Genomic DNA, 114202 nt, shown 5'->3' on the forward strand with positions numbered 1-114202 from the left:
ATTAAAAATTTTTAAAAAGAGCATTCATTTGTGTGTATGTGTGGGTGTGCATTAAAAAAAAAAAGATACAGACTACCCTATAACTCAGCAATTCCATCTCTTGGTATATATATCCAAGAGAAATGTGTTCATATGTCTACAAAAAGACACATGTTCAAGAATGTTCATAGTAATTTTATTCATTATAGACAAAATTGGAAACATCCTGTGTTCATCAACAGGAGAATGGATAAATAAATTATGGTGTATTCTAACAATGGAATACCACACAGCAATTTTTTTAAAAGAGCAAAATGCTGATAAATGCCACAAAGATGAATCTTAAAAATATAATATTGTGGGAAAGCTGCCAGATACAAGAGAGTACACACTGTACGATCCTTTTTATATGAGTTTCAAGAACAGGCAAATGTAATCTATGGTGATAAGAGCCTAAACAGCCATCACCACAAGAGGCTGGATAGTGACCATGAAGGGACATAAGGAAAACTTCTGAGTGAGGGTGTCATAGACCTTGATTTGGATGTGATTACACAGATATCGATATATAGATATATGTGCCCCCAAATTACGGAATTGTACATTTAACATCTGTGCACTTTATACAACTTTATACACTTTATACAATTTAAAAAGATTTTTTTTAAGAAAACAGATATCCAGAAGGATTACACCAAACGCATTAACGGTGGTAATGTCTGGGTGGTGAGAAGACTAATATGTTTTGATTTGCTTTGTCTTGTTGTTTGTCTGTATTTTCTAATTTTCTCCAATACATAACCACTGCTTCTGCAATAATAAAAAGCTATTTTTAAACTACACTCCAAATACTCAATAATATCATTTATGCTGCCTCAGGGGAAAGTCAACAAATGTACTTGCTGTGTTATTCCTGAAGGAGACAGGGGTGTGGCCAAGCATAGGACAGAGGAATGAAGTACTAATCGCTGTGGCATCCGGGTGTGGAGGACTTTTCAGCGGAAGTCCCCTGTGCTGAGCGCGGGGTGAAAGGTCAGGGTGGACCAGAGTATCCGGCCCACATGGTAGAATGGAAAGAACCCAGGAGGGAGAATCTGAAGATCTGGGTCTGAATCCAGATCCAACCATTGACTGTGGTCTTTGAAAAGTCATTTAACTGCAGAAGCGGAAGGACTATGGGTTAGCCACAGGGCATGGACTCCGGATATGTGGACAGTGGACAGTTCTCTCCACTGTGTGCTGCTTCCCTGTTTATAATAACAACTAACTTTTACATAGGAATTTACATTTTATGAAACACAAATATTCCTGTTGAATTCTCACAGAACCTCTTGAGCAAGCACTGTTCTTCCCCTCCCCCCCCCCCTCTTTTTTTTTTGCGGTATGCAGGCCTCTCACTGCTGTGGCCTCTCCCGTTGCGGAGCACAGGCTCCAGACGCGCAGGCTCAGCGGCCATGGCTCACGGGCCCAGCCGCTCCGCAGCATGTGGGATCTTCCCGGACCGGGGCACGAACCCGTGTCCCCTGCATCGGCAGGCAGACTCTCAACCACTGCGCCACCAGGGAAGCCCCTTTCCCCTTTTTAAAGGTAAGAAAACTGTTTCTAAGTGACTTGCCTGAACTAGTGAGTGATAGAATTAGGACTTGCCTGACCGTTTTTGGACTCCGAATCCTGCATTCTTTCCACCAGTGGCTTACCTAGGACCCTGACACTTAACTACACCCACCTCTCACCCTTCCCATCTGCCAACACCAGCTCCCAACAGCTCTGTGGTTCTCCTGCATCCTTGGCAGGGCCTTATTTCCCAGGGAGGGACAGAGGGCTCTGCACAGAGCTCCCCTGAATGACCTAGTGTTGACTCAGAGAAGGACCCAGACTCCTTTTGGCTCTGTGTTACTCCAGAGGCATGTAGGAGTTCACACCTCCAACGCTGGGCAGCTCCTCCAGTCAAGGGTCTTCCAGGCTCATTTCCCAACCTGGCTCCAGGGTGGCCGCCAGCCCCCTCTGCCCTCCTGACCCATGACGAGGGGCCACAACTCTTCACTTTTCAGTGAAGTCCTCTTCCCTCTTCCCTAAGAGGCTTGTCTGCAGGACCTGAGTCAGCGCTTCCCCATCCCTATCCAGTTCCAGCCTCTGCTTAATACCTCCAGTTCCTAAGGCCTCTCCCTTCCCAGGTACCCAGACCTCATCCCCCTCGCAGCTGGTGAAGGAGCAGTGAGAAGCAGAATAAGATGCAATGGTGAGCCCAAGGGGCAGCCGCCCCAAGCAGCTAGCACAACGTTCCCTTCAATAATTCATTCCCGGGGAGGCTACGGGCACCATGCCCTCATTCTGAGCTGGAGATGGCTACCACAGCTCAATCCTTAAAATGAGAGTGGTGGGAATCAGGAGGGCTGGAAGGCTAGGGCAAGCAAGTAGAAGGGCACCCAGTCTCCAGCCCCACCACAGGCACCTCTCCCCCTACTTCTTGTTAGAGAGGGGCCTGATCCAAACAGAGGTCAGTGGTCCCGTGATAGATAAAGGAGCTTAGAAACTGCAGCGAGCCAGAGGGGCAGAGAGGAAGGATCCAAACTCAGGGCCTCACCCCACTCACTCCAGCTATACATCAGGGTCAGCCTTATCCCCATTGCTCTGAGCCTTCTTGAAGCCACACTCAGCCTCTTATCAGCAGCGCCACCTTCCTAAAGGATGCCCAAGTCCCCTCTGTCCCAGCTTTTGGAAGCCCTGGGATGCTTCCACTGCCCCCACTTGGGGAACTCTGCCCCCACTTAGGCCTCAGTAATCCGACTCTCAGCACCCCTCCCAGGGATTCCCCACCCCCATCCCATCTCTTTTCAACCCCAACTTCCCTGCCTAACCTCTGATGTTTATAAAGCCTGTAAATACGTGGGAGTGGAAGAAGGACTTGAACTGGCCCCTTGGGCCGTGCTGTGATTCAGGGTCCTAAAGTGTTAAGAGTTTGGCAAGAGCAAAAGAGAGAAGGAGGTAAAGTCTAGGCCAGCCCCCCTTCCCAAGGCCACCCTGGGGATCCTGCCTCTCATACCCCTTCCTCCACCTGGGGCAGCCCTAGAGTACTGCTCCTGTCCCAGCCTTGTTCCTCTCTCCAGTGCATTTTGTGGAATTGGAATCACCAATCACATGCAATGGAAACTGAGATCTAAGACTAAAATAAACATATGTCAAGCACCTACTATGTGCCAGGCTGAACCAGACTCTGGGCAGAAAGAGAATGAGGACTAAGCATCTCAGCCCTCTCGCCTTCCCTCCTTCCCAGGTATGAAAAGGAACCCCCAAATCCACAGAGCAGTCACACCGCTTGCCCCAGAGCAGGCAAGAGGTGGGCCTTGGAGCCATAGCTGAGAGCCCAGTCCCTCTAGAGAGGCCTGGTGTGGGAAGGAAGCTGCAGTCTTGCTGGGCACTGTCAGCAATAAACTCTTCAGACTTATTTATAGCAAATGCTGCATCAGGGGATGGAGCCTGAAAGTGCCTAGAAGCATCAAATATCACCATGGGCCCAGAGGCAGAGCCCAGAAAAAGAAGACAGAGATTGCAGCAGGAGGGATTGAGGTTTGATGTTAGAGGAACTTCCCCAGAGTAATATCTGGAGTTGGCAATGGGGATTCCATGTGGAAACTACTTCCACAGAGCTTCCTCAGAAGCTCACGGTAGAGTAGATACAAAGGGATGGACATGGTGATCTTTTTTTTTTTTTTTTTGGACACGGTGATCTTTGTTCTCTGTCCTTTGTGGTACACAGGTTTTCAAATGCTGGGGCCACTAAGTACAGCTGTGCGAGTTCTGCCTTGCTGACGAGGCAAGTGGAGATTGAAATCCAACTCCAGATCAGTAGGGCAACCACCTATGCAGAGTTGCGTCTGCACAAAGCCTAGTCAAAAGGGCTAGCAGAGGCCCTGTCAAATATCCTAAGGTCCTGACAACTTCGGAGGTTAGAGAAGAGGGGGAGCTGACCCTAGGGAGAAGAGATGAAGGCTGCCTGGGAAGCCCTGGGGGCCTGCAGCTGAGGACCCGAAGGGGCCAAGCTAAGGTATGGCTCACAGGAGTGCCTCCAGGCTAGAGGCCCCTCTGAACAGAGTGCCAGATACTGTGAGGTCAGGGCCAGAAATGGGGGTACTGAGGGAGGTAAAGTGGGGAGGAAGACTGTGTGGGTCCTGGACAGGGCCCAAAGAGGGATACTCCTGCCAGTCATCTCACATGGAAGGGGCTGGGAGAGGACTGTTCTGGGGACATGGGGGCTGGGCTCCCGGCTCTAGCTCTGAGGTTCCTACCTTCTCTCAGTGGCAGAAGAGAGAGGGGTGTGTGCTCCAGCAGCTGGAATGGAAATGAGAAAAAGTGAAGGGTGCAGAGCTGCCCCTATGCACTTAGGTTCCCTCTGATAGGCTCAGGGAGAAGTCACTGATATTTCTATTTTAAAGTAAGGGGTGGAGGGCGATGGTGTTCTAGGCTGTAAGTTCTTGCAGAGGAGGGAGGGAGGGGGAAGCCAGGGACAATTGCTTGCCTTGGCCAGCACCTCCCTCCCCCACTTCTCCTATGGAAACTTAAGCTGCCCCAAGGCCCAGAGGAGCTAGTCCATTAGCTCTGGTCAGCGGGGGTGTAGGGAGGGGCCTCTCTCCCTCCGGGTCTTACTGCCAAATGACAGGCAAAGCTTCTGCTCCCTCTATTAGAGCCAAAACAAAACAAAACAAAAACCCTCCATGCACATTTTAAAAACACACACACAACCTCTTTATCTCCTCTGAATAGTTGAAGCTGAGTAACTTGGGGGTAGGTGGGCGGTAGGGGATCCATGGACTAGACCAGAGAGGGAGAGGAGGAGATGCCCTCCCAAAGAACTTTTCAGGTTAACCCTGAGGAGGAGCTGGGGGTGGAAAGAGGAGAATTGATTCTCCCCCAATGTACCTCCCTCTGGAATGGGGGCAAGGGCAGGGTCAGCTGAACAGAGAGGGAGGAAAGTCTTCCAAGATCCCCAGAGGGTGGAAGGATGGGGGGGGGTCGGAAACCCCCAGGGGAAAGGACTTAAAAGAAGAGCCAAGGAGGAGAGTGGAACGCCCTCGATCTGAAAGGGAAGAGTTCTAATTGATGCCGAGAGAGATGTTGAGGACCCCGGGTCACTCCGCTTCAGGATGAATCTGTCTCGGCAACGGAGTCGGCCGCCGCCTCCCTCCAGCCGCCGTTTTTGGTATGGAGGAGTGTCCAGCCTGGGGGTATTGGGGGTTTGGAGGGACCAATGAGAAGCTGATCCGCTCCCCCCTTCCCCCGCCAGAACTTGGGCTTGTCCTATTTGACGTGCCCGCCGAACAGGGCGGGAGGGGGGGTAACGGTCCCGCGACTCCGTACTCCCTGCTACCCAGACCCAGCCCGGACGCTGCCGGGCTCAGAGGGGGCGCCCCTGGAGACCAGGATGGAGGTAGGAGCGGCCAGGGCCCCAGAAGAGCCAAAGATCTCAAAGGAGCCCCACGGGGGTGGGGATAGGGTGCAGCCTGGAGTCCCATACTAGGGGTCTGGAGGTGGGACTGCAGTTCCTGGAAAGAAGAACGGCTGAGGGGATCGTCCTAGGCTTCGGAGGGGGTCTGGCTCCGAGTTGCGCCGCCTCTGCTCTGGCCAGGGCAGCGCCCCCTGCTGGCAGGGCCGGACCCTGCCGGCCGACAGACGGGACCCCGGACGGGTGCCACCACCTGGAGGGCGTGTGCGTCCTCCGGGCGAATGAGCCCAGGGGGCGCTGCAGCCGGTCGGAGAGGAGCCGCTTCGCCTCGCTCTTCGCCTTTGCGGGCTGAGTCCCGCGGCCCCGGAACCCAGGAGAGAGCAGTGACGGGACAGCTTCCCCGGAACCCAGAGGGGGCGCTTGACGCTGGAGCTAGCGAGCCGTACACAAGCATTCTTCCTTTTCGATCCTTTCCTCTGCTGAGGACAGGTCGAAGCCGTCGCTGGGAACGCGGCGCCTTTCTTCCTCGGGCGCTGGAGGATGGGCGCCGGGCGCACAGAGCAGGGGCCTAAAGCTCCGGAGTCCAGGCAGCCCTCCAGCTACTGCCGCCCTTCTGCCTGTGGCGGTGGGAGCTCCGGAGTCCCTATCTTTTCTGGGGAGGCGTTTGAGGAAGAAGATGGGGGAGGGGGGGTCGGAGAAGGGAGGCGAGATATAGGGATGGAAGGACAGTGGCAGGCGCCCAGACGAAGAGAACATGGACCGTAGAGAGGAGGAAGAGACGGAAATGGAGAGAGCAGGACTGAAAGGCGACAGGGGAGGGAGAGAGTGACAGAGGCGGAGAGAAAGGAAGAGAGAAGGGAGGGAGGGAAGGAGGGAGGAGGAAAGGGGGAGGGAACCCGGAGAGAGGGAAGGGAGCAGCCGTCGGAGCCTGGCGGTCGTGGGGCGAGGCCAGGCGTGCAGGCGGGAGCCTGTGTGCAGAGCAGCGGCCCGGTCCTGCTCCTGCCTCGGAGCCCCTGGCCCGGGGGAGGGGGAGAGGCCGCCAGCCCGGTCTATGTCTTTTTCTGACTCCAGTGCAACCTTCCTGCTGAATGAGGTAAACGCGAGGGTCCCCTCCCCAGTGGGTGGGAGGAGAGCCCCACTCCGAGCTAGGAAGAGGGCCCGCATTTGGGGGGACACTGCAGCGATGGGGAGGGAGGGAGGCCGAGTAGGTGAGGCTAAGGGTAGAGGTGGCAGGTAGAAAAGGAGGGAGCGGCCAGTGCTGGCAGCTTCTAAGCACTGGGACTGGGATGGGGTGGGGGCAGGGGGAGGGAGGACTGTCTGGGGAGCCAGGAAAGGGGCTAGATGTGAGGACTGAGAGAGGAGGACTCTGCCAAGCGCCCCCACCCCCACCCCGGCGCCCTCCCTGGGTTCCCTGGGGGCAGCCCAGCAGCTAAACGCTAGGGGCTTTGGCTTTGTCCAGATCTTAAATACTGCTGGGGAGAAGGACTTCCTAGAGGTCCTAGCTCCTGCCTCAGCTTCCCCACTCAACACTCAGGGATTGGGATCTGTCCCGCTTCCTGGTGCACTTATAGGAGAAGCCAGAATGCATTCTGGAGGCACCCAAGAATTCCAACTCCCAAACATGGTTATTCAGGCTCCCCACCACCACCAAGACCCCCATGTCCTGCTTCCATGCCTTGAGTACCTGCCAGCTACCACTCTAATGACTCTCTCCTAGAAAGAGGAAGGTAGGAGGAATCCTCTCCTTGAATCCTTTCTCCCCTCCCCCCCCCCCGCCAGCTTTCTCTTCTTATGCTCAGCCAGGGAAAAGAAAGGGGGTTACGGACCACATGGATACTGACAGGCACATGTCTTGTTACAGGACAGGCATGAGAACTAGAGCAGGCAGGTGTGGGTAAGGTGAGAAATGGAAGGCGGCAGTGAGTAGCAACTCAGAGAGAAGGGAACCAGGAAGAGGCTCCGAAGCTCCTGCAGGACCCAGGGGATGGGCCAGGTATGAGGAACCTGAACACATCTCCCGGGGGGGGGGGCAGTTAGCATGGCAATTCTTGCTTTGTGAGCAGACTTAGACACCACTGTCCCAGATGGGGATGAAGACAACAAGGTGTGTAAGGAAGGCGTGAGGTTGATGGCAGATCCACTGTTACCTACAATCCCATGGACACCCTGGTGGTGGGGAGAGTCCCTAAAGGAGAGGCCAGGAGAGTAAATTCAGGGATGGGGAGAGAATCAGAAGCCCCAGTAGCTGTCTTCTTCATTAGAATCATCTCCCAGGAGAGAGCACCTTGAGGGTCTTATTGTTTCACATTTCATGCCTCCTTTCTGCCCCTCTGGAAGGACAGAAGGAATTGAAGAGACAGAGAATAAAAGAGGATATAATGAATACTGAGGAACTGGGAGAGGGCACAAAGTGAGAAGACAGTGTCTGGGAACTTCCAATACAGAAGAATCCAACATATAACCAAACCCCAAATGGTGCTGGCCTCAGGAGAGGGAACCGTGAAAGCAGACTGCTTCCCCCAATAGTGAGCCATAGGGGCTCCAACAAAGTTGTTCACCAAATCCAGCAGGAGGGAGATGCTGGGCAGGGCTGGAATGCACCACTCAAAGGATGGTGACAGACTAAAGGCAGACTAAAGATAGTCTTAAGATGAGGCCCCTTCTCTTTTTCTTGCTAAGGGAACATGAACCAGTGACATAAGTGGGAACCCAGTTGGTTTGGGTGGTCTTCCTCTCTCTCGCACGTACAGTGCTTCCTATCGTAGATCTCACCCAGCACTGTCAGAGTTTTGGTTTACTAATTCCCCTGTAGCCAGGAAGAAAAGGGATGAGCAAATTGCGGATTCACCCTCGTGGGTGTGAGACACTGGGAGTGGAGAAGGACTGAGCTCTGAAGCTCTCCAAGTGTAACCCTCTGTCTACCTCACATCCACCCCCACCCCCAGGGGACGGGGAGGGAGGGGATGAAGGGGTAGGTAGGCCATCAAAATTCAAAGCAATAATTTTGCTCTAGAGCTCAAATGGGTGGATCTTCGAGGAAGTTTCCTCAAGATAAGGGCTGCTGTTCAGTCTCCAACGTCAAATCTGGGTGCCCCTTTTGAAGGAGACTGACTGGTAGAGCGGTACATATGGCTCCAACCCAGATACTGGCCACCCCAGCCCAGCCCCATCCTTTTGCTAAGGAGGGGATCTGGCCTTACACTAGTGACTCTGGGGACACTTGCCCTTCCCCTTCCCAACCCCCGCGTGGCCAGGCTCTCTCACCTTCTGTCCCAGCCACGACCATCCCCCGACCTCGGCTCTCTGGTTTCTTTCCTCTCCCCTTTAGGCTCGCCTAAAACAGCCCCTCCCTACGGCAGTTCCCACGATGCCTTGGCAATGCCTGGCACAGTCCTTGGCAAGGAAGTGAGGAAGGGAACCCCCATCCTGGCCAGACTAGGATGAAATCTGCCCGCGCAACAGGTGTAGGGTGGCCGGGCCCCAATCCTCCCCCTTCGCACGGGTTGCGCAACAAGGTCCTTTGCTGCAAGAGTCCCAGCACTGAGGGGACCAAGCGCCTGGGGGCGGGGGACGGAAGGAGGGCAGGGGCTACTTTCTCGGCATTGGCCTGGGGTCGCTAAATCCATTCCTCCCCAGTACCATTGCGGGGTTTGCGTTTGGAGTCTCGCGTGCCGCCAGGGCCCAGACACACCGCCCTCTCACCTGCCGCCCCTCCCCCGCCTGCCGCCCGCCCCCGCCCCGCCTCTTCTGTCTCCCCCAGTCTCCCACTTTCCTGCCTCCCCTCTTCCTCCCTCTGCCTCTGTACCTCCTTTCTTTCTCTCTCTCTCCTGTCTCTCCTTAACCTGCGCCCTCTTCTTTCTCGGTGGGGTCTCGTCTCCCAAGCAGTCTCCGCGTCCCCTCCCCCGCTCCAGCCCTTTGTTTCCCGGCGGAGTATTTCCTGGGTTGCCGTATGTCTCTGTCTCCGCATCTCTCCTCGCCCCGCCTCCTCCAAGCCAGGATCCGCCCCGCCCGCAGTCTCTCCTCCCCTTCCTCCCCGCCGCCCCTCTGCCCCATAGGTGCTTGGGGACCCACCTTCAACCCGGCTCCCGTCGGCCACCTCTCCCGGCTGGGTCTCGGGCTCCGCGGGTGGCCGGCGCCCCCAGCCGCCCCCCGCGCCCGCTCCCGGGGAGGGGGGGCAGGTGGGCGGGCACTATTGTTGTCGGAGCCGGCGCCAGATTCCTCAGCCGCGCTCGGGGTGGGACCGGCAGGGTTTGGGGGGGGTAAGGTGGGGGGAGCGGTGATTTGAGCTCGGAGCAGCTGGTCTTCGCGGCTCGCTCCCTCCTTCGCGCTCTCGCTCTCCGCCGCCGCCCGCAGGGCTGCGGGGCTCGGTGGCATCTCCCGGGCGCGGCCCGCTGTCCTCGCCCCTGCCTCCGGGCCGCCCCCGCCCCTGGCGCCGCTCGCTTCCCCCCACCCGGACTCCCCCATGTATGACGACTCCTACGTGCCCGGGTTTGAGGACTCGGAGGCGGTGAGTGCCCACGGGGAGGGTTGGGGGTGGGGAAGTTGGGGGGACACCTCATCTCCCTTGGACCCTTACCCCAGTTCAGGACTTTGAAAGACGCCTCTGCGGCGGGGCAGGGCGTGTAGGAGGGCGCTCCAAGAAAGTGGGGAGATGGGTTTTCATGCCAGAGACTCCCCAGTGCCCCCGTCCTAGAGCAAGGGGCATCGGGTGTGTGCCAAGAGGGGCCCGCGTGGGGGAAAGGCTCAGAGCAGGTGGCTCCACAGCCCAGGACAGAAGGGTGGAGGGAGGAGGGGCTGGAGGCTGAGGGCACAGAGGCTTTAGAGAGGCCTCACGCAACGTCTGGAGTTCCCAAGGGAGGATTTATGGGGTCTGAACACAACAGCTACAGGAGAAGCCGGGGCCCTTGCAGAGGGGGACAATCCAGGCCTCCTGTGCCTCAAGTAAAGGACGAATTAGGGAGCCTGGAGAACAGCAGAGAATCCGATACCAGCCTCTTCAGACAGAGGGATCATAAAACTTGAGGACCTCCATTATCCCCTTCTGCTGTCCATCCCTGAGCATTGCCTTATCTCCTCACCCTGCTTCCAGCCCAGCTTCTCTCCCAGGCTGAAAACTGGGCACCCAGCACATGGATGAGCCAGCTGACTGAGCCCCATCCATTCCACTCCTCCTGCTGAGGCATCCTCAGAGCAGCGGGCATCCTGAGCTCCTGCTCAGCATGGAGGGCCTGGGGATGGAGAGGAAGCTCTTCGCTCAGAGAACCAGGCAGCTGATAAATATTTAATTCTCCTCTTTGCTTTTATCTCCTGACCCACTGAGACAAATCAGCTCATTAGGCAGTGATTCCCGGAGCTCAGAGTGCAGGGAGAGTGCCTGGAAAGATGGGGCAAGGATGGGCAGCAGCAGCTCAGTCCCTTCTCTCAAATATCCTACAAGAAGACCTCCTTAGGAGAGCAACTAGATGGCTTAGGAGGAGTCCCTGACAGGTATGGAGGGTAGAGTACTCCGGAGTCGGAAGGGGAGTGTTGGAGGCTTCTCCCATCTCTTGCTGCCAAGTCCAGGGTAGATGAGTCCTAGGGCTCAGAATAGGCAGCTGTCAGTCCTTTCCTGGGACTGGGCTCCTGCTGGGGCCCAATTCCCCATTGATTGGGCCTCTGGGGCTAATTACATTGCGGCTAGAGCAGATGATTTTCAAGGCTGTGGTGAACACCTCTCTGACAGTTGAAGGGACAGCTGGCACGGCCCAGGGTGCCAAGGTGAGCTTGAGAATGAACCTCTCTGTGGGGCTGGAGGGCCGTAGAAGGTTCTTCCTGTCCCTGGTTGAGAAGGCTAGGACTGTTGCAAGGTGAAGCCTGACGTGTGGATGGTGTTGGGGGCAGCCTGCTAACCCATTGCTCGCTCCCCACCCTTCTCTGGTTCCTGGATTACCCTCCCCCACTTCCCTTTCTCTTGCCTGGCTCCTTGCTCTCCCCAGGGCCCCCTCTGAAGCAGTAGGAGGGAAATCAGGCTCTAAATAAATCCAACGGCTCATCTCCCTCCTCTCCTTCCCCCGTGCCAGGCAAGAGTGGAGCTGCAGCCTGCCCACACACTCACCAGGCAAGGGGGGCACCACCAGGGCACTGTGCCAACTCCTGGCAGTTCCCAAGTATTGAGGCTCTGGCTGTTTGGGCATAACAGGGCTGGAGGAGGCAAGACCCCAGAGTATGCTTGGCAGGGCAGCCCTGTTCCCCAAGTGATGGGTGAGCTCTGAGGACTTGGGAATAATGGAGAGGGGATTTCAGTCTGAGCATGACTCTAAACATTTAGGGAGAGATCCTGTCATTCCCGTCTTAGGGTCAGAGGCCAGGTAACCCAGGTGCCCCAGGCAGGGAAACAAAGATGACTAAATTAGGCTGAGATCCTGGAGTACAGAGGGTAAAATTCAGACTCCTCTCCCAGCACAGGTCTGGGCAACTAGGAAGCATCTGATGTATACTTATCAAAGTGAGTGGTCATCCTGCCTTGCCTCCTGCCTCCTAGCCTGTTGGCCCCTATTTACTTCAGACAGCCATTTCCCACAGAGGTGTCTCCTGTGCCCCAGGCCCCTGGAAGGAGGTCCCCCACTCGACTGACAGTGCAGAGGTTCTTCCTGGGGCTCAGCTGCTCTTTATCCTGCTGCCAAGCCAGCCTTATTTGGTTCTCAAGAGAGATGGGGAACATTCTCTGTAATATGCAGGACTTTCCCTCCTTGTGCTATCTTCATGCCTTGGGTCTACCACAGACATTGTCTTTAGCTTACGCTCTAGGACCTGGGCTGACATCAGTCTGACCAGTCCTCTTGCCCATGGTGGGGCTGGGGCAGGTGTGTGAGTTTGTCTTCCACACCAAGAATCTGGCCTATGCTGCCTTCATGCACAGTAGGCTGGAAGGAATGTTCCTCAGCCTGAGAACATTCTACTAAACACACACACACATACACATTCCCACACGGACCCTTTAGGCTTCTGCCTTATCTCTGCCACCTGCCCCTCAGAATTGATGGAAGTATCACTTTCAGACTTCTGCCCATAAAGAGGGGAAACTGAAGCAGGAAACAAAAGACTCCCTTTTCCCTAGACTGAGGGGGAAACCCAGCCATCCTGACTTCTGTCCTCCTGCCCTAAGGTCCAGCTTCCCTTGTTCAGTTGTGCATCTCCCTCAGGGCCTTGAAGGTGAGCTTGGCAACCCTCCAAATGCACCTTCATTGCCCAAAGGCCCTTCCAATGGGCAGGACTCTGACACTCTCCTGGCTCGGGTTACCAAAGACCCTCTCCCTGCATCCCCAGGGTTGCTCCTGGCTGGGTTGCCTGGCACCAACTCAGCCTTCCTCCAGGGCTGATACCCCTTGGGCAAGGGGTGGGGAGATGGAGGCCAGGTGGTAGGTGTGGCCCCGCCTCACCTGGGCTTAGGGAGATAGCTTTGTGTCGCTTGCTCAGTCTGTCTTGTTTGCTGCCCACACCTGGCCAGTTGTCCCAGCAGGTGTGAGAGGAAAGAAAGTGGGGGTGGGGAGAGTAGAGAGGGAGTAACTTTCTGGAGTTGGGAGCCCTGTGGTCTCCTCTTCACCCTGGAAGAGTAGGGACTGGAGGAGATGGGATCTAAGGGGGTGGGCGGCTATATCCTGACACTCAGGACCAGTGCCTTGCCAACCAGTGTCTCCTGACTGTTCCTGGCTGGCTGTACTCCTCCCAGGCATTTTAAGGAAATAATTTCCAAGCTGCTTTGCAGGCTGATGTGAACAAGAGGGCTGGGTCTTTGGATTCCGAAGATTCCAAATCATCTCCAATATATCATCTTCAGTACATCTCACTTCCCTCTGCCTCACAGGACAGGGTCAAGGGGAGAAAAGGGAGGAAGGAGGGAAGGGAAAGCTCTCTTCGAGGCTGCAGTATTAATAGGCTTGGGGGGAGGGGCCCCGATCATAGCACATATGGGTTGGCCCGGCTTTTCTGCAGCCCCAGAGGCACTGGGGCCCTTCTTGGGGAGACAGGAGGGACTGGCGGGCCCAGCCACCCCCGTGGAGCTGGAGAGGCTGAGGTTAGCGGAGGCACCACTGTAGGGTTCGGAGGTGCCTCTCTAGTGCCCTTCACACCTGAGCCCACGGGTCACAGCCTCTCCCCCATGCCAGGGTTCAGCTGGCTCCTATACCAGCCGCCCATCTCTGGACTCAGACGTATCCCTGGAGGAGGACCGGGAGAGTGCCCGGCGTGAAGTGGAGAGCCAGGCTCAGCAGCAGCTTGAAAGGGCCAAGGTATCATCTTGCTGGCTGAGGGCAGGACAGGCCAGACTGGGTGGAAACTTGTGCTAGGTCCTAAGTCTTGAGGGGTCAATGGGCAGGATGTGTGTGAGTGTGAAAGAGTGTGTGTGTGGATGGGTGGATTGATGGGGCCTCCGCCCTCTGCTGATGGGGCACTGAAACTGGAGGGGGTGCTCTGAGGCTCCCCTCATTTGCACCAATGGTCAAATTCTCCAGCACAAACCTGTGGCGTTTGCTGTGAGGACCAATGTCAGCTACTGTGGTGTGCTGGATGAGGAATGCCCAGTCCAGGGCTCTGGAGTCAACTTTGAGGCCAAAGATTTCCTGCATATTAAAGAGGTGACCACCCCCCTCCAAATAGAAGCCACTTAATCTCTCTGCTTTTGCCCCAGTTCCCATTCCTCTTGCTTTGGTCCTCATTTATAAACAAGTTCCCCAACTCCTCAACTCTTATGCTCAACACACCCCCGTAAAACCCTCATATCCAAGACCTGATCTTCAGGGTCTCCATCCTCCTAAGGCCTGGCTTGGGCCTCAGTCTCCATATCTGTAAAAGTAAGCCATTAGATTAGTTGCATCTTAGGTTCCCTGTGACAGCTGTGATGCCTCACGCTGAAGTCTTGGGGGTCTCAAGCCTGGCTGCCCTTCCCTCTGGCACCTTCTCCTGCCCCCCTCCCCTTACACTGCCTTCCTCAGACCCGCTCTCCCAATGCCTCCCTGGCTCCTTCACGTTGAAGAGCCAGGACTGAGGCCTGGGTCACCTCCTCTCACCGCCCCTTCCGCTCCACCCCACCCCCAGAAGTACAGCAATGACTGGTGGATCGGGCGGCTAGTGAAAGAGGGTGGGGACATCGCCTTCATCCCCAGCCCCCAGCGCCTCGAGAGCATCCGGCTCAAGCAGGAGCAGAAGGCCAGGTGAGAGCAGGGCTGTGACTCAATAAACATACACCCCAGACGTGTGCACTTTACCCACAGTCCACATCACCACACATGCACACATATCCCCCCCCACAAATATGCACATTCACACCTAGCATATGCATTCACAAATGCACACACATCAAAGCTCACACACACAAATGCTCCCGTCACATGCACTTCCCTCACTAGCTAAAATGTAAGATGTATACAACGACTAAATACTGTCTAGAACAGACAAAGACGCTTATTGACCTCCCTTTCTGCTCTTAGGAGATCTGGGAACCCATCCAGCCTGAGTGACATTGGCAACCGACGCTCCCCTCCTCCATCTCTAGGTAGCCTCCCCTCAACCCACCTGTCTTGGGTAGGTGGGTAACTCAGACACAGGGGGAAGGGAGAGTCTCCCAGGTGAACAGTGTGGGAAGGGGTTGGAGCTGGGAGAAGCCCAGGGTCTCCCCTGGGGACGGGAATACCGTGCCCCCAGGGCCTTTCCCCGCTTCACCAAATTTAATCTTTTATTTCCTTTTCCAAAAAGCCAAGCAGAAGCAAAAGCAGGTGAGTCAAGGAAGGGACGGGGGCTTGGGGGGCTCATGGCTTCTGGCTGTGGGGACAGGTTTCTGGGCAGACATTGTTGGAGGGGCAAGAAAACACAGAGGGGAGGGGGCCCAGAACTTCTGAATCTGCCCCACCCCAGTCAGGTGAAGGGCAGGCCACACAGCCATGACTTTGCCTGAACTCAGGTCAATTCTGCAGGCGGAACATATTCCCCCCTATGATGTGGTGCCCTCCATGCGGCCTGTGGTGCTGGTGGGACCCTCTCTGAAAGGTTATGAGGTGAGAAGAGGTCCCTGACCCCAGAGTTGCCTCTACCAAACCTACCATAGGAAGGGCCCAGGGACAGTGGGAGGGGGATGCTTCCCCCCTCCCCATCCCCCAAGGTCTGGGTGTGGAGGGGCTGGGCTCAATGGCCGCACCTGGGGATGCTGTCCCCTTCCAAGACGGCCCCCAGTGAGTTCCATGCCTTTCCCCTCACCCCTCGCACCCAGGTCACAGACATGATGCAGAAGGCTCTCTTCGACTTCCTCAAACATAGGTTTGATGGCAGGTAAGCTGCCCTGGCCTGCGGAGGCATGAGAACCAGGGAGAAATCACTGTCTCCTTCCAGATGCCTGTCGCAAGGGCTTCTCTAAAGTGAAAATTGGTAGGACCTGGGTAGGGAGGGGCCTAGGCTTGAAAGTTAAAGGTGGGCTGTGCTTCTCCATGCCCACCCCAGGATCTCCATCACCCGAGTCACAGCGGACCTCTCACTGGCAAAGCGATCTGTGCTCAACAATCCCGGCAAAAGGACCATCATTGAGCGTTCCTCTGCCCGCTCCAGCATTGGTGAGAAGTCCCCATTCCTGCTTCTCTGCCCACTCAAGCGTTAGTGAGAACCTTCCTCCTACGCTTCTCCTCCCCGACAACTTGCATTCCTGCCCAACCTCTTCTCCACCTGCCCCCAGGATTGGCAAGAACTGAGCCCAGTCTCAGTTCTCTGTTCCTCTGCCTGCCCAGGCTCTGATGAACATGCTCTCCCTCCAGTTCCTTCCCATCCACCATTTGGGAGCCCCCAAAGCCCTGTCGGAGTCGGATGGGGTGGAGCCACTGGTGAGCATTGCGGCTCCCTCCCTCCCCCCCTCCATAGCTGAAGTGCAGAGTGAGATCGAGCGCATATTCGAGCTGGCCAAGTCCCTGCAGCTAGTAGTGTTGGATGCTGACACCGTCAACCACCCTGCACAGCTGGCCAAGACCTCACTGGCCCCCATCATCGTCTTTGTCAAAGTATCCTCACCGAAGGTAAGTCAGCAGTGGTGATGGAGAAGGCCCACAGGGCTGCCCTGCTAGAATGTGGTACAACTCTGCTTGGTCCCTGCCCAAGGGCTCCCGAATCCCCTTTTCCTGCTGCCCCTTAACACAATTCTAAGTCATCCTCGCCTGCTCCTCATGCAGTGTCACAGGTCGGGGACATGCCCGGTTCTTTCTAGGCCCAGCTCTGCCCTTTTCCCTCAGGTACTCCAGCGTCTCATCCGCTCCCGGGGGAAGTCACAGATGAAGCACCTGACTGTACAGATGATGGCGTATGATAAGCTGGTTCAGTGCCCACCAGTGAGTGCTACTCCTGTGCCCGCTCTTGCTTTTCCAGGGCTGGGGGAGTGATGGAGATGGGTGGAGGGCTCCTGCTGAGAAGAAACCAATATTCCCCCTTTTCCTTCCCTCTAGGAGTCATTTGATGTGATTCTGGATGAGAACCAGCTGGAGGATGCCTGTGAGCACCTGGCTGAGTACCTGGAGGTTTACTGGAGGGCCACCCACCACCCAGCCCCCGGCCCTGGACTTCTGGGCCCTCCCAGTACCATACCTGGACTTCAGGTAACCATTTCCAAGGGCACAGATGCTCAGGCTAAGCCAGCCAAAACAATGCCCCCTCCCTGCCCAGAGGATCACCCTTGGCCTCCAGTTTGAAGGCCAAAGGATCAGAGAGCAGAGCTAGGGCATATGGGCAAAGGCACTTCCTGATGAGAGGGAATAAAGCAATGAGATGCGGGATCAAAGGCTACTTTTTTAGGACTCCAAAGAAACACACCTTCCAAACCCTTCTCCTTAGTCTGTCTTGAAAGCAGAGCCTGAATTTTGTGGGAGTCACAAGCTCGAGTTTTCCGTCTGAAGTGGAAGGACGCTCTACTTCAGGCACGGAAGGAGTATGCTTCTCCTTCCTTGCACTATTTCGTGTACCCAGGGACTGAGAGTTGAGGGGGAAGAAATCCCCACCCTGCTAGAGGTGGGAGGGAGGCCAAGGCGAGGTCCGCATGGCCTCACTTAGAGCTTCTGTCTTGCCCCCAGAACCAGCAGCTGCTAGGGGAGCGTGGCGAGGAGCACTCACCCCTCGAGCGGGACAGCTTGATGCCCTCAGATGAGGCCAGCGAGAGCTCCCGCCAAGCCTGGACAGGATCTTCGCAGCGCAGCTCCCGCCACCTGGAGGAGGACTATGCAGATGCCTATCAGGACCTGTACCAGCCTCACCGCCAACACACCTCGGGGCTGCCTAGTGCTAACGGGCACGACCCCCAAGACCGGCTCCTGGCGCAGGACTCGGAGCACAACCACAATGACCGGAACTGGCAGCGCAACCGGCCCTGGCCCAAGGATAGCTACTGACAGCCTCCTGCTGCCCGACCCTGGCAGGCACAGGCACAGCTAGCTGGGGCATCCGCTCCAGGCAGGTTGGAGTTAGACTGGCATTAGGCTGGCACTAGGCTCAGCCCCAAAACCCCCTGCCCAGCCCCAGCTCCAGGGCTGCCTGCAGTCCCGAGGTTCTGGGAGAAGCACGGGGCCCCCTCACCTCCTGGGCACAGTGACCCCCCTAGGCTCCCATTCCAGGTACTAGCTGTGTGTGCTGCACCCCTGGCACCTTCCTCTCCTCCTGCACAAGAAGCTGCCCCACTAGGCAGTGCCCTCAGGCCAGGATCCCCTTAGCAGGGGCCTTCCCACCAGACTCAGGGAAGGGATGCCCCCTCAAAGTGACAAGAAGGTGGGGTGTGGGCAGCATGACATGAGGAAGGAACAAGGTCCCTGAGCAGCTACTATCCTAATCCAAGGGACTCAGGGGTTGTGCTTTGGGATCCGAGAGCCTCCACTCGCCTCACTGCCACACATTAGAAATGAGACAATCAAAGCCCAGCAGGGTGGCACTCCCATCCATCAGCTGGGGTGGGGCATCCACACACGAGGCTGGAGCCCAGGCAGGCTGGGCTAAGGCCAAAGGCCTCACAGCTGAAGCCCTTGAAGGGAAGGGCTCTCCTCACCTGCCAGGAAGCTTCCTAACATCTGAAGGACCAGGGACCAGGGACCAGGAACATGGTCAGGCCCAATGGCAGACGGGAGCCAACCTGGACTGGGGCTTTGGGAAGGGAGGTCGTGTGTAGCGGAGAACGTATGGACAGCTTCAGGGGCCTCCTTGCCCCACTCATTCTTTTGCTCTTGCATCCTGTCATCTCTGTTCTTGGCCTCCATGCCTCCTGGGGGACATGGGCCTCAGACTTTATTCCCTGATTCATAGCAGCTGCTTGTTAAGTTAGGGTTAGAGGGGGAGAGATAGGACCCAGTGGACAGCCCCCAGAGGCCCTATGTACCCACCTTACGGCTCTAGTGTGTGACCTACAGAGCATGCTCCACAGGACCCTGCCCCACCTCACCGTCATCACTAATAAACACCATGCACCGTCCCTCGGGCTCCTGGTGTATGTCTGCTGGCTCAAGTAGCCAAGTTCCTCACTGCATGGCCCAAGTCTGGAGGAGGTAAAGAAGTATCCTGGCCGCCTCTCTCTCACAAAGAACCCATTAAGTGGGAAGGGAAAAGGACAGAGCTGGGGGAGGCACTATACTCCCAGGCACCCCTTCATGCCCAGGGCCAGGACGGAAACTTTCAGCAGCACAGAAGGGACTTGTTTGGGGAGGTGGAGAAGAGGCTTAGTCACCTTACACGGTCCCTACCTCAGGCCAAAAAGGTCCTGAAGTAGTTGCAACTTGAACTCCAGGTACTTGCCCAGCTCTTTGATGGGTACGGAAGAGCATGTGATATGAGTACTGGGGGAGGACCCAGGCCGTGCAGCCCTCTCCCCACAGCCTAAACTCAGCCGGGCCCAGCTCACCTCTCCGTGGTGCCTCTGGGGCCTGTCTCCACAACCTCCCATGAGCAGTAGGCTCGGCAGTCAGGGAGCCACAAGCCGAGGTCCTGAAGACTTGGTGTCGAGCCCACTGCAACGGGGAGAGTGGTCCTGACTGTGCTTCACCTGCCGAAGTGTCACAACTGCTTTCCTTTCTCACCCTTGTGCAAAGCTCCCTGGAGGGTGTCCAGGCCAGAGCGGGGGAGGGAAGATGCATCACAGTCCTGCTGTCACTGCCTTTTCCATCTCCCCTCAGGCACCCCCTACAGACTTAAACCATCAGCTCAGACCCTAGGCTCTTCTTTGGATGTTGATTTTCTTTCATCTCCCAAGTGAATCCACTGTGCCCAATGCTGTCCTCCTGGTTTTCTGTGGTACCAGGGAGGACCTGGGAGATGAGTTTAGCTAGAACTAAGACACAGCCTTAATATTCGTGTATTTATTCTCAGAACATACAAACTCTTCTCAGAGAATAGAAAACAGGAAGTTCACTCTGACTTCAAGAAGGACTCAGCCAGCTCCCTCCCCATCCCCACACCTGCTAAAAAATTCCCTGGGTGAGGGATGCCTAGAGTGCACAGTAGCCCTTGGCACAGGGGCCGTGCACAACTCTAAACAAGGCTCTCCACTTGTTTTATAATCCGAAAGGGCAAACAGCTGTCAAAATGACAATAAGAGTCCAAGATCCATACTCCTCAGTGCCAGATCCCCTGGGTCATCTAGGGCAATGATGGTGCTGCAGCTTACGCAGTCACGTCTGTGCCGACGAAGTCCCAGCCCGGCAGCCAGGTTTTGTTCAGTCTAGGAGGGCAGTGCCAATTGGCTGCCCCCATACCTGGCAAGAGCTGATGGCCCAATGCAATCCCAAAGCCCGCCGGAGGGGCAGGGCTGGGCCAAAACCTAGGGTAATTTGTTCTCCTTGCCTCCTAGCTTCCTCTCCTCTTACAGCCCCACACTCAGGCCTTCAGACCTGAGGGTCTGGGCCAGGGAGTCTGATTGTTTCCTAAGCCCCCATAAGAGTGCAGACCTGGGAAGAGATGTGAGGGTCCTGAAGAACAGGCTCCAGGGCACAGCCTTGAACCGCAGGGAGAGCGCTGTGTCAGGCAAAGATGGTCTCTTCCCGGCGCTTCTTGGTGAGGATGGTGCCTGGCTTGTGCTGGGCATCGGGGTGGTTGGCTAGCTCTGGGGGGCAGGAGGACACCGGGCTCTCCAGGATGGCTTGCTTCAGCTCATAGAACACAGCAGAGTCCTCTTTGGTGAGGAAGGTGATGGCCACACCACTCTTGCCTGCTCGTCCCGTGCGGCCAATGCGGTGGATATAATCTGGGGAGAGGGAGGAATGTCACTCAGGGCACCAGGCCAGATGCCCTGGTGAGCAGTGTCTGAAGCCTCCACTTCTAAAGGTTTCATCCTCCCCACCACGCTTCTGAGGGCAGTAAACACAGCTCGTGCTGCCTGATCTGCAGCGCCCACGGTGCTCTCCCCACCAGCACTGCTGATGGTGGTCATCCTACCGCGTTAAGACGGAGTGGCCCAGCTCCATCCTTCTCCAGACCCAGAAGACGAGAGTGCAATCCCAGGAGCTGGGACAGCACACCCAAGAGAGATACAGGGCAGGAGCTCTTCTCACTGGGACGAGCAACCCTAGGCTCAGAGCTGTGAGAGTTGGCAGCAACAGCCTCCTCGGTGGAGCTATTCGAGGAGAAATGGGCAAGGAATCTCCCTTTACCTGGATTGAAGCTGCTTTCCCCTGCACTTACCTTCAATGTTTTTGGCCATATCATAGTTGACAACCATAGACACATCTTGGATGTCGATACCACGACCCGCCACATCTGTAGCCACCAAAATATCCTTGGCCCCAGCCTTGAGGTTGGATAGTGCAAACTCTCGCTGCTCCTGGCCTTTTCCACCATGCAGCGTACAAGCATTGTACTGTTGGAAGAATGGTGAGGTGAAGAAAGAGCAATGGGATCGTGGAAAGACAGAAGTAAGGAGTGGGTGGACCGGGAGGAGGGAGGGTTGCAGAGAGCAGCAGGGGAGATGGAAAGGGGAAGGAGGCAGAAGAGAACAAGGGCAACTGAAGTAAGGAGAGAACAGATGAGCTGAAGAAAGGGATAGGAGAGATGGGGCGGGGGGGGAGACACACAGGGCAAGGTCAAAGGTAAAGCAATCAGGGGTGAGATGTGGAGCCAGACAGATGAGAAGTAGTGAAAGAGAGAATGAGGGTAAGAGATGAGGGTGGAAAGCAGGGACCAAGAAATTTAAGGAAGTTTAAGCCTGAGTGGAGAGGACACACCCTTCCCCTCCAACACCGGTATCAGGAGTAAAGGACACTGATCACTAACATCTCCCTCCTGACTACAGCATCCTCCCTCCCAAACATAAACAAACACGGAACACTTCGACCCACTCTACTCCATATCCTCAGATCCTGCCAGGATGTGTCTCATAACCTCTCCCTGGCCCCAGCACACTTGGAGGAAGACACAAGGCAGCTGTGGCTGGCACTGCTGGAATGGACAGGGAGTCATAGCGATTGACCAAGTCCTCTTTATCCCCATCAACCACCGTTTTCCCTCTGACCCTGGCTTGTTAAATACTGGAGAGGTTCAAGAATAGGTAAGCACTGAAAGCAGAAGCCTAGGGGGCCCGTCTAGTTTCAGAAAGCAGCACCAAAGAGACCAGGCATTGCTCTCCCCTCCCAGACACACCCCCATCTTCTCCAGGGATTTGGCCAAAACATCACAGCCCTTCTTCTGGTTGACAAAAATGATGATGGGGGGATCAAAGCCTTGCTCCAAGATTGCCAGCAGCTTTTTCCTGGAGAGAAGAGGAAGAGAAAAATGAGCTGCATACTACCCTCCACTCCAAGTGAAATGCCCAACGCTGATCTACAAACACCAATTCCAGGATCTCCAATGCCCAGCTCTTCAACATGGCAGAACAGTCGCCCTCCAGCCACCACTCGCACTAAAAAAAGCCTCTTCTCCATTCTGCTTCCCCTGGCTCAGCTGCCCCCATACCTCTTTTCAGACTCTGACATGAGGAAGACCTTCTGTTCCACACGTTCGTGGGGCTTGCCGGCAGAGCCAATGTACACCACAGCAGGTCGCCGAAGATAGCTCCGGGCCAGACGCTCCACCGCTGGGGGCATGGTGGCCGTGAACATGACTGTCTATGAAAACAAGAGGTTCAGCCCTGGGCCCAGGCAGACACATCACACATCCCACCATCAGCACAGGCAGCCCAGCCCAAGCTGCGGAAGAGAACATGAGCCATGGTGTGAGTTTTGACAGAAGTAGTGCCGGACAGAGAGAGAGCTGTCCTTTGCCTTCCCACTTCTCTCCTCAGTGCCTGTTCAGCAGAGTACTTTACATCTTATGATAACAGGAAGGGCTGATAGCATTTGCCAGCACCTGTGGCGGGCAGTAGCATGACTCTTTGGAATCATTTTTCCAGGGCTAAGAGGCTACACTGCTAGGACTGTGAGAGGACTGTACATGGTGAGCCATGCCTCACCATTCTGGAAACATGCACTTGCCTAGGGCAAGAAGGGCCCTGGAGCAGGTTTGGCAACTTGCCCAACTTTTCCCAGCCTAGGGAAGCAGCCTTACTTGGCGGTACTTATGTTTTCCTGACTCGAAGTTGGCCAACATCTTCTCAGGGTCCTCGGCCTCATCCGTGTCCGGCTTCTGGTTGGTGACAGGCATGTGCTCCAGGATCTTCTGGACGTCTGGCTCAAAGCCCATATCAATCATCCTGTCTGCCTCATCCAGAACCACATAGGTACAGCGGCTCAGCACCAGGTAGCGGTTCTCCAGCACATCAATCAGACGTCCTGGAGTAGCAATCACTATCTGGGGGGTACAGTGGAATCATGTGTGGCCCCAGCAGCTACCCCTTTCTTCTCTCTTCTGTGAACTATCCACCCACTTGGGCAACAGATCCCCAATGCTAAGGAACTTTGACCCCAACCTCCAGTTATGTTTGGTAGTGAAAGTTCCTGAGAAGTGGCATGAAATCACTTGTTGCTACCTTGGATTTTCTTCAGGAATGAATGGGGTCTCTGAGTAAGGTCCAGGGTTTAGACAAAAGAAGCAACATCAACAGAACTTTCTTAGACGGAAGAGAGACTAAGCGATACTATGGAGGGGGTTGGATAAAGGGATTACACTAAGAAGCCTGAAGAAGACTTGATTCCTACAGCAGACTTCTTGTAAAAAGGTCTCCTCCCCTACCCTACTAAGAAGGCGGCAACACAAAATCAATGACATGGTCTTTCAGAGCGATTAAGAGCACAGCCTTCACATATGAATCTCAGCTCTGCCCATCACCAGCTGTGACTCTGGGCAAGTTATTAACCTGATTCTCAGCTTCACCTGTAAAATGGAAATACCGTTATCTATTCTCTTTAAGGTGGCTGTGAGAATTAATGATTGTATATACAGAGTACAATCCCTGGTGCATAAGTCCTCCATAAATAACAGCACATATATACAAACCAGCCCCTTTCTTCATTTACTGTACATCTATGGCAGAAACTAGAAACAGAGTCCCCAGAGAGCCCTCCCAAATGGCGGGCTGGCTGCTGGCTAGGTGAACAAACCTCACAACCCATGCGCAGCCTGAAGCCCTGGTCTTCTCTGGAGATGCCGCCAATGACAGCCACAGTGCGGATGCCTAGCGGCTTCCCAAACTTGATGGTCTCTTCCTCAATCTGCTGAGCCAGCTCACGAGTGGGGGCCAGGATGATGGCGTAAGGGCCCTGGTCTGACTCTTCGATCCTGTAGTAAATGGGGCATTCCACAGTTTCATGAGCTTTGGTTCTCATCCAACCACAAACAGGAGCAAGACAAAGTCACTCTTAAGGGCAACTAAAGGGAATGAGGAGGGTGGTGGGAAAAGAATGTAACAATCGCTCTTAAAAATCAGACTCCGGGGGCTTCCCTGGTGGCGCAGTGGTTGAGAGTCCGCCCGCCGATGCAGGGGACACGGGTTCGTGCCCCGGTCCGGGAAGATCCCACATGCCGCGGAGCGGCTGGGCCCGTGAGCCACGGCCGCTGAGCCTGCGTGTCCGGAGCCTGTGCTCCGCAACGGGAGAGGCCACAACAGTGAGAGGCCCGCGTACCACAAAAAAAAAAAAAAAAAAAAAATCAGACTCTGGGATAGCCAAGCTCTCCAGGGAGTGGTCCTTGCCAGCAATAAAATCATATACTTCTTTGATATCATGATCCAATTATTCCCTAATATCTGACCCAGACTAAAGGCTTCTGATTATAGACTTAAAAAGAAAACCAAATGCTCATTTGCCATTTTCACCTCTCCTGCTCAGTCAAACCCATTCCACCTGGTGTCAGCTGATGTCACCTGTCAATTTTGGGGAGAGTGGTAATCCAGACCAGCAACGGGATGAGGAAGGCTGCTGTCTTGCCGCTGCCAGTCTCAGCCACTCCAATGATGTCACGATTCTGTAGCCCAATGGGAATTGCCTGACGCTGGATAGGTGTCGGCTCCTGTAGTGACCCAGAGACAGTAATGTGTACAGGCAAAATTATACTACCTGGGCTGCTGCTGACAGTGGGCACATATGCTAGCACAATGGAAGGACACCAAGCACAGGGAACAGGAATTGGACCCGAGAAGAAACACAATCAACAAACAATACTTCCAGCAGAAACTGAGAGACGTCACCTTGGTGCCCACTGGCAGAGAAGGCACCGAACAGTCTAGGAACAAAGTTCTCTGTTCTCAGATTAAATCCGTACCCCCTAGAATCTGGGAACACGTAAGGCCTTCTGGGCCAATCTGCTCCTTCATACCTTGTAGCCACACTTATCGATGACCTCCAAGATGTGTGGAGGCAGAGAAGAGTCCTTCCAGGATCGGATGGGATTGGGGATCTTGCCACCTTTGGTGGTGATGCTGTAGTCCTCACGGAAGATCCGCCAGTCCCTGTCTGTCATCTCATCCAACTTCTTCTGGGACCAATGCCGATCATCCCAGCGTTGCTTGGCTTCCTTCTTACGAAGTTTGCGGAGTCTTGCCCTGGAGCAGGACATGGGGAACGAAGGGGCTCGTATCCTCCATCTCCTTCCTGTAGACTCGGCTCTGCCCAACCACCCGCAGCCCTGCCCACTCACTCCTCCTGCTCCTTTTCTTCCAGCGTCCGCCTCTTCTCCATTAGATCTCCATAGAAACGTGACTGCTCTCGTTTCTGCTGCTTTAGGTCAATGCCCGCAATGAAGCCTCGCCCCAGCAACTGCACCTGGTGCCGTTCTTTGTACCTGGGATTGAGACAGAGGAAGAGGAAAAGAGAAGGAGCTGCTAAGCACAAGGATGGAGGTGCAGACTACCAACATGTACCAGGTCCCCTTCCAGCCAGGGTCCTTCATCGCCCAGAGGGCTGGCTAACTACTATTTTACCCATCTCCTCATCCCAGCCTATCTTACTTCTATCTCTGTAGTCACTGGTTCTCTCTAGCAACTGCCTAGTTTATAAGACCTAGCACTGAGGCCTGAAGACACTCACAGGGGGTTGTAGTCAATGGAAGTGTCCTCAGATGCATCCCACTCAAAGACAAACTTGCGGTCATTGAGATGCCTCGTCCGGCGCCGCTTCTTGATGCCACCCAGGTAACGCTCCTGCCCGGGCACAGAACACAAAGCCCATCAAACAGGAGGCCCAAATCTCATATACAGAGATCAGAATGGCCAAACAACCAAACCTCCTTAGTGTGTGAGGAGCATGGGGCCACCAAGACAGAGCTGAGGCCTGCACCTTAATGGCATGCAGTTCCTTGCTCTTATCCTTCTCCTCCCGGATCTTCTGCCGCCCTTCCTCATCCTCATTTCCGTTGGTCTCCCGCTCCATCCTCTCCCTGCGTTCCCGACGTTCCCGTTCCTGAGGGTCTTCTGTAGACCAAAGAAAGCAAAGGTGCAGAAGAACTCAGTGGAAGAAAAAAGAGGGCATGGAGGAGATCCAGACAACAGACACCAAAAGAGTAAAAAAAGGGGGGAAGATTTATGATACGAGGGAAATGGAGACCTAACAGAAAGATATTTTTCTCAGAAACTTGCCCCATCCTTCCTTCTTCCAAACTCAGAGCAAACAGGTTTCTAGCTCTCCTGAGTTACACCACAATCCCATCCCACCCTTCCCTACCCTGTCTAGGGGCTACAGGGTAAGAAAACGAACCCAACATTTTCCTGCCCAAGTCTTGGAACTGTTTCCTTTTCTTCCTCTCTTCCTCAAGCATCCTCTGCCGCTCCTCCACCTCCTGCTGCCGTCGCTTTAGGGCTTCAGCCTCTCGTTCTGCTTTGGAGAGGAACTTGGGCTACAGAACAGATTACAACTGTAAACAAAGGATCTGGGAACAGGGTATAATCACATCACTGATGACAAGATGGCAGGGGCCCAAAAATATTTGCTCAGGCATTAAACATGTTAAGGAAAACATAAATAGGCCCAGGACCCTGTTACGGGCTAAACTGTGTCTCCCTCAAAATTCACATGTTGAAGCCCTACTCTCCAGTACCTCCGAATGTGACTGTATTTGGAGACAGAGCCTTTAAAGCGGGGATTAAGGTAACCTGAGGCTCCAAGGCTGGGCCCTAAACCAATCTGACTGTGTCCTTATAAAAAGAGAAAATTTGGACACACAGAGATACCAGGAGCATACAGACACAGAGGGAAGAGCATGTGAATATGGAAAAGACATCCATCTACAAGCCAAGGAGAGAAGCCTCAGAAGAAACAACCCCATCTGATCTCAGACTTCTAGCCTCCAGAACTGTGAGAAAATAAATTTCTGTTGTTTAAGTCACTCAGTCCTTGTGTTCTGTCATGGCAGCCCTAGCCAACTAATACAGACCTTCAAGCTCTTACCTTAGCCTCAGCTTCTTCCTCAGCCTTTTTCTTGGCCAGAAGTTCCTCCAGGGATAATGGCTGGGCCTGAAGATAAAACACAGGACTTCAGTCCATAGAGGCTCTCTCCCTGTGAAGAACAAAGTTGGGCTTGAACTGAAGAGGAAGATGAGGAAAAAAATCCTTCCTCTTTTTACCTTAGGCTTCTTATCACCATGTTCATCCTCTTCATCCTTCCTAGAGTCTCTGTCTTTCCGAGATTTAAAATCTTTTCCTCGGCCAGGAGATAAACTTAAAGGCAAAGGAACAGGAAAAGTCCATATCACTCTTAGCCTAGCCCCTGGATGAGGCTCAGACTGAGCTCGCCAAAAGAGGATGGAAGTTTTCCCACGACTTAGCAAGACTGGCCCATGGTCATCCAACATGTCCTGAAGCTCCTTTTGCAGGCCTGGTCACTCTGCCTGCTCTGAAACCTAACGATGGCCCTGTCTTGGCCCCATTCTACCTGAATCTCCTTTTCTGAGACTATTCTCTTCTGGGAAGTGGATCTTCACTACTGATATCAAAAATATTTCCTCCAAATATTACTCAGCCATAAAAAAGAAGGAAATATTACCATTTGCAGCAACATGGATGGACCTAGAGATTATCACACTGAGTGAAGCCAGACAGAGAAAGACAAATATATGGTATCACTTATACGTGGAATCTAAAAAATAATGCAAATGAATTATTTACAAAACAGAAACAAACTCACAGACACAGAAAACAAACTTATGGTTACCAAAGGGGAAGGGGGACGGGGAAGGTTAAATTAGGAGTATGGGATTAACAAATACACATGACTATATATAAAATAAACAACAAGAATTTACTGGTGGCACAGTGGTTAAGAATCTGCCTGCCAATGCAGGGGACATGGGTTCGAGCTCTGATCCGGGAGGATGTCACATGCCGTGGAGCAACTAAGCCCATGCACTACAACTACTGAGCCTGTGCTCTAGAGCCCACGAGCCACAACTATTGAGCCTGTGCTCTAGAACCTGCGAGCCACAACTACTGAGCCTGCATGCCACAATTACTGAAGCCCGTCTGCCTAGCGCCCGTGCTCCGCAACAAGAGAAGCCACGGCAATGAGAAGCCTGCGTACCACAACAAAGAGTAGACCCCGCTCGCCGCAATTAGAGAAAGCCCACGCACAGCAACGAAGACCCAACGCAGCCAAAAATAAATAAATAAAACTTTAAAAAAAATAAAAAACGTACAATTAAAAAATTTCTTAAAAAAAAGAATTTACTGTATAGCACAGGGAACTACATTCAATATCTTGTAATAACCTATAATGGAAAAGAAGCAGAATATACACACACACACGTGTGTGTCTGTGTGCATATATATATATATATATGTACACACACATATATATACACGAAACTGGATCACTTTACTATACACCTGAAACTAACACAATATTGTAAATCAACTATATTTTGATTAAAAAAATATTTCCTCCAAACAGCATATGCATGTCAGTAGAAAAAAAAAAATCCTGCATTACTTTAGAATACACAATAAATTTAGCCGACATGGCCACCCACATACACCCTTCCCAGATACTGCTATATATGTCCTTTCCTCATCTCTGCTTCCTACAAGCCCCAGCAATCTTTTCCCCACACCTGCTATAAGCTTAATATGCAAGAGATCTCAACCTCACTGCGTTTGTTGCAAGAATTCTCTTCTTTGCCCTGAATTCTAATCTACAGATTCAGGGCCTAATAAAAACTTTGTACAGAAAGTTTCCAGGGCTTCCCTGGTGGTGCAGTGGTTAAAAATCCGCCTGCCAATGCAGGGGACACGGGTTCGAGCCCTGGTCCGGGAAGATCTCACATGCCGCGGAACAACTAAGCTCATGTGCCACAACTACTGAGCCTGCGCTCTAGAGCCCGCGAGCCACAGCTACTGAGCCCACGTGCCACAACTACTGAAGCCCACACACCTAGAGCCCGTGCTCTGCAACAAGAGACGCCACCACAATGAGAAGCCGGCGCACCATAACAAAGAGTAGCCCCTGCTCGCCGCAACTAGAGAAAGCCTGCGCACAGCAACGAAGACCCAACGCACCAAAATATGAATAAGAAAAAAATAAAATAAATTTTAAAAAGTAAGTTTCCAGAACAAAGAGATCAAGATACTGGTGTATTAAGCTATCCCAACAAATATATGTTGTACATTCTGGTTAGAAAACTGAATGGTCCAATGGAGCTGTTTTGTTGGCTGGTAACCTTTTCAAACTAATTTCTAAATTCTAAGAACAAGCTGACCCTCAAGAAGTGGTGACTTCACTAACTGGTTATACTTTCTAAAGAAGGTGTGTGCCTTCTAAAAAAGACAGTTCTACAATAACTGCCAATAGGATTCACTATGGAAAATTTACTTTCCCCCGAAGCTGAGCCAGCTGAGGTGCAGAGAGGAAGCAACCAGAGCGTTGCCCTAAAGCCCACTACTCCCACCCCATCAGGTACCTGGATCGCTTGCGGTCCCGTCTGTGCCCATCCTTATCCCGGTCTCGGTCCTTCTTATTCCGATCACGCTCCTTATCTCGCTCCCGTTCTTTGTGCCGGCGTTCTCTGAAGACAGCACATTTAAGAAAGTACATGACACTTCCTGAGTATCCTGCTTCACTGCAGCCCTAAGAAGGTTCCCATGCTCTTTTCTCCCCGAAGTAATATTTTACAAATTGGAAAATGTGTTTCCCAAGAAGTTATGAAGGAATTCTAAGAAGGTCTTAGAGCTCAGAGCTGTACTGCTAAGTATCAGTGACAATGATAGGCCATGGATTATGTGAACAGATGGACTATCTTCCTCAATCATCCGGACCTTCATCTTACAAGTTCCCTCTTAACCTTTAAGAACTAAGAGAAATGTATGAAAGACTAATGCCCTAATATGGAGGCATCAGAGGAACCAAGAATAAAGGAGTTTGAAATGTACACTCCCTTTCCATGTAACAAACAGAAAATTACTTTACCTTTCTGCAGACTTCGAACGGGAACGGGAACGAGAACGGCTGCCTCCTCGACGCCTTTCCCTTGAACGATGCCGTTTCCTGTCTTTAGATGGGGAAGACTTCCGGTCTCGGTCTCTATCCCGTTCTCTGTCAGGAGTCCGAGATCGTTTCCTTTCCTCCTTGGAAGGTGATGCCTCACGGTCCTTCTTATCAGCCAGCTCTCCTGCCATCTGTCATGGGTAAGAGAAGTATTTATTATGTACTAGGTACTGCTCTAAACTTTTTACAAATAATTTACTTAATCTCAAAACAACCCTCTGAGGTAGATATATTGGTATGCATGCTTTATGGATGAAGAAGCTGAAGCTCAGATATATAAAGTAACTTGCCTAAGGACACATGGGTGTTAAGTGTCAGAGTTTTAGGCAGCCTGGCTCCAGAGGCCCATTCTTATTCATTAATGCTATGTTATTTCTCTGGGATTCCTTTTTGTATATATTCATTTCCAAAAGTATACAATGAATATACCTTATTTTTATAATTAGACTGCAAGAGTATTAAAAGAAATGTTAGTTAATGAATAGTATACTAGCTATCTCTAGAAACATCTTGTTTTGCTTATCTTAGGAGTCTACTGTGTCTGCCAGCCCACCAGGATCAGTCAACATATATACATCTAAGGGAGATAAGTTCTCTTGAGCTCATAAAGAAAGCTCAAAAGAGAAAAAAGGAGTTTAACTTAGAGATTTGGGATTATGATCAGCACCTCGAGGAAATCTAAATTCAAATAGAGAAACTCACTCTTACTCAGATTAAAAGAAATGTATTTCTAGTTATGCAATGGCAAAAACTTTGTGAAGGGTACATAGGACTCCATACACTTTGGTTTTACAACTTCCTGTGAATCTACAATTATTTTAGAATTTAAAATAAGGGAGGGAGGAATGGAGAGAGGGAAGGAGGGAAAGAGGGAGGAAGAAGTGTACCAGAAACTAGAGATCACAGACCTTCTGACTCATGTTCCCTACTCAGATTTTCACAACCTTGATTGTGATCCAGTCCCATGAAAAGTTTGAGCAGCAATTTGTTCTGTCCCCATACTGCCGAGGGGACATTGAACACCATGCCACACTGTCAACTGTCCTTCAGACTACAAAATCTACTTCAGCCAGGTGCTAAATTCAGACAGCAAGTCTGAATCTGCCTCTATTCCACCATCACCACCACCATCCCTAAGCCTCAGGATATACTTTTCAGAACTTACTTTAACCCCAAATGGTTCCAACGAAATAACAGTTCCCTAAGCTTTAGCTTACGATCCCCCTTTCCCATGTAATTCCTGCCATATATTTTTAAGAAGGGAGAGTATGTAAAGAAGAGGAAAAACTGAACAAGTAGCACTTTCAAAAGGCGGAGACAACCCATTTTACCTCAAAATTGCCAGTACATCATGCATATCACATGGAAATTATACTTATGTCTCGTCCACTTATAGCCCTAAGAAAACAATCCAGGGACTTCCCTGGTGGCACAGCGGTTAAGAATCCACCTGCCAATGCGGGGGATACTGGTTCAATCCCTGGTCTGGGAAGATCCCACATGCCGCAGAGCAACTAAGCCCGTGCGCCACAACTACTGAGCCTGCGCTCTAGAGACCACAAGCCACAGCTACTGAAGCCCATAAGCCTAGAGCCCGTGCTCTAGCCCATGCTTCACCGCAACGAGAAGCCCGCGCACCACAACGAAGACCCAACGCAGCCAAAAATAAAAATAAATAAATAAAATAAAATAGCCCTCTTCTATTAAATAAAAAAAGAAAACAATCCAGAGGAAAGGCCATCTTCTCTATAAATCATCCTGGACATCAGCATTCTTTCGACAAATATTCACTGAGTACCTGGGAGGTGCCAGAAACTATTCTAAGTACTAGAGATACAGCAGTAAACAAAACAAAGTCTCTGATCTCATAATGCTTAAACTCCAGTGAAGCAGACAACAGTTAGGCAGAAAGATAAGAGAATTTCAAACAGTAATGAGTGCTAATGAAGAGAGTAAAACAGGGTGACGTGATGGGGAGCATTATGAACAAGAGATAGAAGGCTCTGGAAAGAATTTTTTAGATGACATGTAAGCTGAGACTTGAATGATGGGAAATAGAGTCTGCAAAAATCAGGGAAAAGAATTTATTGGGCAGAAGGGACAGTAAGGCACTGGGGCAAGAACTAGCTTAGCATGTTTGCCAATTAAAAATAGACTCATGGGCTTCCCTGGTGACTCAGTGGTTGAGAGTCCGCCTACCAATGCAGTGGACACGGGTTCGTGTCCCGGTCCGGGAAGATCCCACATGCCGTGGACCGGCTGGGCCCGTGAGCCATGGCCGCTGAGCCTGCGCGTCCGGAGCCTGTTCTCCGCAACGGGAGAGGCCACAGCAGTGAGAGGCCCACGTACCGAAAAAAAAAAAAAAAGAAAGAAAAGACTCGTGTGGGACTTCCCTGGTGGTCCAGTGGTAAAGAATCCACCCTGCAATGCAGGGGACGAGGGTTCGATCCCTGATCGGGGAACTAAGATCCCACATGCTGCGGGGCAACTAAGCCCGTGTGCCACAACTAGAGAGAAGCCCACGCGCCGCAACGAAGATCCTGCATGCCACAACAAAGACCCACCGCAGCCAAAAATAAAAATAAGTAAAAAAAAAAAAAAAATAGACTCGTGTGAGGAATTCCTTGGCGGTCCAGTGGTTAGGATTCAACGCTTTCACTGCTAGGGCGGGGTTTGATCCCTGGTCAGGGAACTAAGATCCCGCAGGCTACACGGCACGGCCAAAACAAATAGACTCATGTGGCTCAGTGGCAGTGACCAAGGCGGAAGACTGATTTGAGATGAGTTCAGGGAGGTAGGCAGGGGTTAGATCATGGAAATGTGTTTCAGGCCAGGGTAAAGGAACTTGGGTTTTAATCTAACTGCAGTGGGAACCTTAGAAAGGTGTTAAACAGGAAGTGATGTGGTCTTATTATACATTTTCAAAGAACTACTTTGGTGACTTGCAAGAAAATATATGGTAGGGAGGCAACAGTGGACACAGAACCACTGAGAATGCTATCATAGTAGTCTACACAAGAGATGACAGTGGCTTGTTCTAGGAAAGTGGCAATGGAGGTGAAAAGAAGTAGAGGGCTTCAGGGTACATTCTGAAGGCAGAGCTGATAGGACTTACTGACGAAGGGAGGAAACAAAGAGGAGAGACAAACATAACTCCTAAATTTATGGTCTGACCAACTGGTTAAATGGTTCACGGTGCCATTAGCGACCAGAGGAGACTGGGGAAGGAAAAGACTTAGAAGAAATCAAAAGTTTCATTTTGACCATATTGAGTGTAAGATGTCATAAGAAAACCAAGTGGAGATTCCAGAAAGGCAGTTGAAAATGTAATTCTGCAACTCAAGAGAGAGTCTGGAGACAGCAACTTGAGTTATCAGTATATAGATTGCTTTTAAAGCCATGGGATGCTAAATGATATTACCTAAGTAGGCATTCTAGTTAAAGAAGAAATTAGAAGAGGACCCAGGATTGACCTCTGGAACACTGTAACATTTAGAAGTCAGGCACAGGAGGAGCCAGAGGAAAAAACTGGAAAGAAACAACAGACAGTGAGAAAGAAGAAAAAATAGTAAAGTACGGCATCACAGAAGTCAAAAATGTGTTTCAAGGAGGGAGGGGTTACCTGTGTCAAGTGGTGAAAGACTAGAAGATGAAGGAGTGACCCTTGCATTTGTAAAAGCAGAGATGGCTTGGTAACCTTTGACACGAACTGTTTCAGTGGCATGGAGGGGGTAGAAGGCTGAGTGGAGTGAGCTTAGAAGAGAATGAGAAGTGCAAATAAGAAGAAAGTAAACGTAGGAAACTTTTATTATAGGTTCCGCTTATCACAAACCTCCGCATCTTTGAGTTCCTCAGTTCTTGTAGGGCAGGGGCAGAGTCTTTTTTTCATTCAATGAACTATGTACTTATCAAGCATCCATTATATGCAAGGCACCATGCTAGGCGCTGTGTGAGTTACAAAAGGAAATCAGGAAGATCCTGTCCACAGGAAGCTTACAAAACAACAGAGGGTTATGAGACACATAGCAAGATGCAGGCTCAGATGAATTATTGCAGGAGTTCAAAGAAGTTTACTTTCACTTGTAAAAGGGAATTTGGAAAGACTGTAGAGGAGGTAGCTCTTGAGCACTGAAATATAGGTAGAATTTGAAGATGAATAACTGAAGGTGCCAGGAAGAAGTCATTCCCGGAAAAAGAAATAATACAGGAGGAGCAGAGGCGGGAAAGCATGACTGGTTCTGGGAGAAAAGCCAGAGTTTCAGTTTGGCTGGAGCAAGGGCTACTCGAAACATGAAGGAATAAAGTCGAACTGAGGGTATCACAGGTGCTGTGCGCGTGGGAAAAGGTCTGACCTGGAACATCGTCCAGGGACCTGCTCTATGCCCCCAGGAGCCAACACTCCCGCTGGGGCCCGCGCCCTTTCGCTCCTGCCCGCCAGAGCTTTCCAAGCTCGTGCCCCTTCCCTGAGGCGTTCTTCCCGTCTTATCCCAGAGACAGGAGCCACCGCTGTGCCCTCACTCTCGCTTTCTCTGCAAGCTCCTGGAAAACGCTTCCATCGCCCGAGACTCACCACTCTTGAGTCCGAACCGCCCAACGCGGCCTCAACGTCGCCGAGCAGTCGCCATCTTTCCCGTTTCCTGGTCGCCGGGCTGCTCCCCCGGCCGCGCGGCAAGCTGGGAAGGCGAGTTCCTGGTACCGGGCAGCGCAGGCCGACAGCGAGGGCCTGAAAACTACCAATCCCAGAATGCACGGTGAGAGCGTCGGCCCCTCGCCGCGAGGGCCGCTGGGCAATGTGGTTCGCCAAACATTTGAGTCTGCGAGAGGAAGAGTTTTTCGTGGGCCGGCCTTTCTCAAAAGGTTTTTCTCTCTGCGGACGCAGTCCTCCTGGAATATGCTGGTTTTCCTAGAAACTGTAGTTAATGACATCATGGCCTGTGGCTTACAACGGAGAAATTTAAGGCCTTCCTTAGATAGCAATAGCACGTAATTATAACTAGCAACTACAGTAACAACTATAAATACCGTTTATGGAAAAGCGTTTTTACAAAAAATCTATGAGATAGATTATTAGCCCCATTTTACGGGTGGACAAACTAAAAGTTAAGTTACAGGAGCAGCCTAGTATTTCCCAATGAGGGTGGGACAATTCACGGTGTGAGACTATCCCACGTTTAGGAGGACATTTTAGCAACCCTGGCCCAGCGGTAACACCCTGGTTACTGTGACAACTCAAAATGAGCCCACACAATGGATTCCAAAGGCCTCCTGGAAGGATGGTATCTCCTGGGCTGTGGCACCTGGTTTTCTCAACATTCCAGATAGGACTTGCGTTCTTCACTCTCTTGCTCTTTGGAATCTGGCCAGTTGTTTGGGTTATCTTAATACTTTTTTGTTCTTTCTTTCTCCTAGTTCCCTCTTTTCAGTCCTCCAATGAGAATTTTTCCCCAAAAATTGTACTTTCACTTTGTTTCTCTTTGGTCATATGGTTCATAATTCTACCCCCCTTCCTCCCAAACAAAAACAAAAACTCTGGCAACTTCTAGGACGGTTTAGATAGATACCAGGAAGTAACTAATGCCTCTTTCCTTCCCTTTTTCCCATCACCAGCTTTTTGGTTTCAATCTCACATAGCTTTAGTTCTGGTTTTTCTCTCTGAATGTGTTCAGTTCTACTGAAGCAGAGCCTGCGATAGGCCCAAATAATCCTAAAGCTCTGAGCCTCAGGCATAAAGGCCCAAAGGAACCCTGGGATAGGCACATTTCTGCTCTTAGAACTCTGCAGCCTTTGAGCTGCCCGCTTGGATCACACAGAGAGAATGGAAAAGTTGTCTGAGGTCTGTTGGGTGTAATTCACCCAGTGAACACCGGAGGGCTATCCACTCACAGAATGGAGCTAACAATCAGACCAAAGGTGTAGAGCTGCAGTTGCTATTTACTAAGTATTGATACCTCCTAGTACCCAACTCTGTGCTGGACACTTAACTTACATTACTTTTTTAAAAAATAATTTATTTATTTATTTATTTCTATTTTTGGCTGCGTTGGGTCTTCGTTGCTGCACGCGGGCTTCTCTCTAGTTGTGGTAAGTGGGGGCTACTCTTCGTTGCAGTGCGCGGGCTTCTTACTGCGGTGGCTTCTCTTGTTGTGGAGCCCAGGCTCTAGGCACACGGGCTTCAGTAGTTGTGGCACGCGGGCTCAGTAGTTGTGGCTCACGGGCTCTAGGCTCATGGGCTTCAGTAGTTGTGGCGCATGGGCTTAGCTGCTCCACGGCATGTGGGATCTTCCTGGACCAGGGCTCGAACCCATGTCCCCTGCATTGGCAGGCGGATTCTTAACCACTGCCTCACCTGGGAAGCCCTAACTTAACTTGTTCTTCTAATAGTATAAGATGGGCATTATCTCCATTTTACTGATAAGGAGATTGTGGCCCAGAAAGATTCTAAGTCCACATAGTTAAAAGAATGGAGCCAGTATTCAACTCCAAGTTCATTTAATTTCAGAGTAGATACTCTTTCCCCATTTCCAGGCTACCATTCTCAATCATCTTTAAAGATCAGTAAATTGAGACCCAGAAAGTTGATGAAGCTTGTCCAAGTTCAGAGTGGCAGAGTTCCCCTAGTACTGGTGCACACCTCTCTCACGGCACATGTAAGACATTGAGCTTAAAGGATACTTGCATGGTTTGTCCTACCCTGCTAGTTCTTTCACAAATATGCATCTTTGGAGATGGAGACAGAGGGACTACATTCTAGTAAGGACCATAGGGAGAGAGTCTCCTATTTAGGTACCACATGGCTAGCAGTAAGGGGCCCATGGAATTACAGTTAACATTGAGACTGGGTTTGAATCCTGACTCTACTACTTAACCAGAGTATGATCTTGTGCAAGTTATGTGGAATCTCTGGCTTTTCTATTTCTTCTTTTATAAAAGAGGGATAATAATACCATTTGCCACACAGGATAGGATAGCAGAGCAGTAAAAAGTGCATGTTCTGTAGAGAACAAACTAGTGGTTACCAGTGGGGAGAGGGAAGGGGCAATATAGGGGTAGGGGGCAAAAAGAGTTATTATGGGATTATATGAAATCATGTGTGTGAAACTTTTGAAAATTGTAAAGCACTATAGAATTTGAAGACTCATTCAATTTTTAAAAAGTGAAAAAAAAATTAAATGGTTAAACTTAAAAAAAAAAGTGCATGTTCTGGAGCCAGGTTGCCTGGATTTGTATCCAGGTTCTATCACTTTCTAGCTGTGTGACCTGAGGCACATTAATCTCTCTGAACCTCAGTTTCCCTGTCTGTAGAATGACGTCAGTAGTACCCCATAGCGTTATCACAGGAATAAGTAACATATAAAGAACTTATAAGCAGCCCTGACCCATAGTAAACATTTAACAAATGTTAACTATTTTCATTTATGTGGTTAAATGTGATAATGTAGAGGGGATCGGGAGTTTGGGATGGGAGTTTAGGACGAGAATATGAAAAAGAATATATATATATATATGTATAGGTATAACTAAATTACTTTGCTCTACAGTAGAAATTAACACAACATTGTAAATCAACTATACTTCAATAAAAATTTTTTAAAATGTGATAATGTAGGTAAAGCACTCAGCACAATGCTGAGCACATAGTAAGTACTCAATACACAGTAACTATTTCCAGTACAGTATGAAGGTTGGAAAAAAGAGCTATAAGCAGCTGAAGAGAAGGGATGTTAAGGCCCCTGCGCTGCCATCAACAGGCCATGGACTTGGAAGTTCTAGAAAGCAGAAGGCATCACCTCGCCTTGAACTCAGAGGAGACCAGAACCCTTGGAACCTTCCAGCCTTGGCTTCAGTCTGTCTACCTTCTTCAGGGGTTGGGATCTCAGCAGCTTGGATCTCCTTCTGATGATTCCACTGGACCTTGTCTCTCTCCTCTAGACTCTCCGGGGCAAAGGTTCTCAAGCATGAGTGATTTTGCACTGAGGGACATTTAGCAACATCTGGAGACATTTTTGGTTGTGACAACTTAGGGGTGTTACTGACACCTAGCAGGTAGAGGCCAGGGATGCTGTCAAACATCCTCCAGTGCACAAGACAGCCTCCACAACAAAGCATTATCTAGTCCAAAACGTCATTTGTTCTGAGGTTGAGAAACCCTGCTCTAGGGCTAAGGAGATCTTCATTGGCTTAGCAGGACTTGGGTGGGGAAGGGCATGAGGCAGGGGGTGGGTCAGAGGGAGGCGATCCTTGTTGGAAGTGCCAGGGAACAGTGGAGGCAGCCACTCTGCAACCCACAGAAAGGACCTCAAGACAGCTTTTCCTCATTATCGAAGACCAAAGGAAACAGAGACAGGAACTAAGGATACGGAGCCAACTTCTTTATATGTGCTATATTGTTCAGTAATAAATAGGTTTTCTTCTTTAAACACAGAACATATAACAGACTGAAACACTCCCCCCCCCCCGGTTCCAAAGACAAGAGTCTATAAAACAAATGCCAGCTATACTGCCCTAAGGGCAGAAAAAGTCTTGTGACCCCCACCCAGCCCTGCATCCTGCAGCACCACCACCCCCATGCTGCAAGAGAAGGGGGTCTGGGGCTTCTCCCTTGGACCCTGGGGACTTAGGTGAGAAGCATGTGAATGTACGATGTCACCTCTCCATGAGGCATGGGCTATGCAAAGATGAGGTTTCCTTCTCATTGGCTCTGACCAGCTCCTGCTCTTCTGATTTCAGTTACCAGTTACGAAGCACCTGGGCTCAGCTCCCAGAGGAGTTGCCTCTTGGCTTCCCCACTCTCCATTCCTCTGTGGCCTCCTCGGAGGGGAAGGGAAGGGCTCAGGGACCCCTCCCTTCCCATGGCCCGCATGGAAACGCTGTGTGGAAGAGGCATGATGCTGAAGGTGAGGCTCCTGTAGGCCCCCAACCAAAGCCATGAGGCCAGCATGCCCCCCCAAAGCCCCACACCTTTCCTGCCTCTGGAGCGGAGGGCACTGGGGCAGCCGGCCCCTCCACCACCTAGTGCCTGGCTTGGGGTGTGATGGTTGTTTCGCAGTGTCAGGTCCTCAAGCCGGGCCTGGCTCTTTCCTTGTCCCATTCCTGTCTCCTTCCAAGCCCTCACCGTGGCTGTCTGAAAACCTCGCGTCCAGTGTCCTAAATTGTCTCCTCCTCCCTCTCCCCATGCCTCTGCAACCCAAGGGAGGAAGTGGGAGGTTGTCTCCCTTCTCCAACCCCAACTTCACATAATGGAACAGCTTTTGGCCTTTTCCTTCTTGAAGGTGGAAGAGATGAGTTCGGAACGACTGGGGAGGTGGAGCAGTCGCTTGGAGAGGCTTCGGACAGGGCTCTTCGGGGGCACTGGGCTGGACTTGTTCAGACACACCGTGGACGCGGTCCGGAAGATGCTGTGGATACTCTTTTCTGAGGTGAAAGCCGAGCCTTCCAGGTAGATTTCTGCACCCAGCTGCTTGGCTATTGCACAGCCCTGCGGGAGGAGTGAGGTCATCAATGCAGTGATCCAAAATGGCTCTGAAACACTGCCTTCTAAGGTTAGTGGTCCTCCCCAGGGCTGCTCTGATGGACCCAACTGCCAGTCTCCCACCACCACCCTCTGCTGATTATCTTCTGAAGGTGAAGCCTGACTGCACCTTAAGTCACTTGGCACACTTTGTAAACCATACTGATGCCAGAACAAGTAAATCGGAATTTCTGGGGGTACGCCGAGGCATTAGGATTTTTAAGAGCTCCCCAGATGATTGCAATGTGAAACACTGGTTTAAAAGAAATGATCCTTACAGTCCCATGTGCATAAGAAGTTATCCAGGGATTTACTTAAAAATGCAATTCCCGTACTTTTCTCCCAGAGTGACTCTATAGATAAGGAGTCAGGAATTCTAACAAGCACCTCTCGTGATTCTAATGCAGGTGGTCCTCAAAAAAAAAAAAAAAACAGCTGAGAAACACTGGCACACACAGGAATGGCTCACCTGCCAAACTATAGCATGAATCTGGGTAAACTGGTACCCAGCACCTCTATCCAGGTAACTAGTTTCCTGATTATAGATGGCCCCACAGAATACCAATTCTCTCTTGCTGTAGTGAGTGAGTGTGAGCAGGGGCCATATTTCAAGCCCTCTCCTGTAGCCTTCCCCATCTCAGCCCCCAGCACATACGAGGGCCCACACACACACCACACACACACACCTGCTCGTAAGAGATGGGTGCCTGCTTCTGGTGGGACAGCTCCATCAGAGTGCTCAGGTCTGTTCGCAGGTCTGTCTTACAGCCAATAAGCAAGACACGGGTGCTGGGACAATAATCGAGGATTTCCGTCCTCCACTGAAGAGCCGTGCAAGGAGATGGGAAGGAGGAAGGAAGGAGAGTCAGTGGCTGACGGACACCCGGAGAAACCCAGTTGGCAACATCACACACACCATCCAGTATATCACCAGCTCAGCCCTCCTTCTGAGTCACAGCACCACCACCGCACTAATTACATCATCTTCCTGCCCATGAGGGCTTTGGGGCCACAGGAATGTTGATCCAAGAGTCTGTCCCCAAATTCAACAGCCCAGTCACCAGAGAGAGCACAGAGGCAAATCTCCCACTCTTTGCCAAGCATATGGGGCATGGGTCTGCCCCTCAACCCAAAGGGCTTCACAAGTCCAGAAATCCAGGAAGAAGCCAACCAGTCTCTTTCCAAGGGAAGGAGATAATCCCAGAGTCTTCTGGGAAACTAGCCTAGTTCCACAAGCTTTCCTGGGACTCCTCAGTATGGGCAGACCTTGCTACTCGGACCAAGGCATTTCCTACCAGCAGTTCAGCTCAGGCCTGCCTGGCTTGCCCAGTCCAGGAGGCCTGGGATCAAGGTCTATAAAAGCTGCCACCAAAAGGCCCCTTCCCCGACCCTCAAACCATATCACCAGATGGTTCTCTACTCTCAATCCCTCACTTCCTGAGTCTCAACACTTCCCTCCCTTGCTGGGCCTCTGACAGAGCAGTGCAGGATAGAGGCAAAGGCAGGATGCAGAGGGGACTGGAGATCTGGGTTCTAGTCCCGGAGCTGTAGCTAATGTGGCCTCAGGCAAATCTCTTCCTTCCCTGGCCTCAGTTTCTTCCTGTTACACAAGAGGGGATTAGATGACAAGGTCCCCAAGATTCCTTTTTGTTCTCAGGCTGAGCTAGAGATAGCAGAGTTTATCCAGCCTTACCTTCTTGAGTGCACTGTCCACTGTCTCTGGACGGCTGATATCAAAGCATAGTAATACTGCATCTGAGTCGCTATAGCAGAGTGGACGGACATTGTCATAGTAGGGAGATCCTGGTAGAGAGGAGAGAGAGCTGATGGTGAGCCATGGCATTCTCCCTCCCTACAGGCCTAAACCAAAAGAGCCCTGGGAATACCATGCTTGGTCCCTTAGGTGAGATGGCCCCACCCATCTCCCAGGGGAATGTGCTCCAGTGCTGAAGCTTGGGACCTGACTGCCTGCCAGAAGGCGGTACAAGAATATCATCTTCCTTAGTCCTAAAAAAGGGAAAGGGGGCAAAATAAAAGGGAGGTGGAGTATAATTTGGCCCTGTCTGGATCTCCTACAGTGGGCTTAGTTGAAGGTCCACCCGTTTTCTGAGTCCCAGGGAAAGCTGCTCCTACCCCTACAGAGAGACAAGGCCTTGTTTAAGGTCTCTTTTCTAGAGTCTGCCTGCTGCCCAACCTCTGCTCTAGGGTCTCCCCAGTGAAGGAACAAATCTGCATGTTACATAACTGGCTGCCCTGCTTCTTTGCCGTGGGGTCAGAACTCTAGGAGGCTGGCAGGGGAGGGAGAGCATCAAGAATTCAGTGTCCCCCTCCTCCTCCCACCCAAATCAGCTTACGCTGTAAAGGGCAAAAGGAAAGCTGTAGCCCCTATATCCCAAGATCTCAGGGAGGCGTTCTCAGAGACAGCAGCGCCAATAGCTGGGAATTAGAGGCTCGAATAAGGGTCCTTCACTGGGAGGGGAGTAGGCAATGCAGACTCAGGTGGTCCAATATGGGAGAATGCTAGGGGTTGAGCCTTCCTCCCTCCACCCTGGGGAAGGAAGAGTAGCAGATTTGGAACCCAGACAATCCGTGCTCAGAATAGTAAGCAGCCCCTCTCCCTGAACCGCAATCGCCATGGAAACTGGGGGGAATCCAAGCTGAGGCGGGGGGCGGGGGTTAGTTGTTGAAATTTTTTTTAAAAAAGGAGTAAAGGGGAGTTGGGATAGATGCTTGCTCCTTCAGCAATTGGTCCCCATCCCTCTCTGAGGTGGGGTCTTAACACAGCATCACTGAGCAAAGGGAGCACTGCAGCACTGGGGAAGGGGGAGGGGAGGAGGCCTCCATTCTGGCTCCAAGCGATCCCCCTCCCCTAAGACCAGCAAGTGAATAATGGGAACAGGTTCAACCCTGGCCCCAGTGCTGGGAAGCCCCATCCCACACACCCCTGCCTCTCCTTCTTCCTTGTGGGCACCTCATTTGAAAGAGGGAGTTTGAGGATGCCTGCATCCTTTCAGAACTCGGGGGGAAGGGTGGGGGGGATGCGACACAGGGAATAGAGACCACCTTGCTGACTTTCCATTATCTGGACTGGGATTCAAGGGCTGCATTCGGACTGTGGGAGGAGGAGGAGGGGCTCTTTGGGGTGGTGGTAGTGAAAAGAGATGAGCTGCAGTAAGATTCTGGGAAGACTGAGAGGTGGGCAGAGTACAGCAGACGAAAAACCATACATCATGCAGCCAAGCTGCATTCCAGTCCAATCCAGCCAGCACAGCACAGTCCAGGATAACCAGAATCCTGCCTCCCAGCCCCTGGAACTGCAACGGAGGAAAGCATACCTCCGTTGAGGTTGAGGAATTTCTGTTTTGTTTTGGGGAGTGGGGAGCAAAAGGAAGTCTCATTTTCTGTTTACCCATCCCCTACCTCCAATCTTTCGAGACCTCAAAATTGGATGATGGGAATAACAGCTCTTTGGAGGAGTAGGATGGCATATTTATATGTAACAGGAAACCCCTAGTGATTTATAGTTCCTCTTTAAACTCAGCCTGAATATGCATTTTTTGGAGAGAAGTGGATTTTATTTTCTTTCTCCTATTCCTGGCTTTTAGTCCTTAATTGTGAATCTGAGCTCAGTCTATTGAAAAAGGGCTGGGCTAAAGAGATAATGAAGGGGTCAGAATCAAAGCAAAGGATAGACTAGCACTGCAGGTTTCGGGATGAGAGGCTTGAAACATATCGCTTTCCACGATCCAGAAACACAGAGCATCTTCTACCTCAGCCCAGTCAGAGCCAACACCCCCCCAACTATGTACAACGTGACCATGCCCCATATGAAGCCCCCACCCTCCAAAACACTGACGATGCATCGCTTCATCCTTAGCCGCAGAGGTATGACAGTGGGGCTGAGCTGCGGCAGGCAGGGAGGCAGCAGTGGCCCGAGATGGAACGCAGGAGAGAAAACTGAGTCAGGAGCAATATTTCCCCCAAAGCAGGCTTGTCTCCTTGCCTCACGCACAACGGCCTCCAGCAGCACTGCCTCCTGCCTCTTCTTTGGCTTTGCTCTGGGGCAGTAAAGGCTGTGTGTGCGTGTGCCGGGCGGCAGGGAGTGGAAATGGAGAAGCCCTAACTGTCTCCTCCAGTAGTCTTCCGGGGTCCATCCACCTCACCATCTCAGCCCTCTGAAGGATGGAGCCAGACCCAGAGAAGTGAGTAGCTTCTGGAGCTTATCCACTCTGCACCCCTGGACCAGCCAACTGAGTTGGTCAAACCCTCCCCGCAATCCCAACCAAAGAATCTTCAGGTCCCCTTCTTTCTGTTTCCTGGCAAGCACCAAACTCCTTCTCCCCATCAAAGAGGGAAACAATTTCTAAAAGACAGCAGCTGCAGCAGACCAGTGGAGGGGGGGAAGGGGGGGACTTGGGGCCAGCAGTCTTACCTGAGGTGTCCCAGAGACTGAGCTCCACTCTCTGTTCCTCTGTCTCCAGGCAGGCTGTGTAATTCTCAAACACAGTGGGCACATACGTCTGTGAAAAGAGAGGAACTATTCACACCCTGGGTGTCCCTACCCTTGTAACCCTCCAGTTAGTGCTGGCTACACAAGAAGCCGCTCATCCTAGTGAGACACTAAAGTGTCAGGAGATAAGGAGAGGAGGGGATACCTGGGGCAGGAGGGACCACATGGGACGGGGGGGGGGAGTGTAGAGGCACAGACACTTTGCTCCATCTCAGAGTAAGAAATGTGAATGGCTGCCTGCCAGGGACAAGCCCCCCATATCCTAGATGGTCAGGGAGACACACACACACAAGGAATCCTCTTGTCCCCAGATTTGTCTATCTTCCAACTTCACAGCCACAAGCCAATTCTAGCGCTTTATCTTTTCCCCACAAGCCCCTTGGACCAGCAGGGTAGCAGAAGCCTGCCTGGGGACAAGCGCATAGAACCTTTGAGGATGGGTGAAGGGACGGACAGGTATTACGTCAAGAAAAAACCCCAGACTCTCAAATGCCTTCAGTTCCCTCTCCTAAGAGCAGACTCCAGGATGAAGGGAGGTAGGAGGGGATTTGATGGGGGGGACCTATGGGTGAAGAGGTGAGGAGGAGCCTGCGGGGCGGCAGAAGTGGAACAGGTCCCAGGGGAAGCTAAGGCAGGGCGGTCCTCCAGCCAGAAAGCGGCTGAGGATGGGGAGGGGTGGGGCGGGGTGAGACAGCTCCCCTGGGTGGGTGGGAATCTACCCCCAGAAGGCATGCGGGCAAGGAGGAAAGCTGGCCAGCGGTCGGGCAAGCAACTCACCTCGGGATAGCAGTCTTTCGCCAACACCTGTAACATAGCTGTCTTCCCACACTGCACATCCCCCACCAGAACGAGCTTACATCTGGCCACGATTGGCTGGGGGGCCCGTCTCTCCTTCATGGCTGCAGCCTCCGCGGGACCTGGACTCGGATTCAGAGAGGAGAACGTTGCGCCAGGTGCGTCTCAGCACAGGCACCAGCCGGATTCCCTGTCTCTCTCCAACTGAAAAAGAGGCCGGTACAGCCTCCTTATATCACCCTGGCTGAGCCAATCACAAGAGGGGGCGGACTCTGCCACAGCCAATCCCTGAGGTGGGATCCCCTCCAGCAGCCAGTGGCAGGAGGTTCTGAGTCAGAGCCCTCTTTTTCCCTTCCCTTTCTCTTAAAGCTGCACCTTTGCTTCCTCTGAAAGGGGATTCCCACGTTGTTTTGCATTTGTATTGGGGTTGAGGGTAGGAGGGGGGATGAAACAAAATTTAATGGTCTTGTGTGGCCACCAATTAGTGTCAAAAACAAACTAGCTAAGAATGTGGATAGTGAGGTCAAACTGGAGTGGTCCCTGGAGAAGAACAGGACTTGCCTAAATTGTAGACAGGTGACACCCCTTGGGGAAGGCGTGGTCCCAGAAATTTCTGACCCCTTTGTTCTATCTAATCCCCACCCAAACCAGTTCCCAGAGAAGCTCCTGCTGGACCCCTTTATCAGCTCCTGCTGGAACCCCTTCAACTCCTGTCTCTTTCTCAGAAATCACCTTCATCCAAAAATAAATAAGTTTTAAAACTTTCTTGCATCATCTGGAAAAAACCCACAGAGCTCCTGACCCACAGATGGGCAGAGAGAAAGGAATGAGGGAGTCTGGCAAGTGGGGATGGGAGCAAGGAGTACAAAACAAACAAAGTCGCTGTCTGTTCAGCCAGACAACCTCTCACTCCAGGCCTGGCAGGAGCTGCTTTAGGAGTGTTTGTTCTGCTGCTTGGGTTCAGCTTCCTGGATGAATCAGGCACAGGTCCAGTTTCAGGTTGACACCTACTGACGCTGATGTACTGCGTGTGTCACCTGGTTAAAGTCCAGAATGGAAGACTGGGACTGGGACTTTGGGGTTAGGAAGCTGGAGGGCAAGATGAGGTTGAGATGAGCTACGTAACTGCCTGCCAGCCCTCAGCCCTCAGGGCCCTTCATCTTACTGCCTCTCTGCTAGACAGACCCATGGGATGTACGTCCGCAGCCTGAATAACCCACTGATTAGTCAGGAACGAAGACAGCCCAGATGAGGCCTCCTGGGGATAAGGGATTGAAGTAAGACTGACCTTGGACAAAAGTGAGAGCACTCCAGACTTCTTCTCTAGGTCCCTTCACCTCGTCAAGCCCAGTGCCTCTGGAGCACGGCCGGGGTCCTGTTCCACCTGAGCTTTACTCTAATTCACCATCATTGCTGCCCCACCCAGGGGTATTTTCCCTGTTACGAAGGATGTTTAAAAGTCTTCCCTGGGGACTTCCCTGGTGGCACAGTAGTTAAGAATCTGCCTGCCAATGCAGGGGACATGGGTTCAAGCTCTGATCCGGGAAGATCCCACATGCCATGGAGCAACTAAGCCTTGTGCCACAACTTCTGAGCCTGCGCTCTAGGGCTCACATGCTGCAACTACTGAGCCTGCGTGCTGCAACTACTGAAGCCCACGTGCCTAGAGCCCATGCTCCGCAACAAGAGAAGCCAACGCAATGAGAAACCCACACACCTTGGAAGAGTAGCTCCCGCTAGCTGCAACTAGAGAAAACCCACATGCAGCAAGCAAGACCCAACGTGGCCATAAATTAATTAATTATTTTAAAAATCTTCCCTGGACCCAAAGGGACAGATCTTTAAGGGTAAGATTGCAATGCCCTCGATAGACAGGAGAATGGAGAGTATTTTGAGAATGTAACCTAGCCAGTGTGCCTCCCATCAAAGCCTATGGCATCCAAGTCCAAGTTGCTTGGCTAAGGGCTCTGAGGCTAAGTCCTGCACTGTCCTCTGCCCATCTCCTAAGGCTCCCCTTCCAGGGATCAGGAATCACCTCAGGGAACCTCCAGGGTAGAAGGACAGTTATCCAGGTGCTACCACTGGCTGGTTACCCTCCTTTCCCAGGCAGGCTCTCTGGAAGTTTCTTCCCCCTACCATTCCCCAGGCCTCATCCTCAGCCCTCAGGTAATGTTCTGCCAATAGAATTTGTCCTCTTCTTGCCCTTTTCCAGCAGCCTGACAGCTTCTCTGAGTTGCCCATAAATATGGTTTGGGAGCGTTCCAGGAACAGCTGTAAGATCACAGTCTGCCTCAGCCTAGAGTCTCCTCCCTCAGCCTTTTTCCTGGTGTCTCCCTCCCTCAGTCTCATCTGGACTCAGTTCTGGAGGCATCAGTGGGGTTCCCATACAGCCTCTTAACCCTCAACTGGGTTCCCTCCAATGGCAGCCCCAAAGGCTTTAGCCCTCTCTCTCCCCCATGTTCTCTACCAGCCTGTGCCTACACATACCCACACCCAAGCCACTTCAAATAAACATTCAAATAAGTAAAAACTGTTCTTGCTCTGCAAACAGCTTCCTCTGGCCTCTAATAAGATTGTCATTCATAAGGTCCACTGAGATTGAAATTCTGGGAGCTGGTGCTAACACTGCTTCTTCCCTGAGTGGCTGCATTTCAGGTAGAGCAGCAGAAAGCCTGAGCCGTGAGATGGAGCAGCCCCCATCATGGCTGATTCTCAAGATGTGTCTCCAAAGGTATTTTGTGGGTCACAAGTTTATGAGTTGTGGTGTGTGTGTGTGTGTGTGTGTGTTCAGAAGGCAGCATGGCAACATGAAAAAAGGATGGAGCCAAAATTCAGCTGGTCTGGGTGTTGGACCAGCTCTGCCCTTAACAAGCTGTGTGTGTTTGGGAGTCTCTTCTCTCTCGGGCCCCTGTTTCCTTGAAGGTAATGTGAGGGCTTTGGACTAAAGAAGGGTTTTTTAGCCTTTTTTTTTTTTTTTTGCAGTTAGACTCCATCCCCCAAGTTTGTTCAAACCTCTTCCAAGTGTCTTTATTTGAAAATCCAAAGCCAGAGTAATAAATTTATAAGACTGTTCTTTCCCACCAAGACCAGAAAAATTTTAAACAAGGTTATACTTGAAAATGTTATCCTAAGGTGAAAGAAGCTAGTCACAAAAGGCTGCATATTATATGATTTCATTTGTATGAAATGTCCAGAACAAATCCAAAGACACAGAAAGTAGATGAGTGATTGCCTGGGGCTCTAGGGGCTGGGGGAATGGAGAGTACTGCTAATGGGTACGGGGTTTCTTTTTGGGGTGATGAAACTTCTAAATTTGATTGTAGTGATGGTTGTACAGCTCTGTGAATATCTAAAACCACCGAATTGTACAGTTTAAGTTGGTGAATTGTATGGTATGTGAATTATATCTTGATAAAGCTGTTACTTTTTTAAAAATAAGTTTATAATTCCAAATCTTCTTTATGGAATCTCCTTAACTTGTTGTTGTTGTTTTTTAATTCATTCATTTATTTATTTATTTTTGGCTGCATTGGGTCTTCATTGCTGCGTGTGGGCTTTCTCTAGTTGCGACTAAAGGGGGCTACTCTTCATTGCAGCACGCGGGCTCTAGAGCACAGGCTCAGTAGCTGCGGCGCACGGGCTTAGTTGCTCCGCGGCATGCAGGATCTTCCCGGACCAGGGCTTGAACCCATGTCCCCTGCATCGGCAGACAGATTCTTAACCATTGCGCCACCAGGGAAGCCCTCCTTTAACTTTTCTTTTGTTTTTTAACTTGTGTGGAAATGTTCAAACATTTAAAAAGGTAGAAAGAATAATACAATGAACCCATAGGTAACCAACACCCAGCTTCAATAATCAGCCACACAATCTTGCTTCATCTATCCCCCCACCCACTTCTCCCCACTACACCTCCTTACTGGATGATTTTACTTTTTATTTACTTTTCCAAAGGATTTTTTTGGGGGCCACACCGTGTAGCATGTGGAATCATAGTTCCTGGATCAGGGATCGAACCCACGCCCCCAACGCATGCCTCCTGCACTGGAAGCACGGAGTCTTAACCGCTGGACCACCAGGGAAGTCCTGGATGATTTTAAAACAAATTTTGGACATCATATCATTTAATCCATAGAGATTTCAGTACTCATCTGTAAAAGAAAATGATTCTTCGTTAACATAATCAAAATACCATTGTTACGACTGAAAATAAATAACTCCTTAATATCACCAAATATCCAGTCAGTGCTAAAATTTCCCCAATTGTGTCACACCTTGGTTTAGTTAAATCGGAATCTGAACAAGGTCCACTCGTTGAATTTCATTGATATGGCTCTTAAGTGTCTCTTATTTAATAGGTTCCATCTCCTTTTTTTTTCTCTCAATTTATCTGATGAAGAAACCAGGTTGTTTATTCTATAGTGTTTTCCACGTTCTGGATTTTGCTGATTGCACCTCCATGGTGTTGTTAACATGTATTCATAGTAAACTACTTTACAAATTAAATCTTATGCAGTATTCCAAAACGTGAAAAAAGATGAAAAACAAAACTGCAGTGGTTGAATCAGAATTAGGGACTTGCAGTGGGGCTCACTCAGCCTTCTCTCCCCTCCTGGCGTACCTCTAAGGAACAAACTCCAGGGAACACAGTTTAAAGACCACTAGCCTGGATAATGTGAGTGTGTGTGTGTGTGTGTGTGTGTGTGTGTGTGTGTGTACCACACATTCAAAGCTCAGGGCTGCCCTATCTTTTTTTGGCTCTGATTACTGTGATAAGGTCCTTATCTGGGACAGTGGCATAATATACCAAGGTGCTCAGTGTGGTAGCAAATTCAAATCCACTCTGACTCTTACCAGAGCGTACACAAACCCAGTACTTTCTCTGCCCTAGGGATCCTTACAAAGAACTCCCAGGCACCCTGCCACCCTGCCAGGGGTCTAGCAGGGCAAGGCCCATTCTCCCCTCCTTAGTATGACTCAGGTGCTCCACTTCTCAGTCCTAAACCATAACTTCTCATGATCTCAGGGATCCCTGGCTCCTGGCCATGGGAACACCTGACCCTTTGGGCTTTTTAGCTGGAGCAGCCACTACAGGGCTAACCAAGTTTTTAAGACTCAGTCCCTGTCTTCACGGAGTTTACAGCAATGATGGGGAGATAAAGCAAAAGCCTGGTGGGTAATTGAAACCAAGTGCGGTAGGAGTGCTGAGGAGGGAGGGGTCAGATCTGGTTAGGTGATCCTGGAAGGCTTATCCAAGAGGGTGGTTTCACCTGGGCCTCAATTTTATTTATTTGTTTGTTTGTTTGTTTTGGCTGCACGCAGGATCTTTAGTTGTGGCATACATGTGGGATCTAGTTCCCTGACCAGGGATCGAACTCGGGCCCCCTGCATTGGGAGCACAGAGTCTTAGCCACTGGACCACCAGGAAAGTCCCTGGACCTCAATTTTGATACAAGATTGGTGAGGGCAGAGGATAGATGCAGGAAAATGCTAAGTGTGCCCAAGGACTGAATAATCAATGCAACCAGCTAGAGCAGATGATTTAGGGGGGTGGGGCAGTTTGCCTGAGAACATAATTAGGAAAGGAAATCTGGTACTAAAATATCATTAAATACACTTAAAATCTGAAATACAGGAGTTTGTAGTTTTAAAAAATACACACAAGGGGCTTCCCTGGTGGCGCAGTGGTTGAGAGTCCACCTGCCGATGCAGGGGACACAAGTTCATGCCCCGGTCCGGGAAGATCCCACATGCCGCGGAGCAGCTGGGCCCGTGAGCCATGGCCACTGAGCCTGTGCGTCCAGAGCCTGTGCTCTGCAACTGGAGAGGCCACAGCAGTGAGAGGCCCACCTACGAGAAAAAAAAAAAAAAAATACAAGTATACCTGTATGTTTTTCTTTTTTTTAAATTAATTTATTTTATTTTATTTATTTATTTTTGGCTGTGTTGTGTCTTCGTTGCTGCGCACGGGCCCTCTCTAGTCGTGGCGAGCAGGGGCTACTCTTCATTGCAGTGCGCGGGCTTCTCATTGCGGTGGCCTCTCCCGTTGCAGAGCACAGGCTCTAGGTGCACGGGCTTCAGTAGTCGTGGCATGCGGGCTCAGTAGTTGTAGCTTGCGGGCTCTAGAGCACGGCTCAGTAGTTGTGGCACACAGGCTTAGTTGCTCCGTGGCATGTGGGATCCTCCCGGACCAGGGCTCCAACCCGTGTCCCCTGCACTGGCAGGCGGATTCCCAACCACTGCGCCACCAGGGAAGTCCCTGTATGTTGTTCTTGATTGTCAACGCCCTCCAGCCAAAGACCACCAGCAGACACTTGTAGCTGAACAAAATTGGGTTTGTGGACTCATTTCAATAAGGAGAACAACTCACACCATGGTGGAACTATGGGGCATCCAGGAAAAGGGCTTAGGATTTGGATTTATATTTTCTGATTTGGGGAGAGGTCAGGGAAGCGAGGTTGCTCTGGGTTTGAGGCTGTCAAGAAGCTGGAGGATTCTACAGTTGGGTACCTTAAATAAGAATGAAGCAGGGGGACTTCCCTGGTGACGCAGTGGTTAAGAATCCGCCTGCCAGTGCAGGGGACACCAGTTCGAGCCCTGGTCCAGGAAGATCCCACATGCCGCGGAGCAACTAAGTCTGTGTGCCACAACTACTGAGCCTGCGCTCTAGAGCCTGTGAACCACAACTGCTGAGTCTGCATGGCACAACTACTGAAGCCCACGCACCTAGAGCCCATGCTCTGCAACAAGAGGAGATACTGCAATGAGGAGCCCACACACTGCAACGAAGTATCGCCCCGGCTCACCACAACTAGAGAAAGCCCGTGTGCAGCAACGAAGACCCAACACAGCTGGAAAAAAAAGAAAAAAAAAAAAAGAATGAAGCAGGGCTAACACTGTGATTGGTAAAGGAGCAGCAGCCACTCCTATTAGCTAGGATAGGGGGGGTGTTTGTTCTTTTTATTTTTAATATTTATTTGTTTGTTTGTTTGTTTGTTTTTGGCTGCATTGGGTCTTCGTTGCTGCACGCGGGCTTTCTCTAGTTGCGGCGAGTGGGGGCTACACTTCATTGTGGTGCACAGGCTTCTCGCAGTGGCTTCTCTCATTGCGAGCGCAGGCTCTAGGTGCACGGGCTTCAGTAGTTGTGGCACATGGGCTCAGTAGCTGTGGCTCATGGGCTCTAGAGCGCAGGCTCAGTAGTTGTGGTGCATGGGCTTAGTTGCTCCACGGCATGTGGGATCTTCCTGGACCAGGGCTCGAACCCATGTCCCCTGCATTGGCAGGCGGATTCTTAACCACTGTGCCACCAGGGAAGTCCCTGTTTGTTCATTTTTGTGGTTTGGACAATGTTCTTGTTTTTGCCTGTGTTTGGATGTGACTATGAAGAGGTCTTATTCTTTTTTCTTTTTTTTGCGGTACATGGGCCTCTCACTGCTGTGGCCTCTCCTGCCGCGGAGCACAGGCGCCGGACGCACAGGCTCAGCGGCCATGGCTCACGGGCCCAGCCGCTCTGCGGCAAGTGGGATCCTCCCGGACTGGGGCACGAACTCGCGCCCCCTGCATCGGCAGGCGGACTCCCAACCACTGCGCCACCAGGGAAGCCCAGAGGTCTTCCTCGGGAAGGAGGAATGTGGCCAAAGTGAGTGCAGCTGCCATTGGCTGGCCTCGTTTGATGTTGGTATTCTGTGAAAGTGTTATGTTCTATAGGAGAAAGCCAAAGTCTAGCTATGAAGGCCAGGCCTATTCCTGGGGCTTTTCTCTTTCTTGTGCTCTTGTGCTCCTCTTTCTGGGAGTTGGGTGGTGTTATATGAATCTGGTGAGAGATCAGAAGGAAGAACAAAAGGAAAGAGAATTTTCTAGGAAAACTTCCTGGAGGAAGTAGCATTGAGCTATGATGTAAAACAAGAATAAAATGCTGAGGGGTGGACCAGGATATAGACAATGTTCTAGGGGAATGGGATGGCATGGAAGCAAGAAATGGAGGAAGACGACCAGTGAATGCATGCGTGGTTATGTGTGTGTGTGTGTGTGTGTTTGTGTGTTTAAAGGCTTATATAGGAGGAGAAAGAAAGAAAAAAAAAGCTACCTGAACTAGACTAAGAATTAGGAGGAAAACGACGGCTGAGGATGGGGCAGGGGGGGAAACAGGGAGGTGGTAAAGAGAGTGGTCCTGAAGAAGCCTTGTTCTGTCTGGTTTGGGCTGAGTTGGGGGGTGGGAGTGGGGAACAGAGGGGCAGAATGTGGCCAAAGTGAGTGCAGCTGCCGTACATGGAATAGGCTCTCGGAGCACAGGACAGTGGCGAGACCACAGCATGTAGGGCTTCCTGCCTTCTCTTGCCATCACCAGGGCTTGGTCAGGACCAAGGTGGCTGCTTGCTGAGTGAGTGGTAGGGAGCCCTCATGCTAGGGGGAATTCTATGGGGGGAGAGGACCTCAGGAACATGGGAGTCAGCTGGGAGATGATGTGAACCCTGAGCCAGACATACTCCCTGTCCAGTTTCCCATGTCCAGCCACTTCCTCATCCTCCAGTGTGGCAAATCCCTCACCCTCCTCCACTCTCTCAGTTCCTTCTGCTCCACCTTCATTTACAGCCTCCCTGGGGACCTTTGTTTTGGGGTTTTTGTTTTTTCCTTTTTTTTTTGTTTTTGGCTGCATTAGGTCTTCATTGCTGCGCGCGGGCTTTCTCTAGTTGTGGCGAGTGTGGGCTACTCTTCCTTGAGGTGCACAGGCTTCTCATTGCGGTGGCTTCTCTTGTTGCAGAGCACAGGCTCTAGCTGCACGGGCTTCAGTAGTTGTGGCACGCGGGCGCTAGAGCACACGGGCTTCAGCCGTTGCAGCGTGTGGGCTCAGTAGTCGTGGCACACGGACTTAGTTGCTCCGCGGCATGTGGGATCTTCCCGGACCAAGGCTCGAACCTGTGTCCCCTGAGCTGGTAGGCAGATTCTTAACCACTGTGCCACCAGGAAAGTCCCTCCCTGGGAATCTTTGTGTGTCCACTCTCCCAGGCTCCTCCAGGAGGTCCTTGATCAGGCAAAGATGGACAGAAGTATAACTTTCCTCTGCCTGCCCTCAAATTTCTCGCCTGCAAAAGCAAGTCAAACCTGTTTTGGTGGGAAAATGACTGTAAGTAAGGAGACTCAGTTTCTCTATTTCTAAATGGCAAGATTAAAACAAAACCAAGAAACTACACAGGTCATGTCCATCCTCTGCTTAAGTCTTCCTATGTGGTCAGTTTCACTTTGAATAAAGTCCAGTTTCTTTTAGAGCCATACATGACCTGCCTTGCCCCCTGGCATTTTTCCCCTCTCCTACTATGCTCCAGCCATGCTGAACTTTTGCTTCCTCCAATCATGGCTCTCAAACTTTTCTGTCCCAAGTCATAGTCAGAAATACATGTTACATCACAGCCTAAAACATATACACACTCACAATTTATGTACATATACATTTACATATAAATACACATTTACAGCACATACACACACATTCATGCTGAAATTAAAGTTCCCCAAAACATTCACCTTTACCAGGTACAATGTACTCTACTTGTACCTGGGGCCTTTTCGCTGCATTCCCTCTGCCTGGAGTGCCCTGCTCTTTGATTATCCCCACTGGTACCATTTTATCCCTTAGTTCTTGGGTTTAGTGTCATCTGCCCAGAGAGGTCAACTCGACTGAAGTAGCCACTTGACCATTCCCTTTCATGTTCTCTGGCACTTGTCACTATGATATTTTTCTGGCTTATGTTTTTGTCTATTTTTTTGTTGATTGTCTTTCTCCTCCACTCTGATAAAGTGGACTTGGTGGGGTCTTTTCGCTACTGTTTCCTGCCGTATCCCCAGTGTCTAGAATGGTGCCTGGAGCACAGCAGTGCTCGGTGAATGTTAATAGAACGAAGGAATGACCCTGATCCAGACTCTCTCTCTCTTTGGGCCCCAGCATCCTCATCTACAAAATGCGAGGCTGGACTTACTCTCTGGATGCCTTCCGGCTTACCTACAGTCCAGTCTTCCAGGGCACACCAAGGATGTGCTCCAGATAACCAGAGTCTGGCAGTGGGTGGGATGGAGAGGGTCAGGCGGTCACCTGTTAGCCCACAATCCTGTTTATTGAGGACAGATACTGAAGAAGGACAGAAACTTGCTTCTAGGTTAGTGAAGGCCAAAGGTATAAACCCAGGCACAGAGCAACTAATGGAAAGGCAGAACCGGAGCCAGCCAGACATAACGAGAACAAGCATGTTGGTACTTCCTGTGTGCTGTGCCCTGTCTGCATTGTCTCACTCAATCCTCAGTCCTCTGAGGGTCCAAGAGGTGGTACAGGACTTCATTAGCACCTCCGCTCAGGAGTCAGCCCCACCAGATTCAAAACCTGACTCAACGCTTCCAGAGGCAGCACAGGTGGAGGGCCCAGGCTCAAGCCACGTGGCCCAGGTTTGAATCCTGTTCCCAGCAGTTCCTAGTTATGTGAACTGGGTGAATTACTCAGTCTTTCACTGAGAGGTCTCATGTCTCCAGTAACTGCGTTACTTCCCATTCTTTCCAGCACTTCCTGGAGATTGGGAAGCTTAAGCAAACTAGGAGTCTCTGTTGGGCTTGCCCTCCCATCTGACCCCCTGGGGCTCCTGGCCTCTGGCTACAGCATGCCGGTTGAAAGCCTTGGCTCTGTGTTCAGTGGGCTGAGGTCTGTGTCCAAGACCTCAAGCATTTACTACCTTGTGACCTTAGGCAACCTCTGTGAGCCTTGGTTTCCTTGGCAGGGATTTTGGATTTCCTGAGCCAGGGTTTCATCCACAGCTGCAACATTCTTCTGCTCACCACTCTTAGTCTCTCCACCCCAACACTTCCTCTTCCCTGAGGGAGAGAAAACAGAATTTGACACAGAGAGCCCTGAAGTCCGTTATTATTAAGAGCCTTGCCTTCCTCCTTCCGGTTTTCTCCAGACTGAATAATCCAAATCCTTTTCTCTTGCTTCGCAAATCTAATTCTCAGCCCTTCTCACACCTCTCCTCTGCCACCTCTCGATATCACCTGTGTCTTCAGACACTGGCGGCACCAAGTCCAGCTCCAGGACTCTGACTGACATGTGGACGGAGTTGAATGAAAGAGAGCTGAGAAATAGCCCCGTGTCCTGGAGGACCCTCAGGTTCATTGAATGACAGCTCCATTATCAAGGCCTTTGCCACCTACAAGACACTGTGCTCAGTACTTCCCTTGCATTATTTCACTTAAATTTCTCTACAACTCTCTTAGGTAAATGCTGTTTTATTGATGACGAAGCCTAAACCTAATTGGTGGGGTGCAGGTTCCTCGGTTCATCTGGCTCCCCAGCTCCTCCTTTGAATCAGGGCGCTGTCACAGTGGGACAAGCCAAGAACTGCAGAAATAGAGCTGCAGAAATAGAGCTGCCTCTTCTGAAGGGAGGGGAAAAACACCAGAGTGGGAGAAGTTTCCAGGAGGGAAACAAGACAAAAGTATAGAAAGGATGAAAGACCCAGAGACACACACAGTTCAGAATCATGTTACAATCGACATTTATCTGTGCTGAGGGGATGGGAGAGGCAGTGATGGAAGGTGGGTGGGATAAGTCTGGAAATTTTCAACAGAAGGTAAGAATGGATGGGGTGGGGCAGGGTTGAAGGATGGTCATGGAAAGAACTGCGCCAACCCCCATGCCTGTGAAGAACCGAAAGATCAGGAAGGTGCTAGTGTGTGAACTGTGTTTATTTTTTCCGAAGTCTAAAAATACAGTGAAAAGGAAACACACACACACAGACTAACCTAACCAGAAACGGGAAAAAGTGGTCATGGCAACAGCTGAGAAATCGAAGTCAGGAATTTCAGGAACTGGGATAACTTGGTGACCTGAGCTTGGAAATTCCACCTCATGATGAAGCTCTTGAAAGCTGCCAGCTTCCGATCAGAGTCTGGAGCACTTTCCAGCAGCCTGGGGCGGGGCAGAGAAGGAAGGAGGAGGGAGGAGGTGAATGCCTCCTACTGAGAGGGCAGACCTGTCACTTTGAGGGGCTGTGGGTGTGGAATGAATGAGGGGTGGGGTCCTCCATTTAGCCCCCTCTCATTGTCATAATCACTATGACAAGAATAACCCCTTACCAAGTGCTCACCAGATATCAACTGTCTTGCAGAGGAAGTAAGAATTATGATCCCTACTTCACAGGTGAGGACTCAGAGGCACAGAGAGGTTAAGTAATTTGCCTAAGGTCTCACAGCTAGCAAATGGCAGATCTAGGGAGCTGGAAATCACAGATCCCTTTTGTGGATCTGAGGAAAGCTAAGTACCCAGTACCCAGGAAAAAAGCCTATAATGAACTTATATACAACAGTTTATATTCCATGTCAGGGGCTTCGAAGGGCAGTTGGGTCACAGGGCCAGGGTTGAACCAGCTCCCGCTCGACTCCATCCCATCTCCAATCCACTGGTCCAGTAAACAAAGCCAGGGGAAGGGGTGGCTTATAGCTACTGCCTGCCCCCACCAACCCCTGCTCTTCTGGGACCTGGGGTTTGCCCTGGCTGTTTTGAGAGGTCTCCCCAGCCTGCTCTGGTGTGAGGTGGGGAGAGGGCTGGTAGGGCCGGGGGGTTGGGAATGCTATAATGGGCTCTGTGGAGAAGCCAGAACTGTGCTATATTGGAGGACAATGCTCTTCCCTCACCCCCTCAGGGTATCCTTTTCGGGTAGAGATTTGGAACTGCCCAGACTAGAAGAGATGAAGGCCTCCTCCCTTAATTAAATGCCCAGGGGTTGCTATGGAAACCAGAGCTTCCAAATCCTGGTCAGACAATGGGGAGAGGAGCTGCCTCCAGCCTAGACAAGTGAAGCTTCAGGGACCTTGTCGGGGACAGGAATGGGGGCCAGAGGGTGAGAAAAAGGGGGTGCCAGCCAAGGAGGTCAGCCTCCCCTCTCCGTGGAACTGTGGGAGGGGGCCTCTCTGAACCGAGGGGTCTGCCTGAGATGGAGGAAGTGGCGGGGGTGGGTGGGGCATGGCTCCGGGAGAGGGGAAGAGAATGGGGGCAGCTAGCTGGAGCCAGGCACTGCCCAGAACTGAACACCTCCTTTGTTCCCAGAGGAGAAGGCCAGCCAAGTTGGTAAACAAAGGGAAGAGGCCAGAGGGCAGACAGCTAAGCGATAAGGCTGGGGACTGCAAAGAGCTGAGTAACGGAGCCTGAGAGACAGAGGGGAAGTTCCCGAGTCCCACTGACAGGCAGAACGTTGGCATATATTGGCATATATTGTCATCTGGACATACACAGTCACTAGAGCCACACGGGACCCGCGCAGACACACACCTCTACAGGAACAGTGTGCACTGAAGCACCTATCTTTGGGGACACTCAGACCCCCAATGCCTTTGTTCCCCCAGCTCCCCTCTGGAGCCCTTTCTTCACCCCCGGCCTTTGGAGCGTCTCTATAGGGAAGGCAGTGGACAGCCCTCTGTAAACAGCCCGGCCTCCCGCACGTCGGGCAGCAGCATATCGGGGTCAGGGTCTTCAGTGGGTCGTGGATCTTGTTACCACACGTCAAGGGAAAAGACCCCCATTCTGAAAACAGTACGATACCTACCATTAATCGGCACTTATGTGTCAAGCAACTCTGCAATGACTGTCTTCCTTTCCTAGAGAAAGGAACCTGAGGGGAAGTTAAGTAAAGCAGGCCTCACAGCAGTCAGGAAGTGGCAAAGCTGGGACTTGAACCCAGGTTTGTCTGGCTCTAAAGCCCGTATGCCTTCCCACTTGCACCGCCTTTGCTTCAAAAACCTCTTGGAAACTTTTCTGAACAAGCCCACTCTGTTCTCGTCCCTTCACTCTCCCACTCGGTGTTACCTAAATACTTCTCCAGAAGCAATTCCCAATTTGTAAGCTGGTTATCTAAAGGGTCTATATATAACTTGGTTGTTTGGAACCCAAACATATTTTTTCCCAGAGAAAAGGTATTAAATGGGTCCAGAAAGGCCACTTGACCTAGAATGCAGCTGACAAGTACATCTGGTTCAGGACTAGCCCGGGGCCCCAACCATCGTTAAATGTTATTGTTTCCTGGAGAAACACGTCCCCAGTTCACTGGAGAGAAAGAAACAGCTTTCTGTTCTCACTTTGTCCACCCTCTCCATCATCCTGCTGTACCTGTATCCCAGTTGATGGAGTGGCTGAGGCTGGGGGGTGACAATTCATAAATCAGGCTACATTCTGAGTGCTGATCAAAGTGGATGTTTCTTGAGAAAACGGCCCAGGGTGGAGAGGGTTAAGAAACCAAGCCTCGCAAAGCTGAAAGAACTGTTGGAGTGGCACAGAGAAGGCTTGAGGGTGGAGGGGCGAGCAGGATGGCTTCTACAACTGCTTAAAGGACTGTCCTGATTGCATATAGCTCCAGAGGGCCAAACTAGGACCAAGTTGTAACAGGGAGTCAGATTTTTTTTTAAAAAAGGAAGATCTTTCTAACTATTAAATCTCTTCACAAATGGAATGGGCGTCTTGGTGAAGTGGTGCATTCTCTGACACTAGGAATATTCAGGGAGAAAGTAGATGACTGCCTACTCGGCACATGGTAGAGGGGAGGAAGCGTTGGACCAGTAGGTCTCTGAAAGGCCTCTAAATTCGTATACTCGTTTAGCAAAATGTTATGGAGTGTCTATATGTGCCTAGCACTATGCTAGGAGTAAGATTTATAGTGAGAATAGGGTGGGGCCCTTGCCCTCAGGGAGCTTGTGGTCTAATAGGAGAGGCAAGCATTAAGCACAAGTGGATCTATAACCTATTATAAGGGGGAAATAATCGGTTACTACTATGAGAGAATAACAGAAGGGATCTAATTCAGAGATGGGATCCAAGAGGGCCTCTCTGAAGTACCCACAGTGAGGCTGAGATCTGAAGGATGAGTGGGGGTCAGCCTGGGGAAAGGGGAGGGGGTGTGTGTCTGTGTGCAGGTGGTGGGGTCGTTCCCGGCAGAGGCCACAGCAAGTAGCCTGGGGAAGGAAAGAACAGTGTGACTAAAGCATCGTGAGTGAGGAGACAATGGCAAGAGATGACATTGGGCTTCCCTGGTGGCGCAGTGGTTGAGAGTCCGCCTGCCGATCCAGGGGACGCGGGTTCGTGCCCCGGTCTGGGAAGATCCCACATGCCGCGGAGCGGCTGGGCCCGTGAGCCATGGCCGCTGAGCCTGTGCGTCCGGAGCCTGTGCTCCGCAGCGGGAGGGGCCGCAACAGTGAGAGGCCCTCGTACCACAAAAAAAAAAAAAAAAAAAAAAAAGATGACATTGATAAGGGAGGAAGGGGCTGGCACACTTTACCTGGTCCCCTGACCTTCTCGCTTACCTAGTTGCCCTTCCCCGGTCCTGGAGCCTTGGCCTTAGTCTAGCAGCTCCCCAAAGCTGCAAGTGCCCACCATTTCCCGTGGCTCCTCCCACTGCCCTGGGACCCCCACAGAGCAGGCCTCCTAGCACTTTATCAGTGTCTTAGGAGGTGGAATGGTAGAATTCTCACCTGTCTTATGTGGGAGGCCCAGGTTCAATTCTTAGCTCTTGCCACTGCCTTCCTTTCCAGAAGGTAGCATAGCTCAGTGGTGAAGAACACAGACTGCAGGCAGCCTGCCTGGGTTCTGATGGTGGCTCTGTCACTTGCTGTTTGACCTTGCCAAGGCACTTAGCTGCTCTGTCCCTCATTTCCCCCATGTGTAAAATGACACTGACGATCATGCTTATTTCCTAGGAGTGTTAGGAATTAAAATTTGTTAAGCGTTTAGAACAGTGCCTGGCCCGTAGTAAGTACTAGATGAGTGTTTGTTAAATAAAATAAATCACTGGCAATAAATCATTGCAACATCTGCTTCCCTCTCTCATCCCGTGCTCTTCCACTTGCACCCCTAAGTCTACAGCAGGGATCCGGGGGCCAAGTCTACTGCTCTCTCTCCTCACCTGCTTTTCTAGCCAGGGCTGCTTCTAGCCACAACTCTGGTACTTAAAAAACTAGGCAGGGCTTCCCTGGTGGCACAGTGGTTGAGGGTCCACCTGCCGATGCAGGGGACACGGGTTCGTGCTCTGGTCCAGGAAGATCCCACATGCCGCGGAGCGGCTGGGCCCGTGAGCCATGGCCGCTGAACCTGCACGTCCGGAGCCTGTGCGCCGCAACGGGAGAGGCCACAGCAGTGAGAGGCCCGCATACCGCAAAAAAAAAAAAAAAAAAAAAAAAAAAAAAACTAGGCAGAGTTCAGCTCACTCGAGCCCAGCTGTTCTCACCCCCAGAATAAAAGATGTTCCTAGAGGTAAGCTGCAGTCAAACCAAGGTGCACTCGTGATTGCTCCCTCAGCGTTCATCCTCCAGCTGTTTTCAAAGGCTGAGGGTATTGTGGATACACCGAATGTATCCCTGAGCCTCATGTCCTGGGCTCTAGGCCTGACCCCCAAGGCTGAGCATAAAACTACTCCCACGTGCTCCCACACTGCCCTAGGCTCACTCTCAGGGTTGAACTTACACTTCTACAGCATAACCACTGGCTTTCCTGCCGGTGTCCTTGAGGGTGGCAGCTGTCTCCCTGTTTTCTGTTTTCTGCTGCATTCCAGGGGCTACATATGGCACTTATCCTCTAGCCCCATTTCTCATGAGTTCTCCACCTGGCATCTCTGAGCCAGCCACACAGGCCTGCTGTTGGCTTCTCAGGTTTGCTGTTCTCTCTCCTCAGGGCCTTTCCATGTGCTTTTCTTCCTGCCTGACATGTTCTTTCTCAGGCCTTTTCTTGACCAGCTCCTGTTCCTTCTTCAGGTCTCAGCTTACCTGTCACTTTCTCCAGGAAGCTTTTCGTCAGGGCCCTGGTCTAGGTCCTGGTGGGTCTCCCAGCCCCTGCATTTCCCCATTGTATTTTAAGCATTTCCTTACTTATCTGTGTCGATGAAAATAATCAATAAACAATCTATAATAGGAATAAAGTTTTACTTGAGCCAAACTGAGGACTAGAGCCAGGAAGACAGCCTCTCATGTAACTCTGGAGAACTGTTCTAGAAAAGCACAGTTTTCGACACAGAACAAAGAACAACAAACAAGTCAGGGATACATTCCTTGAAGGTTTCAAAAAAAAAAAACCAGACCAGCACATACACAGTGAGTCAGTATGGCCTTGGCACGTGGGAAGGGAGTCTTTATCATCGAAGGAGTACCAGCATTGGCTTTCTGGGAAGGGAGATATTCCATCTTTATTTTTATTTATTTTTATTTATTTACTTTTTTGCTGTACGTGGGCATCTCACTGTTGCGGCCTCTCCCGCTGCAGAGCACAGTTTCCGGACGTGCAGGCTCAGCGGCCATGGCTCACGGGCCTAGTCGCTCCGCGGCATGTGGGATCTTCCCGGACCGGGGCACGAACCTGTGGGCAGGCGGACTCTCAACTACTGCGCCGCCAGGGAAGCCCTCATCTTTATTTTTAACATGGACATTCTTTACTTCTGGTCAATGTGCCCTTTTCCTTAATAATTAGAGCAGATGTACAATGTATGTTTGATAGGCCACAAACACACTGTTCTGGTTAGCATCAAATTCAAGTTAACTCATGCATAAGCCAAAATGACTTCCCCATACCTCAACATGTGAAAATTTCTTTTGTCATCTGTGTCTCCCACTAGCCTGTCAAGCTCAGGCAGGGTGGGGATCATGTTTACCTAATTTGTATTGTACCCTTAGTGCCCAGGGCAGGGCTCATAATAAGCCAGGAGTTTAAGCCCTGGGGCCCATGGATGAGCTCCCAGGAGTTCATGAGGCTCCCAAAATCATATAACAGTTTTTGTAGATTTGTAGTGGATTCTTTCTGGGAGAGAGTCTGTATTTTTTATCATAACCTCAAAGGATATATAACGCCATCCCCTCACCCCCCAAAAGGTTAAGAACCACTGTGTAGGCATTCCGTAAAGGCTTGTTTTTGATTGGATGCATTCATCTGTGAATATAATCATTGATACTCAATAAACAGTTATTGAATGGATGATTAAGCCTCCTCTTCAGGGTTAGGGTGCTTTTAATGTTTTCAACGGATCGAGAAAAACCTCAGAAGAAACCTTTGCCAGTAAAAGTTCAAGTGCCCTTGCTTCAGCCCCTGACTCGGTGGCCCTAAATACCCCCTCTCCCTACCCGGGCGCACAGCCTAAGACTAAAGCTTCAGAGGCTCACAGCCCCTGCCAGAACTCATCTCCTGTCCTGAAATCCACCTACTGCGCCTTTGCAGCCTGTCAGCTGAAAATAATCCTGGTGAGAACAGGGGTGGCAGGAGCAGAGTCCTACAGAAGGTTCGACGGAGGGAGACTCTGCCCCCTGCTGGCTGCCCTGCTCCCCTTCAGCCGCCCGGCCAGGGCTCCAAAGAATGAGGTCAGAGCAGGGAAGAGGGGAGCGAGGTGAGGCAGAGGGGCCAGGGGAGGGGGCGGCCCCCCAACCGGGCAGTCTCTCCCATCAAGATTAGGCTCTGTCTTCAAACAAGTCAGGGGTGGTAGCTTCTGCTTTGAAACGCCCACCACTTCCCCTCTCAGGGCTCCTACAGTCTACTCCCAAATTAGGAGCTTGGGGAGGGCAGGGGCTGCCGTAGGGGTGGAAGTCCTTCTGGAGCTCAAAGGGAGGTCCAGTCACTCAGACTTGGCTTTCTCATCGATCTCTTTTCCTGGAGCCTGGCTACTGCCGACACCTTGGGCTCTGGAGCCAACTCTCTGCATCGCCTACACTTGGCGTGTGGTGTACCAGCCTCCCCACATCACCATGGAAACAGGAGCCTCTGCATCCATCCCAGAACTGATTTGTGAAGCTAAGAGAAGAATCTGAATTTCAGGGTGGGGTGCATAGGAAGGGCAAAGAGAAAACGTTCACAGAAATTGTGGGGAGAGGGAGAGAGACATCAGGGTGGTGGAGGGACTGCTTTATAAGGGTTACTGGAATAACTTGTACCCTGTGAAGAGAAGCAGCTTCCTTGACAGACCATAAAGGCAGTCCTCTCATGGGCTACTGGTCAGCTCAAACTAACCAACCCCTCCACGGGCTGTCCTTTGTAGCTGTACAATCTTGAGTGAGTTCCTTAAGCCCTCTACACATCACTTTTCTCATCTGTAAAATAAAAATAATAGCAGTGCTTACTTCACAGGGTTATTGTAAGAACCCAGTGAGGTAATGCATACACAGCACTTAATATTGTGCTTAGCACACGGTGAGCGCTCAGAAACGTCTTGTTGCACGTGCTTACGTTCCTATATATTTATATATTTTTAACATCTTTATTGGAGTACAACTGCTTGACAATGGTGTGTTAGTTTCTGCTTTATAACAAAGTGAATCAGCTATACATATACATATATCCCCTCCCTCTTGCGTGTCCCTCCCACCCTCCCTATTCTATATTTCTAAAAATATTTACTCATTGGGCTTCCCTGGTGGCGCAGTGGTTGAGAGTCCGCCTGCCGATGCAGGGGACACGGGTTTGTGCCCCCGTCTGGGAGGATCCCACATGCCGCGGAGAGGCGGGGCCCGTGAGCCATGGCCGCTGAGCCTGCGCGTCCGGAGCCTGTGCTCCCCAACGGGAGGGGCCGCGACGGTGAGAGGCCTGGGTACCGCAAAAAATAAATAAATAAATGAATAACTTATTTATTTATTATTTGGTTGCACCGGGTCTTAGTTGTGGTACATGGGCTCCTCAGTTGTGGCACGTGAACTCTTAGTTGCAGCATGCATGTGGGATCTAGTTCCCTGACCAGGGATCGAACCCGGGTCCCTTGCATTGGGAGCATGGAGTCTTACCCACTGAGCCACCAGGGAAGTCCCTCTATAGTTATTATTTGTGTCTCCTTAGCTAAATTGCCAGCCCTTCAATAATACTTGAATAATTCACAATTTTTAAAGTGCTTTTGCACACATTTCTCTCATTTGTCCTACCCCAATCCTGAAAAATAGAGAGATTACTCTCCCCACTTGGTAGGCAAACATGCAGATTCAGAATTTAAGCTTGTTCAAAAGCTCAGCTCTAACCTGGTGCTAAAACTCAGGGTTCTATAGAGCCTGAGTTCGTTGCCCTGTTCACTCATATCCTTTCTGCATCCCAGCACAGTGACACACATGGTCAGTGCCTCATTGTTTGCTGACACTGATCCTGGAGCAGGAGTCTCCAGGAGAAGCTAGTCCTGAAGTGTGGGCCTTGGGTTTGACCATGAAGGAAGCATAAAACTCTTAATTGAATCTATAATTAAAAACCTTGCCACAAAAGGGGAGTGACTGCTAATGGTTTGGGGTTTCTTTTTGGAGTTTTGAAAGTGTTCTAAAATTTTTTTCTTTATTTATTTTAATTTATTTATTTTTGGCTGTGTTGGGTCTTCACTGCTGCATGCGGGCTTTCTCTAGTTGCAGCGAGCAGGGGCTACTCTTCGTCGCGATGCACGGGCTTCTTACTGCGGTGGCTTCTCTTGTTGCTGCAGAGCATGGGCTCTAGGCGTGAGGGCTTCAGTAGTTGTGGCTCGTGGGCTCTAGAGCACAGGCTCAGTAGTTGTGGCGTGCGGGCTTAGTTGCTCCGCGGCATGTAGGATCGTCCCGGACCAAGGCTCGAACCAGTGTCCCCTGCATTGGCAGGTGGATTCCTAACCACTGTGCCACCAGGGAAGCCCCTGACTATGTTAAATTTTTTAAATATTGTGTTGGTTAAAAACAAGCAAAAATTAAAGAGATGAAAAGAAAAAGGAAAAATATTATGGTATATAAATTAAATTTTTTTAAAAAGTAAAGAAAGCGGAAAGGTAAACCACTGAACTGGAAGGTATGAATGCAAGGGAGTGATAAGATCCCAGGGTTGCAAGGGCCAAGTAGCAGCACTCAACCACCAAAGGCCAGGTGAGAGTGGCTACCTCAGTGGAGAGCAGATTCAAAGCAGAAATCAGAATATCGGGACTTCTCTGGTGGCACAGTGGTTAGGAATCCACCTGCCAATGCAGGGGACACGGGTTCGAGCCCTGGTCCAGGAAGATCCCATATGCCGCGGAACAACTAAGCCTGTGCGCCACAACTACTGAGCCCACATGCCACAACTACTGAAGCCTGTGCTCCTAGAGCCCACGCTCCACAACAAGAGAAGCCACCACAATGAGAAGCCTGCGCACCACAATGAAGAGTTGTCCCCACTTGCCTCAAGGAGAGAAAGCCCACGCATAGCAACGAAGACCCAACGCAGCCATAAATAAATAAATGAATAAATAAAATAAAACAAAATAAACTAAGAAATCAGAACATCTGACTCGCAAAGACCTATAACAGTGATTGACGTTGGTCATGGTGTTCCTAGAAGTGACCTAAACAGGAAGCCTACTAAATTCTTACTTGATCCGTATAAGCAGAAAAGTTCTAGGTCAAGGGAACAAAATTCTAACCAGAATCATAAAAACAGAGTCCTAACCCCTCAGTCAATTCCCAGACTTGAGTCACTTTACATACCCAGAGCCCTTTGAATGAAGAAGAGATTGGGTCTTCTTGAGGAAGGACCCCAGTACACTGCCAGGACACTGTTAATCTTTATCCTAGCCTTCCCCAAAAGGTCTTTTACCAGGGTTACTGTGCATTGGGGAAAAGGAAATAATCAGACTTTTCAGGAACACTGTCTCTGAACTGACACTAATTCCAGGAGACACAAAATGTCACTCTGGTCCACCAATCAGAGTAGGGGCTTCCGGAGATCATAAGATGATCAATTAGGTCTATCTCACAGTGGGCTAGTGAGTCCCTGAACCCACCCGAGGGGTATTTTCCCAGTTCTGCAATGCATTATTGAAATATACTCTGAAGCTGCCAGAATACCGACATTAGTTCCCTGACTTGTGGAGTGAGGGCTATTATGGTGAGAAAGGCCAAGTGGAAGCCACTAGAACTGCCTCTACCTAGGAAGATAGTAAAGCAAAAGCAATGTCACATTCCTGAAGGGATTACACAGATTACTACCATCCTTAAGTTCTTGAAAGATGCAGCAGTGGTGATTTCCACCACATCACAATTCAACTCACCTATCTGGCCTGTGCAGAAGACAGATGGATCTTGGAGGATGAGAGTGGATTATCGTAAGCTTAACCAGGTGGTGACTCCAATTGCCAGATGTGGTTTCATTGCTTTACCAAATTAACACACCCCTTGGTACCTGATATGCAGCGATTGATCTGGGAAGTGCCTTTTTCTCCATCCTTGCCAATAAGAACCACCAGAAGCAGTTTGCTTTTAGCTGGCAAAGCCAGCAATGCACCTTCACGGTTGTACCTCAGGGGTATATCACCTCTGCAGCCCTATGTCATCATTTAGTTCACAGGGATCTCGATCACCTTTTGTTGAAAAAGCCAGTCTCATGCTCACAATATTTCATCCCCCACTCAGCAACATAAGAATGGACCTTGGGGTTGGAACACTTTCTTACCAAGAGGTAAAGTGCCTACACAGCCTGTGCCCATTGTGTGGGAATCTCTCTCTCTCTTTCATGCTCAATGTGTACTCCTTTGTTCTATGCAATGCATAGAACATTGCATAGAGCAAATGCATCAGTGGTCCTCAGGCATGCCCCCAGCTATTTCATATTCTATGGGGGAGGGGGAGGGATCCTTATAGTTGGCACCAGAGGGGGTGCATGTAGGCCAATCGCCCAGCATCTGCTTCTAGGAGGGACCCACTGGCCTTCAGGGACCAACACCCACTATTGAAGTTGATCTTGTTCTGTCTCTTCTCTATGTGAGTAAAGCACTCTTCCGTCCAGTGCTTGACTACATTGTTTTCCTTGGCAACCCTGATACCAAGCTGCAGTGGGCAGAAGCGTTTAGACTTCTATTCCTGGTGGCCAGACAGCACTCTGATGACCTTAGCTCTTCCTCCATGTAGTTGGAGTCCTCCCTTGACACTGGTCATCAACATATGATGTTCTGCTTGACACCTTTCTGATCCACAAGATGTCAAACTTGCCCATTACATTGGTGACATTATGTAGATTGGACCTAGTGAGCAAGTAATAGCAACTACTGCAGACATTGGTTTTTATTGGTGAAACATATGTGTGTCAGAGGATGGGAAATAAATCTGGCTAAAGTTCGAGGCCTTCCCAGCTCAGGGAAATTTCAAGGGTCCAATGGTGTGGGGCACATCAAGATATCCCTTCTATAGTGAAGGATCAGTTGGGGCATCTGGCCCCTTCCACAACCAAAAGAGAGGCACAACACCTTATCGGGCCTCTTTGGATTTTGGAGGCAACATATTCCTCATTTGGGTGTGTTACTCTGGCCCATTCACCAAATGACCTGAAAAGCTGCCAACTTTGAGCGGGGCCAGAACAAAAGAAGGCTCTGCAACAGGTCAAGCTGCTGTGCAAGCTGCTCTGCCGCGGGGGCCACACAATCCAGTAGATCCAATGGTGCTTGAAGTGGCAGTGGCATACAGGGATGCTGTTTGGAGCCTTTGGGAACGCCAATAGGTGAATCGCTGCACAGGCCCTAAGGGCTTTGGAGCAAAGTCCTGCAGTCCTCCACAGATAACTACTCCTCTTTTGAGAAACAGCTCTTGGCCTGCTACTGGGTCTTAGCAGAGACTGAATGCTCCGAATGGACCACCAAATTACTATGTGACCTGAGCTGCCCGTCAAGCCATAAAGTTGGGTGTGCAAAGCTGCACTCCATCATCAAATTAAAGTGGTATATAAGAGATCAGGCCTGACTAGTCCCTGAAGGCACAAGTAAGTTACATGAAGAAATGGTTCAAATTCTCATGGCCTCCCACAAACTTCTCTTCCAGCCTGCAGCCATGGCCTCAGGGGAAGTTCCCTATGATCAGGTAATGGAAGAAGAGAAGACTCAGGCCTGGTTTGCAGTTGGTTCTGCACAATACACAGGCACCACCCACAAGAGAACAGCTGCAATACTACTGACCCTTTTGGGGACATCCTGAAGGACATTGTGAAGGGGAGTGGTCCCAGGGGGCAGAACATCGAGCAGTGCACCTGGTTGTTCACTTTGTTTGAAAGAAGAAATGACCAGACATGTGATTATATTGATATATTAGCTCCTGGGCTGTGGCCAATGGCTTGGCTGAATTGTCAGGGATTTGGAAGGAACATGATTGGAAAATTTGTGACACGGAAATTTGGGGAAGAGGTATATGATAAAACTCTCTGAATGGGCAAAAAATGTGAAGATATTTGTGTTCCGAGAAAAAACTCACAAAGAGTGACCTCAGCAGAGGAGGATCTTAATAATCAAGTGGATAGGATGACCTGTTATGTGAATACCGTCAATCTTTTTTCCCAGCCACCCTTGTCATTGCACAATGGGCCCATGAACAAAGCAGCCATTTTGGCCAGGACAGAGGTTATACATGGACTCAGCTACATGAGCGTTCACTCACCAAGGCCAACCTGGCTAAGGCAATCACTGAGGGCTCAATCTGGCAGCAGCAGAGACTGACACTGGGCCCCCTGCATGGTACCATCCCCCTGGGTGAACAAGTTGATTATACTGGACCACTTCCATCCTGGAAAGGGCAGTGTCTTGTTCTTAATGGAATAGATATTTACTCTGGATACACATTTGTCTTCTCTGAATGCAAGTCTTCTGCCCAAATTACCATCTGTGGATTTACGAATGCCTTATCCACTATCGTGGTATTCCACAGAGCATGGCTTCTGATCATGGAAATTAGTTCTCAGCAAATGAAGTGTGGCAATGGGCCCAGGCTCATGGAATTCACTGGTCTTACCATGTTTTCTGCCATCCTGAAGCAGCTGGTTTGATAGAATGGTGGAATGGCCTTTTGAAGACTTGGTTACAGTACCAGCAATAGTGGCAATCCAGGCAGGACTACTAATGGCCCAGACCTTTCAGGAATGAGAGTTTGGGTCACCCCACCAGGTAAAGAACCATGACCAGCTGAGGTGCTTGCTGAAGGCAAAAAGAATGCAGAATGAATAGTAGAAGAAGGTAGTTATAAATTTCCAGTACAGCAAGATGACCAGTTACAGAAATGTAATTTCTGTAATTACAGGACTGTAATGGTTATATTTCCTTCTTGTCTTGTTATGAATATGTTTGTGTGTGTATAAAAATAAAATATCTTTGTTTTTCCCCTCTTTATTCCTTATCATGTAACATAAAATGTATTGACTTTATTTTATAATATTTAAGTACTATGACCTGGTTATTGTCTTTATTTGGAGATTAGGTATGGTTTAAGAAGACGTGTATTGATGAGCGGTGGACTTGTGATGGTAAATTTTATGTGCCAGCTTGACTGAGCCACAGCATGTCCAGATATTTGGTCAAACATTATTCTGGGTATGTCTGTGAGGGTATTTCTTGATGAGATTAGCATCTTAATCAGTAGACTGAGTAAAGCAGATTGCTCTCCCTTATGTGGGTGGGTCTTATCCAATCAGCTGAAGGCCTGAACAGAATAAAAGGGCTGAGTAAGATGGAACTCCTCCTGCCTGACTGCTTGAGTTGGGACATTGGTCGTTTCTGGCCTTTGGACTCAGACTGAAACATCAGATGGATGGAAATATATATTTTTATGTTGTAACTATTTATATTTGATATTTATATTTTAAATATTATATATTTAAAATATTGGTTCTGTTTCTCTGGAGGACTCTGATACAGGCATTATATCTCACATTTAAAACAACTTTATTGGGGCTTCCCTGGTGGCGCAGTGGTTGAGAATCCGCCTGCCAATGCAGGACACACGGGTTCGAGCCCTGGTCTGGGAAGATCCCACATGCCAGGGAGCAGCTGGCCCCGTGAGCCACAATTACTGAGCCTGTGCATCTGGAGCCTGTGCTCCGCAACAAGGGAGGCCGCGATAGTGAGAGGCCCGCAGGGAGGCCGCGATAGTGAGAGGCCCGCGCACCGCGATGAGGAGTGGCCCCCACTTGCCACAACTGGAGAAAGCCCTCGCACAGAAACGAAGACCCAACACAGCCATAAATAAATAAATAAAAATTAAAAAAAAAAACAACTTTATTGAGGCACATTTTGCATATCATAATTTGCCCTTTTCAAGGATATAATGCAATGATTTTTTTAACCCAAATTCATCAAGTTGTCCAAAATAAATCAGTTTCAGAACATTTTCATCAACCCAATATGATCTCTCATGTGCATTTAATGTTAATCTCTGTCCCCCCCTCCAAGCAATTTGTAGTTTACTTTGCATCTTTATAGCTTTGCCTTTTCTGGGTAGTTCACATAAATGGAAACTTACAATATGTGGCCTCTTGCATCCGCCTACTTTGAGCATGTTTCTGCGGTTTATCCACATTGTAGCATGCATGCATAGTCTGTTCCTTTTTTATTGTTGAATAGTATTCCACTGTGTGGAAAGAGCATATTTTGTCTACCACTCACTTGTTTTGGGACATTTCGGTTGTTTCCAATTGGGCTATTATGAATAACGCTGCTAAGAATATTCCTGTGCAAGTCTTTATGTGGATACACTCTCATTTCTCTTAGATTGATGTCTGAAAGTGAAATTGCTGGTTCACACTGTAAATTTATGTTTAACATTTTAAGAAACTGCCAAACTGTTTTCCAAAGTGGCTGTACCATTTTGCATCCCCACCACCAGTGTATGAGGGTTCCTGTTTCTCCATACATCTCCAAAATTTGTTATTACTTGTAATTTAAAATATGCATTATGTGAAAAATAATACAAAAAAGAGTTTTAAATGGTCATTGAGGAAGCTAGGGATTTTGAGAAGTAAAAGACCCTCTCTCAAAAACTGACTGCGGTCCTCCAACGGGCAGAGGGCGCTCCGAGCCAAGACCTCTTCTCCTATCCGTTACAGCGCCATCTTAGCGAGATCCCCGTTGCTAGGAGACGGAGATGCGTCTTTTGGTTTGGGAGCCTTGCCTCACCGCTATCCCAGGCTATCTCTTGCCTGAGGTCTGAGATCTAAGGTCCAACTACCCTCCAGGGGCAGTTCCAGAAGTCACCTTTCTGGGGACATTTTCCTCCTACCCCCTCTAGCGCTGGCCCTGGCAGGCGGACGATCCTCGCCCAGATCCAGCTATGTCTAAGAAAGGGAAAAAGGCCAAGATGCCCCTGTCCGATGAGGAGCAGCTGCTTCTGTTTCAGCAGAAGTTGCTGGCAGAGGAGGAGATGGCCAAGAAGAAAGAGAGGCTCCTGAACCAGTTCTTGCAGGTGATGGATTTTTGCATTAACTCTCTGCCCAACCCCACACACCCCCTGCACTTGTCCTGTTGCCTTGACCCTGTCATTGTGGTAGCCTCATTTTCATGCTAGCCTCCGCTCCTCTGGAAATCTTAAGACCCAGATATACTTAGATTTCAAGCAATATTTTCTGGGGGAAGGGGCAGTTCTCTGTGAAGCATGGAGGGAGGAAGGTGGTGTAGAGCTTGACAATCACTCCTGAGCCCCAGAACTGGGACAGTAGGTGCTATCAGCCGTCTGAGCTGTCTGAACTTGTGATATTCTCCCTCGAGGTGGGTCATTACAAACAATACCCTGCTCTGATGCTTCCACCCAGAAGGAAATTCACCCTAGCCCTCCCTAAAATGCCATTGGGCTGCTCCTGTCTTACTTCAGACCCTCCCAAAACAAGCACAGGAACTCCTGAATGTTAGCCATCAGGAGCTTTGGTCCCTCAGAAAAGAAAAAGCGTGATCTTGTTTGTTGTACTGTATCAGGGCTTTTAACCCTGACCTCTGGGAGGGGGTGGTTATTTATTCCTTCACACAGGACAAGCTGGCCAAGGAGGAGCACAACAGTGCTCTGAACCTTAATAAGATTAACACACAGTGGAGGACGGTCCTTCGGGAAGTCAAGACCAGAGAGCTTCATAAGGACATTGAGATCCTCAGCCAAACGTTTGAACGAGTGGTGGACTGCAAGGACAGTGTCATCAAGGCAAGCTCTCTTCCCAAAGAAACACTTGAATATGACTGTCTTGATCTCAATAGAATGGGCCTAGTGAAGTAATTAATCTTAAAGCCCTCCCAAGACACATGAAATGAAAACTAGAATATTGAGCCGTCATCCTTCTCCCTCTGTTAGAGGAGCCATTCTCCTTGGTCATCTACTGCCTCAAACCAGTACTATATTAGAGTTGTAAGGCACAGTAGACATCACCCAATGACTTGAACTTAGTCCTATACCTTCATTTCAATATAAGAAGACTCAGTTCCAGAGGCAGGAACCAGTTTGCTCAAGGTCACACAGCTAGTCAGTGAGAGAGCTGTGACTACACACGGATTTCTTGATCCCCACTCCAGTGCTTTATTCAACCAAACTCTGTTTGGCCTCTTTGATTCAACTTCAGTGGCCCTGGATGAGGTTGAGAAGATCTCCATCGGTAAGAGCAGTTCTGTGTCTCTAAGCAATTCAATCAGCCAACCTTATATTTTTGGGAAGTTCTTGAGTTGAGTATATACCATCTTTTCTTCTAAGGGATTTTTTCTCTTGAGTTCCAAATCCCTTATTCAGGATCCCTCGATATCTGTTCCTGGCTGTGTCACTGTCCTCAAAACTGAGCTCATGAGCTCCTCCTTCTCTAGCCAGACCCATTTCCCATCCTCCACCATCTGATCTTCCTCATACTCTCTATTTGGGTGGCTGGTACCATTCACCAGATCACCCAACCCAGGAATCTGGGAATCATCCCAGCTTTTGCTTCCATTCCTAACTTCTGTTACTAAGTCTTGTATAAATCTTCTGCTTAAATATTTTTCAAAGTCACATCCTGCTCTTCTTCCCCACTGTCCTGCTGTAGGTGAGACGGGCATTATCTATTGCAATACTCTTTTTATTTTTAAATTTTATTTTATTTATTTATTTGGGGCTGTGTTGGGTCTTCATTGCTGTGTGTGGGCTTTCTCTAGTTGTGGCGAGCGGGGGCTACTCTTTGTTGCGGTGCGCGGGCTTCTCACTGTGGTGGCTTCTCTTGTTGCAGAGCACGGACTCTGGGCACGAGGGCTTCGGTAGTTGTAGCGCGAGGGCTTCGGTAGTTGTAGCACACGGGCTCAGTAGTTGTGGCTCACAGGCTCTAGAGCGCAGGCTCAGTAGGTGTGGCGCACAGGCTTAGTTGCTCCGCGGCATGTGGGATCTTCCCAGACCAGGGCTCAAACCCGTGTCCCCTGCACTGGCAGGTGTATTCCTAACCACTGCGCCACCAGGGAAGTCCTCACCAGGATTATCTTTCTAAAGCAAATATCTGATCCTGTTACTCCACTGTGTAAATCTCCTTAGTGGCTCCCCTCTTCTACAGAAAAAATCGAAACTCCTTGGAAGGAACATCAAACATCAAAGCCCTTCATGATCTGGCCTCTACCTGTACCTTTCACATAGCCAGCCCTCTTTCCTGTGCCTTTGCACATGCCATTCCCTATCTCCCCAGTTTTCCTGGCAAACTCTCACTCCTCCTTCAAGAGTGATACAAATGACATCTCTGCTACGAAGCCCTCCTCAGTGCTCTTAGTCAGATGTAGGCACTAAGTCCTTTATATCCCATTGTCACTGGGAAATCATCAACCTCATAGCATTTTCCATGCTGTAATTTCTTTTCAGAATTTACGAAATCGGAATTTAATCTGAACTTTATACCTGGTTTTTTTTTGTTTTTTGTTTTTTCAGAATTTATTGTAATTTTCTACTTATATAACTTTTCCTACTGCAAGACTTCAAGCTCCTCTGGGGGCAGTGAGAATGTCTTTTCATCTCCGAATCTTCGGCATCCAGCACGGTGCTGGTACATAGCAGGTTTAGTAAACATTTCTTGAGTGACTGAATAGTCTTCCATTATCAGCACCTATATCAGATCTTTTTCATACCAAACATATAAGGTAAAAGCTAGCAATGTAGTAGTTTACAGTGAGTGGATCATGTGGGCATTTGGTAAATGCTGTTTTGCTTTATTCACTTAATTTGTTTTACTTTTTTGAATAGGTAGTTCACTCACAATATTCAAAATTCAAAAGATCAAAAAGTTATATAGAGAAAAGTTCCCTCCCACTGGTGCCTTTCAGCCACCCAATGCCCCTCCCAATGATTTTAGTTTCATGAGTAAACCTTTTTTTTTTTTACACAAATGGTAGTATTACATAGTGTTCTGCCCCTTGCCCTTTTCACTTAATAATATATCCTGGGGATTATTCAACATTAGCCCATAAAGAGCTTCTCATTTTTCTTTAACAACTGCATAGTATACTGTATTGTAGTTTAACATGTTACTTTGTCCTCGGTATTTCCTGTGTCTTGGTAATTCGATCTAGAAGCTTGCAGGTGTTGTGTTCTTCTATTAGGAGGCACATTTGTGATGTTAGCCGCTGTTGATTATCCATTAATTCATTGGGGATTGCAAAATGCTGATTTTCTAATAGTATTCTTTTTTCATTTATTAGTTTGAATACTTCTATAAAGAGATACTATCATTTACCATTCAGTTACCCAGAGGTATACTTTATATAAGAAATGCTTATATACACTATAGTTTACATAAGAAATGCTCTTTCTCTTCCCTTTATAAACCAGTTTAAAAAAAAAAAGAATCGGTTATCTGGCATCCTCTAATGGTAACTGATTTTTTTTAAGTATCCTGATAAACTCATAATCAAACATATTTGATATGTTTTGATCCATTGCAGTTCTTATCCATATTGATGCTCACACGGTCCCTTTTTTTTCTAGTGGACATGTTCTCGTTTTTTATTGCTACATCACAAGCCACCCTAAATTAGCGACTACGACAACAATTTATTTCACTCTCTCTCGTGGTTCTGCAGGTTGACTTAGCTTACCAGGGAGGTAGGTTCTTGCCTGACATCTCTCGTACGGTTTTCAGTCAGATGTCATTTGGGGCTGCAGTCATCTGAAGGCTTGACCGAGCTGGATGTGTAAGAGGACTGGCAGTTGATTCTGACTATCCGCTGGGAGCTCAGCTGGGCTGTCGACTGGAATGAATGCTTCCACATGGCCCCTTCACCAGCACTGGCTTCTCACATTCAAAAGTGGCAGAGCCAGAGCTCCCAGAGCCAAAGAAGTGGATTTAGGGACTAGGGGAAATAGGAACTAGCTAGCCGAATACATTTTTATTTTCTCACATAGATGCCACTCAGCCAAAATGGTAACTCTGTGTTTCCTACCCAGTCGTTAGTGAAGGACCTGTCAGAAGCTGAGGAGCAGTACGCCCACGCGCTGCGCAGCCACTTGCACAACATCGACCGGCTCTTGGCCCTGCAGAGATGCCGGCTCAGCCTCCTAGAGGAAAGTTACAACGTGGAGCTGGAGGCCCTAACCAAGGAGTTTGAGACAGAAAGGTATGGGGACCTAAGAGGAGATATGGGGGGGTTGAGCCTAGGGGACTATCCAGAGCCTATGTCAAGATGCTGGCTGTAAGCAGCCACCCACTTTCAACTATCAAAATCCTATACCCATCTACCTCTCTGGGGGACAGGGATGGGAAGGAGACTTTTCACTGCAACCTTTTGTACTTTTTGATTTTTGTATCCTATGAATATATTACCTATTCACAAATCAAAATAATTTTATTCATTCTTTCTGACCCTGAAAAGAATAGAACCCGCCTTCCCTCTGTTCTTCTTCAGTACCTAAGAGTTTGTACCATTCATATAGTTTTATTATATACTGCTTTGCATTGTCATTATTGATCCCTATGCTTTATGCCACAGAGCAGAGACAGTATCTTATCTCCTATAGGAAGACAATTATTGACCAACATGAAAAAGAGATTCACTACCTACAAGATGTCTTCATGGCCATGGAGCAGAACTGCATAGATTCTGAGTACAAAAGCAAGCTGGAGTTCCAGAGCATGTGGGACGATCTCAAAAACAAGGTACAGAGGGAGAGCAGAAGGGCAGGAACTGGGAGAAAGTGAGAGAAAATCGCTCAAGGCTAGTAGAGCTAGAAGAGATCCCTTTAACCAACATAGCCAATAAAATGCCTGTTGCCGCTGTAGGTACCCCTACTGCTTTTTGTAATTTTGTGAAAATTGGTGGGGAGGGAGAACCATTCTGAAATGTCAAGGAAGTGCATTTTAGAGCTAATGCACACCAAGGAGATCGTCTGGCTTCACCCCTGTGATTTGTAGATGAAGAAATTAAGGCCCAAAGAAGTGAAATGACCTGCCAAAGTCATGCTGCTGGTCTGTGGTAGAGCCAGGGGGAGAGTCTAGTTCTCCTGTCCCTTGGCCCCAAGAGCTTCCACCACCCTGGAGGCTGCAGACTTAGCCAACCTGCAGACCTGGATTTGGGGGGTGGGGCCCTTTGCTTCTTTTTGGCTGCGTTGGGTCTTCATTGCTGTGCGCAGGCTTTCTCTAGTTGCGGTGAGCAGGGGCTACTCTTCCTTGTGGTGCGTGGGCTTCTCATCACGTTGGCTTCTCTGGTTGCGGAGCATGGGCTCTAGGCATGCGGGCTTCAGTAGTTGTGGCATGCGGGCTCAGTAGTTGTGGCTTGTGGGCTCTAGAGCGCAGGCTCAGTAGTTGTGGCGCACGGGCGTAGTTGCTCCGCGGCATGTGGGATCCTCCCGGACCAGGGCTCGAACCCGTGTCCCCTGCATTGGCAGGTGGAGTCTTAACCACTGCACCACCAGGGAAGCCCCCGCTTTGTTTTTATTTTGCTTCATTAAAAATTTTTATAAGCTTTCTACATTTAAAAATTGGAAGATTTCACATAAAAATCAAAATTTTCAGCTTCCCTTGAAAAATGTAAAGATCTGGTAACACTGGGCCACATTCCAAATGGAGACATTCATGTGAAGCTGAGCAGCTGTGCTCCCACCCCCCCAAACACACATCAATGGAGCATTTCCTCTCTGGTTCGCCACAGGCCCCATCTAGCCCACAGCGCTTATTTATATCATCTGCCTGGTTTGTAGGCATTTTCACTGGCAACCTCTGCACCATGCTGTGCTACAAACAGTTCAAGAGGAGGAGGTTGCTGGTGGAAGTGAAAGGGTGCTAATAGGGTAATTCCAAGCACTGGCTATTTTGGGGCCACTTCCCAGAATTTAGAAGAGAAGCACTTTCTAAGACTGCAACATGAGCATATAGTAGAAGATCTGTGGAGAAGGTTCCAGGATGCACTCAAGAATTACACTGATGCCACAGAGGATCGAAAGATCACCTTTGAGACTCTAAAGGTAAAGGACGAGAAGAGCTCCAAAGAGATTGAAGCACAGATGAAAAAAATACGGAGACTACAGGTTAGTGCAGCCCAACTGAAAGACTCACTGCTTTAACTGTTCCATTATCCCCTGTTCTTCTTTCCCCAGTTTCTACTGGGCCTCATCACTGGCTGGGGAAAGATGGTATGCTCTGGTATCAGTCCCCAGACAGTCCTTTTACCTGCTCACTGAAGACCCTCACCTAGTCAAGTGTTTCCTCTGACTTACCCTGTTCCTCTAGGATTCCATAATTATTTTAAAAGGCAAGATCATGGTGCACGGCCGCGAGAGTAAAGAACAGAACCAGGACATTCGTGATGACAAGGAGTTGGTCCTTGTACAACTGCGAAAACTTAAGGCCCAAAGGACTCAGGCCCGGGGGATATCACAGGAGAACTTAGTCAAACTCACCCTGGAAAGTAATGCCACCCTCAAGGCCCTGAGGAAGATTGTCGACAAGGTAACAAAGGGGAGAGGGCAGCCAGAACAAAACCAAGGAACACGACTCCCTGCGAAGCGAAAGGGGCTGGGGAGACATAGAGGGCTTCCCCCTGCTTCCTGCCTGAGTGCACACTTGGAATACCTACTGTATTCCATGTTCCCTCTCCTCTCACATTTTAAGTGAAATTAGTTCATGATGAATGAATTTTAGAAGAGTATAAAATCCTTGGAATAGTGCTTGGCACATAGCTCTCTCTCTTGGATGTATTTATTACTTTTGTCTCCCATTTGGATGAGTAGCTCCCCTGGATTGAAGCAGGGGAACCAAATCCACTATTTCCCCTCCCCACCCCCTTTCCTAATGAAAGGTCTCTTCTTGCTTCCAATAGGGTGAAAAGGTCCTTAAACTTGCTGAAATATGTAGGAAATTTGAAACAGAGGAAGAAAAAGTGCTGCCTTTTTATTCGTCGGTATTGACTCCTGAGGAGCAGGAGGACATAGAGAAGATTGACCCAGAGGGGTTTAATGAGGAGCTTGGAAAGGTAAGCTTCCTACTGCCCGGAGGCCACCGCCCAAGGCTGGGGCTGCACTTGCTAACGGGTGCTACCACACCCCTTCTCCCTTTAATTCAATTCCCAGGTGATAATGGACTACATAGGGATGGAGAATTTCTGGAAAAGGTACAACAAAGTGAAACTGGAGCAACTGAGCCTTCAACACAGACGTGCCCAGTTGTTAGAAATCAATGAGAAGCTGCGGGAGATGCTCAAGCAGTACTTGGATGGCATCTCAGTGAGTGATGAAGTGCTGAGCCAGCTCAGCCCACGCTTCATCGTCAATCATCGCAGCAACTTACCCCAGCCCCCATCCACGCCTACAGCCCAGCCAGGTGACCAAAAACCTCCAGCCACTTACAACATCATTGAAGCAGCCCATGTGATCTCCCACATCCTGTGATACAAGGAGAAAATCTCTTTTCAACCCCCAGAGAATGTTTTGAGAGACCTGAGAACTTTGCTATTAAAAATCTCCATGGAGTTTATGAGCTCCTTGTATCTTTGCCATGTTGGATAGAACAGTCTACTTGGAGGACACTAGGAATACAGCGGCCCTAGGGGGTAAAGAGAATAGCTAGGCAACTACCCAGAGGCTTACTTCTCAGTGATGGATTGCTCCTCAGTCAGGACACCATGGGAGCCAAAACACATACCTTCGGGACCCAGAGATCCTATGGTCCTTGGGGTAAGTTAGGACAGGAAGAAGAGGGCCAGGAGAAGAGATCCAAAGCCTCCAACCACCCCCATGCCAGGCAAGACCCAACTAAGAATGCCCTTTCTCCCCAGCCCTTTACCTTTTTCCCACTTACAAAGGTAGCAGCAGAAAGTATCGGGTGAAAAATGCAAAGGTTTTAAAAAATTATTGTTTATTTCTTTTTGCTCTTGTTTCGTTTCTCTTCCTTGAGCTTCTTTTTGGAGACTTTAGGTCTGCTGGCCTTTTTGTATAGGTGATACCCAATGAGGCCCAGGAGGGTTGGCACCATGGCCATGCCTACCAGAGGCAAAATGCCCTTCACCAGCTTTTGCCAGTAGTTGGCTCGGATCAGTGCAATGAGCTCCACGTCAAAATGCAGCTCTGCATCCGCTGGAGGCAGAGAGGAGGTGAAGGTTAGAATCCCTGTGCATGTTACCCAGGACTCAAATCTGAATGAAAGGGGGGAGGGCAGAGCACAACCACAGCACCAACTGTAAAGCTGGCAAGATTTAAATGTGGGGCTGAGATCTCTTACAAAGGCAGAAGCAGAGGAGGGTTATGAGCTATCTAGTTATAGTCAAATATACAAGTGTGGCTTGTATTCACTGACAGGTCTTTGCCAGGATAGGAAAACTTTCTGTGAAAAGTACTTGTAAAGTCCATTTGTAAGTTAGAGACCTCTGTACTAACTGTATTCCATTTCTAAACAGCCATATATCTTTGCAGGGCTGAAATTAATTGGATTTAAACTAGACTTTTTAAAATTTCACCAACCAATAAGCACACCTCAATGTGATTGTTAAACAAAAAAAAATAGGTGTTTCAACGTAAGGGCTAGAGAGGAAGAAGGATGTGGTTTAAGAAGTAAGGAGTGGGGCGTCCCTGGTGGCGCAGTGGTTGAGAGTCCACCTGCCGATGCAGGGGACACGGGTTCGTGCCCCGGTCTGGGAAGATCCCACATGCTGCGGAGCGGCTGGGCCCGTGAGCCATGGCCGCTGAGCCTGCATGTCCAGCGCCTGTGCTCCGCAACGGGAGAGGCCACAACAGTGAGAGGCCCGCGTACCGCAAAAAAAAAAAAAAAAAAAGAAGTAAGGAGTGGAGGAATGGACAGGAATGAGTTGGGGGAGAAATGCAAACAAGCAGCACTGGAAATGAGGAGGTAACAGAACTTTGGGTAAAAGAATTTCTCTTTAGTCCCCTGACCCTCTCTATGGGTCTCTGTCTAAGCTGGAACTCAGATAAGAACTTTTATCCCAATACTCTGAAGTACAAGTCATTTTCGCTAATAGAACATTTCTTATAACCAAAAGCAAGAGATATGCATCTTGGGAAATCTGTCCAGTCTCAGGCCTTCAAAAATAGGTATCAGCAGTGACCTGTGAGGGCTTTTAAAGTTAGGGGGTAGGCTTGGCTTTTTTTTTTTTTAACTTATTTATTTTTAATTTTTATTTATTTAATTTATCTTGGTGGCACCAGGTCTTAGTTGCAGCATGCATGTGGGATCTAGTTCCCTGACCAGGGATCAAACCCGAGTCCCCTGCATTGGAGGGAGGATTCTTAACCACTGCACCACCAGGGAAGTCCCAGGCTTGGGTTTTAAAAGTTGTTTTTTGTTTTATTTTGTTTTGAATTACTTGACTGTGATCATTTTTACTATCTCTTTCCTGGTGGAGGCTGAAAAGAACGGTGGGGATGTGGTGAGAAGCCATGCCAACTGCACAACCAACAGTTTGGAGTTGTAGGAAAAGGGCAGGAAAGAAGTCCAGAGTTCTCGGAGAGGTGGCACAGGCAGCAGACTCATGTGGCTCAAGCAGGTGTCTCCTCCCTAAAAAGTTGCTGTCTGCCAGAGGACAAGCCAGTGGCTTTAACAGGTTATACGTTCCTAGTCCCTGCTGGTGATCTGAGGAGGAAGAAGGTGGCCCTGCAGAAGGAAGCCTCAGCCACTCCTGTACCTTTCAGCAAACTGGGTTTAGACTTTCTCAGTCTCCAGACAAAGTGCATAGCTCCTTGTATGTAGCTCTTAAAGACTGGGTTTTTTTGTTTGTTTTTGCTGCACAGTGCAGCATGTGGGATCTTAGTTCCCAAATCATGGATCCAACCTGCGCCCCCTGCATTGGAAGCATAGAGTCTTAACCACTGGACTGCCAGGGAAGTCCCCGGGCCTGGGTATTTTGATAGCCACAGAGAGAGGCCTAGTCAGATTACCTGGGATAGATGGTGGAAATCCCCGTTTTCCATAGGCCAAGTGAGAAGGAATGATTACCCTTCGCTTCTCTCTGAGGGAAGGAATGTTAGTCATAGCCAGAGGTGGGAAGAGGTGGACCAGCCACCTCAGTCCATCTGAAGCCCCACCAACAAAACCCTCTGGATATTCACACTCAAAACGTGAACTTTCCCATCTGAGCACCAAACAGGTTGACCAGCCAAGGCGTCCATCCCCCCACATGTCTCAACTCCACCAACAAAATCCACAGCCAGAAAGCCTGAGACTTCATCCAAAGCCTCAGTGCCCAGTGACCTTGACCTGCCCAGTGTGAAGCCAAGGCCCATTCTCCTGCCTCCTCTAGGAGCAGGGATAGCAGAGCCATGCAGAGGGGGTACCCAAGCCCACCTGCCCAGATACTCACCCCACACACATGTCTAGAAGGCTCTGCTCCAGACCTTGAGGAAGAAGACACAACTGAATAGGAAACTACCTACATTCCCCAAATCCCAGGAGAGGAGGCTCAAAGGCTCCCCATGGACCCTCAGTTGAGCTCCCCACTGCTGGAATCTCTGGCTTCCAATGTGGTATGGGGCAAGAGGAGTTCTAGAAGCGGGGCTTGAACCTCAGGAGGTGGCTGGTAGAGCCCTGGGGTCTTATTCCAGGGGACATTTCCACTGTAGCTTAGGAGTTGAAGAAGCTAAGCAAGGGCTTAGGTTGGGAAGAAGTGGAATGGGAGGTACGGCTCACATACCTGGTATCACCTGCTTTTGGCCAAGTTCTATAACCAGAGGATCTCTGGTCAGAGAAGTGTCAAAGATGCGTCCATCTACCAAGCTGCCCTGGGTGGGGGGGAGGGTGTGGAAAGAGCTTCTAGAGCACACACCTAGTACCTCTGCCTCCCAGCAGGGCGCGCACACACCTGGGCCTCGGTCGGCAACCCCCTTGCGACTGCTGCCTAGCATTCCCCTCGGGGCAGAAAGGGCTGGCGCTTCTCGGAGATCCCTCCACCCTTCACTTCTCAGGGCCCGGGAGGAACTGGCGGAAAAGCAGGGAGGTAAAAAGGGTAGGGAAGAGGAGCGCCCCTCCCCCGGCCACGTGCTGGAGGACCCCCAGAGCCGGAGTGACTCGCGAACCGCTTGCCACGTGTCCGAGCTAAAGCTGACGTGTTGCTGCAGGGCGCCGCCCACCCAGGCCCCGCCCCGGCCCCCCAGGCCCCTCACCGAGTAGTGTATGTGAAGCGTGTCTCCAAAGGCAGCAGGCTCAGCACACGGTTCCGGGGGCTCCACCTATGATCGCGCTACAGGAGTCACGGAGGCTCCTCCGAAGATCCCGTTCTTGCCCTTAGACTCAGCACCCCCAATTCAGTCCCCGCACTGCCTCTCCTCCCCGCTCCCAGATTCCTTGAGACCCCGGCATTCTCCTCACGAGGCCCGACCTCCACAGAGCCCGCCCGGGACTATCTCCTCCTCACCAGGGTCTCTACTTGGAGGGTCCGGACGGGACTTTCGGTTTCGAGCCCAGCCTCAGCCCGGCACACCGCCCCACTGAGCAGCAGCAGCAGCAGCAGACGGAGCGGGAAAAGTGAGGGGCGCAGGGTCATGACTGGATGGGGGCAGGGCACGGGACACCCAGGACAGGCTGTTGGGCGGCAGCGGCTAGGACCGCAGTTCCTTCAGCGCCCAGGCCAGACTGGACGGGACGGGGCGGGTCGCGACGCGCGCCAGCTCCTCCTCCCGCAGCCCTTCCTCCACCTTGTCCCCACCTCCTGGAGGGAGGAGGCCGCGGGAGCTCTCCCTGCCCTTTGAGATTCTGACCTGTCCGTTAGCCGTTCGGTCTCATAGCGAGGGGCTGGGCACGTAATGGCACCCATTTACGATTACCTACTGTGTTCCAGACACTTGTCTGTAATCCTCAAAACCACCTTGAAAGGTAGGCATAATTGTTTCCATTTTAGATGAGGAACTGGGTGTTCAGGTTAAGTAAGTTGCTCAAGGTCATCTAGCTAGGTGGTGACAGAGACAGGATTCAAACCCAGAACTACCCGAGTCCAGCCAGTTTGCGCTCTGGTCTTTCCTCTTAAAGATACACGTGTCCGGGCTTCCCTGGTGGCGCAGTGGTTGAGAGTCCGCCTGCCGATGCAGGGGACACGGGTTCGTGCCCCAGTCCGGGAAGATCCCACATGCCGCAGAGCGGCTGGGCCCGTGAGCCATGGCCGCTGAGCCTGCGCGTCCGGAGACTGTGCTCAGCAACGGGAGAGGCCCGCGTACCACACACACAAAAATATATATATATATGTGTCTCCACACCTATCCTGGCAGTGTCTGGCTGGCCCACCGCAACCCAGCAGCTGCCAAAGGTCGTATCCCTCTCCCATACCCAGCCCTTCAGCTTGATTTTCTGGAGGTCATATACCCAAGAGGAGGAAGGGTGTTGTCCCATCACCCTGTCCTTAAGGTAACTGAAAAGAGCACAGGCTATTTCACTGTAAGGATGGGGTGAATCCCTGATCTTTTCCTCTGACATTACCATTTCCTTTCTCCTTTCATCAACAAACTTGTCAAAAGGTCAGCTACATACACCCATTTTATGTTTGTGCAAGGACTTCCGTTTGTTTGTTTTTAGAAATTCTTTATTTATTTATTTATTTATTTTGGCTGCATTGGGTCTTCGTTGCTGCGCGCGGACTTTCTCTAGTTGCGCCCAGCAGGGGCTGCTCTTCATTGCGGTGGCTTCTCTTGTGGGCTTCAGTAGTTGTGGCACATGGGCTCAGTAGCTGTGGCTTGCAGGCTCTAGAGCGCAGGCTCAGTAGTTGTGGTGCATGGGCTTAGTTGCTCCGCAGCATGCGGGATCTTCCCGGGCCAGGGCTCGAACCCGTGTCCCCTGCATTGACAGGTGGATTCTTAACCACTGTGCCACCAAGGAAGTCCCAGGACTTCAGTTTTTAAAAGACTTTTTAAGTTATTTCAGGTGACCCTACCAATCCCCTTCTGCATGATTTAAGCCCTCACTGCCCACTCAGGCCTTGGGTATCTCTGGATTTTCCTCCCTCAAAAGTCATCAGTGAGCTCACAGTCACCATATTTTGGATCACTTCTTAGGCCTTGTCCTCTTAAGCATCTCTCTGGTCCATGATGCCATTGAGCTCTGACTGCCCTCCCAAGCTCTAGACACCACTGTGTACTGGGGATCTCCACCTGGATGTTTGACCAGCACCTCAAATCAACACACACAATACCATACTCATTCCTCTTTCTCCTTCCATCCCACCTGCAACAATCTAGACTTCACTCCCAGCCTCCTGTTTCTGTTCCTGGTTCTGCTATCAGCACTCTCTTTGATTCTCCTCTCACCCCCACATTCAACCAGTCTGCTTTGGATTTTCCCTCCACAGCTTCTCCGGCTCTTTCTTTCTATTCCCACAGCTACCACCCTAATTAAACCTTCATTATTTCTCTTTTGGGTTTTCTTTTTTTTAAAAAAAAGCCCCCTCAGCAGGAGGAAATTTCTGGGGGTGATGGAATGCTCTATATCTTGATAGGGATGTGGGTTACATGGGTGTATGCCTGTCAGAACTTATCAAACTGTATTAAGATCTGTGCATGGCACTTTATGCAAATTATTCCTCAAATTTTTTTAAAAGGAAAAAAATCAAACACAAACAGAACTGTATTTCCATGTCTCCCTTAAAGTTGGATAAGGCCACGTGACTAAGTTCTGGCCTATAAGACATAAACCAAAGTGTTTGAAATATTGTCCTGGACTTCCAGGGAGGCTGCTTAAAGGAAGTTAATTTAACTAAGCAGTGTGTCGCAGTGCTCCACCTCCTCCCCCCCAGTCTCCTTCCCTTCCTTCTTTCTGCTGCCTGGAATATAGATGAGATGAATTACACTCTAGCAGCCATATTAGACCATGAGGCGACCATGAAGATGTAAGTAGGATAGTGAACAAAAAGAAGTCATCAGAGACTGATAACTGTAGAGCCACCATACCAGTCCTGATTGCCTACCACCAGACACCTTTTAACTGAGGTAGAAATGAACTTCTAGGGACTTCCCTGGCAGTCTAGTGGTTAAGACTCCGTGCTTCCACTGCAGGGGGCATGGGTTCGACCCCTGGTTGGGGAACTAAGATTCCACAGGCTGCACGGTGTGGCCAGAAAATTAAAAAGAAATGAACTTCTATCTTGTTAAAACAAGAAACAACAAAAGAGTAATAAGCCCCTCAGCCTCAGCCTCTCCCTACTCTAGCCCATTCTGTTCACTGTTGCTTCAGTCAGCTTCAGTCACGTTACCTACCTACCCACTAAAAAGCCTGCATGGCTCCACATTGCCCAGTGAATTAAATTCAGACTACCTGATATGCCAATTGAAAGCTTGCATCATCTGGTCTTAACCTGCCTTTCCAAACCTGGCTTTGATTCCGTGAAAATGAAAGCCATTTAAAGACAGGAACTTCACATTTCTCATTTCTATACTCTCATTGCCTAGTATGATGTCTGACACATTTGATGCTTGATAAATGTTTATAAATTGAATCAAATCCCCTTCATGCTCAGGGCATCAGATGAACCTGCGTTGTGTGTTTTCACCTCTGTGTGCAGTTCATGCTCTTCCTTCACCTGTCAAGCTCCTTCCAGGCCAAGTTTGAAGATCACCTCCGCTGTTAAGTCCTGATCCCCTTAGCTAGAAATGACTTCTCTTATTTCTGAACTTCAGGCACACTTGGGGACTTTAATGTGTTTTCCCTCGTGTTGTGGTTATTTGTGTATTCCCACTCCTCCCTCCCCCTCTCCTCTAAAGAGCGAGCTCACTGATGGCAAGGACAAGGTATCTGGAGTCCCTTAGGTGCTAGCTGCACAATACCCTCCATATAACAGATTCCAGACAAATATGTTTCATTTTGAGTAAATATTATATACTATGCAGTACTGAGAAACCATTAAAAAGGAAAACCTAACTACACTAATATAGAAAACCTCTAAGACAAACATATATACCTTTAAGTTTAAAAAAAAAGGTAGAATAATAGATGTGATGAGCCCCTTTATATTTTAACCCCTCCCCAAATGTGTGTAGATACATATATTTAGAAAAGGAACTAGAGGATGCACACCAAACAGTTGAGGGTGGTAACCTTTGAGGACAGAGTGAGCAGAGGGGAACAAGTCCTACATGCTGCTCTGAACACTTCTGTATTGTTTGGATCTTTTGCAATAAAAATTATTTTGGTCACAAAGATAAATTCTGAAATTACGATATTGCATGAATGCACGTGATACACAGCAACCCAAGGCAACGTGTGGGGGGTGTTGAGGGAGTTGTGCTAGCGGAGCTAAAGGAGCCAGGCCAGGAGAAAAACGTCCTTGTGACTAGAGAGGCCATGGCAGCTTTGCATACCTTAAAGGAAAGTAGTGTTTCTAAACAAGGGAGAAAGGCTAGAACGGCAGAGGGCCAGATATTTGGGGAAAATGAACCGACCAGTTTGGCTAAAGTAAGGGATTTAGCCAGAAGACCAGACAGAGGTAATTGGAGAGAGAAGAGAGAGCTGGTTGTGGAGAGCCTTGAATGGCAGTGGGAACCCACTGAAAGTTTCTGAGCAAAGGGGTGACCACACACACTGCACTGAGGCATCGGCTGACTGGAATGGTGCCACTGAGGTGGACGGCTACTGTCTTGTCCAGCTCTGAGGCTTTGTTTGGTAGGTAATCTGAATGGGAAGGGGTGAGAGAGGATGGTAGCAGAAAAGGGCAAAACTAAGACAACGTCACCCACAGAGGGCAGCAAAGCCCTCTTGGACCCGGAAGGGACCATGGAGGAAGGAGCTTTCTCCTTGGATCAAGTTAGGAGGAACCTGAAGGACAGAGAAAAGTGAGATGGTCCTGGGAAAGGCAGGGGAGCGGGCCCAACCCTGACTCAAGGCACAAGTTAATCAAAGGGCCATTCCTGGAGAGGTTTCCACCTTCAAAGGTATCTGTCAGCAAGTAGGAGAAACTACCACAGACCCCTGGCTTCCAAGACTCATGGGGTACCCATCATGTCCAGCTTGGTCAAGGGCAATGACGTTTATTCATTCATCAAGGTTGAGTGACTATCATGTGCCAGATAGTAAGCAAGGCACTGCTTTTTAAATGGTTTTAATACGTTTGACAGATTGTTAATAAATAAAAAGCTTGTGAGTCAGCATATACAAATCTGGGTTCAAAATCGAACGGCATATTTTCAGGAGCATGCACATACCCTGGCTGACTAGATCTTTTCTTTTTAGGTATGGTTATGCACTCATAACCAGGAGTGAAGCATTACCTCCCTCGCCCACCCTGCCCTTTGGCTGTTCTAGCCAGGGATGTCTCATCCCATCAATGCAAGATCTGGCATAGGCAAGAACAGATTCTCCATCTCCTGTTTATTACCTAAAGGCAGTATTCCTATATTCAGAACTCAGAAAAAAGCTAGCATCCAAATCCCTGTGATTCACTGCCCCAAGCTAAGCCCTCCAACCCTTAAAAGGCCTTGTACTCGAGTCTGTCTTAGGACAGCTCTCAACAAGGCGTGGGCGGGAGTGCCAGGTGGCCAAGTTCATTCTCAAACCTCCTGCCTGGCCCAGACTCACTGTCCAGACCTCCTCAGAGACAGCTCTCAATGCACCTGGTTTGGAGGAAGGGTCGGGGCAGGAAGGGTGCATGGGCAGAACTGGTCAGCTCTGGGAACAGAGAGCCAGAGTTCTGGCTTGCGAGGCACCCTCTCTACTCCACCACATTCAGCTCAGAAGCCAGCTTTGCTCCTAAGCTAGAGAGAGCCCAGATACTCTCTTCTGCAGCTCATGGCCATAGTGACACAAACAAGGAGACACTTACCTTCAAGGCTTGATGGTGAACAGTCCTGGCCCAGGTTCCTCACTTCCAGACCTCCAACCACTGCCTTCAGCAGCATTGCGCCCTTTACCACAGTCAAGGCTCAGATTTCCTCAGGCCTAACCCTTTCTTCCCTTTGCTCAGGAACTCAGGGTCATCCTTACCCATCCCAGTAATCAGTAATCAGGGCCAGGAAACCTAATTTGAATGAAAAACCTGCAGAGGAAAAAAGGCACCTGGATCCTATGACTCCCCAGTGACCAGCCTGATACTCTAACCTCCAGTTACCAGGCTAGAAAGTAGAAAACTGGACTTTGACCCTTGTACCTCCACACCCTCCTGAACTGGGAAAGAGACTATTCTCGGTAGTATAACTGCCTGCACAAAGACACCACTCCCTGCTGCAAGCAGCAAGGGGATATCCCTACACACTTACTCCCCGACTCTCACTACCCATGTGGTACTCTACGCTTATCCCAAGGATTCCAGAGTATCTCAGAAATAGATTCCCTGGTCTCTCCCTCAGTACTGTGGTTTGACTCCATCCTTAGCACATGTCTGGAAACACAGAAGGTACAAAATAAATACCTGTCAGTTTTCTGCTTTGACCAGTCTAGGTACTTGAAACTGGAAATGATGCGGTGACTCCCCAAAACCTTCAGACCTTATACCTCTAGTCTGAAAAAGTCATACATACTCACACTCATTCTCCCTGTCACTGCCTCCATCCCACCTGGACCAATCCAAGTACTTCCAATGGCTTTCTCCAGGCTCATTTTAGAAGCCCCCTTGCCCAGAGTATCCTGAAGTGGATCCTAGGTCCAGATCCTCTGCCAAGCCATGAATGAAGAGCTATTCGTTTTCTGGGAAGACAAGGTCGCTGTTTGTCCTAAGAGCTGGATGCTAAACATTTACCTTCCAGGTTAAGTCTCCCTTTCATCTCCCCATGTCCCCCCCAACCCCAAAAGATGGAAGGTTTAAGCAAAAGCCACAAGAGAGCTCCCTCCACCTCCTTCCTGGCATCCTAGACCGCCTACTGAGGGACAAGGGACTAGGTCATCCTCTTCCCCAAGTTGTCAGGGGTCAAAAGACCCCCACTGGCCTGCCATCCAGCTAAAGTCATCTCCATTATCATTATCTTATGCGAGGTTGTAGCTCTAGAAGTTATCTATTTATTAGTATACAAATAACATGCTTGGGAAAGTGCTCCTAACTTATCAGTCACCTCAGTCACCAAGCCGGACTTTTGAGGAGCCTAGAAGCAGGAAAGCATCATCTGATTTTGAGCGGTAAGTGGGTAGTGTTCAAAGCTTAAGAGGTTAATAAAGTGATGTCTGGTTGGAGCAGTTGAAGGGTTTCATGAGGGAAGAAGCACTGGTCCTTGAGGGTGATGACTTATTTTAGTAGCAAGAGAGGGGCTGAACAGGAGAACTACCAGGGGAGGCAGCAGGGAGGTAACGGAATACAAATGATGTACTTCACACTGGTGCTTGGGGCTCTCAGACCTATTATATGCCTAACTCCTGTTCCTTTCCCGTATCATCAGGTTGGGAAGACCCCTGTCCTCAAAGCTTAAGAAAGTGGTAAGAGTCGGGAAGGCCTGCCGGGCTCATCCAGACCTCAACCCCCCACCCCAAGAAAGGGTAGCACCACCCCTTTCTTTGCCTGAGTAATAGCAGGAGAGGAACACAGTAGTGGTGGGAGTGGGATGGGAGGATAGAGGCTTGTCTTTTGCCTCAAAACATTATCTCTGGATGAGGCTTGGCTTCCTGACAATGGGGAACCACACACCTAAAGCAGAGGTGACGCAGGGCCATCGGCTGTAAGGAGGATCAAGTTCATTACACTACCCAGACCTCTACCCTTCACGCTTACTCACTGCCAAAATCCAGAACTAGACGGGTGAGCAGACTCCAATCTACGGATGAGGGGACCCTGTTCCAACTAGAAGCACCTGATGTGCAGGCCTGAGGAGATCTGAGAGTGGAGGCAGTGTGAGGCACTCCGAATTCAGGGCCCTCTAGCTAATGAAGTCCCTAATGTCTACTAAAAGGTGATAAATATGGCTAAGTTCAGGGTTAAACCCTTTACAACTAGAAAGGCAAAGTCACGAAGCCCTCACACTCTGGGGCCCAATTCACTTAAGCTCCCTTTTGGGGTATGATGGGAAATAGTAAGCAGTGTGGAGATGAACCTAAGTTCCTCTGTAACCTCACTCTCCCCAGTCAAGGGTACACTTTATCCCGCTGCTGAGAGAAAGAGCAGTCTGGAGAGCGGGACCAGAAGCAGAACTACCCTCACCATTAAACACTGTCCCATGGCTGCTGCACATCAAGGATGAAGGTCTGCTCCAGAGCTGCATAAAACAAGTTTAATTTCCAACCAGGGTCACAGTCATCGCGTATCCCACATTTTGAGCAAGGAGAGAGAAGGTGAGTTATTAAACATATACAGTCTACATTCCAGAGGAGGAAAAAAGAAGAGAAAAACCAGTTCAGAACTGCAGTTACCACTGTAACGCCACAAACTTTTAGGGCAGAAATTTAGGGGAAATCCCCAGGGAGAAGAAAGGCTGGAACAAAGGAAAGCAAAAAATTAAACCTACTGGAGGAGAGTGGGGGAGGGAGTGGGCAGAAATGGAATGAAACACCCAATCCCAAGAGGGCTTTTAGGTGAATGGGAATGTAGAAAGGGCCACCCCTGCCAAAGAAAGGCCTAGCAGCCTGGGATACTACCAAGATCACTTAGTGCCCCCTGCTGGACAGATCCTCAAGCAGCACTTACGTAACCTCCAACGCTGCTTCCTAACACCCTCAGCCCCACTAGTCCCTGAAGCACCCCAAACCAAGGTGGGGGTGGGTCTAAAATGAGAAAAACCCATTTGGGGCTGGCATCTACCTAGGCAGGGTCAGAGAGGGCGTGAGGCAGGAGAAGAGGCAAAGTCCTCACCAACCACAAAGGGACAGAGTGAAGAATCCAGAGTAGGAAAGAACCAAGGAAAGGGGAGACAAATAGGCAACAGCAGTGACTAAGTTGAGAAGGCAAAGGAAAGGGTTCGGGGGGGAGAGGCAACAGGAGCAGGAGCAAACAAATCTGACAAAATAGAGACAGAGGCAAAGAAAAAGTGTGGAGGGAAGCATCTGTGGGGTCAGGGGAATGAGCGCATGTTAAAAGGAGACAGAAGCTCCCGCACCCCCCTCCCCCCACCAAACACACATACACTCGCATACACACAAAGGCCTAGAGAGCAAGAGACCTGCATACACCCGCTGCACCTTGGGTAAGTGACACATCGCGAAGGAGCTGGCACTGAGGAAGACACCCCTGGAACCTCTCTTTCACAGTTCAGTCTGGGGTGGGGTGGGGGGTATTGATCCTCCTGCTGTAGACAAAGGTGACAGGAAGCCTAGTCCCATGGGGTGGGGCTTGGGACAGCCCTTCTGGGAAGGGGTCCCCCAGCCACGCTGTGGAGGCCCTGGGCCCTGATGTTAGCAGAAAGGTTACGGGCGGCTGTCTTGGAGCTCAGGGCGCAGCCAGCACACACAGGAGCCCACAGAAAAGCCACGGCTTCACAGAAACCGCAGAAGTCAGGACCCAGGCCAGGATCTCAGGGACAAGCGCCTCCTGTAGACAGAGACATAGTAGCAGCAGCTTCTGAACAACTACATAATAAGGAAGGGAGGACTCTGAAGACCGCCGCATCCCACCAGCACCAACCACCACTTCAGAGTCCTATTCCCTCCATTCCAACGCTCAGACCCATTTATGGGAAGTGGGTGAAGAGGGCAGGGAAAAGCTGTTGGGATGGAGAGGGGGGACCGCAGGATGGTCTGAGGGTCTGGAAACAAAATTTTCACCCTTCAGCACATCCTGGGCTAGAGAGAACTGGAGAACAGGGGGATTGATACTGAGGTCTGCTATGTCACCCCCACTCCCCACTCCTCATTAAACCAGCCGGCCAGCTCTGGTCAGACCAGCAGAACTACCAGGGTGAGGAAGCTTCTGACAAAGGACAGGTGAACCACCCAGCCCCAAGATCAGAAGATGGGGGGATAGGAAGGCAGGAATAGGATTGATCTGTGTATCACCTTCTCCTAATAACAAAAGAGGATGAAGATGGAAAACCTGAGCCCCTCTCCCCAGTGCCCTGGGTCCCAAATACACCCCATGGTCTTGCTACCTATCCCCACCTCCCACCTAAAGCTCCTGAGGAACAGATTTAAGGATGAGGGGGAGGATCAGTTGAACACTCTGAGCTGGTAAGAGTGAGTGGGTTCCTCTCTCCTTCCCACTAAAAGGCAGGGCAGAATGGCATCTCCTTGGGAACAGTCATCTAGAGATAAATGCCACCCTCCTGCCCTAAGTGGGGTGGAGAGAGGGATAAAGGAAGATGGTGGCAGAAAGTCCATCATCTGTCCTATCATCCAGGAAAACACCTACCTGCAGAGGAGAGGAACCAGTGCAGGACTGGGGCAGCCTTCCCTCCCCCTCCTTCCCTTTATCTCACCAACATGGGAGGGGAAGATGATAGGCGAGAGTGGGCAGTGTCCTGGCTCCAAGCCCTGAGCTGCACTCCACCCTCCACCCGCTCCTTGGCCCCCATATGTATCTCTCTATACAGGTATATACACGCGCACACATGCACGCACACGAAGAGAGGCCCGTGCAATTTCCATGTAGAACAGGGGGAGAGCGGCAAAGGAAAGGAAGACGGGGAGCAGGAGAGGGGCCTATGGGGAGAGAGATGCCAAGAGCACACCAACCGGAGCCAAACGAAGCAAACTGGAGAGAATACCCCATCTCACCTCCCAACCCCAGAGCTTGCGGGGGGGGGCACCCCATGAAACCATAACAACCTTGTTTTTGTTTTAAATCCGGTAAATTGGAATGATTCATCATTAGGACAGCAACTGGGGACTGGTCATGGATGGGGGAGGGAAGGGGAGGCAAGGCTCTTGTTGGGCATGCGGACATGATACCCAGGGCCCTGGCCACACTGGCAACAGGAAGGAAAGGGCAGGGCTGGGGCAGGGAGACAGTGGGGGTAGGTGGGGTGGTCGGATAGGGCTGTCTGGCTCTCACTTCTTGTTTTTGAGCTGATTGGCCAGCCAGTCCAGGCCTTCGTACAGCCCGTCCCCGCTGGTGGCACAGGTGGCCTGAATGTACCAGTTGCGGTGACGCAGGGAATGCAGGCCCAACTTGTCTGTGATCTCAGCAGCGTTCATAGCATTAGGCAAATCCTGGAGCACAAGGGAGACACACAAAAAGGAGCTTCAGGATCTTTCGAAGGCTTCTAGAGCAACCATCTACCAAAGACTTGTAGACTAGCACCCTCTCCTCCTCCTTCAGTGTAGGAACCCAGAGCAAGATCCTAAAGAACTACTTTGGATTTAATCATCCTAGAACTCCGGATCCAAGGCACTAAAGGTCATTCCACTGAGGAGTTGGAAACCAAATATGGGTAGGCAGGGAAGTGGAGAAGTGATTCAGAGTGGGTGTACAATCAGGTCTGTCTGACCATAAGAGTGAGGGCAGTTCCACTAAAGTAGACAATAGGTAAGATAAAAGAGGGACAGGAGGTAAAGGATCTACCACACCAGTCCCTCTGGACAGAAATGTTGCTAATTAAAGCTGGGATGGGGTGGGGACAAGAAGAGCATAAAGAAGCCAACTAATCATATTTCCCACACTTTCAAACTTGAGAGCATAGTCATGGGGCTTCCCACACAATGGGCCCCATGACCCCATGATTTCCACGGCCAGGCTGCCCTCTCTCAAACCCAGGGGTAGGGAGATGTCACACCTGTTTGTTTGCAAAGACAAGGAGCACAGCATCCCGGAGCTCATCCTCTGCCAGCATCCTCATCAGCTCCTCCCGGGCCTCATTTACTCGCTCCCGATCATTGCTGTCGACCACAAATATCAACCCTGGGGAGGCAGAACATGGGCTGCACAGAGACGACAGATCAACTCCCCTCCCCCACCACCAAAAGAAAACACCCTCCTTATACCCTCCAAATATCTGCTCCCTTTTCTCCTTGTCTCCCACCCCTAGGAACTGAAGCAGGGCAAAAGTTGGTTACCGATAACCAAGAACAATAGCTATACTCTCTGCTCACACCTAACCAACCCATGCCAGTCCACGGGCAATTCACATGCCTTACCTTGGGTGTTCTGGAAGTAGTGTCTCCAGAGAGGCCGAATCTTGTCCTGGCCACCCACATCCCAAACTGTGAAGCTGATGTTCTTGTACTCCACTGTCTCCACGTTGAACCCTTTGGCAAAAACAGACAATGGTCACTTGGCCTCAAACACCAGGCCTGCAAACGATGCCCCAGTGGGTTGTTTGTTTCCCCCAGCCATGGCCATGTCCTAGCAAGGGAAAGAAAGCTAAGGCTTCCTCAGACCTGGTGTTCCTTGCCTTAGTAGTGTAAAGGCCAAAAAGAAAACCTAAGAGAAGTGGAAGAGGACGAAGAGGGCCAGTCAGGAAGTTCACAATCACCTGGGTGAGACAACCTTCCCCATTCATTCTCTCAGTTTTTGACTCTCCCTCCTGCAAAAGAAATGACTCAGCCCCACTCCTGTACCTTGGCCACCAGAGTCTGCCTCAGCTAAGAAGTGGGGCCTGTGAGGCAGAGTGAAGAACAAGAAGTGAGCTATAGTCCTGGAGCCCCAAATACAGAACCAGCTGCTGAGGATGATCTGGAGCCACCTTTACAAGGCAAATGTTCTCTCTCCCGCAGACAGGTCTTAACCGGGATCAGGGCCACCAAGGATCTAAACTGAAGCAATTCCAGGCCTCTGGCAGGAACATCAAAGCCCTTCACCTGCTTTTCAAACAACAGAGAACAAACCAGCTCAGTGCCTGAGGGCCACTGTCGGGTGCCAGGCTGAAGTTCCCGCATTAGAGAGGGTCAGGGTAGATAGGCAAACAGCAGCCCCAGCACCTGCTAGTAAGCTAAATAACCATTCTTCCCTGAACCCCACAAACTGCAAGGACTTGCCTGGTGGCCAGATGGGGGATCTAGGAATAGGCCCCCTGTCTGGCTCAGCGGTTGGCATGAAAGCCTACATCCAAGCTGTGCCCTTACCAATGGTGGGGATGGTGGTGACGATCTCGCCCAGTTTTAGCTTGTACAGGATGGTGGTCTTTCCTGCGGCATCCAGGCCCACCATCAGGATGCGCATCTCCTTCTTCCCAATCAGGCTCTTGAGAAGGTTTCCAAAGATATTACCCATGATCACAGCAGCCGCTTTCTGAGGACAGCAGGGCGCAGTGAGGGCAGCGGCAGTCTGGTTTTGGCTTGGTCCCTGGTATGGAGGACTTGATCCTAGGCAAAGAAATGCAAACTTATTACCACCATCTGCTTGTCAGGATTTCACATTAATGGCACTGGCTAAAGTCATGGCTGGAGTTCTTTCATGACAAACTGAGAGCCTGAGGATACTAAGAAGATCAAGGCCCACTCAGACACATCCTGAGCCTTTGGGAGCAGAGATAAAGCAGTGAACATTCAGGACCCCTGTTTCTGCCAGTAATCTACCCATGTGACTTTGGATGAGTTATTTCACCTGTCCTTATCTGCACCTGTAAATGGAGGGGGTTGAACTAGATGATTTCTAAAGTCTCTTCAGTCCTGACATTCTACTCTATACCCCAAGGCATTGGGAGACCATTAATGCCTCTCCCTCCCCCAACCTTACCCTGAGACTTCTGGAAAGGGTGGGAGAGGACGGAGTGGAATGAGGAGTGGCTCTTCGTGACTCCTAACAAGGTTCAGGCTTGCCAGGTTCCCAAGGTTTATGCTCTCAGCTCTGATCAAGACACTGCTTCTTCCCTTCCTATATTTCTACACCTTCCTTCTACACACCAAAATTAACGAGGAAGAAATAAGAAAGCAGCACTCCTAAAAGAGGCTGATCTTTTCCACTCTGTGAAATGCCAGCTGCTAACGCCGTACCCTGTTCATACAACAGTGCACTGAGAGCTGGGAGATGGGGTAGCGAGAGGCTGCCCCTCATTCCTCAGCCACGTAGGTCCTAGGCTCGCCGTGGCCCGTCCCAGGACAGCTGCTCCACGTGGCCACCTGCAATGAGGCAGTCAGCTCATCCTCTGCTTCTGCTCTAACCCCCTTCAGTCTATTCTCCACAGAGCAGCCAGACTGATTTTAAAGCCAAAACCAGGTCATGTTGCTCCTCTATTCAAAACGCTCTCTGGGCTTCATAGCTCCTTTTCAGTAAAACCCAAAGCCATACCATGGCCTATAAAGTCCGGCACAATCTGCATTCCCATTTCTCTCATCAGATCTCCTACTCTCCCCTGTGCATACTCCACTTCAGTTCCCCAATACTTTCCTGCCTCAAAGCTTTTGTCCTTGCCATTCACTCTGCCTGGAATGCTCCTCTCCCAGACAACCGTCAGGGAGCACTCCCTCACTTCCTTCAGGCATCTGTTCGACCGTCACTTTACCAAAGAGGCCTTCCATAACCACCTATAACACACACACACCACTCTCTACACCATTTATCCCACTTTATTTTTCTTCATAGCATTTATCACCATCTGACACGTTACATATTTGTTTCCTGCTGTACTGTTTTTCTCCTCCTACTGTAATGTCAGCTCCTTATCTATTTTGTTCCCTGCTGTGTTCCCTACCTTCACTAGTACCTGGCACACAGTAGTTGAATAACTGAACTAACTCCCAGGTCTCTACTGACCTGACTAGCAGTTCACTCAGGTTAGACATTTCTGCCTGCTACATAATAGGGAAAAATGAAGGGAGCAGTTAGAACACTACAAAACTACAAAATGCCTATCTGCCCACCCCATCCACTGCCCCCGACAGACAGAATCAGAGTCATTCATTCCCTCTCTTCTTCCCTCCCTTCTCTATGGCTCAGGACAGCCACAGAAATGAATCTTTGAAACAACAATGAAACGGGGGTTCAGAATCACCCGTGCCAGCCAGTTCTCTGAGCCTGCGGGAGACATGCATCAGCGGGCAGCTTATTCAGCAATCACCATATGCCAGCTGCTGGCATTCTCTACAGAGTCTAGGAACCAGAGATAAACACACGCACACCCCGAACCCAGCAGGCGAAAGAACAGGTCAAGACAGAGTGCACCCAAACCCAAGAATGTGAAGGGTGGATGGGGAGGAATCCTATTTACAAGCTAAAGCATGGCGGGGTTTGGTGGGAGTTCAGTTGTTTTTTCAGAAATGATTTCAGGTTTTTTTGTTAGTTTCCTACTCTCCTCAGTTTGCAGTGAATTCCAGACTAGTACAAAGGAGCCAGATCAACAGCTCCTGGAGACCAAAGTACTAGTTTGTCCAAAAAACAGAAACAATGAGTGCTTATGGAGTGTTTCATCTTCAAAGACCTCCCCAGACATCCACTAATGAGCCAGGCGTGGTGCTCCGGGTAGGTTCCGCAGATGAGCCCTGCCCCTGACCCAGAGCGCTCACACCCCAGGGGGAGGGCCTGGCTCAACTTTGGCCTCAACTTCAGTCAAGTCACCCAATAGCCATCCTCCCTGCTCATCCTGTCTCAACCACCCAGGCAGACAGATTCTTGAGGATTCCTGAGGCAGGAGGGGACACCTGCCCAGCTAATAAGATCAGATCCCACTAACCCTGGTAATTTGTGGTAGACAGACTTCTGGTTCTGCTGCCATCACTTCCAGAAATTTAGACCTTCCCCAAGTCTTCCTAGTTCTTATCTTGTCTCCAGTTCAGGTGTCATTTCCTTCAGCTCCAGATGATACTTTGCTTTAAAGCTTAAGTAACAGGCTTTGGCCCAGATTCTGAATTGAATTTATACCATACATTTATCTTGCTTTCCTTCATGACTGGAACTGTTGCTGGCTAAATGATTTACCAACTGTGAGTCGAGCAGTGGCTGAAAGATATCCCTTGCCCCAGAACATGCATACACTGTCCTTTGGTTTGCTCCTTTGCTAAGCTATCATGCTAAAGTCTTGGTTCAAAATCTGATCCCAGTGTTACACTTATTTCTATTTTCTGGCATGCTACATAAAGCACCCTGAATTATCTGAACCACTCAAGTGGCACTATGTTATGGAGTTTTTTCTTCTTTTATAAGTCTGTATATTTACCATCTCCCCAAGTTAACTGTGTACTACTCACCATGGGCAAGGACTACGCCTTTTATTTATTTTGGATCTTTCCTTGCTCCCAGTGCCAAGCCCACTGTAGGAGTTCAATCAAGCACACTGGCTAATTTTAGCCTCATCTGAGGATGTCCTTATATCATTTCTTCTGTCCTAGCAGTTATCTCTGTGTAATGCACAGATGGTTGCTTAGCTTTCCTGTCAATTCTTGGCCACTTTCCACGTATACTGACCCCAAGACTGGTTTGGGAAAGTCATGAAAGGATTAGAAGACTAAAATTGGTAAAATTTTCTCTTGCCGTTTAATATTCAGTGGGGCTGATAGATAACTAATGAAATATTCAAATAGTTACCATGTGTCCCCCATGGCAGCCCAAAGCCTTGAAATTAATGGACATTACAACTCTTCTTTAATATAATCAGGAGCTTGACTCAGATGAACATTCCAAAGGGGGTGTTGGCTTTCTTGTCTTGGCTTTCCCTGTCCCTGCCTGTTTCCAGATAGCATACTGCCCCTACCATCAGGATGGTGGCAACTTTCAGCTTTGTGCCACGAATACAAATCTATGGCTATATAGCCAATTCTCACTTTCACCATAATGCATTCCTAGAGAAAGCTCTGGGAAGCAGATGGCAAACAAACAAACAAACCCTGGACTGTATCCCTATGTGCTGTACTGCCTATAGTCATCCTCTTTTGCCACAGATGGCACTCCTGTGTCAACAGGGCAAAATACCAGGGTTCTATGGGCTGGTAGAAACAGGAAGCAGTCAAAACTAAAGGTGAGTGGCTCAAGATGAAAAATGGAATATAGTAATATCTCTATTAGCAAAGAGTATGTCTCAACATTCTACTTTACAGTTACAAACTTTATCTCCTCCGTGTGCGACACTGCAGGAGTTCAACCAAGCACATTGGCTGATTTAAGCCTCACCTGAGGACGTCCTCACTGACAAATCACTTACTGCCCCCAATCCCTCTCTCCCACCCTCCAGGAGGGGCAGGCCATTGCTGTCACTCACTGTTCAGTTATCTGGACTTGAGGCATGCCTGCCTCACCCTCCAGGGGATTCTGAGAGTCACAGCTCAGTCTGCCGCACACACTGCCCACTCCTGATGCAGGCATGTGTCCTGAGACACCCCGAGGGGACTCCTGATCCAGCACCTCCTCTTCAGGCTGCACGGGCCCAGAGAAAGGACGACCAGAGCCTCCCAAATCCTGTGCTGCCCAGGCAGGGTGCACTAAACTGCAGGGTGCAGCTTTATTCCCAAACAATCTTCAAATTGAGATATCACTAATAGAATCTCTATTAGATGCTATTTTTAGCACAGCCAATGGAGCAGACCAAAAAATTTAAGAAAACCAAAGCAGGGTCTGCCTGTATTTAGTTTCCTTAGTGCAGGTGGCTTGTGACCTCTGTAAACTTTCCAAATTTTTGCCTCAAGAGCACTGTAATCAGCACACAAGAACTCCTAGATTAGTATCTCAATGAATTCTATTAGACTCAAAGATTTCCCAAAGCCAAGAAACAGCTTCTGATGCCAGCTTCCATCCATTCATTAAACATTTATTGAGTATAATGAACCAGGGATACAGAGGAAGACAGTTTCTGCCTTCATGAAACTCAGTCATTGGGAGAGAAAGACTAGGAAACAGAGGATTACTGTGTGAAGATAAGAGTGGGATAAGCACATAGTTTTATGGGGACAGAAAGCTGGAGCAGTTAATCAAGACTGGAGGATAGGGGCTTCCCTAGTGGCGCAGTGGTTGCAGCATGGTGAGTAAAAGGAAGGGATGAGGCTGGAGAGAGAAGCAGGAGCTAATCATGAAGGGCCTTAAAGGTCATACTGAGTAACATGATCAGATACGTGCTTTAGAGACCATCCTGGGCTTCCCTGGTGGTGCAGTGGTTAAGAATCTGCCTGCCAATGCGGGGGGCACGGGTTCAAGCCATGGCCCGGGAAGATCCCACATGCTGCGGAGCAACTAAGCCCATGCGCCACAACTACTGAGCCTGTGCTCTAGAGCCCGCAAGCCACAACTACTGAAGCCTGTGCACCTAGAGCCCGTGCTCTGCAACAAGAGAAGCCGCTGCAATGAGAAGCCCACACACCACAATGAAGAGTAGCCTCCACTCGCCACAACCAGAGAAAGCCCACGCACAGCAACGAAGACCCAACACAGCCAAAATTTTTAAATAATAAATAAATAAATAAATAAATAAATAAAGATCATTCTGGGGCTTCCCTGGTGGCGCAGTGGTTAAGAATCCGCCTGCCAATGCAGGGGACACGAGTCCTGGTCCGGGAAGATCCCACATGCCATGGAGCAACTAAGCCCGTGCGCCACAACTACTGAGCCTGAGTTCTACAGCCTGTGAGCCACAACTACTGAAGCCCATATGCCTAGAGCCCGTGCTCCGCAACAAGAGAAGCCACTGTAATGAGAAGCCAGCACACTGTAATGAAGAGTTGCCCCCGCTCGCCGCAACTAGAGAAAGCCTGCGCACAGCAACAAAGACCCAACTCAGCCATAAATAAATAAATAAATAAATAAATAAATAAATAAATAAATAAATAAAAAGAAAGAAAGAAAGAAAGACCATTCTGACGGCAGTTTAGTGAATAATTTAAAAGGGGGAGGGCTTCCCTGGTGGTGCAGTGGTTGAGAGTCCACCTGCCGATGCAGGGGACACGGGTTCATGCCCCGGTCCGGGAAGATCCCACATGCCGCGGAGCGGCTGGGCCCGTGAGCCATGGCCGCTGAGCCTGCGTATCCGGAGCCTGTGCTCCGCAACGGGAGAGGCCACAACAATGAGAGGCCCGCGTACCGCAAAAAAAATAAAAATAAATAAATAAATAAAAGGGGGAAAGACTGGAAGCACAGAGACCACTTGGGAGGTACAGTAATTCAGATAAGAAAAGTTCTGAAACAGAGGTGGCAATAGAGGACAGGACAGATTTGAAACAACAAAATAGTAAAATCCACAGGATTTAATGACTAATTAAACGTAGGAAGGAAGAGGAGAAGAGTCAAAGATGATTCCCAGGTTTCTGGCCTGTGTGATTCAGTGGCAATTCTTTAGGCAGAAAACATAAGAGGAACAGATCTGATAGTGAAGATGTTTGTTTTTAGATTAACGTGAATTTTGAGGTGCTAAGGTACGAAGCTCAGGAGAAAAGTCTAGCTTGGATATATGAAATCATCTGCATAGATAGTAACTGAAGCCCCTAGAGGAACCAAGATGATCCAGTATGGCAGCAGTTACTGGCTGCCTACCAACAGCCACCTTCCCCTTCTTTCTTCTAACAAAACCCCTACTTTGTTCAGATGTTGGCAGGGAGTGGGTATGAACTACCCCTCGCCAGCCCTAGGGTATGAAAACTGATCAGCTGAAGGGATGTGGGCATTCCATTTCTCTTGCCGGTGACTGAGTCACGAATGGTTAGGCACTAATTCTGGGCAATAAAGATGTAAGGAAAGTCTGCTGGGAGTATCTGGGAAAGCTTTCCTCAATCTTAAAAAAGAACATGTGTCAATGCTCTCTTGTCCAGCCTTTGGATGTTAATGTAGAAGGGTGAGATGCTGGAGTATCTTGGGTACATGAAGGGATAGACATAAGGACACTAGGATATCAGAGCAGAAAAACTGAGAAAACTTGGGTCCTTAATAACACTGTCAAGTTGCTGGATTAAAAAAATAAATAAAAAGTTATGTGGCAGCCTGGAAGGGAGGGGAGTTTGGAGGAGAATGGATACATGTATATGTATGGCTGAGTCACTTTGTTGTGCACCTGAAACACAGCAACGATTAACACTGAAGTTAACGATTAACCTGAAATGATTAACATTGTTAATCGGCTACATTCCGATATAAAATAAAAAGTTAAAAAAAAAAGCGTTCTACCCCTGGACTACTTCTGTGTGTGGTAGAATATACATAACATAAAATTTAGCATTTTAGGGCTTCCCTGGTGGTGCAGTGGTTGAGAGTCCGCCTGCCGATGCAGGGGACACGGGTTTGTGCCCCGGTCTGGGAAGATCCCACATGCCGCGGAGCGGCTGGGCCCGTGAGCCATGGCCGCTGAGCCTGCACGTACGGAGCCTGTGCTCCGCAATGGGAGAGGCCACAACAGTGAGAGGTCCGCGTACCACAAACAAACAAACAAACAAAAAATTTACCATTTTAACCATTTTTAAGTGTACAGTTCAGTGGCATTAAGTACACTCACACTATTGTGCGACCATCACCACCGTGCATCTCCAGAACTTTTTCATCTTCCCAAACTGAAACTCTGCACCTATTAGACAATAATCCCCCTCTCCCCAGCCCCTGGAAACAACCACTCTACTTTCTGTTTCTGAATTGACTATTCTAGGTATCTCATAAATGTGGAATCAAACAATATTTGTCCTTTTGTGTCTGGCTTATGTCACCTAGACTTCTTGCTATATGTTTAATAAATCCTTTGATTGTTTGAGCCACAGGTGTGTTTCCTATCTTTTGTAACTGATACATCTTAATTGATATATCTAGGGAGAGCATGTACAGTGAGACAGGAGAAAAGGCCAAAGGCAGAAACCTAGGGCACATCAACATTTAAAGCAGTGGGTAAAAAAGAAGCCCAGGAAAGAGAGTAGGAAGCAACCAAAAGGGTTGAAAGGAAATCAAAAGAGTGAGACATCAGAGACACCAATGAGGAAAGAACATTAAAAAAAAAAAAAAAAAAGAGAGAGTCAAAGGCTGTAGAAAGGTCATATTAAGATAAGGCCTAAAAAACACCTACTGAACTTAACTACTAGGCAATCAGTGATGACCTTGTTATAAATTAGAACATATCTAACTAAAATTAGCCTCCATTTAACTCAACTAGCAGCATTTAGGCTCAAGCCAGAATCCTATGCCAGTTTCCCTTCTAGTCTGAGAGGAAGACTCCAGTACAGGATGACCTGAAGGAGGCCACAACACCAAGTGAAGTAGGATTCTAAATTGCCCTGATAAAGACCCAAACACCGAGAAAGGGTATGGCTTTTCCTACGGACAACCCTCAGCAAGTGAGTCAGAACAGAGCATTAAGTCTGTTTCAGAATACGTGACTTCGCTAGATAAAACAGTGACCGGATAAAAACTAGACTCATTTGTTTCCTTGGAACATTCTGTGGCACCACCCTCTCACCAAAGCTTTCAGCTTGCCTTATTCTTAGAATCTGACCAGTTTACAACTGCACCATCTCCTGATATTCGATGGCTGCTCCAATGCCCACATCAATAGCCTTGGATATCCGGAACACTGTACTTTCCTAATTACAAAATCACTTAAATTCCATGAGTAATCAGCCTAAAGCCCTAGTAAATCTTTGTCCCAATCTGATCCCACTATGCAGGTCAAGATGGAATTGCCAATCTTAAAATTTGTATGGAGACACAAAAGACCCCGAATAGCCAAAGCAGTCTTGAGGGAAAAAAATGGAGCTGGAAGAATCAGACTCCCTGACTTCAGACTATACTACAAAGCTACAGTAATCAAGACAATATGATACTGGCACAAAAACAGAAATATAGATCAACAGAACAAGATAGAAAGCCCAGAGATAAACCCACGCACCTCTGGTCAGCTAATCTATGACAAAGGAGGCAAGGATATACAAAGGAGAAAAGACAGTCTCTTCAATAAGTGGTGCTGGGAAAACTGGACAGCTACATGTAAAAGAATAAAATTAGAACACTCCTTAACACCATACACAAAAATAAACTCAAAATGGATTAGAGACCTAAATGTAAGACCGGACACTATAAAACTCTTAGAGAAAAAGATAGCAAGAACATTCTTTGACATAAATCACAGCAAGATCTTTTTTGATCCACCTCCTAGAGTAATGGAAATAAAAAACAAAAATAAACAAATGGGACCGAATGAAACTTCAAAGCTTTTGCACAGCAAAGGAAACCATAAACAAGATGAAAAGACAACCCTCAGAATGGGAGAAAATATTTGCGAACGAATCAACAGACAAAGGATTAATCTCCCAAATATATAAACAGCTCATGCAGCTCAATATTAAAAAAACAAATAACTCAATCCAAAAATGGGCAGAAGGGCTTCCCTGGTGGCGCAGTGGTCGGGAGTCCGCCTGCAGATGCAGGGGACACGGGTTCGTGCCCCGGTCCTGGAAGATCCCACATGCTGCGGAGCGGTTAGGCCCGTGAGCCATGGCCACTGAGCCTGTGCGTCCGGAGCCTGTGCTCCACAACGGGAGAGGCCACAAAAGTGAGAGGCCCGCATACCAAAAAAAAAAAAAAAAAATGGGCAGAAGACCTAAATAGACATTTCTCCAAAGAAGACATACAGATGACCAAGAAGCATATGAAAAGCTACTCAACATCACTAATTATTAGAGAAATGCAAATCAAAACTACAATGAGGTATCACCTCACACCAGTTAGAATGGGCGTCATCAGAAAATCTACGAACAACAAACGCTGGAGTGGGTGTGGAGAAAAGGGAACCCTCTTGCACTGTTGGTGGGAATGTAAATTGATACAGCCACTATGGAGAACAGTATGGAGGTTCCTTAAAAAACTAAAACTGGAAAACAACAACAACAAAAAAAACTAAAACTGGAATTACCATATGACCCAGCAAGCCCACTACTGGGCATATACCCACAGAAAACCATAATTTAAAAAGACACATGCACCCCAATGTTCACTGCAGCCCTATTTACAATAGCCAGGTCATGGAAGCAACCTAAATGCCCATCGACAGACGAATGGATAAAGAAGATGTGGTACATATATACAATGCAATATTACTCAGCCATAAAAAGGACTGAAATTGGGTCATTTGTTGAGACGTGGATGGATCTAGAGACTGTCATACAGAGTGAAGTAAGTCAGAAAGAGAAAAACAAATATCGTATGTTAACGCATATATGTGGAACCTAGAAAAATGGTACAGATAAACCAGTTTGCAGGGCAGAAACTGAGACACAGATGTAGAGAACAAATGTATGGACACCAAGGGGGGAAAGTGGCGGGGAGGGGGGGGCAGGGGTGGTGGTGATGTGATGAATTGGAAGATTGGGATTGACATGTATACACTGATGGGTATAAAATGGATGACAAATAAGAACCTGCTGTATAAAAAAATTAATTAAATTAAATTAAAAAATTAAAAAAAGATGGAATTGCCAGTGAACAGATGAAACAGAAGGCCATGATTTGGACAAAGCCACCCATCATAGAGCAGCCTAAGGATACAGAAGACAGAGAATCACCTGCCTTGAGCGATAAGAGCCATCTGTGATCCCCTAGCACCTCAAACACACTTCTACTCTAGGACTTACCACAGAATGTTTTATTCACCTTTGTGTGTTTTGCTTCCCAGAGCTGGAACTTCCCAAATAATGTGCCTTTAATGCAATACAGGTCAGCTGGAGATACTGGTCCCATCAATACTGGACAGCTAGGCAGGGCTTAGGGTGGCTAGAGCCCATGGGCCAGTCATCTCAGGTTGCAAGCAGCTATGCCTGTTTCACTATTACCCTTTTCTCTGTATGCCATGGTGGGAAAAAGTTTGGGAAGTATTTCACTAGACTCTCAGTCCCTTGCCAGCAGGGACCATGCCTTATTCATGTTTCATGTTCCCAGCACCCAGCTCCATGACTGATCTGTAGCTAGTGACTGATATGCTTGTTGCTGAACACGGTTCTACTGATGATGGCAAACATCTGTGAGGTTGAGGAAGACAGTACTCTTTAGGTGATCTCCAATCCTTTTCCCGTATCTGACAAACTGGAGAAGTGGCTTCCACGTTCTCAGAGCCCCAGGGTTCCCTGGGTGGGATTCAGAGCCTGCCTGGGGGAAAGGGAGAACTCTGTGAGAGGCTCTAATTACGTTCCGCCACTCTCCACCGCTACCAGAGCAGCAGCACTGTTGTGCATTTTACGTATCAGACTTCAAATAAGATTTTATAGAAGGTAAAGTTCAATTGTTTTTTTTTTTAAGTGGAGGATAGGGGACAAAACCACTCCAAAAGAGAGCAAATGTTCTTCTGCACCCTAAATCATGTTGAAATTTAAACATTTATGCTTGACACTCTTGTGTTTAAGCTCATAAAGGACAGGTTATGGGAATTCCCTGGAGGTCCAGTGGTTAGGACTCCGCGCTTTCACTGCCGAGGGCCTGGGTTCAATCCCTGGTTGTCAGGGAACCAAGATCTGCCACACCCAGGCATTTCACCTTTCTTCAGGAATATAGTGCTAATGGTGGATCCCTGAAATCTTGAGCCATTTCCCTTCTGGTCCATATGGTGCAGCAGATCCCTTGCAGAAGTCCATGACAAATCTCTAACACCTTCATAGACTCCCTATCTCAGTCAGTTCTTTCCTAGACTACAATACAAAGCCTTCAAACATTTGTAGAACTTTCTCCAAATGCTCCTCATGTCCTTTCATTATCAAACAGTTTTATTAGCATTCTACCTATATTTGCAATAGATGTTGGAAAAGGTACAGTACACAGAATTACAGATATCGCAACTCTGGATCTTAATACAGTACATTCTGAAACGAAGGCAGACATTTAAAGGAGATATGACTAAGTGAAAAGAGTGGCCCAGGAAATGGAGGATGCTGAAATACTAACTGAAATCTAAAATAATGGGAGCCAGCAAACTAAATGCCCAACCTAGGACAATCAGGGTGCTCTTTTATGGAAGAGTCAACCATTACCTCAGAGTCACACTGAACACTATTTGTGAGCCCCCATATCCTCACCCTACATCCAAGTTGATAGCTCAGGGACCCTGCCTTGCTCCAGCTTCACCTCCCACTCAGGCAACAGGAGCTGCCTCTGTGAGGCTGATGCTGAAAAAAAGATTTCACTGCTCGTAAGCCTACAACCAGCACAAAAAGTCACGGTAACAGTCATCCCTCTACACAGGCGCTTCAGGCGGCAAGTTGTTCTTTTGTAAACCTCCTCTTTAAGGCAGCCCTGAGTGCTCATGTTATTATTTCTATGATGATGGTGATTATTAACAGCAGCTAACATTTACCTGAGGCTTACTATGTGTACTTTGTATAATACTAAGTGCTTTACATGTATTATCTCATTTGATTCTCATGCCAACACTATGAATAGGTATATCATTATCATACTCTTTACAGATGAGGAAAATGAAGCTAAAAGAGGACAAATAATTTCACCAAAATCACACAACTAGTAATTAGCAGAGGCAGGATTTGAACTCAGTTTTGTCTGATTCCAAGGTCCACACTCTTAATTACCATACCATTTTGCCTCTAAATTCACTTGCAACAAAAATGGTGAAGGGGGGCTTCCCTGGTGGTGCGGTGGTTGAGAGTCTGCCTGCCGATGCAGGGGACACGGGTTCGTGCCCCGGTCCAGGAGGATCCCACATGCGGCGGAGCGGCTAGGCCCGTGAGCCATGGCCGCTGAGCCTGCGCGTCCGGAGCCTGCGCTCCGCAACGGGAGAGGCCACAACAGTGAGAGGCCCGCGTACCGCAAAAAAAAAAAAAAAAAAAAAATGGTGAAGGGAACTATGCGTACACCTGAAACCAAAACAATACTGTAAATCAACCATACCTCAATTAAAAAAAAAATGGTGAGGAGAGCCAAATACAGTGACATGTTTTGAGTCTCAAGCCTCTTGACATCCATTTCTTTTTCTTTTTTTTTTTTTTTTGCAGTACGCGGGCCTCCCACCGCCCTGGCCTCTCCCGTTGCGGAGCACCGGCTCCGGACGTGCAGGCTCAGCGGCCATGGCTCACGGGCCCAGCCACTCTGCGGCATGTGGGATCTTCCAGGACCGGGGAACGAACCCGTGTCCCCTGCATCTGCAGGCGGACTCTCAACCACTGCGCCACCAGGGAAGCCCTTGACATCCATTTCTAAAGGTATATGAGGAAGCAGATTCCACAATTTCCCTCAGTTATTGATTCAACTTTAACAAACCTGGTTTTAAAGAACTTCCTCCTTCTGACCAACAAATCCCACCCACTGTCCTCTGAGTCCATTTTCTCTATTATGACTCCAGTGGAAGAGACCAGCAGAGGTAAACACGCTTTATGACCCTCTGTGCACTTAAGACTTCACTTCCACTCTTTCTAGCCTGCTGTCTGCTCTCCTTTACACTTGCATTCAGTTTAATCATAGCAGCTACCATTCACTGGCACCAGTTCTATGCCAGGCACCACATACATACACTGGCTCCCTTCTCCGTAATTACCAGGATCCCAATCTGCAGACAACACTCTGAAGGACTTAGGTCTAATGGAGAGACCCCTTTGCCCACAATGGGGAAGCAGGAGATCTGGGATTTCTGATAAATAATGACTCTGTGTTCTAATATTTTTCTTTTGGGGTCTTACTTTCATTATCCATGACTGTTTTTTGCCTCTTAGGAAGGTGGAGAGACCAAGACTTCTTAATTACAAAGGCTAAGGACCTTTACACCCTCACTTAGCTATCTTCAGGCACTCTCCCTGACAGCCAAGCCCTCTCCTCCTCTTTCCTTAAACTGCGGTCAGAAAACCTGAGTTCTGTTCATTCACATCCTGTATTCATCATGAGTGCCTACTGTGTGCACAGATAGTGTGGGAGATACAAGATGAGATCCAATTCCTGAACTCAAAAAGCTTCTTCTCTTTGGAAAAGCAAGACATACACGTAAAAAATTTTGACTACGCAAGGTAATAACTCTATGCTGGGAGGCAGGAGGCATGTGTATATGGGATACAGGAGGACCCTTCCCAGCTGAATCCACGATCAATGATCCATTCTGTGAAAAGGTGGATCAGCTTCTTTCTTAGAATGAGCTTTTCTAGACGTGTTATTCAAATTCGGGTCTAAGGTACAATGACCAATTCACTGACCCATTCCAGTAACAGCAAGTGGAGACCCCCCCAACAACAAGCTCAAGACAAAATGGCAGCAAAGACTGTCAACACCTGATTAGGGACACGGGAGGAAGTATGCAGAGACTAGATTCTGCCCTGTTGCACTGACCCAAGCAATCAGACTCCTGCAGCAGATCTCCTACCAAATAAAACTTTCATGCCATAGACCAGGGGTGACCCAATCCAACCGCGGCAGAGACAGGTTTTAAGTTACATTTCTCCCTCACCCAATGACCTCACTATTTCTTCTCACTCCTGACCACATACCACACTCCTCCTGGCCTGGCTAGAGAGAGACCAGCAGTAATACAACCCAGAAAGAAGGCAACTCCCCCAAAAGAGGAGCTACCACTTTGCTAATCAAGTGGCCCGTTTTCAACAGGGAATTCCACACACCCCCGCCCCCTTCCCGCAGACATTGGTATAAGCAATGGCTCCATTTTATGTTCCGGGAATCCTGGTACTTCCTAAAGAAAGAAAGCGGATTGGAAGACAGAAACTCAGAGCCAGTGACAAGATGCTCCCTCCTCCTGTGAGACCGCCCCCGCTTCGCCTGGGGGAGGAAGGCACCACCTCTCTTCTCCAAGCAAGATCAGATCCCCCTCCCCCTCCTGCCTCCTCTCCTCTTGCTCCCCACCTGCTGCCCTCTTCCCGACGTGCGGTCCCCAAGACCCGAAAGCTCAGCCTCCACCAGAATAGTGCCCCTGGGGTGCCCCACTAGCCTGTGTTCCCGGTTAATCCCTAAACCCCCTAAGCACCCCTGCGCCACGATGTGGGGAGGGGGTGTCACTATAGCAAGGCTTCTCTCTGGTCTATTACTAAGGTGGAGGGGGATGAGGGGTAGGAAAAAGCGACATTCCCTAGCCCTTTAATAGGAAAAGGATACAAAACAGCCATCACCGCCCCCGCGTCACCTCACCTTAGACTGCTTTCCTCCCCCTCAACCCCAACCCTTCAAAAGCCCACCTCCTGCAGGCGAGGGGAACCTAACTGCAGCCCGGGTCGCCCCCTTGTGCGAGGCGGAGGACAAATCCATGTGCGCCCTCCACCCCCACCCCAGCTCCGTGTCCTTCAAATGCGGGGGCAGGCGTGTGGCTGGCCCGGCGCCCCGTCTCCGAGCTCTCTGGTGGGAAGGACCACACTGGCTCATGCCAAGCAGTGCCGGGCGAGCGAGCGAGCGAGCTGGGGTGGGGGTGGGGGTCTATCTTCTCAGCTCCCACCCGAGTCTCTCCTCTACCGGGACCCGCCTTCCCTCCTCCCCAGCCCCTCACCTGTTCCTGCTCCCAGCTCCGCCGCTGAGGCCGCCGCCTCCGCCCCCGCAGGTTCCGCTCGGCTCTCGCTCCACTCTCTCCGACTCCCTCCGCCGATTTCAGCGCGGCTGCTCCCCTGGCCCCGCTCCCGGCTCCCTCCTTCCTTCCCTCCACCTAGCACCGGAAACCGCGACGGCTACAGGAGCTGTGCGGCGTACCCTCACCCCCAGACCAGGATACTTCCCACCTCCCCGATCGCGCGAGAACTGCGTGGCGGCGAGCGGCAGTTCTCGCGAGATCCATCACCATGGCAGCTGCTGCAGCAGAAGCAGCGGGCGCCTGAGTGGACGACCTGGCGGGGGCCGAAGTGGGGGCTGGAAACTGCGGGCGGCGGAGGCGGGAGCTAGGAAATGGGGGTGAGACAGTGGGGACAGAGGTGAGAATCCCAAGCCTCAGAGCCATGTCTGTTATTTAAGGACTGGGCCGCATAGTGGGCACACTGGAGACTGGGACTCCTTGGGCAAAGTCAGGAAGGAGCAGAGTATGAGTGAACAGCCCTTGCTTTGGACCTTACCCCTTAGCTCTCATCTTCATTTTTTTTAACCTTTTTTTCCTATATACATTTATTTATTTATTTTTGGCTGCGTTGGGTCTTCGTTGCTGTGCGCGGGCTTTCTCTAGTTGCGGCAAACGGGAGCTACTGTTCGTCGTTGCGGTGCACAGTCTTCTCATTGCGGTGGCTTCTCTTGTTGTGGAGCACGGGCTCTAGGCGCGCGGGCTTCAGTAGTTGTGGCTCGCGGGCTCTAGAGCGCAGGTTCAGTAGTTGTAGCGCACGGGCTTAGTTGCTCCGCGGCATGTGGGATCTTCCCGCGCCAGGGCTTGAACCCGTGTCCCCTGCATTGGCAGGCGGATTCTTAACCATTGCACCACCAGGGAAATCCTCAGCTTCATTTCTTAATCAGGGCTACGTGCACCCCCCTGAGAGCCCTCACTGCACCCGTGTTTCTACTCACTACTAAGACTAGGTTGCTCGGGGGTGAGAATCAAGAGATCGTTTCCATAGGGAAGAGGGAGAGTGATGCATTTAAGAGACTGAAGGAAACAGCTGGACACTGGGCCAGTTAGGAAGTTGAAACTTGAAAGACAAACGGTTGAAGACCAGTATTCAGAGGTATGGTTTGAGGAAGTATACCTAGATGAGTATGAATTTTAGGATTACAAAGAAAGTGAGGGATTTTGCACCCGTGTTTCTCTATTCCTGCCAACCTCCACTTTCCTCACACTCATTTCTGCAGCTGGTCTAGACATGCAAAGCTGCCTTGGAACAGTCACAGCTGTGATACAAGAAGAGCGCTAGTAATGCTAAGAATGGAAAAAGGTTCTTGAAGTGCCCTTTCTCCTCATTTACAGCAGTACAGATCCTCCTCAGCTTACAGTGGGGTTACATCCCAATAAACCCATCGTAAGTTAAAACATCTTAAGTCAAAAATGCGTTTGCACCTAACCTACTGAACATAATAGCTTAGCCTAGCCTGCCTTAAACATGTTCAGAACACTTACATTAGCCTACAGTTGGGCAAAATAATCTAACCCAAAGCCTATTTTATAATAAAGTGTTGAATATCTTATGTAATCTACTGAATACTATACTATACTTAAAGTGGAAAACAGAATGCTTGTATGGGCACAGAATGGTTGTAAGTGTATCAGTTGTTTACCCTTGTGATGGCATGGCTGACTGGGAGCTGCAACTCACTGCCACTGCCTAGCATCACAGCAGAACATCATACCAAATAGCCTGGGAAAAGATCAAAATTCAAAATTAATTTACAGTTTCTACTCGAGGCATATCACTTTTGCACCATCATAAAGTAAAAAAATCGTAAGTCAAACCATTGTAAGTTGGGACCATCTGTACAAGGGAACACATGGCTCTTCCCTAAAGCTTGAGCCAAAATTGTTGCTTTTTAAATTTGTTTTTGTTTTTGTTTTTGTTTTTACCTTGTTTCTTGTCTCCTTCCAAGAAGAGCTAGACTGGTAGATAGCTACACTCTGTCTACCCCTTATCCCCATCAATCGCTGGTGTATGAATTCACCAGTCCCTTCCTCTTATTCCGGTTTGGGTTTTTTTGTTTGTTTGTTTTAAAGTCTTTATTGACTTTGTTACAATATTGCTTTATTGACTTTGTTACAATATTGTCTTGTATTGACTCTGTTACAATATTGCTTTGTTACAACATTGTTTTATGTTTTGGTTTTTTGGCTGGAGGCATGTGGGATCTTAGCTCCCCAACCAGGGATGGAACCCACACGAAGACAAAGTCTTAACCACTGGACTGCCAGGGAAGTCCCCCCAGTTTGTTTTCTCTCTTATTTTAACCTGAAGAATAACACAACCCTGGAATGTGAAGTCAAGAGGCCCTTAATTTAAGATGGTGAAGGATGAGTGATAACCTACATGAGAAAAGAATCCAAAAAAGAATGCATATATGTATATGTATAACTGAATCACTTTGCTGTACACCTGAAACTGATACAACATTGTAAATCAACTATACTCCAATAAAATTAAGATATTATTTAAAAACAGAAAAAGGATGGTGAAGGATGATTGAAAACAAACTTATGGTTACCAAAGGGGAAATGTCTGGGGCAGGGGGGAAGGAGGGATAAATCAGGAGCTTGGGATTAACATACAGACACTGCTATATATTTTTTAAATAAATTTATTTATTTTTGGCTGTGTTGGGTCTTCGTTGCTGCAAGCGGGCTGTCTCTAGTTGTGGCGAGCGGCGGCTACTCTTCGTTGCGGTGAGCGTGCTTCTCATTGTGGTGGCTTCTCTTGTTGCAGAGCACAAGCTCTAGGTGCACGGGCTTC

General features: G+C 49.6%; 6 protein-coding genes across 8 annotated transcripts; 2 read left to right on the forward strand and 4 right to left on the reverse strand.

The window, feature by feature from the left end:
• Positions 1–6201: 6201 nt before the first annotated feature.
• CACNB3 (calcium voltage-gated channel auxiliary subunit beta 3) lies at positions 6202–18875 on the forward strand. 2 transcript variants are annotated; one of them, XM_082636997.1, is made up of 13 exons: positions 6202–6512; positions 13564–13686; positions 13909–14031; positions 14492–14607; positions 14884–14948; positions 15149–15168; positions 15367–15447; positions 15660–15718; positions 15887–15996; positions 16298–16449; positions 16663–16758; positions 16873–17022; positions 17494–18875. In XM_082636997.1, the coding sequence occupies exons 1-13, from the start codon at positions 6471–6473 to the stop codon at positions 17806–17808; spliced, it is 1452 nt and encodes a 483-aa protein (XP_082493123.1). In that variant the 5' UTR covers positions 6202–6470; the 3' UTR covers positions 17809–18875. The 2 variants fall into 2 exon arrangements, with proteins under 2 accessions (XP_082493123.1, XP_082493122.1); XM_082636996.1 differs by lacking the exon at positions 6202–6512 and adding an exon at positions 9458–9926.
• Positions 18876–19816: 941 nt separating this feature from the next.
• DDX23 (DEAD-box helicase 23) lies at positions 19817–34971 on the reverse strand. The gene is made up of 17 exons (XM_082634880.1): positions 34863–34971; positions 30215–30423; positions 29709–29813; positions 27381–27474; positions 27205–27270; positions 26515–26653; positions 26098–26231; positions 25849–25961; positions 25460–25603; positions 25139–25364; positions 24687–24832; positions 23926–24103; positions 22934–23176; positions 22343–22494; positions 22031–22139; positions 21077–21251; positions 19817–20639 (listed from the first exon to the last, which is right to left on the reverse strand). The coding sequence occupies exons 2-17, from the start codon at positions 30421–30423 to the stop codon at positions 20416–20418; spliced, it is 2457 nt and encodes an 818-aa protein (XP_082491006.1). The 5' UTR covers positions 34863–34971; the 3' UTR covers positions 19817–20415.
• A 3734-nt stretch (positions 34972–38705) lies between these two features.
• RND1 (Rho family GTPase 1) lies at positions 38706–45292 on the reverse strand. The gene is made up of 5 exons (XM_082634423.1): positions 45088–45292; positions 44233–44320; positions 41494–41603; positions 40487–40621; positions 38706–39767 (listed from the first exon to the last, which is right to left on the reverse strand). Exons 1-5 carry the CDS (start codon positions 45205–45207, stop codon positions 39522–39524), a joined length of 699 nt encoding a protein of 232 aa, XP_082490549.1. The 5' UTR covers positions 45208–45292; the 3' UTR covers positions 38706–39521.
• Positions 45293–71977: 26685 nt separating this feature from the next.
• Positions 71978–80017, forward strand: DRC2 (dynein regulatory complex subunit 2). The gene is made up of 8 exons (XM_082634653.1): positions 71978–72273; positions 72832–72999; positions 76234–76403; positions 76804–76942; positions 78112–78309; positions 78512–78730; positions 79101–79253; positions 79351–80017. Exons 1-8 carry the CDS (start codon positions 72142–72144, stop codon positions 79666–79668), a joined length of 1497 nt encoding a protein of 498 aa, XP_082490779.1. The 5' UTR covers positions 71978–72141; the 3' UTR covers positions 79669–80017.
• Positions 80018–80113: 96 nt separating this feature from the next.
• On the reverse strand, positions 80114–83872 carry FKBP11 (FKBP prolyl isomerase 11). 2 transcript variants are annotated; one of them, XM_082634654.1, is made up of 6 exons: positions 83640–83872; positions 83389–83454; positions 82920–83007; positions 82590–82623; positions 82168–82238; positions 80114–80352 (listed from the first exon to the last, which is right to left on the reverse strand). In XM_082634654.1, the coding sequence occupies exons 1-6, from the start codon at positions 83766–83768 to the stop codon at positions 80135–80137; spliced, it is 606 nt and encodes a 201-aa protein (XP_082490780.1). In that variant the 5' UTR covers positions 83769–83872; the 3' UTR covers positions 80114–80134. The 2 variants fall into 2 exon arrangements, with proteins under 2 accessions (XP_082490780.1, XP_082490781.1); XM_082634655.1 differs by lacking the exons at positions 82920–83007; positions 83640–83872.
• Positions 83873–91369: 7497 nt separating this feature from the next.
• ARF3 (ARF GTPase 3) lies at positions 91370–111563 on the reverse strand. The gene is made up of 5 exons (XM_082635162.1): positions 111346–111563; positions 96110–96349; positions 95183–95293; positions 94822–94946; positions 91370–94258 (listed from the first exon to the last, which is right to left on the reverse strand). Exons 2-5 carry the CDS (start codon positions 96255–96257, stop codon positions 94097–94099), a joined length of 546 nt encoding a protein of 181 aa, XP_082491288.1. The 5' UTR covers positions 96258–96349; positions 111346–111563; the 3' UTR covers positions 91370–94096.
• Between the last annotated feature and the right edge of the window lie 2639 nt (positions 111564–114202).

The sequence above is a fragment of the Mesoplodon mirus genome, assembly GCF_964341445.2.
Source record: "Mesoplodon mirus genome assembly, chromosome: 11".
Taxonomy (NCBI): domain Eukaryota; kingdom Metazoa; phylum Chordata; class Mammalia; order Artiodactyla; family Ziphiidae; genus Mesoplodon; species Mesoplodon mirus.

What these genes read in the sequence shown, in the direction of transcription:
- CACNB3 (XM_082636996.1), top strand. Translation starts at nt 9,882, where the DNA reads ATGTATGACGACTCCTACGTGCCCGGGTTTGAGGACTCGGAGGCG. An exon ending in AGCAGCTTGAAAGGGCCAAG is followed by an intron (nt 13,687 to 13,908) that starts GTATCATCTTGC and finishes CAAATTCTCCAG; the next exon opens with CACAAACCTGTGGCGTTTGC. An exon ending in AAACATAGGTTTGATGGCAG is followed by an intron (nt 15,719 to 15,886) that starts GTAAGCTGCCCT and finishes TGCCCACCCCAG; the next exon opens with GATCTCCATCACCCGAGTCA.
- DDX23 (XM_082634880.1), bottom strand. Translation starts at nt 30,423, where the DNA reads ATGGCAGGAGAGCTGGCTGATAAGAAGGACCGTGAGGCATCACCTTCC. An exon ending in TCCATTGACTACAACCCCCT is followed by an intron (nt 25,604 to 25,848) that starts GTGAGTGTCTTC and finishes TCTCAATCCCAG; the next exon opens with GTACAAAGAACGGCACCAGG. An exon ending in TCGATAAGTGTGGCTACAAG is followed by an intron (nt 24,833 to 25,138) that starts GTATGAAGGAGC and finishes GGGTCACTACAG; the next exon opens with GAGCCGACACCTATCCAGCG.
- RND1 (XM_082634423.1), bottom strand. Translation starts at nt 45,207, where the DNA reads ATGAAGGAGAGACGGGCCCCCCAGCCAATCGTGGCCAGATGTAAGCTC. An exon ending in CGAAAGACTGCTATCCCGAG is followed by an intron (nt 44,321 to 45,087) that starts GTGAGTTGCTTG and finishes CTCTTTTCACAG; the next exon opens with ACGTATGTGCCCACTGTGTT. An exon ending in CACCCATCTCTTACGAGCAG is followed by an intron (nt 39,768 to 40,486) that starts GTGTGTGTGTGT and finishes CTCCTCCCGCAG; the next exon opens with GGCTGTGCAATAGCCAAGCA.
- DRC2 (XM_082634653.1), top strand. Translation starts at nt 72,142, where the DNA reads ATGTCTAAGAAAGGGAAAAAGGCCAAGATGCCCCTGTCCGATGAGGAG. An exon ending in TCCTGAACCAGTTCTTGCAG is followed by an intron (nt 72,274 to 72,831) that starts GTGATGGATTTT and finishes TCCTTCACACAG; the next exon opens with GACAAGCTGGCCAAGGAGGA. An exon ending in AAAAAATACGGAGACTACAG is followed by an intron (nt 78,310 to 78,511) that starts GTTAGTGCAGCC and finishes CTGTTCCTCTAG; the next exon opens with GATTCCATAATTATTTTAAA.
- FKBP11 (XM_082634654.1), bottom strand. Translation starts at nt 83,768, where the DNA reads ATGACCCTGCGCCCCTCACTTTTCCCGCTCCGTCTGCTGCTGCTGCTG. An exon ending in CCCTCCAAGTAGAGACCCTG is followed by an intron (nt 83,455 to 83,639) that starts GTGAGGAGGAGA and finishes GCGCGATCATAG; the next exon opens with GTGGAGCCCCCGGAACCGTG. An exon ending in ATTTCCACCATCTATCCCAG is followed by an intron (nt 80,353 to 82,167) that starts GTAATCTGACTA and finishes CTCTGCCTCCAG; the next exon opens with CGGATGCAGAGCTGCATTTT.
- ARF3 (XM_082635162.1), bottom strand. Translation starts at nt 96,257, where the DNA reads ATGGGTAATATCTTTGGAAACCTTCTCAAGAGCCTGATTGGGAAGAAG. An exon ending in CACCACCATCCCCACCATTG is followed by an intron (nt 95,294 to 96,109) that starts GTAAGGGCACAG and finishes TTTTTGCCAAAG; the next exon opens with GGTTCAACGTGGAGACAGTG. An exon ending in CTACTTCCAGAACACCCAAG is followed by an intron (nt 94,947 to 95,182) that starts GTAAGGCATGTG and finishes CTGCCTCCCCAG; the next exon opens with GGTTGATATTTGTGGTCGAC.